General features: G+C 42.8%; 1 protein-coding gene across 1 annotated transcript; it reads right to left on the reverse strand.

The window, feature by feature from the left end:
• Positions 1 to 15,703: 15,703 nt before the first annotated feature.
• On the reverse strand, positions 15,704 to 64,937 carry LOC309561725 (calcium-activated chloride channel regulator 1-like). Its single transcript, XM_082265718.1, has 15 exons — positions 64,866 to 64,937; positions 55,699 to 55,957; positions 53,658 to 53,798; positions 51,188 to 51,335; positions 49,226 to 49,334; positions 44,680 to 44,857; positions 41,304 to 41,525; positions 40,880 to 41,104; positions 31,638 to 31,815; positions 28,836 to 28,942; positions 26,969 to 27,190; positions 23,835 to 24,105; positions 19,642 to 19,806; positions 19,205 to 19,435; positions 15,704 to 16,521 (listed from the first exon to the last, which is right to left on the reverse strand). The coding sequence occupies exons 2-15, from the start codon at positions 55,855 to 55,857 to the stop codon at positions 16,130 to 16,132; spliced, it is 2,748 nt and encodes a 915-aa protein (XP_082121844.1). The 5' UTR covers positions 55,858 to 55,957; positions 64,866 to 64,937; the 3' UTR covers positions 15,704 to 16,129.
• Positions 64,938 to 144,179: the final 79,242 nt, after the last annotated feature.

A 144,179-nucleotide genomic window follows, 5' to 3' on the forward strand; every position in this document is an offset into this window, starting at 1 on the left:
TAACAGTGCATATTTTTAGCACTGATTACTGTAGTAATGTCACTGGTCCACATAAAAGTGTCAAAAATGTAAGTCAGGGGTCCGATCTGTCCGCCGCAATGTCGCAGTCCCGGAAAAAATCACAGATTGCCGCCATTACTAGTAAAAAAAAAAAAAAAACAATAAAAATGACATAAATCTTTCCCGTAATTAGTAGGCAAGATAACTTTTGCGCAAACCAATCAAAATACGCTTATTGCGATTTTGTTTTACCAAAAATATGTAGCAGAAAACAAATTGGCCTAGAATGTTAAAAAAATTTAGATTTTTAAATTTTTTTTTTTTTTTGAGAATGTCATATAGCAGAATGTGAAAAATATTGTTTTTTTTCCAAAATTATCACTTTTTTTGTTTATAGCTCAAAAAATAAAAATAGCACAGGTGATCAAATACCACCAAAAGAAAGCTCTATTTGTGGGAAACAAAAAAAGACATCAATTTTATTTGGGTACAGCATCGCATGATGCGCAATTGTCCGTTAAAGTAACACAGTGCTGAATAGCAAAATAGGGCCTGGTCAGGAAGAGGGCAAATCCTTCCGGGGTAAAGAGGTTAATGACCAGGCCGTTTTTTTCGATTCAGCACTGCGTTATTTTTAACCAACAATTGCATGGTCGTGCAGCGCTGTACCCAAATGCAATTGATGTCCTTTTTTTCCCCACACATAGAGCTTTCTTTTGGTGGTATTTGATCACCTCTGCGGTTTTTATATTTTGCGCTATAAATTTTTTTTTTTTAAAAATCTTCTTTTTTTTTTATCAGTTTAGGCCAATTTGTATTCTGCTACATATTTTTGGTAAAAAAAAATCCCAAAAAGCGTATTTTAATTAGTTTTTGCAAAAGCTATAGCATTTACAAACTATGGGATAGATTTTTGGACTTTTTTTTTTGTTTGTTTTTATTAGAAATGGTGGCGATCAGCAATTTTTAAAGGGACTGCGACATTGCGGCGGACAAATCTGACACTTAGTGACACTTTTTGGGGACCAGTGACATTAATACAGTAATCAGTGCTCAATAATATGCACTGTTACTGTATAAATGACACTGGCAGGGAAGGGGTTAACACTGGGGGTGATCAAGGGATTAAAAGTAAGCCTGAATGTGCTTTCTAACTGTGTGTGTGTGGGGGGGCTCTGTGACAGGCTCACAGAGATCATGTGTTTCAGCTTAGCTGAAACACACCATCTCACTGTGCCTGTCTGACAGGAATGCCGCCTGCTTTGTTTACATAGGCAGGCCGCTCTCCTGTCAATTTCCCCAAAGATCGCGGGAGGCCATTGGCAATCGAGCTCGCTCCTCCAGCGGTCTGGTCTAATCAGAGCGTGAGCGCAGCACCAGCCGCGAGCTCACACAGCCGAGACCGCTTGCATATAATCATGTAGATCTATGTTATTATGCTCAGCCGAGCCGCCCTGCCGCAGTAAATCTGCGTGGGGCGGTCAGCAAGTGGTTAAGGGCTCATTTACACCATACGTGCATGAAAACTGGGAACTGATGGAAAAACTGTGCAGACTTCACTTGCAGAGACATCAGTTTCACATCAGTTTTTATGGGCGTCAGTTATGTGCCCTGTTCATACCAATGTTGATGTCATGTCAGCTTTTTCCTATGCAGAAGATTGCATACATTTTTCAGATTCCTGCGAAAAAATCTGCACGTTGATACCAGTGTTCTGGTGTGAACAAGGCACATAGAGAACAATTTTTTATGCCCTTGCATAATGCATGCAGAAAAACTGACAGCTCTGCGCCATGGTGTGATCGAGGCCTAACAGTTTCAAAAAACAGTTAAATTCCTGGCACATTCAGGGAATGTAACTGTCACACTGGTTGTGCTCTCAACCAAGCTGTCAAACCATCCAATGGTTGATCACATGTGCAGCATCATTGCAGTTGAAGATTTGCCGCTTGCCAACTTTACATTGTACATATACGGTGGTAAGGTGACTCTCCTGTGCAGGATCACGTTCCTGTATGTGATCCAGTACTTCCCGGTCTGGGGCGCGCACAGCGGGAGCCAGTCAGCAGGACCCGTTGATCGTTCGGGACAGAGGCAGAACGGCAGTCTGCCCATGTAAACAAGGCTGACTGCTGTTCTGTCAGTAGGGAAGGTAGTGATCCTGTGTTTCTGCGAAGCAGGAACACGGATTTCTGCCTTCCCATAGTACAAGCCTTTCCCCCCACGGTAACCAAGCACATTTAAGGCCACACATTTAACCCTTTGATCGCCCCGATCTTAACCCCCCCCCCCAGCCAGTGTCATTAGTACAGTGACAGTGCATATTTTTAGCACTGATCACTGTAATAATGTCACTGGTCCCCAAAAAAGATTCAAAAGTGTCAGTTAGTGTCAGATTTGTCAGCCGCAATATCGCAGTCCCGCTATAAATTGCCATTACTATTAAAAAAAAATAAATAACTAAAAACCCCATAAAAATATCCCATAGTTTGTAGACGCTTTAACTTTTGCGCAAACCAATGAATATACACTTTTTTTTTTTTACCAAAAATATGTAGCAGAATACAAATTGGGCTAAATTTATGAAGAAATTAGATTTTTTACATTTTTTTTTTATTGGATATGTTTTATAGCAGAAAGGTAAAAATATTGTTTTTTTTTTTTTTCAAAATTGTCGATCTGTTTTTGGTTTTAGTGCAAAAAAAAGAAAAAAACACAGAGTTGATCATATACCGCCATAAGAAAGCTCTATTTGTGGGGAAAAAAGGCTGTGCAATTGTTAATTACAGTAAAGCAGTGCCCTATCATGACCTGTTTTCTCTATGGAGACATCAGGGGTGTATTAGACCTCCTGCCCTCCACTGCAGCTAATCAAGCATAGATGATTAGATGCTTCCTTAGCTACAGTAGTCAATAAAAGACACTTTGCCAATTTACTGCAGCAAGATCAGGGAATGGAACAACAGTACAGCCATTTACAGCACTTTTCCAGCTCTAAAAACCAATAGCAGCAGCTGTGAGCTTGCGTTAAAGTGGGATTAAACCCAACATTTATTTTGTTTCGTAAACCCAAAACATTTGTTTTATTGCAAATTTCTAATTCTTAGATTAGGTGGATGTGGTAGATTTCTTGTTTAGGCGTTCTTTGCTTTATTTTCACCTGGTGATCTAGCCAGTAAGTCTGTTATTTTTCAGTAGACCAAGCTGTCCTGCAGATATCGTTGAAGGGTTGTGAAAAAAAAACATTTACCATTGAAAGGGGTGCTTTCAATGATCAGCTTTTATTTATTTATTTATTTATTTATTTATGCAAAACCTTTATCCCAAAAGGAACAAAACTTGTGCTGTGACTGCTTATAAAGTGTTTGTTTATAAGTGTTTTTGACACAATAATATGTGAGTGATTCCTTAGTGAAAAAAAATGTTTTCTTCAAATATAAATAAAATTAATCCAAGTCCTCAAAAGAGGATATGGGACAAAAAAGTTAATTAAATATATTATTCAGTGGATATAATACATAGAAGGTGCATATACCTTACTTCCACAATTTCAGTGCCCCAATGTTTGTGCAAATCATATATAAATAATAATAGAAATTTGAAGATACGGTATATACAATAATTATATAAAATTGTAAAAAGTGATTAAAGTTCGTGCAGTGATATGACAAAACAATATTCTCCGTTCGGGTGCTCCACCTTGTGGCTAATGCCTAATGGTAATCAATGCTGCTTACCAGATTCAACCAGGTCACACAGACCTCAAATTCCTTTGATCCTATTCAAATAGGGTGGATCAATCCTCCATCAAACTCCTCCACATCTCATCTCTTTAGTATTTACAATGGAAATGGGAAATAATACAGGAAAAACTCCTCCTTCTCCTCACTCCTCCTTATATTCAAACACTTGCGGGTCTCAAGCCGATAATTATACAAAATTGTTAAAAGTGATTAAAGTTTGTGCAGTGATATGACAAAACTATATTCCTCATTCGGGTGCTCCACCTTGTGGCTAATGGTAATCAGTGCTGCTTTCTATTATTATTTATATATGTTTTGCGCAAAAATTGGGGCACTGAAATTGTGGAAGTAAGGTTGATGCACCTTCTATGTATTATATCCACTGAATAATATATTTAATTAACTTTTTTGTCCCATATCCTCTTTTGAGGGCTTGGATTAATTTTATTTATATTTGAAGAAAAAAAATGTTTTCACTAAGGAATCACTCACATATTATTGTGTCAAAAACACACACTGACCCCATAGCACCATTCCTTTAAGGAACATTTTACACCCAATATCCACTTATACCAGCGCCTACTTCACTTTCCCTACCTAAGTTGCTTATAAAGTATTGGCTGGAGTTTGGCTTCAATTTGTACATCTAAATCTGCTAGTGCATTTAACACTCTTCTCCCACCAGACTGACATTGTTGCTGTCCAAAGATGCCCCCTTGTTCTCTTTCATTCAGAGCAGGGGGCACTCTAAAAGAGGAGGGGTGATACTGGCCAGATCACCAGATGAAAAGAAAGAGAAAAAAAATCTTAAAGTGGTTGTAAAGTCAGAAGGTTTTTTTTTATCTTAATGCATTCTACGCAAATTTTTGGGGTGGTGCAAACAGGATAATGTAATAGGCATTGCTTTGTGGCAAAAAACGCTGTAAAAAATTGTGTGACTTTGAGCTCACAAAAGTGTGAAAGGGGCCTTCAGTGCCCCCTTTCAATTCAGAGAGACCAGCGTGCCCCCTTTCAATGCAGAGAGACCAGCGTGCCCCCTTTCAATGCAGACCAGACCCTTTCAATGCAGAGTGACCAGCGTGCCCCTTTCAATGCAGAGTGACCAGCGTGCCCCTTTCAATGCAGAGAGACCAGCGTGCCCCCTTTCAATGCAGAGTGACCAGCGTGCCCCCTTTCAATGCAGAGTGACCAGCGTGCCCCCTTTCAATGCAGAGTGACCAGCGTGCCCCCTTTCAATGCAGAGTGACCAGCGTGCCCCCTTTCAATGCAGAGAGATCAGCGTGCCCCCATTCAATGCAGAATGACCAGCGTGCCCCCATTCAATGCAGAATGACCAGCGTGCCCCCTTTCAATGCAGAATGACCAGCGTGCCCCCTTTCAATGCAGAGAGATCAGTGTGCCCCCATTCAATGCAGAGAGATCAGTGTGCCCCCATTCAATGCAGAGAGATCAGTGTGCCCCCATTCAATGCAGAATGACCAGCGTGCCCCCTTTCAATGCAGAGAGATCAGTGTGCCCCCATTCAATGCAGAATGACCAGCGTGCCCCCTTTCAATGCAGAATGACCAGCGTGCCCCCTTTCAATGCAGAGAGATCAGCGTGCCCCTTTCAATGCAGAGAGATCAGTGTGCCCGCATCAATGCAGAGATATCAGTGTGCCCCCATTCAATGCAGAGATATCAGTGTGCCCCCATTCAATGCAGAGTGACCAGCGTGCCCCCTTTCAATGCAGAGTGACCAGCGTGCCCCCTTTCAATGCAGAGTGACCAGCGTGCCCCCTTTCAATGCAGAGTGACCAGCGTGCCCCCTTTCAATGCAGAGAGATCAGCGTGCCCCCATTCAATGCAGAATGACCAGCGTGCCCCCATTCAATGCAGAATGACCAGCGTGCCCCCTTTCAATGCAGAATGACCAGCGTGCCCCCTTTCAATGCAGAGAGATCAGTGTGCCCCCATTCAATGCAGAGAGATCAGTGTGCCCCCATTCAATGCAGAATGACCAGCGTGCCCCCTTTCAATGCAGAGAGATCAGTGTGCCCCCATTCAATGCAGAATGACCAGCGTGCCCCCTTTCAATGCAGAGAGATCAGCGTGCCCCTTTCAATGCAGAGAGATCAGTGTGCCCGCATCAATGCAGAGATATCAGTGTGCCCCCATTCAATGCAGAGATATCAGTGTGCCCCCATTCAATGCAGAGATATCAGTGTGCCCCCATTTAATGTAGAGAGCCCAGCGTGCCCCCATTCAATGCAGAGAGATCAGTGTGCCCCCCTTCAATGTAGAGAGACCAGCATGCCCCTTTTCAATGCAGAGTGACCAGCGTAGCGTAGCGTGCCCCCCCAGACCAGAACTTACCTGATGTAGCGGCGGCTTCTCCTCAGTCCCCCAGCGTCTCCTCGAGTCCTCCCATCAACTCCTCGGCCAATGGCATGGTTTTTGCCTTTTGGCCAATCAGGAAGCGGGTGTCGGACCCGCTACCTGATTGGCCTGGAGGAGGATCCGAGTGACAATAGTGAATTTTCATTCGCTATTGTCACACAATGGGTGGGCTCTGGACGCACTGCTCTGCACCCCGGGTCCTCCCTTTTCGGAAGCCTATTAGAGCCTCTGGCTCTAATCAGGTGACTCAGAAAAAAAAATCCCCATTGAACTCCATGAGTCCGGTGCCCCGCATGCAGATTAGGGGGCCGGATGCATGGATAGGGGGGGCAGCGCCCCTGCACCCCCAACACACCAGCCGCCACTGATTCTACGCATTAGGATAAAAAGCCTTCTGTGTGCAGCAGCCCCCCCTAATACTTACCTGAGGTCCCTCTCAGTCCAGCGATGTCTACGAGTGTCTCAGCTGTCCGAGATTCTCCCTCCTGAAGGGCTGAGACACAGCAGAGGTGCTATTGGCTCCCACTGCTGTCAATCAATGTCAGCTAGCCAATCAGGGGAGAGGGGGCGGGGCTCCATGTCAAAATGGACACAGGGAGCTGTGACTCGGCTCGGATGCCTCCATACCAAGCTGCTTGCTGTGGGGGAACTCAACAGGAGGGAGGAACCAGGATCACAGAAGAGGGACCCGAGAAGAGGAGGATCAGGGCTGCTCTCTGCAACAGAGCAAGTAAGGTCCCTTTCAGACCGGTCCGTCCTGCCGACGGACTCCGTTTTTCTCAGCGGGGATTGATCAGCGCACATTTGTACTCCTCCGAAATTGGCTGAATATATAAAAGTGCTAATGTGCAAAATAAGTATGCGAAAAATAGTGTATGAGAGTGTAAATCAAAAGGTGAAACCTATATCCCTCATGAATCTCATACTATAAAAATAATCTTAAAAGGATAAATGCTGTGTGCCGTATGTATTGTGCAAAAATGCCAACACTACAGTGCTATAAAGTGTCTAAGTGCCTATATGTTATAAACCACCCAAAAATATCTATACAAATATGAAGACTCCTATCTGAAAAAATGCAAGTGCAAAATATACAAACAAAAAAATATCTTATAAAATTAAAAATATTGCAATCAATTCATAAAAAACTCATAAACAGTTCATGAAGCTAGTGATAAGAGACGAAGTGAATAAATCTGATGATAAATCAATAAGTCCATCCAAAAAGTCCCAAGTTGAAAGGGTGCCAAATATGATCTTATTAATTCAATCGATATAATGTCTTCAATGATAACTCGTGAAAATAACGCTCAATGTGCTCCACCGTCTCCCCCAAAACTGACTCACCAGATGAGAAGCTGGTCAAATTATAAATCAGCAATTGTGCTTGATAAACATTTTCCAACAGAGCGATCTAATTTCAGAACTTGGATTTTCCCCCACTCTCCATGGATGGGTTATTGCCAGGACATTGCAAGATAAGGGTAATAAATAAGAGAAGGAAGGATACCAAATAGTGTGATTTTGTTTAAAATCCAAATTGTTTATTAAAAAATAAATATATTGCACTCACATTCTGATGTGTCTACCTAACACTGGGATCGATCACATATATATCCTGTACTCCGGCTGTAGCTCGGAGCCGCGAGTGTGGAGTGTGACTTAAACGGTGTTTGCCGGTGTCCTATCCCCACCCTACTAGTTTCGTCACCTGACGTCCTCACGGATAAAAGTGTATCAGACTACAAATAATAGGAACATTTTGTGCAAGTGCAGAAAATACCTGTTAATCCTGTCATATACAACGTATCCAGTGTTCTTACAACTTCTTGAGCACGGAAATTGAAGACAATGTTTTTAGATTTTACCAGTTCTCTTCTTTGGATTTTAGAACACATTCCACATATGTTATAGAGACAAGGAGAGAGGGACATGTTCTATAGTCCTGATGTACTTCCTGTCCTAGGATGACAATGCTGCTCCTCTTTAGACAGAGTACAGTGAATGTTGTTACCCAAGGACAGAAAGTGTGTTACTGGCAAGATCCCCAGCAGAAAATAAAAAAAGCCTGAAAAAAAAAAACTGATGTAGTCATCACTTCTATGGACTGGTAGGCTAAAATTCGGGTGACTGTATTATTGTTCTTTTATTTTTACCTGGTCATCTAACCAGTAATGCACTTCCTGTCTTTCGGGTGTCACAATTCTGGATGGAGGAGTAGTGCTAGTGGAGACACCTTTGGATGGCAGTATTGTCAACCTGGTCAAAGGGTAGTATTAGATGTACTAGCAAATTTAGATGGACTTACATTGTATATAAAATAAAAAAAAGAACCAAATGAAAGTGACAGGGCCTCCTTCGCTCAGACAAATATCTCTAAGTGTGTGTCTATCTAGCCACTTCTTATTTGCATCCATTTACATCTGTAGCAACCTCCTAGGTAGGTGCCAGAAGAAAGATTATAATTTTTGGATCTTTTATGCTTACCAGATTGCCAGGTAAATTTACATTACTCTATGCCTACCAGAGAGCAGGATCTGCTAGTGAGGTCTGCTCATGGTGTTCAGGTGCAGCTCAGTTTGTCTGAAGTGTTTCACACTGGTCCTATAGGGAGGCCTATTGGGCAGTGGGAGGAAAAGTGACAAATGAGTGCACAGGCATTTAGTACAGCCCTGGTGATTGGCAGAGGAAAGTGCCTCGTTGCATGCTGGGATACTGAATAAATACTAAGGGCAGATGTGCTCAGGGTCTTTCAGCTAGAGAGTTGGGTCTCGGAGAAAGGGGGCGGCTGCCCCTCCTCTGTAGAAGCTGTCATGCAGCCTCAGGTGGTGGATCTGAGGGCTGGAGAGCAGCGAGTAGCTGAACCCAGATGTCCTGCAGAGCTGATTGGAAGGGAGACACTGCAGGATCTGATTCTGCCTACATTGAGTACAGATCTGTGTAATGGGGCCTGTTCTGAGAGGGCCACCCCTTCTGCTGGAAGAGTCCGTGGTCGGGTGTCAGCCAAGGGGATGCTAGAGAGTGTCCTGAAGATAATGTAGTTGCATCAAGTCTGCTGCTAGAGAGAGCAAGAAGACCTAATTCTTCCATACAAGTGACAGTATGGTTAATGCAGTGTGTCTGCTTCCATAAATAGCCTGGTGAGGCCAAAAGAAAGCTTTCCTTATGAACTGTGAATAGTTCACGTTGGAGTATCCCACTATTCCCTTCTCCCATCCAAATTCCACAGTAAATATAAAACCAAATCCCCTGGACTGTTTGAGTAACGAGCAACTGGGAGTAAGGATGGATGAGTGAATTGTCCCTAAGTGACTGTCTGCAGGAAATCAGAGTAGGCCCAAGAAGTCATTGCACAGCAAGCCCTAAGGGAACAGTGCTACATATCCTTTTACCTCAATCACATTTAGGTTAGAAAAACTGGAAATGGACACAAACCTCTTCCATTTCTTTTCTTTTTCTTTTTACCTAGACTTACTTGGAGGTAATCCAGTTTAAATTGATGCATATCTGTTTACATCCCCCTGCCCATAGACTAAGCTTACATTCAAATGCTCCTAAAAAACTGACAGGTGCATCTGATCACAACATCCATGTGAAAAATCCCTGCAGGCTCATTCACAGTGGAACATGGTGCAGGAAACCCATGTTCTGTGAGCATTGCCCAAACCACGTTCCAAACACACTGTGGGTGCGATCTGCTGCGGGTGTCAGATTCCTAATGACACCCCAGTTGCAGATTGCAAACACAGTTGTTGGGATTTACTAAAACTGGAAAGTGCAAAATCTGGTGTGGCTCTGCATGGTAACCAATCAGCTTTCAGGTTTTATTGTCAAAGCTGAAGTTAGAAGCTTATTGGCTACCATGTTCAGCTGCACCAAATTCTGAGTGTTCAAGTTTTAGTGAATCTCCCGTGTCTTTGCCTGCACTGGAGCACATGGTACCACAATAACATGCAATCTGGTTGCAGTGCATTTTTTAAATTAGTAAATGCACTACTTTTGGTGCAATTCAAATATAAGGGGGTTCTTTCTCTTTGTTTTTATTAGGAGAATGATAAGTCGAAGTGTATACACAGTACAAATTAACCACTTGCCGACCGCCGCACGACTATCTACGTCGGCGGTCAACCCCTCACAGGCAAACTAACGTAGGGCTACGTTGCTTGCTTGTGAGGGTCTAGGGAGCGAGCGCGCGCCGCCGGAGGCGCGCTCCCGCGTGGTCACGGACCCCCCCGCGCGTGTGACCAGCGGACCCGATGTCCGCCGGCCACTCGTCGATCGGCGGGGGAGAGGGAGAATGTCAGGCAGCTTGTGTAAACAAGCCACCTGTCATTCTCCTCGCTGTAAAGACACTGATCACATGCATCTACTATGTAGATCCGTTGATCAGTGTCCTTACAGCTCAAGCCACAGCCAATCACAGTAGAAAGCATGCCCCTAGGGACACACACAGCCCCTCCCTCCCAAATAAAGTTAACCCCTTCACTACCAGTGTATTTTTACAGTAACAGTGCATATATATAGCACTGATTACTGTAGAAATGTCACTGGTAACCCCAAAAGTGTCAAAAATGTCAGTCAAGGGTCCGATCTGTCCGCCGCAATGTCGCAGTACCGGAAAAAAATCGCAGATCGCCGCCATTACGCGTTAAAAAAAAAACAACAAAAATGACAAAAATCTTTCCCTTTGTTAGTAAACGCGATAACTTTTGCGCAAACCAATCAAAATACGCTTTTTGCAATTTTTTTTTTACCAAACATAGGTAGCATAAAACAAATTGGCCGAAAATGTTAAAAAATTCAGATTTTTACATTTTTTTGGGGGGGAATTTCATATAAAAAATGTGAAAAATATTGCTATTTTTGCAAAATTGACGCTCTTTTTTTGTTTATAGCGCGTGATCAAAAAATCGCACAGGTGATCAAATACCACCAAAAGAAAGCTCTGTTTGTGGGAAAAAAAGCACACCAAATTCGTTTAGGTACAGCGTCGCACGACCACGCAATTGTCCGTTAAAGTCACGCAGTGCCGAATCGCAAAATACCCCCTGGTCGGAATGGGGGTAAAATCTTCCGGGGCTTAAGTGGTTAAGACACAAAAGTTAAGATGCTAATTGTGCATCCAGTTTTCAGTTACAATGCTTATGAAGTATCACCCACTTCAGGGCTCTCTCACAAAGCCGCCAGGGCTAAAGTTGCATAGATCAAAAACTCCAGAAGGAATAGGTTGTAAAAAAAGTAAGCCAAATGGAACAGAATGTTTACATCCACTGTCGGGACAGTCTAAATGTACGATATGGAAATGTTACCAGGAGAAGGCCTAAAAAGGACAATACCACTCCAAGACCTCTTCTGGTCTAAACCAAAAGAAAACCCATCTGATTCAGAGTATGCACCAACTGTCCCACTATTACCCAATTGGGGATTATAGTGGTACAATGCTTCTTCTATGAGAGAGAGTGAAAAACAAAAGATAAAGGTGGAAAAGGAGGAGAAGTGGAGAAGGAAAGGAGGAAAAGGGAAAAGATGAGGGAGGGGAGGGAGAGAAGAGGAAGCTGCATGCTATTGGACTCCTGCCAATTAGACTAAAGCTGGCCAGACATGGATCAAAATTCGGCTGGTTCAGCAAGGACTGATTGACTTCTGTACAACAAACCTGTTGGAAAATTTACGCACAATCATCGCAGCTGGCTATAGTCAGTGTGGTCTGACGGAGGGGGAAGTCTCTCCGCTGTCAGATCATAATAGCTCAGCGGAAGTGATTCTCCCATTCACCTTGAATGTGTGGATGGGGGAATCAGGTCATTTTTTTATTCATTCAACCCAATGGCTGAATGAAAAAAATGACGAATGGGCTGCCTAACATTGGAAATCTGTACAACTGGCTGAATATTACATGCCCTGCCACCTCTGTCTTATTATGTGGGGTCTTTATGAGCTGCTGAGTGCGTGTATTCTCTGTGTGCTCGGCAGCCCATAAGGTTGTGGGAAACCAAGAAATTCTGGAAAAATTAGTTAATTAGTTATACCTGCATTTGAGCTTAATGAGAAAAGGAGCAATCTGCTGAAGAAGCATGCATGTCTTGCCCTAATATAGGACAAACCAGAACTGCAGTTGAATTCTCAAATTGTTCTTATTTTTATCAGAAAGCAGAACAGCTACTGATGTTGACTGGTATCACAATTAACTCTTCCAAATATATTATATGCACTAAGGAAATTAAACAAGCATACACATTTTTATTAAAAGTTTCAGTTTTTTATTTTAAACATTTGGATCAAAGATTTTTCAAAAAACAAAAAAAAAATTGATAAAAACTATGCAAACATCTTATATAAAAATATACATTTTTTTAACCTTTCATATCACTTTTTCTACTAAGTCTCATTCACACCTGTACATTGTAGGTGCAGTGCAATGAAAAAAGCCCTGCTTGCTGCATCTTTTTGAGCTTTCAACAAAACTATACATAGAGTTCAATGGCAACGCACCTAATAGGCATGAAGCAGATGTGAATTGAGTCTTAGGCTAGGTTCACACTTCTGCAGGTGCAGGACTGCAAAATCATTATCGTATATAAATCATACGCTTTCTCACACTTGCAGCAAAAACACTCTGCTCTTATTAATTCCTAATGGAATCCCCATGCACTTGAAACTGCGGAGTTACCCATGCTGGGGACTGCATAGCACTGCAGCTGCAATTTTGGAAAATGTTGTGCCCATGCAAATGTGGCTGCTGGGAAACCGGCATAGTGTGAACCTTGGCTTATAACCTGTCTGTTTACTGTTGTCTGTATTACACCTTAGGTAGCAGTACCTATACAGCTTTTTGGGGCAGTAGCAATTACACTGAGGATTTGTGGTAGCCAACACTACTATACATTTGTATCACAGTTTAAAATGTTAAATTAGAAGATATGCAACCAACATTGATTATGCAACATAAGCAACCAAAATGAAAAGAGAAGAGAAAAGTATAGGTTCTTTAAAAAAATTATACATGCCAAGATGGATGCAGGATCGATCTGATGCTGCGTCTTTCCCCCGCGGCTTATAAGAGTAAGAACTGAGCAATCAAAGGCCGCTGATTGCTCGGCTCTCAGTCTTTAGTTAGCTCTGCTCCTCCCGTGTGCACTGGAGCGCTGGGCTGCGAAGGGGGCAGGTGCAGAGGGGTTAGGCTCTCAGCAGCTCACTGAAATCCTGAGCCAGCTGTTAGTCCATGTAGCTGGGCATGTAGCTGGATCCTGACTGAAAATCTGGGATCGAGCCAGAGCCTAGACCAGCTGAGTGATGTCAGCTAACAGCGAGCTTTAGCCCACTGTTGGTTGCAAATGGGTCACAGGAGTGCAGAATGATCCTCACTCCCTTGATCCATAGAAGTAGGGCCAAAAAAGCTTACTTCTCCTTAAGCCACATCAGGATCTGTACCTTCAGGTGCAGATCTTTCAAAGTTGCCTATATCTGGAAAAAAAGCCACTTTTAAAAAGGTTTGAAAATCATTTAAGCTCCAGTTAAACAATGACATTTGGCAGGTATGCTTGTAGTAGACTGGTGTATGACAGTTATTGAATCATTAGTGGTAAAAAGCTAAAGCTCAACTGAACCTTTATTTTAAAACAGGTGAAATACACTTGTTACAACAGCCACAGCCAGAGTGTAAAAAGCCTGTCCTCTGCCAGCATGGTACAAAGAACACATTCCCTGCTGAAGTGGGGAATGAGCTTTGCTGATTGCAAAGCTATAGGTTTGACTCAGCAGGGGACATGTTGAACCTCTGCAGAGAGACCACTCCTTCTACGCAAAAATCAAAGACCACATTCTACAGTATGGTGGCAGGGGATAGACTTTCAACTCTGGCTGTGACTGCTTTCTATAGAAAAATATCTGAAAGGTATTGAACACCTTTTATTATTGTGATGCACCTGGAATTTGTTTAGATGAATATAAACGGAAGGTTTAGTTGAGCTTTAATCAGTCAATGTTCTCATCCTTATTCTTCAAATACTATTACCAACCAATAGAATAAATTTGTGTCATTTGTATATTTTCTGCGCATGGCACTAACACTGTTCCCCACCATAATCAGAATGACATGTAGTAACAATAACTGTTGGCAGATAGTCCACTAGCCAAAAAAGCTAATTTCCTCTGAGCATAAGAAGCTTTTGCTAAGCTTACATTCAAACACAAATTTAGGGTAAAACTGTAGACATCAGTTAATATTTTTTTGAGCATACTATACATGAGGCAGATAAAAGGTAATGTTCACATTTAAAGCAATAGTAAAGATACCCATAGACATGAGATCACCACTGGCTGGTCCAGGCCAGATTCTGATGGATTGGGCAGTGACCATAAAGCTACTGTTTCCTATGATAAAAAGCTAAATGTGTCTTTATGCACCTTTATTGCCCCTCCCTATCGACACAAAAATAAATGCTTGACTTGCCCAGTTGCTTGTGTTTCTACAGGAAATTGGTCTGCCATCCATATTCTAATGTCTATGGCCAGCTTTACAATGACTATATCCATTTTAAGCAGAGTAAGTCAATACGTAGTAGTCATTACTAAAACAGTCTAGCCAAATATCTTTTTTTAATCCAGATTCAACAGTAATTTCCAGTGTTTAGTGTGCAGTGCAAGATAATATTCTAAACAACATTTTAGGAAAGCTTCAACAGGTAATTCAGGTGATCGTGGCTTTATAATGGAAAAATTTCTAAAAGAGAAGTACCGTATTTTCCGGCGTATAAGACGACTGGGCGTATAAGACGACCCCCCTAATTTTCATCTACCGGTAATACTTATACTTGGGTTACCTTGGAGATATTATACTTGGCGTATAAGACGACCCCCCCATTTTTGGGGGATTTTTTTGAGGTTCAAAAGTAGTCTCATACGCCAGAAAATACAGTATTAAAAACTTTCCTAATTTGTACATCCACACCTCTCAAAAGACTCTCCTAACCAGCTGTAAAAACTGCAAACAGATGTGTCCATAAAATTAGATATCAGAGGAGATGTGCTATTTACTTTCATAGGTCAGAAAGCAATAAAAATGACATTATAGATGAAAGACTTGAAAAGTGTCCAGGAATGTGGTCATAAAAGATCTTAGATAGTACATGATACTATTTTAGATCACTTATTCATGGAGATATATAGCAATGTTGAGTATAAATGGGTGGCTTGCACGTTTTTAGGCTTTTTATTCGGCTGCCATAATAAGTAAACTTCATAGTATATATATATACATGAGATTAAACTGATAGCAATGGAAGCTTCAAAATGCAGGGGGATGATTAACTTTGTACACTATTTAAAATTTCTTGAACCATTGTTTCTCCATATTTGTTTAAGTGGTGATCCATCACCAATGTTTTACCTTTCTTTTGAAACACATACTGTCCTATATATACACCTGAGATGAATTGCCACCAGTTGCATGGCCTTGATTTGTTTCACCTTGTGCTTTTCTTTTCTCTTGTTAGCTTGTCTCCCTGTGTAGCATGTCTAGGTCTCCCCACTTCAATCACAATTGGGGCTGACTGACACTTAGGAAACATTCCTGTGCACTGAAGTGCAAAAATGCCATTTATCTTAAGAACCGCAATTTTCAGAAGAAATCACTATATTGATTTAAAACTTTTTGGAATAAAAAGTATTTTGCCCTATAGACCCACATTTTTTTATTTAGGTCAGTTGAATTAGACCTCCAAATCCCATCCAAAGCTTGTCATTTATGCACAAGCTACAACATGTTAATGCTTGAGTTTCTCACTGCTCACAGCGCAAGCGTTTATTGCACAGTAATACATTTGTGGGGATTTTAAGCCTAATGTTTCAGCAATTCTCAAGCAGTTATTGTCTCACGTGTCCTTTGTAAATTTACTAACACAGCTTCTTTCATTTCCTCTGCGGGTTAACATCAGCAGAATGCAATACTTGTTCATCAGTTTTCCAGACAACATAACATAAAGTCTTCTTTTCTTGGACGACTGTGTCTCAGATATGAAAGCCAGTGATTGCTATCACAAGAGTGAGGATGACAATGAATAATGTTCCAGTTACTGCCATGGCTGAACCTCCTGGACCTTTTATTGTTGGTCTAGGCGTTGTCTGTGGTGGAGGTGGTGGAGGTGGTGGAGGGGGTATGAACATGATTGCCCTTGCCAAGTTAGATGGCTCTGACTTTTGATTTACCTTGTCTATGGCAATCAAGCTAAAATAAAGTACAGTTCCATTTTTTATAGTGATATTTTTCGGGGTAAAATTGAAATTTTCTATAGATCCAGCTGGCTGTGGTGTTAAGCTGGTGATGTTTATAACTGTGCCATTTTGAAAGTTAACAATCAGTTCCTCGCTGTCAAGACTCATCCGTAAATCATACATGGAAGCTGAAATGGAAATGATGCAGAAAATTAACACTCATAAAAGTTATTCATTAACTTTTTATATGATTTGAAGTCTATTGCCTTTCCAGCACCATTTTACTTTTATATCCTTAATAATATAACTGATAAGTTACAGTACAGTTTCACTTTCTCATTTTGCATCATGCCTTAGTCAGAGTTTTGCTTTGCCTCTGGAGAGTTCTGCCTCCAGTAAAAATGTTCCTTTCTCCTTCCAACTCCACAGTTTTATTGACTAATTAGACTGTAAAAAATGATTGTGCAACTCAGTGCTGGGACAAGGTAATCCAGCGCCCAGGACAAACATGCCAAAATGTGTGTAACCACACCTGATCATTACACCTATGTATAGAGTGCACAGGTTAGGACTGATTAATTTGCCCCCTATCAGGCAGTTCACATTTAAGGCCCGTACACACGATAAGAAAATCTGAAGGGGAAATTTCGTCCGACGACCGATTTTTGGATTGTTAGTATGGTGCTTTCGACAGCTAACTCAGACTTTTCGGCCGAAAAAATCCTGATGTGCAGGCTATAAAATTTTTATTGTCCGTCAACACAACGTCCGATTTTCGTTTCATTAGTACAGTTTGACGGAAAAAAATCTTGAGAGCAAGACTAGGCATGCTCCGAGATGAAAGAACACATACAAAGCAATCCAACACATGACATCACTTCTGAAGTAGAATTCTGTCGTACGGGGAAAATTCGTATGAAAATAACCTCTTCACTTTCCACATCAGATTAGCATGCCACAAAAAACGGATGACAGATCGTTCGATAATATGATCGTGTGTATGGGGCTTTAGGGTCCTTTCACACGAACGATCCGATCAGATCCGCCTGTCAGTTTTTTTAGGCAGATCTGATCGGATCCTCCATGCATCCCTATGGGGCAGCGGATGTCAGTGGTGACATGTCCGCTGACACCCGCTGCCATCCACATCCGATCCTGTCCGTGAAATCCGGACGGATGGAAACCCTATTTTCCATCCATCCAGGGGATGGGATCGGATGAGAGCTGACAGGCGGTCCGCTCTCATCCGATCTCACCATAGAGAGCAGCGGGGCACTGACACCTCCCTCTCTGCACACAGAGCAGAGAGGGAGCTGTCACCTGCCTGCTCAGCGGGGATCAGTGTATCGATCCCCCGCTGAGCAGCACGGATCCGCCTACAGAGGTGGACCCTGTGAAAGGAGCCTAACACATACATTATTTTTATATATATATATATATATATATATATATATATATATACAAACACTCATATATACAGTATACATAAAACCACCAATGTATGTACCTGGCTGACCCAAATGTCTTCCCTGACATTTTTTTCATAATAAAGGTTTAAATCTCAACTCCAGGGAAAAAAAAAATCAACCTTTGCAATGGGGCCTCCCGTAGTGCATGGGTTAAATGCTCATTATTGCCCAGTACACATGATGAGCAAATCGAACACATTTGGAGCAATCGTCTGATGATCTGATGATCTGATGATCTGATGATCTGATTATTAATACACAGCTTTCAAGAGCTGATTACAACAGTTCATGTAAAAATATCACAAAATAGGCACTAAAAAAATTATTGTAAGATAACAAAACAAATGTTTTTTTATGTAAATAGTATGGTATTTGCACAAAAAAAAAAAATCTAATAATCCTAACTGTGCATGCTCGGAAATGAAAGGATACATTACAATACATCATTTCTGAATCTGTATTCTGTCTAACAATAATTTTTGTAACTTGTTTTCCATATGAGACTAACATGTAAAAAAAAATTGCCAGATTATTCTTATCGTGTGTATGGGCCTTTTATTCTATGAGCAGAGGATTAAAAGCGGAGTTCCAGTCATTTTTAAGTTTATCAAAAGTCAGCAGCTACAAAAAAGTGTAGCTGCTGACTTTTAATAAACACACACTCACCTGTCCCATGGTCCAGTGATGCGGCCACCCGAAGCCTCGCTTCTCTCCCTCTCCTCCCTGGCACCGGCATTCACAACCGGGTGCACACTGCCCATTTGCAAATCGCAATGCGCTTCCTCAGTGGACTTGCAATCTTCTGGGACCTGTGATGTGTCCTAGAAGATTGCAGGGGGAAATGCTTCTGTCCTTTCCGGCAAGGGGCGGGGAAGCCTGCAGAAGGTATGGTTATGCTCAAGTGTTTTGGCGCCCCCTCCCACACGCTGCCCAGGGCAGCTGTCCCTTCCACCCTCCCCTTGTACCGGCCATGGTGCAACTCCTTGCTCAGTCACCCCCTCTGAAATCTCAATGGTCCTTAATGCTTGATATTCTTCCCTTGTCCCCAGACACGGCTGGGCCACCCCCTTTACCACCTTGTCTGTATCTTCTCTCTCACCAAACCTGTGCATACTCCCCCCCTCACTCTCAATCTTTACCTTTATGCCTCCTCTGCTGTCACCCACTCTTGCCCCCCACCTTTTTGAGACACACTGCCACTTAAGCTCATCCTCCTCTGACCCCCTCCCCCCACCTATGTTATTTTACCCTAACCTTGCCCATTCTGGAATAGATGTACTTGAATTTGAAAGTTCATACTATAAAGAAAAACATCATGGGTACTACTGAGAATTTTAGGGTAAAACAGCAAGAAAGCCAATATTAACTGTATGTCGTATGGTTCATTTAAAAAAAATCATACCATTTCCTTTATCCAGGTCATCACCAGTTGCTGTCCATGACAATTTGACTATCTGACCTTCAATTATTGCTTTCAAGTCAGTGATTTTACTTGGGCTATATGTATCAGGAATAGGACCTGATGGCACATTTGTGATCACAAATGCACCTCCTGAAGAGGTTCGAGAGAAATTTCCCACATTCGGATTCTCAAAGGTATTTTTTGGTTTTGGAGGGTTCGAAATGAGGGTACCTGGAACAAGAGGGAAAACCAATAGCTTTATGAGATTTTGTAAAATACAATAAATTACTAATAGACCAGAGTGTTATTTGACTCGTATCGGTTATGATAATTACAAATCTACATTATCTAATGATAAAGTACGAATATACATAGGCTCACATGTAAAGTTATTGCCAGTGCAATTGATATCTGCTTATTTTTTTAAATTGTCTTACCATTTTCAACATAACCAGGTAGGTATAAAGCCCGACTTTTTGCTATGCTTGCTTTTGAATCTGGTCCAAAATTGTCAACCCGCACTTTCAAACTGTATCTTCCATTTTGTTTGTAGCTTGTGAAGTATTTGGAATATATTCCATCATTCTTGATAATATCAGCACCTTAAAGAAAATAAATTAACAAATTAAAATTTCTTTCTTTTTTTTTTTTACTGTATGCTCATTCACTTTATGTTATTGTACTATGTAAAGTGTGTGTAAAGCCAAAACTTTGGTTTTGTATTTGTATTTCCTTTGTGGAGATTCACCGGTGTCCTTGTGACTATTGTCATTGGGACACAAACTGATAAGTAATTAAAATTTTAAAGTTGTCACCAGAACAGGAAGCAAGGAGAAATATCCTAATGGTGACACCTGTTACAGGATTAACTGTCTAAGGGGGAGTATTTCTTCACTTTAAAGAGATGTATTCTTAATGTTGTGGCTCCAGGACAGGAAGTGAAATCTTTCTGATAGGAAACAGTCAGCATAATAAGTCTTTATTGGGTCTTAACCCCCTCCGGACTTTCCACCAAAGATTGCCATCCTCATGGGAATCCTCATCACATGAGGATTGCTATCCTCATGGCAACATCCTAGTGCTGTGAGGGCATCAATTAAAGCCCTGTGTTTGCAGCAGCACCCCCTGGAGGTCACTCTAATCTTCAGAAGGGAGATGTAGATTGCTCTGCAATAGCAGCAGCAGGTTTGCCTCCGGGTAATCAGCAGGCTTGTTGGTTTAAGCAATCAGTTCTATATACATGTGGTTCAGTGATGGTAAAGTGTCAACCCTCCCTTCTGGTCCACAGGCTCACCTGGCTCCTCTGTGAGCCCAGGACAGTCGTAGGATACAGGGCTTTAGGATAGTGCAGCAGGTGGAGGAGCTATCAGAACCCTACATGTAAAAACAAGTCAGAGGCTTTGTCCTGATCTTCTTAGACTAGTGACACAGAAGACATTAGGATTCTAACAGACTACTCATGTCTCTATAAAGAAAACATGTAATTACTAATGTAAAGGAAGAATAACAGACCCCTTATAATAGTAGTATATATAGAAAAAGAGAAGTTAAAAAGTTAAGAAAAGTTTAAAAATATTAAAATAAATTATTAAGTGATTGTAAAATCTCGTTTTTTTTTTTTTTCAAACAAGCATGTTATACTTGCCTTCTCTGGTTTTGCTCAGGGCAGCCCGCATCCTCCTCTTCTCGGGTCCCTCTTTGTTGCTCCTAGCCCCTCCCTCCTATCGAGTGCCCCCACAGCAAGCAGCTTGCCATGGGGGCACCCTAGCCAAGCTGCAGCTCTGTGTGTCCATTCAGACACGGAGCTGCCATTCTGCCCCGTCCCCTCTCTCTCCTGAATGGCTAACCGACTATGATTGACAGCCACGGGAGCCAATGGTGCTGCGGCTGTGTCTCAGCCAATCAGGAGAGAGTCCAGGATGGCTGGGGGACTAGTGGACATCGCTGGATAGAGATGGGGCTCAAGTATTAGACGGTGCTGGGGAGGCTGCAACACAAGGCTTTTTCTCTTAATGCATAGAATGCTTTAAGATAAAAAAACCTGAATTTACAACCCCTTTAAAACAATTAATACTTTAGCTGTTTGCAAGAGCAAACAAATGTTTGTCTTTCCGACAGTGTAATTTTTTTATTTACCCATTCACTGTACATTAACGTAATCCCTAGGCTGGTCAGTGAATTACAGACATTGTACTGGAAATTTTTTAATATCAAAATATCTAAAAATATAAGCACTTGCTTAGCAACCATATCAAAACCGTTACATATTTGGAGCTCCTGTTTATGGATAGAATGGAGAAAATGACGTAGTGAAAATATTAAAAATAGTATAAATTATATAAAATATGTTACATGTAATGGTTGTAGCCTCAAACATAATCCTGGTATATCCACCTCAATACTAGGACGTATATGTACGCACAGTGGTATTGAGTTGGGTAAAAAACTGTTTTGCCAGTTTTTGAAAATTTTAATTGCTTGCAGATTTAACTAGAAATGTAAGTTTAGTTAACACTAAATTACAAAAAGGCTTTTGTAACAAATAGAGACTTTACCAAATGTGGATACACCCTTTAAAAGCAGACCTATACACGCTGCCTACATTTGGTCAATGACCTGCACAGGGAGGTGTTATTAAAGGATAGCTGTACTTTCGTACAGTTATCCTTTTTCCTAATCCCCCCAGCACCCCCAAATCTTATAATTACCTGTCCACATGACCACCAAACCAAACTCTACTGGCTGTTTCTCTATGTCTTTAGTGCATGTGTGGAAAATTCTCAGTCTTGTGGAGAGGCCACATAGATATCCTTTCCATGGGAATGGACCAGTGGAGTTTTTAGTGGTGGAGGTACGTCTACCCTTGGATCAACAGTAACAAAAACTAAACAGAATTTAAATTAATTTAGATCTTGCCAATGACATGCAACTTTTTGGCTCCATTCACACCTGGGCGTTTTTGTTTCAGGCGTTTTTCCAGGCGTTTTTATGGGCGTTTTTGCAGGCGTTTTACAGGCGTTTTTTGTGCAGGCGTTTTTAGATTGAATAGAAACCAATGGAAAACGCCTGTAATCTGCCCAAAAAGAAGCTCATGTACTTTTTTGAGCGTTGGGCGTTTTGCTTCAGGCGTTAAAAAGCTCAGATGTGAACAGGGGCCATTAAAATGAATGGGGTTTTACTTGTTGGGCGTTTTGGAACGTTTTTTTTTAGCGTTTTTGGAGCTGAAAACGCCCAGGTGTGAATAGAGCCTTTGGGTTTTACAGATGATTTGATTCAGGCCAGTATACATTACAGAATATATTCAGGTAATCGATTACCGTTTGCTAGGAATGAATAGGAAAATTCAAGCCCTTGGCTAATCTCTTCGGCTCCGTTCACATGTAGGCGTTTTTGGGCGTTTTTGGGGAGTTTTTGGGGAGTTTTTCTGCTCTAGGATCAGCTCTCAAAACGCCCAACAAGACAAATCCTATTCATTTTAATGGCCCCTGTTCACATCTGAGCGTTTTGACGCTGTAAGCAAAACGCCCAACGCTCAAAAAAGTACATGAGCTTCTTTTTGGGCAGATTACAGGCGTTTTCCATTGGTTTCTATTCAATCTAAAAACGCCTGCACAAAAAAACGCCTGTAAAAACGCCTGTAAATCGCGGTAAAATCGCTGTAAAAAACGCGCAAAAACGCTATGCTCAGGTGTGAATGTAGCCTTCAGGCTGTTCTGTCACCGCAAAGCTTGAAAGTAATTAGATTAAATGTAACACCTTAAAGCGATATTAAACCCAAAATCAAACATTTATTATATTGCAGCTTACAAATTGTTAGATGTGATGGCTGCATTAGTTTCATTTTTATTTTTGGCTTTCTTTTCTCTAATTTTAACTGGTAATCTGGCCAAAGTCTGTTGTTTTCCAAAAGGACAACCTCTTCAGCAGAATGTATAAGTTACAGAGATGACACCATTTAACACTGATGGGGGTGCTTACAATGATCAGTTTCCTTTCCTTCCCATAAGGAAAATGTTTTTTTTTTTTGTTGCTTTAACTGCTTATAAAGTGCTAGCGGGAGTTTGGTGTCACATTGTAGTGCAATTAAATCTGCTAGTACATCTAACACTCCCCTCACACCAGACTGACAATGCTGTTGTCCACAGGTGCCTCCTGTGCTCTTTCATTCAGACCGGGGGCACTTTTATACAGGAGTTGTGTTACTGGCCAGATCACCAGGTGAAAATTGAGGGAATAAAGACTTAAAAATAAAGGTAAAGCAGCTACCATGTCTAATGATTGGTTTTGGATTTAATAGTGCTTTAATGTACTTGTCCGCATTTAAATTAAAATTCCCCTAGCCCCCTAATACATATAACTGGGTCCCCTCTTCGGCATGCCTGTACGTATCTCTTCTGATGACTGCTGCCTCCCATAGAGAATTTTCTATTAAACCTGTATATGTACTTTAATTTTTAACTAGATATAAGCCTCTATTACATAAGTAATATTTCTGTACTTCTGTGTTGTATTATGTCTACACTATTAAGTCTATGGGTAGCCTTAGCAAACGCCTGCCAAAAACAGGGAAAAGTGACAAAAAAGTGAATAAATTCATAAAAGTAAGTAAACATTGCATATAAACCATTACCTGCACCATTGTCCTGGAGAGGTAACGGTGTAACGGTTCCATCTTGTGCTTCAATGTAAGCAGTCACTTTCGCTCCTAGAACTGGAGCAAGGCCTTGTGTTACCGTAGCATACACAATCATTGGAGTGGGGAAGCTGTTAGTGTCTGCATTAAGAAATGGTTCAACAGTAATTGGGGGGACATTTGGATCTGCTGCTCGGGAATTCACCGTAATACCAAGGACCTGAGCTGAAGAATGCGTGTTGCATAATTTGTATGGCCAGTCACCAGGCTAAAAAGAAATAAAATTATTGTTGGAGATTTCACAGTTGCATACAGAGAACTTCTGACGTACAGTACACATTTTATGTTATAGAAAATTCTAGACATTTAGGGAAATCCTGTGTTTGGTTTTATCAAGCTTCCAGCAAGTCTGTAATGACTATATGCTGAAGCCTGTTTAAAGTGGTGGCCAGAGTTTTATAAAGTACTCGAAACCCATACTTGAGTAAAAGTACAAGTGCTCGATCAAAAAGTGACTTGAGTAGAAGTACTAAAGTATTCAACATTTTTTGTACTTAAGTATTGCAAGTAGTTTTTTTAAAAATTTTGCTACTCAAGTACTGAAAGTAAAAGTACCAGTAGTTTTGAAAAAAAAAATGCTACTCAAGTACTGAAAGTAAAAGTACAAGTACTGGGTTATATAGTTATTAAAGAAAGAAGTCAAACGTTTGAACATCATATTGTTTTTTATTATTTCAAATGCAGCTTTTATTTATACATACAGTAGCATTTATTTTCGTATGCGCTGATAATACACATGTTTTGAGCTTCATGAAACCTGCCATCTACTGTTCTGGCATTGGTTATTTTTATAATAGTAACTATGCAGCACAAAAAAAAATATCGGAGTAGAAGTATTGAAATCATTGAAAAAATGTAGTGAAGTAAAAGTGGAAGTAGGAGAAAAAAATTCTACTCTAGGAAAGTACAGATACCGCCTTTCGGCACTTAAGTACAGTAGTGAAGTAGTTCTACTTAGTTATTATACATCTCTGGTGGTGGCCCATGCTAAGATCTGTGTTCAACATCCCAAGACTGGAGCTGAAGAGTACTTTAAAGCTTCTTTTGAAAGCCCCCTTGCCCCAGTATTTTTGGAAAGTGCTGTACTTACCTGACATGCAGCTTCCCAGGTCAATGCTGCACAGCTTTTCTACAGAATTTTCCCAGTCCTATACTGCACATGCCATGCAGGTTAACACCTAACTCCACAGATTTTAGGGGAAAGCCTATCTGCAGATCTTCAATTTGTTGCAGTGTTTTCCATTAAAGTCAAGTTTTTGCCACACATGCATGAAGTGCAAAGTACTGGATCATAAAAAAACTAGAGAGGGTATGAGATGCTGAGCCAAATGAACATTGAAGTGTAAAATATAAAAAGAACATTGAATACAGATCTTAAAGGCAAAGTCTTCGCTGGCCTTTGGGTCCCGGTACTGCAATCTTGGCTGTGGGAAGCCGGCTGTGACTTCCTGTTGTTTCACAGCCGGCTCCCCACTGCACATGCATGACACGCGCTGAGCTTTAACCGGTTGCCGACCGCCGCACGACTATATACTGCGGTGGTCAGCCTCGGCCAGGCAGAGTGACGTATGGGTACGTCACTCGCCTGTCACTAACTTGTGAGCCAATTGCGGGCGGGCGCGCGCCCACCGGGGCGCGCGCCCGCCCCGGCTCGTTCAATGACAAGTCAGTGCGTGTGACCGGCGGACCCGATCGTCCGCCGGTCACTCACGATCGCTCAGGTGAAGGGAGAAAGTCAGTCGGCTTATGTAAACAAGCCGCCTGTCATTCTCCCTGGTGTAAAAATGAAGATCAGACGGTTCTACTATGAAGAACCGTTGATCTCTGTTTTTACACCAATAGCCATGTCCCTTTACAGTTAGAATCACGCCCCTAGGACACACTTAACCCCTCCCTCTCCAATACAGTTAACCCCTTCCCTGCCAGTGTCATTTTGCAGTAACAGTGCATATGTATAGCACTGATTACTGCAGTAATGTCACTGGTAACCCAGTGTCAAAAATGTCAGTCAAAGGTCCAATCTGTCGGCCGCAATGTTGCAGTACCGCAAAAAAAAAAATCGCAGATCGCCGCCATTACGCGTTAAAAAAAAAACACCAAAAATGACAAAAATCTTTCCCTTTGTTAGTAAACGCGATAACTTTTGCGCAAACCAATCAAAATAAGCTTTTTGCGATTTTTTTTTTTTTACCAAACATAAGTAGCATAAAACAAATTGGCCGAAAATGTTAAAAAAAATTTGATTTTTACATTTTTTTTGGGGAATTTCATATAAAAAAAATGTGAAAAATATTGTTATTTTTGCAAAATTGACGCTCTTTTTTTGTTTATAACGCATGATCAAAAAATCACACAGGTGATCAAATACCACCAAAAGAAAGCTCTGTTTGTGGGGAAAAAAGGACGTCAAATTTGTTTAGGTACAGCATCGCACGACCGCGCAATTGTCCGTTAAAGTCACGCAGTGCCGAATCGCAAAATACCTCCTGGTCTTTTAGCAGCCAAATCCTCCGTGGCTTAAGTGGTTAAGAATGGTCCTGCAGTCCCTGGGGATGTGTCTCAGGAGGTTGAAGGAGTGGAGGTGGGGGGTTATACTTCTGCTTTTCTTGTTTAGGCAAGTGGGAACAGGTAACTGCCAGAAATAGGTACCCAGCCCCAGAAAGAAAAAAAAATCCAAAAGTGGTAGAGAAGGGGGGAAGGAGGAGGAAAAGCAGAACTTTCACTTTTAGGTGAAGTTCCATTTTAAGAACATGTAGCTGATTTTTTTTGAGTTTTTTTTTGTCACGTTAATCCACCAATTTAAAGACCTTGTAATTTCTCAATACTTTCTTTTTCCTTGGCTTTCAGCTTCTGTTGAAGGCAAAGGAAAGAACAAGCAAGCATGTTCTAACTGCAATTAGATTGGTCCCAAACCAGCAGTGCCTTACTACTGGAATAGTCCTTTAAAATACTAACAGCATATAGGGTTTTAGTGCACAAAAGCAATACACTGCAAAAAGAAAACTCCCCCACATATAATAATAATAGTAATAAAAAATAATAATAGTAATAAAAAATATTAGTTGCTATACCTGAGCAGTGCCTGGAATTGCGAGACGGGCGGACTTTGAGCTGGCATCAGTTACAAACTGCCCGTTCTCATATATTTTGCTGGATGGATCTTTCAATTGAATGGTTGGGGAAAGAAGGTTCCAAGTCACTAAAAAGAAAGTGTCATTGCCGACACTGTTGTCAATGGTCACTTTGCCTTCCAGACACTGGGTTGGTTCTATTGATGTTGCAGTACTTTCAAGCTGTAATAGCAGAAATGGACAGTAACCATTATTGTACAAACATAGAAGGTGCAGAAATTATTTTCTTATCAGTCCTATAAATTTGTGATTTCTTTAAACATCTGAAGGCATCTCTCCAATAGAGCCTGGCAGAAGCTCTAATCCAGTGGCTCTCAACTCCAGTCCTCAGGGCCCACTAACAGGCCAGATTTTAAGTATTACCTTGGGGAGATGCAGACTAGAGTACTGCAATCACTGAGCAGCAAATGATATCACCTGGGATGTATTTCAGTTATCTTGCAAACCTGGCCTGTTAGAGGGCCCTGAGGGCCAGGGTTGAGGACCACTGCTCTACACAGTAGGGCTCTTGGTCTGTGAGGGAAAACAGTGGTCTAATGGCAGAGGCCCTACAGAGCCAGACCTATAGCTGTGCAATCAGCAATTGGAGATCTGATTGGAGATCTTTATCTCTTACTCAGCGGGGGGGTGGGGGGGGGGGGGTTAGAACCTCTGCAGAGAGGCCACTGCATTCACACAGAGACCAATGGTCCCACTCTGCAGGACACAGGCTTTTCTAATCAGGCTGTGGTTTATTTGTAAAGAAAAAAATAAACTGCAAGACTTGTGATACCTTTTGTTTAGATTCACCTGGAAATACCTTAAATTGGAACTTCACTTTTTTCAATTAACATTGGCAATTTTGAATTTGTATGCAGTTAGCATTAGTAAATAGATAGGAAAGTTTGTTATATTTACTTGTTTTGAACAGTTTTTTTTTACATTTCTTTATTCACTTCCTGGTTTCCATGCCTAGGCAAATGATGTCAAACACCCTAGGAGTCTTCAGGAGAGGAAGAGGGGTTTTCTCAGCTAAGCACCCCCTCCTGTCTGTATGCCTGAGCTAAGGGCTGATGGATTCAGGGAAGCAATTGCTACATGAATAATCAGTCCTTACTTAAGATGGCCATAGCCAGAAATGCTAGGGCGTGTTTTTCTAAGTGATATCTCAGTAAAATAAAGCATGGAGACATGGATGGATGGTGGAATTTGCTTTGAATATTAAAATTGATTTGAATAGTGCTTTTGGCTTGTGGTGCTCAGACAAGCTAACTTAAACTAAAAGTTCAATTGGGCCTTATTTAAAAACAATTTCACCTTATCATTTTAATTACATACATTTTCAACATATGATATCATTACATAGACAAGGCATACTTCTTGTTTTAATACAAGGCTCCATTCACACCTAAGCGTATCATTTTCAGGCTTTGTTTGGGCGTTTTTCAGATTTTTTTTGCAGGTGTTTGAAAGCAGGCATTGACATCTAACAAAAACGCGTAAAAAAAGAAGCGCATGTACTTTTTAGAGCTTCAGGGGTTTTGCTTCAGGCGACAAAACGCTCATATGTGAACAGGGGCCATTGAAATGAATGGAATTTTGCTTGTTGGGCGTTTTGAGACTTCAGAGATAAGCGTTTTACGAGCTGAAAACTGCTCAGGTGTGAACAAGGGTGCAGTTTGCAGTGCAGTGATCATGCTTTATTCAGTACAATTCTATAGATGGGGCTTTGTTCATGTGAAATTACAGTCACGTACACTACAATAATATCTCAGTATGCCTATTATCTGACATCTTATGATAGCTTTGCTACAAAGAATATACATACCTGTATAGACTGGGCCTGGACATCCCCACTGCTGGATTTGATGCCACTGAAGGAATCAATCAAACCATTGGCATCAACTTTATCTGATGCATATAGTTGTAAACCACCTGCAGAGAATGAACAAACATTTATTATACATGCTATGTCTATTTAAAGCCATGCATTCTGCAAGTCCACTTGCTGGGTTTTTGGCTTGGTAACCCATTCCAGCTTTGAGATTATTTACTAGGGATGAGCTGGACTGCAAAGGAGTTTGGATGCCAAGCCCAATTGAAATCAATGGGAGCTGAATCTGTTTAAAAAAAAAAAATGCCCATTTTGCCAGGAGCAGTGACTTTTTTTTTTTTTTTTTTAAAGCACTGACATTCACAAAGGGAAAATAGTTTGATAATTCCGGCAAATAACATGAAGCCATGAAATGTCATTTGCCGGAAATTTAAACAACATCATTTTTTTTTCCTCTGTAACTGTTACTTTTTGCTGTAGCAAATCTTATAGCAAAAAGAAATAACGCATAGATTCTCCCTTTTGAATTCATACCAGCCCCCCTGGCAAAGCACCTTGCATCTGAATGCCTGAACAGCCAAAACTGTGTCCTAACCTAGGTCTGCTCATCCCTATTAATAACCATAACCTAACTATTTTGAAAACAGTATGTTATGAACTTTATTTTGTAACTGAGCCAAAAGGCCATTTTTTTTAATTTTTTTTTTGGCTAAGTTTTTTATTTTTAAAATATGCTATGCTTCAAATGGATTGCTCAACTGCAAGCACTATAGGGGAAGTTATATACTGAACATCCTCCAAATATACCCCAATCCAAGTTCCTATCCCAAAATGCCAAGTCCCTGTTTAGGCCAAATAAAATAAAATGCATCCTAAACCACTGAACTGCCTCTTAACTGTGTGTGTGTGTGTGTGTGTGTGTGTACATATACACAGCATGGGGTGTATTCAAAAAAGTTGCAGTCTCTGTAGATCAAGAAAATGTGTAAATGGGTAAAACCGCATTATGGCTACTTGATGGCATTGACTATCAAAGGAGATAAGTATGCTCCTTAGCTCCAACTAGTGGCCATATTGTTGTATTGTCAGCATTCAAACATTTAAACTACAGAGGATGTAGCCAGATAACATTCAATTTTGCCACATTCTCACAGAACACATTTTCAAGCCGAAGGAAGAACAGCTATATCGTTTTTTTATAAACACACCCTATATGTTCAATTGTGTGTTTTTCAGAATACAAATGTAGCGCTACTCCCATGGGAGCTGCTGGTTACGGGTTCCCCTGGGTTACCATTAGCAAAAGCATGACAATTAGGCATTTTCCAAATGATTATGGCTCAGTCAGGAAACAGTCGGGTAGCTTTGGTTTTTATGTTTTATTTGGAACTTGGATAGGAAAAGGGAATGAGTGGGATACTCCAACATTATATACTATGCACAATAGGCTGGGACAACTTGAAAATGCTGAGTAATGCTAGTCACAGCTAGGCCGGTGCTTCAGTCTGTCATAAACTGTGATGCAGGACTGAATTAACTTTTTGATTTAAACTGTATCCTGAGGTAAACTGGACTGTACTGCAGAACAACTTCAGGGCCCTTCCTGGCATCGCCTTTGTTCCTAATCTTCAGGGTCAACTACACTGCACCCCCTTACTGATACACTCCCTATGTGAGCTAGCTCCTTGATCCCCTGAGTGGTCCCCTCTCCTTGGCAGACCCTTAGGCAGATCTCCTTGTACTCACGATACTGTTTGTCAGCACTCTGGATCCTCTGCAGCTCAGCTCCACACCCGGTTCACTAGGGCGACTGCCTGAACCACCTTTCTCACACCTGAAGGAGGAGAGACCAGCCGCCTGCCTCCTCCTGGGACTCTGCTTCCTGCCAAAGATGCCCTGTCACATGCTCCCTCCAGGTTTATAGTAAATCCTAGGATGCATTGCAGCAATGCCCACTCACCGAGACAGCCATAAACCCTGGTGTGCTACTGGTTAGGTTTTCTCCACTGTCCAACAAGCTCCCTTATTGGATACAGTGGGTAGACTCCCTTAAGAAGCTTTTCGGCCGACGATCGGTACGTGTGTACGGGCCTTTAGACCCAATAAATCTCACCTGGAAACATGTGACAGGCTAAACTAAAAGATCAGGCTCTCCTGATAAGCAGAAAAGAGCCACCAAATGCATTTTCCTAGCACCTACCTAGGAGGGTGCTACATAAAGACAAAAAATGATTATGGCGTTGCCTTACCCTATGTCAATAGTATTAGGCTACTTGCTTTGTTATTTTTTTTTTTTTTTAGGCCACATGTTTTGGAGGTCTTATTACTTTTTTTGTTTTTTTTCTTATTTACTTTTTTGAGCACCAGTAGATTTGCAGTACCCTGCAGTTTCAAAAGTGAAGAAAAACACATAGTATATATAAAAATATACTCAAGCACATTACACAAAAAGACAATGGGGTTTTTTCTGAGTTTTGGGGCAACAGGATTTACTTCTTATTAGAAGGGCTCTTGCTTGTGCTTTCCAATATCATGTTTTCTCTTAGGACCAGAGATTCCCAATTGGGGCTCCATATAACCCAAGAGGACACTTGGGTTTCTGCCAGATTGTGTTTAAAAAAGAAATTGTAATTTTATTCTGAACCAGTGTTCAATCTATTGTCAGTCTTTCAGGCTTTTATGGGTCATCTTCATTCAGTTGTGGTAACTCTTCGTATTGAAGTGTTATCCTGATCAATTGGCTGCTTTTAAAGCCACAACCCATATCTGTAATTCCCAGAAAAGAACATAACTTACCTGTCAAGGTGGATAATTGTTCTAGGCCTTTATCTGCTTGGTTTCCTAAAGCAAGAGTGTGAATGACTGCTCCACTGTTTTGTACTTCACTAAAACAATTGCTAATACCCGAATCCTCTCCATCTGTTAACAACACAATCTCTGTGCCATAGGTACTTCCATCGAACCCTTTATTTACCTGTATATGTAACAAAAGCATACTCTCAGTGGCTGATGTTTAAAGCATATACTGTATATTTATTAACAAATAGCCAAAGTGAAAATCATGTGACGTAAAATCAGAACATAGGGCACAATGACATTACCAAGAGGTCCACTTGTTGAACCAAACATTAGAGAGAAGAGTGGTCTACGTTACTTTGACAGCAACATGCAGCTTCCCAAAAACTGTTGACCTTTAATTCACAAACTATAACAGGGGTCCCCACACTACAACCTGTGAGCCACACATGGCCAACTACAAGATTTTACCTGCTCCCAACAGCATAGGGACACTGATGTAAGGGGCGACTCTGATGTAAGGCTGTACTCTCATGGGGACACTGATGTAGGGGGGACTCTGATAGGGAATCCTGATGTAAGACTGGATTCTGAAGGGGAAATTATTGTAGGGGGGACTCTGATAGGGAACCTGATGTAAGGGGAGACTCCGATGGGGAACTGATGCAACTGGGGCACTGATGTATGGATGGCCTCCGATAGGGACTTGTAAGGGGGGGGGGGCATTGCTTTGTTTTACTAAAGTGCCTTCTCTTTTGTTCTGAATAATATCATGTTGATTAATAATAAAAAAAAAAAGATCCTAGTAAAACCTGATCATTTATTTCAATTTTTTTTAAATCATTTATTTGGATCATCATTATATTTGGAGATCCCTGAGGTATAGTAACAGGCCAGCATAACCACTACTTTGTTGTGTACACCCAGCTTATTTGCAGTTACATTGCAGACATGTTTGCAGAGCAGGATTGAGAAAAACATGAAACAGGAGTAGTCATTTGTTTGATTCCTAGAAGAAGACAGTGTTTTCATTAGATTAGCTAACCCTCTATACCACATGTTTCAAACCCAAGGCCTGAATTCGGCCCTCTAGGCCATTTCTTTTTGGCTCTCGCACCTATCCTGCAGCTGCTGCACCTCCCTCATCTTCGCCCCCACCTTGTCTCAGCAGATGGCAGCCTGCTGAGAGGAGGAGGACAGAACTTCTCCACCAGTGCTTCTCCATGCAGGCACAGAGAGACTCATCTTTGCCAACCAACCCGGCCCAGCAGTTGGCAGCAGAGAGGAGGACAGAACTTCTCCACCAGTGCTTCTCCGTGCAGGCACAGAGAGACTCATCTTTGCCAACCAACCCGGCTCAGCAGTTGGCAGCAGAGAGGAGGACTAGACTCCTCCTACAGATCCTGCACTTTTCTGTGCAGCCGCAACTGTGGAAAGCAAAATATACATTTAGAGAAATCCCATAAGAGCATTTTTGGGAGTCTGAATTTTTCTTAAAGTTCCTAACCTCTCTGTAGCCCTTTTTAAATTTTTTCCTTGCTACATTCCAGATGACATCTACTGGCGCAACAATCTTCGTCTTCCAGTGGTGCAGGAAGAAGGAGTCTGTGGGGCACCCTCCATGAGGCAGGCTCCCCCTGCACAGATAATCAGCTGGGGTGACAGCTGTAAATGCTGCTGGTATAGCAGTTAGAAGGCAGAATTTCCAGATGAACAACACCTGAGGCTACATTAAGAAAGTGCTGCAAGAATTTTTTTTTTTTTTTTTTAGTGCCTGGGCAATGGATTTAATGCCTTCCTTGTTCTCTATCCTTGTCTGCAAGCATGTTACTGGTGATATTGTAGATAGGCTAAATGTAGACAAACCAAAGAAAGATTAAAGAAATATTTGCAAAGATGCTTGTTGTCTCTGGTTAAAAACCAGTAATGTGTAAGACATCAGTCTTCCTTCATAATGCACATATACATTACAATATAACCCCAAATATGTTATTTCTAAAATGTTCCCTTATCCCTTGTACACACACATTTTAAGGTTGCATTTAAAGTGATCCTGACCATTCCTAAATGTTTTTAGGGTGCTAACACGCTGAAGTGAAGCACCTTTTGCAGCTTGCAAGTACCTGTGTTTAAAATAGTGTTTAAATTGTTTCCTTTTTCCCTGGGAAGTCCTTTGGATCCCAGGTCCAGGATGCACAAAAGGCATAGACATCTGCCTGAATTTAAAAAAAACTTCACCCCTTCAAAAACTAAGCTACAGCTGTGCCATCTAACTGTCATATGCCACTGATGTTCTGGGTTCACATATTGAAGATGATAATTTTACTACATAGTTAGTAAGGTTGAATAAAGACCATAGTCCATCCAGTTCAACCCGTGTAGGTGTGCTTGTGTCAGTGTCGAGAATTATTTCCCATATCCCTGTATGTTGTGTTCTCTAACCTCTTTACAACCGCCCACCGCAGATGTACTGTGGCAGGCAGCGGCTCCTGTGCGAATCGCCGTAACTGTACGGAGGTCGCGAGCAGGAGGCTAGGAGGCGAGCTCATCAGGGTGGAAGCCAATGCAGCAGGCTCCGATTGCCGCCTGACACCCGCGGTCGTTCCCCGCTGAGAGAGAAAAACGGTCAGCTGTTGTAAACACAGCTGACCGTTCTTCTCCTGGAATGATCATAGAGCCCCTGTGACCCTTCTATGTAGGATTACAGGTCTCTATGGTCATTTCACAAGCCACGCCCCCCCACAGTTAAAATTACTCCCCTAGCCTCACATTTAATGCCTTGATCACCCACAATGTTAACCCCTTCCCTGCCAGTGTCATTATTACAGTAACAGTGCAAATTTTTAGCACTGATTATTGTAGTAATGTCAACTGGTTCCCCCCAAAAGTGTCAAAAATGTCAGTCAGGGGTCCGATCTGTCCGCCGCAATGTTGCAGTCGCCACCATTACTAGTAAAAAAAAAAACAATAAAATGACATAAATCTTTCCCGTAGTTAGTAGACTCAATAACTTTTGCGCAAACCAATCAAAATCTGCTTGTTGCGATTTTTTTTTTTACCAAAAATATGTAGCAGAAAACAAATTGGCCTAAAATGAAAAAATTTAGATTTTTAATTTTTTTTGTTTTTTTAGAGAATGTTATATAGCAGAAAGTGAAAAATATTGATTTTTTTTTCTGAATTATCACTCTTTTTTTTGTGTATAGAGCAAAAAATAAAAATCGCAAAGGTTATCAAATATCACCAAAAGAAAGCTCCATTTGTGGGAAAAAAGGACATAAATTTTGTTTGGGTACAGCGTCGCACAACCGCACAATTGTCAGTTTTAGTCACACAGTGCCAAGTTAAAAAAAAGTGGCCTGGTCATTAAGGGGGCAAATCCTTCCGGTCTTAAAGTGGTTAAGATGCACATCCAAGAGTGTTTTAAATATCAATACCCCACACTGACACCACCAATTGCGGAAGAGAGTTCCACATCCTTATCGCCCTGACAGTGAAAAACTGCCTGCACAGCTTAAGGTTAAACCATTTCCCCCTCCAATCTCATTGTGTGGCCCCTGTGTCCTCTTCCATTCCCTGAGACTGAATATTTTTTTTTCTTATGCTGGGATCACCATTGAGGTATTTGTAAATCACTATCATGTCCCCTCTCAAGCGTCTCTTCTCCAGCGAGAGTAAATTTAGTGCTCGTAGTCGTTCCTCGTATTTGAGGTCCTCCAATCCCCTATTGTTTCTGTTCATGAGGTTTTCTTGGCAAGGTTACTGGAGTGGGTTGCCATTTCCTTTTCCAGTGAATCACGTTTTGTCAGAATTCTCCGCTATGACCTGTGCGTCTTGGCTGAGCCTACAAAGCATAGCTCATAGCTTCACTGAATTATGCATGCTCCTTTGCCATGGCAAAGGCATTGATCAATAAAGGGATCCAAGAATTATTGAAGGGCCTGGCACGCTATGGTTGATGAGGTCTCAAAGCATTGGACACGAATAAACAACAACAATCCTCTTATTAATTTTGTTGTCCTTCTTTGTACTCTCTCCAGCTCCAGCACATCCTTTCGGAGGACTGGTGACTAGAACTGGACAACTACTCCAGAAGTGGCCTAACCAGAGTTGTATTAAGTGGCATCACTGGAGTATATCCTCTTTTTTATGCATGCTGATATTTTGCCAGCTTTGGAAGCTGCAGCTTGTTTATTTACCATCTAGTTCTTCTATGTCTTCTCAGACATCAGATTCACAAGTCACATTTAAACTAAGCAAATTTCACAGAAAAATGTTGCTATCGTGGTGATAAGACTTACTTTTAACCAGGATCACAGGAAATGTGCCACTGATCAATCTTTGAAATTTAATCACGTGATGACAGGTAATGGCGATGGTAGTGGGAAATCTCAGTCTATGACTAATCACACTGTTGTTTCATCTACAGTTTGCATCTACTTCTTTGGGGGCTACCCCTAATCACTTTTCCTGGCACACATTCATCAACTTTTTTTTTAGAGAAGACACATCTGGATCTCTCACAGACCCACAGGGTAGGGAAGGGAATAGATTCCTACATAAAAAGTTCACACCTGACCAAGGTGGACTGAAAGTAGTTAATTTTTTTTATGGTAGTGGGCATTTAACAGTTGAATGACAGGTGGCCTAAGTACTAGAAGGATAGGGGCTTGATCTCAACTTGGGTAGATGTTGTGGCCCAATGAACAGCCTGGGCCAATTATTCAAAAAGCTTACAGAGATACATTTGAAGACTTAAGGCCCGTACACACGTAGCGATTGTCGGCCGTAAATATTCGGCCGCCAAACGATCGGCCGATTGTCGGCTTGTTAGTATGATGCTTCCGACAACCGACTGCGACTTTTCGGCCGAACAGAATCAGGTGTGCAGGCTATAAAATTTTTGTTGGCCGTCACCAGAACGGCCGATTGTTCGCCAGTCAGTACAGAATTCAACAAGACTGGGCATGCTCAGAGAAGAAAAAACACACGGAAAGTTAACCATCACATGGCATCACTTCTGCAGTCGGCTGTTGTTGGCCGACAAAATTCATGTGCAGTCTTTAGCACTTTTCAACCGACAGGACAGCACCGGACAAAAAACCGCCGATCGTTCGGCCGACATTCGGCACGTGTGTACGGGGCTTTACACAAGTACTTGCAGGCAACACAAGGATACTTTAACACTGTTCATTAATTTGAAATGTGTTAGGCCAAGTTAGGTTTAAATTTAAGTTTGACTAACCAATTTTTTTTTCACATAGCACTCCATTAGCATCCAACTGCAATTTTTACTGTAAATTTTTTTTAAATGGATCCTGACTTTTTTTTGGGTTGTTCCTTTTTAGCACACTTTTCATGCATCAGCCCCGTACTGTTTTTGTGGTGACTCTACATCCAGTTCTGTTACAGTGGGATTGGGCAGTAATCATATGTCTGTTAACAGGGTAAAAAAAGGGTAAGAATTAATTGGCCAGACTGGATTTTTCATGACTGATCACTATTGTTTTCTCATGAGATCATTTCAATTGCACCTCTCACCACCATCTGATATCTGCAGGCAGTTAAAATGACATTGAACTCACATAAAAAAAAAAAAAAAACAATTCAGTATGTTTAAATATAAATAGAATGTACCTTTTATCCCCTTCCTTCTTTTTATCTGTCAAATGCAAGCTATTATCGTACTTCCTATTCTAGGGTGGCTATGTTTATTCTGCATGCCCTCTTGTGTATGTGAACATAGCCCCCCCTTTCCTGTTTTCCATCGTGATGGATTATACATCTACTTGCGGGCCCATTCAGTGCTAACTTAACTGTAATACGCATACATTTAACCTCCTTAGCGGTATTCCCAAGTGTGGCTCGGGGTGGAATTTCAGTACCATTAGCGGTAATCCCGAGCCACACTCGGGGTACCGCCAGGGATCATCGCTGGATCCTGGTAGAGGTTACTTACCTTGTCCCCGGGATCCCGCAATGTGTTCCTGCAGCATACGGCGGCCGGATCTTCTGCCTGATGCTCTGTGCCCCGGCTTCCGTTCCCTGCGAGCGCCACGTCGCAGGGGGGTGGAACCGGCGGCAAATTTGAAAAGTAAAAAACACAAACACACTGATATATTGTAATCCTATTGGATTACATTACTAAATAAAATAAATTGACATTAGTTTGTCCCCCAGTGCCCTTGCCTGCAGTTTTACTGTACTATATATGTGTGTGTGTGTGTGTATATATATATATATATATATATATACAGTCAGGTCCATAAATATTGGGACATGGACACAATTCTAATCTTTTTGGCTCTATACACCACCACAATGGATTTGAAATTAAACAAACAAGATGTGCTTTAACTGCAGACTTTCAGCTTTAATTTGAGGGTATTTACATCCAAATCAGGGGAACGGTGTAGGAATTACAACAGTTTGCATATGTGCCTCCCACTTATTAAGGGACCAAAAATAATGGGACAATTGGCTGCTCAGCTGTTCCATGGCCAGGCGTGTGTTATTCCCTCATTATCCCATTTACAAGGAGCAGATAAAAGGTCCAGAGTTCATTTCAAGTGTGCTATTTGCATTTGGAATATGTTGCTGTCAACTCTCAATATGAGATCCAAAGAGCTGTCACTAGCAGTGAAGCAAGCCATCATTAGGCTGAAAAAACAAAACAAACCCATCAGAGAGATAGCAAAAACATTAGGTGTGGCCAAATCGACTGTTTGGAACATCCTTAAAAAGAAAGAACGCACCAGTGAGCTCAGCAAAACCAAAATACCCGGAAGACCACGGAAAACAACTGTGGTAGATGACCGAAGAATTCTTTCCCTGATGAAGAAAACACCCTTCACAACAGTTGGATAGATCAAGAAAACTCTCCAGGAGGTAGGTGTATGTGTGTCAAAGTCAACAATCAAGAGACTTCACCAGAGTGAATACAGAGGGTTCACCACAAGATGTAAACCATTGGTGAGCCTCAAAAATAGGAAGGCCAGATTAGAGTTTGCCAAACAACATCTAAAAAAGTCTTCACAGTTCTGGAACAACATCCTATGGACAGATGAGACCAAGATCAACTTGTACCAGAGTGATGGGAAGAGAAAAGTATGGAGAAGGAAAGGAACTGCTCACAATCCAAAGCATACCACCTCATCAGTGAAGCATGGTGGTGGTAGTGTCATGGCATGGGCATGCATGGCTGCCAATGGAACTTGTTCTCTTGTATTTATTGATGATGTGACTGCTGACAAAAGCAGCAGGATGAATTCTGAAGTGTTTTGGGCAATATTATCTGCTCATATTCAGCCAAATGCTTCAGAACTCATTGGACGGCGCTTCACAGTGCAGATGGACAATGACCCGAAGCAACCGAAGAGTTTTTTAAGGGAAAGAAGTGGAATGTTATGCAATGACCAAGTCAATCACCTGATCTGAATCCGATTGAGCATGCATTTCACTTGTTAAAGACAAAACTGAAGGGCAAATGCCCTAAGAACAAGCAGGAACTGAAGACAGTTGCAGTAGAGGCCTGGCAGAGCATCACCAGGGATGAAACCCAGCGTCTGGTGATGTCTATGCGTTCCAGACTTCAGGCTGTAATTGACTACAAAGGATTTGCAACCAAGTATTAAAAAGTGAAAGTTTGATTTATGATTGTTAATCTGTCCCATTACTTTTGGTCCCTTAAAAAGTGGGAGGCACATATACAAACTGTTGTAAATCCTACACCGTTCACCTGATTTGGATGTAAATACCCTCAAATTAAAGCTGAAAGTCTGCAGTTAAAGCACATTTGTTTGTTTCATTACAAATCTATTATGGTGGTGTATAGAGCCAAAAAGATTAGAATTGATTGTGTCAATGTCCCAATATTTATGGACCTGACTGTATATATATATATATATATATATATATATATATATATATATATATATGTGTATAATATATGTACACGTATATAATTATATGTATACGTGTGTGTATATATATATATATATATATATATAATTTGTATGTATATATATATATATATATATATATATATATATATATATATATATATATACACACACACACACTTTTACTTTTTTATAGTTATTTATTATATTATAATTTATGATTTTGTGTTTTTCAAACTTTATCATACCCGAGATGTTATAAAGAAGAACGCACAGTAAAAACAAATCATATGTAAATAGTTGGTTTGGGCTGCTCGTCCTTAAGAATTACATGCAAAATAATTGTACCGCTTTCAGCACCTAAATTCGGAGACATTCATACCACCAGGGAGGTTAAGCATGTGACCAGAAAATACAGAACTTCTCTCTCTCTATACTAATAGCAGTGAGGTGCATCAGCGAAGAATAAGGAGAGCACACAGAAAAATAAAAAAGCCTGAAAATAACAGTTTTTATTATTATTATATTTTTTTTAAACCCAGATTTAAATAGGATTTTTTTTTTTTTATAACAATTGAGTGTCATTTTATTATGGTTAATTAAAGTGGCTGCACAGGAGTACAATTTTTTTTAACCTTTGTATGGAATTTCAGAAAAAAAAAGTCAATCACCAGAGCTCTGATAGTTCCATTATGAGCTTGACCAATTGATTGCCATGCCATGGTTTTGAATTCTGCGTTCAATTTTGGGATGCCCAAAAATATAGGGGAAAAATATAGGTTAATATCTTATATTTGCTTTTGCCAGCAGTGCCTTGGCGAATGGGACATCACCATCTCTAAAGTGAAATCCAAGGGACTGCCAAGTAGCCCAAATTTTGCAAGAATGGTTTGAATGGAAGATTGGTTTGAATCATACAAAACAGGAAACTTAGCTTCCCTTGGATCTAGGCAACACTTTTGAAAATAATCCCTTAGATGGCACTGTGCACATAGTATATGATATGCAGCCTTAGTAGATGAAATCTTGTAACAGTCGTGCAGAAGATGCCAGCTTAGAGAACTCCCTTCATTCCTTTCCCTCAGAAACAAGCCAGGACTCATGCACCTAAAAATAATTTTTGTGGTTCTTGGATTATGCAGAATGTGGACAGATCTTAGCAGGTACAAATATTTTAAGTAAAAAATATTTACACATGTTTTCATCATAGTCACGCAGAGGTTTATAGGCTTTTGACTAAATCTTTAAAAGTATGTCCACAAAAGTGTCTCCATTAAGAATAAACAGAATGTAAACCTATAAAAGAGATCTGACAAGGAAAAGATTTTAAGAAAAATGTACCTCAAATCCTTTACGAACTCCAGAGCATATGTTTGTACCTCCAGTTGCGGTCTTTGGAAGAAGACCCTTGAGTCTGTCACGGTCAATGGTGTTAGTTATTTTCACCAAATTAGACAGAATTGTTGCGTCACTAGAGAAACTGACAATTCCAACACGGGAACCTGTTTCGACAATCTGCATGATGTAAACTTCTGAAGACTGGTACAGGCGGCTTATGCGATCACTCTGCAAGGAACAAAAAGTTTATGGAAAACTTTAAGCTAAATTTAACTTTAAGTTAAAACAAAAAAGTACTATACACGCTGTGTATCAATACAACACACAAAAATGGTAAAATGTCAAAGGACTCTCTAAGAGATTACATATTTGCTGGAAATGGAATTTCAATTTACCATTTACATTTTTTTTTTAAAACTATACTTACTCCACTCATGCTTCCAGAAACATCCAGTACTAAGGTGACCACTCTGTCTTTATATTGCAGCAGGGAAAAAGTAGGGGCAGGGATATTGGTATTTTCCAATGGAGCCGATTTCAGGTCAGGAGATTTCATGATGACTTCCCATGTGCTTTGGTGGTTACATAATCTGTTTTGTTCATTTGGAGCTTCTTTGTTGTGCGTGTTTTCTTTGCAGAATGCGTGCACCTTAAAAAAAAAAAAAAAATGAAAATGATGAGCAGCACTGACTAGTCATCTTCTTTGGCTGAAACTGATTAGAAGATATGGCTGGTACTGCATGAGAAGTTTCTAGATAGTGAAAATAGTGTGGTAAAGGAAAATTCTGCGCTAATATAGATTATTTCAATTGTGTGAGTGAGAAGCAAGCTGCTGCACATAAAGGATCATAGAAAAAAACCCTGAGGCCCCGTTCACACTGGTGCGATCCGACTTCCCGGGGCGACCTCACAGGTCGCGGCGCGCTGCTCGCACCGCGACCTCGGAGCGGCCGGCACGGACTTCATAACATTGAAGTCAATGCAGGTCGCTCCAGGTTGCCCCAAAGAAGCTCCGGACCCTTTTTCTAAGTCGGAGCGACTTGTGTCGCTCCTATTAGAACGGGTCCACAGCTTCTCTATGCCAGGCGACCTACGGCGACCTGACAGGTCGCCCCAGTGTGAACGGGGGCTAAATGGAAAATTAATATAAAAAATGTGCTGCGCTGTAAATGGTGATTAGGATATCACCAATTGTGACATTAGTGCTAAAAATCAAACATCAAAAAAATATACATTAAATCATATAAATGACTCAAAAACATTAGTCAAACAATCCATACAATAAGAAGTGAAGAAAAATTAGGATTTTGAATCCAAAAAAAGTCCACAGTGATATAGTGTATGAATAAAAGATTAAGGAAATCAGCCACAAGTCCCAGTAAAAATTAAATCCACAAGGCACTTTGGAGATGAAAGGAACACCGATGTGCAAGTCACCAGATAATTGAATAGGTTGGCAGTTTAGCAGATTAAGTGGGTCACTCAAATCAATGAGTAAACCTGTATGAGCTTTTTTGATGGTAATACCAGGAGTAACCACAGGGTGTCACCTCACCGACTCAAACCAGATATCCACATAATGAGTCGGTGCCTTTGTCTTTCAGGTTTTTATTTATTTTTTTACATTTTTTTTACAACCTCTTTAATGAACATACAACATTTTTGCACATATGCAACACTGCAGTGTACCACAACATTATGAGTTATTATTATTATTATTGTGATGTGCTGCCATGCATTCTGCATTGGCAGAATGCATGGGAGCACCCAATGCACTGAACTAATGTTCAGTGCATTGGGTGATATTCACAAAAAATTGCATTGTATTGCTCTACACATAGAGCAGTACTTAGGTGCAATTTTCAGTAACAGGCATTACTGCAATGCATAGATGTGAATAGACGCTAAAAGAATTACATAGGCTGTCACTGAGCTCGGCTTGTGTATGTGCAGTAGGAAACCGACTGTGGAGCCACAGGGCTTCACTTTCTGTTTCCCTTACTTGAAATTCCAGCTCCTGCACCCAAAGCCTAGTGAGCAATCATCTTGGGTGACCGTATTGCTGGATACCTGGACAGGTAAGTGTCCATAAATTAAAAGTCAGCAGCTACTGTATTTAAATTTTTTAGGGGAAGCCTAGAGCTCCTTTTTAAGTACTTATATGTATGCAAATCAGGATCTCTGACTTTACTCTGATTTTCCTGATCTGATGTCTGTTCCAAGTCAGAATTTCAAAGTATTGAAGCCACAGATGGCTAATATTCATGAAAAAAAGGAATTTAAAACAGTATTAAACCCAAAAGTTATTTTCACCTGGTGATCTGGCCTGTAAGTCTGCTGTTTTTCAACAGAACAAGCTATCCAGCAGATGTAACAGTTAAGGGTTGAGACAAACCTTTTAGCACTGACAGGGCTACTCACAATAGTCAGATTTACATATATATACACATTATATATATATATATATATATACACAGTAAAACCTTGGTTTGAGAGTAACTTGGTTTAAGAGCGCTTTGCAAGACAAGCAAAATTTTCAAATAAATTTTGACTTGGTTTACAAGCGATGTCTTGATATACAAGTAGCCTCAAGTCACAGCTGAGTAGAAAAGAGAAGAGAGGCGCCTCTAAGTGTAGCAATATGGTTAAATTTAATGAAGGTACAACATTTAGCAACTCACATGGTTGATGATAGAAACAGGCACATCTAAGGATGCAGGCATCCAGGCTAAAGCTGTCCACATGGACCATCCTCCGCATAGCCATCTACGTCATCCCTTCCATGCTGCCCCTCGCTTTCAGATCGCTTTACTGCAGTGTGGTTTTTTTCCGGTCAGGATTACAGACTGGCAGCCGGCGGTGCAGAAGATAGTCTATGTGGATAGCTTTACCCCGGATGCCTGCATACTAAGATATGCCTGTTTTATTCATCAACCATGTGAGTTGCTAAATGTTGTACCTTCATTAAATGGAACCATATTGCTACACTTAGAGGCGCCTCTCTTCTCTTTGATACTCTGTAGCTCCTGCTGGATTTTGCTTCAAATCCCCTTGTGGAAGGGGCTATTAGTGGATGGACATTTTATGGTTATATAACCTATCGCAATGCTATAATCTTTTTATATGGACTATAAATTGAAGGACTTATGAATAAATGGTTGTGGAACAAATCATCTGAGTTTCCATTATTTCTTATGGGGAAATTGGCTTTGATATAAGAGTGCTTTGGATTACAAGCATGCTTCCGGAACGAATTATGCTCGCAATCCAAGGTTTTACTGTATATATATATATATATATATATATATATATATATATATTATTTTATCATTTATACATCTTTAATTAATATAACAAAAGGTTTCTGTAACAGCTTAAAATAATGTGAACTGGAGCTTGGCTTCAGTTTGTTAGTGTATCTAAATCTGCTACTGTGTTTAACACTATCCTACCCTCAGACTGACAATGCTGACATTGAAAGATGCCTCTGTTGCGCCTCCTTCATCCATAGTGTAGGCACCCTAATACAGGAGGTGTGTTACTGGCTGGATCACCAGGTGATAACAGAGGGAAAAAAGCCAAAAAAAAAAAAAAGGAAAATGAATGCAGCCACCATATACTGTATAATGATTGGTGAGCTACAATATATTACATTATTGGCTTTGGGTTTAAGACCGCTTTAAGTAACGGACAGTACCACTTTATATATACATGGCCTAATTGGTAGCAGTCTAAGTAACAAAGAAACAAGAATAATTCAACACAGAAATATTTTCAGAGACAGATCTTGTTCTTAGGCTTACAGGTTCCAGGGCTTGTCCATACATAATAGATTCATGGACATTGCGGTCCACATTTGGGTAGAATTCGCAACCTTCCTCATAGAGCCCAGTCTCTTGGTCAATTACGCAATCTACTTTTATTTGGTGTAATCCATCATCAATATCAATTTTAGCTAAACCACTCAGACTCAAAGGACATCTGAAACAAAACAGAGCAGATATTTTACATATTGCACAGTATATGAAATAATAATATTTTTTAAAGTATTTATATTAATTTACTGTATGCTGTGTGTGGTCTTATGCAAATATTCGTGAGGCTACACCATTTTATCTTATGAAGACTGGATATATAGTATCAATAATATTGTACCAAAAAAAACAAAAAAAAAACAAAAACAACAAAGCAGCAAGCATAGTTAAACCAAAGTAAATGTCATATATTGCAGCTTACCAGTCCTTAGATGTGGTGGCTGCATTAGTTATCTTAAAGGATGAGTTCACTTTTATAGAAAAAATAATAAATACACATATTTTTTCAGAAAACAGTGCATTTATTATTTTTTGCTGCAGGAGCCTGGAAAGCATTGCACCCGCGATCAGTAGATCATGGGTGCAATGTCGGCCTCTGCAAACATGTCCTCCAGCTTTCAGCCCATACCTCTGTATGAATTTTCTGTTTGAAAGTCAGAGAAGGAGCCAGTGGACTATGAGAGTACTCATAAGCACCCCCCCCCCCCCCAGCCTATTGAAACTACACATCTGGCTGCTGATGGAAGGCAGTACTTGTAATTTATTCATTCACAGGAACCCGTGAATGAATGATGCAGCTGGGTGGGTGAGCCCTGCACATCCAGAGGCATAACTAGAACCTTCAGGGCCCCGGTGCAAGTAACCATGAAGGGCCCCCAGGACCCCTGGCCGGGGGCCCTTCCCTTTAAGCCTGGGGCTCTTCCCACTGATCCTGGGGCCCTTTAATCTCATTGTGGGGCCCTTTATTACAGTCCTGCAGCGGGACCCTTTCACAAGTTTTGCAGTGGGCCCCCTTACTGCCATCTTGGGGCCTCCCCACAGGGCCCTGTCGCAAGTGTGACCTTTGTGATCCCGGAAGTTCACCCACTGGTGTCAGTGTTTTTTTTTGGTATTTTAATTGTATAATTTTTTTCATTTTATTTAATTTTTTTACAATGTCACAGACTATGACTCTGTCCATTCAGAAAAGGAAGAAGCTGGCAAATTACATATTTACTGACCCCTTCCTGGTACTCTATTGGGACACATCCCCTGCAGCAGCCGACAGGAGAGGGAAGGGAGCAGCACACTGGGGGGAGCACACAGGGGCCCAGAGACAGCAGAACACAAGTGAACTGGATAGGAAGAATGGCGGGGGCAGCATACAGAGGAAACAATCTCCTCCATTTTCCTCCTGCAGGAGGAAAAAGGAGGAAAGTGATTTCTCTACATGCTGCCCCCACCGCCCCTCCTATCCAGGTGTACAGGGCAGCCGCACGGGCCCCCTGGGGCATGGGGCCTGGTTGCAGTTGCAACCCCTGTAGTTACACCCCTGTGCACATCCCTACTGTTTTTAAAAAGTGACAGAGGGTGTGAGGAGAAAATTCCATGCCTGCTTTAAGAGGGAGTGGGAGATCGGCGGGAGAGGAGGCAGGAGCTGGAAAATGTTATATGTTCCAGTCTAAATATAGGTGTTCTAAATACATGTTCCAAAAGGTGAACTTATTCTTTAAGGCTTTTTGTCCATTCTTTTTGCCTGATGATCTAATCAGGAACACATTTTCTGTCCTAGGGTGACAGTTGTCATTCACTGTATTGTATCTAAGCAGCATTGTCGCCCTTGGCTGCTTGCTTTTTATATGGACTACAGAACACGTTCCCATCTCCCTCCCTCCATAACTAAAACTGATTATACACAGAGTACATTTTGGCTAGTTCCTGATGAAATGGCCTGCATTTTGAGCCATGTGTGGCCCTGTTGGCATCCTAAGTTCACACTGGCATTAAAAGCAGGTGTTTGAGAGGCATTAAAAACATCCCCCCACACAAGCTTATGCAAATGATACAATGGACACATTGTCAAAACATGAAGCATCAAAACTGAAGCCTCATGTCGAGTCAGGAGGTGTTTGAAGCCTTTTAATGCCTCCACTTAAAGTCTAAGTTCGCAAACATCTGGCAGGCAGTTGTGGTGCGGTTCTGGGGCGGTAAGATTAGTTTATTTCCTGTAATGGCATAGGCGTTTGTGGAGCGGTGTAAACGCGTCTTAACACTCAGCAAATGCTTCAAAACTGCCCATAGGGCATTTGGGGAGCATTTTTAACTTGTCATTAACTCTTGTAAAATGCCAGCCTAACGCCCATTCTAAAGTTCATTAACGCGAGTCTAACGCGCTTTGTTAAGGAGCGTTTGTTAAGTGTTAGACATTTAGTCAAGTGTCAACAAGCTCTAATGCCTAACATCCTTCAATCTGAAACTGGAAGGAGCTAGGCGGAAACATGTTCAGGTATTCGGACAGCAGTGGGTGCAGCAACTGCCTGCAGCAAAAATGTGCCCATCCATGATGTTTAAATCTTACAGTGTATGGCCAAATTTTTGGGGAAGAAGCATTCTGTAACCCAGAGGTTAACTGGAGAGGCCTGATAACTTAAAGTGTTTGTTACCCCAACACTTCATATTCCTGATATATGCCTGTTGTACCATGTACTTGTATGAGAAAGTATCCTGTTCTCTTTGTATTACTTCTTTATGTGAAATCCCTGGTGATCCTGTTTCCTATTAAAAACTGACTACATGACTACACTAAGAAGGAGAGCACAATATGGTCAGTTCTATAGCTATGCTGGGAACTCAGTGTCTTCTCCTCCAATTATCAGACTTGTCCTGACACGCCCCATACTGTACAGCCAATCACTGGGAAGCTCAGTGTACTGCTGCTTCTCATCCCCCCAGCTCTTATGCAGCTAAGAACAAAGGGAATGTGATCACTAATAAAAAAGGGAAACATTTTTTTTTTTTTTTTATATCTCCACAAAAACTTTTTGCCTTTCATTTCTATTTTTAACTGAATGGGTTGTCTCAAAAGGTGATAGTTTAAAATCACTTTAACTTGCGATTTCAGTGCAGTACAGGCATAGAAAGGTACAATTCCAATGAGTTTCTGGTAGGATCAACAATTATTTTTCTCTAGTTGTTCTTAATTTTGCCTAGACATGCACTCACTAACTTATTAGAATTGCCTCTGCTAAAGTCAAATCAGTAAATGCTATAGGTTACTGAACCAAAAAATGGGTTTGAGCGTAAGAACTCTTAAATGAATAGGGAAAAATGTAATTGGGACAGATGAGATGTTTTGCAAATTCAGTCTCATGGGTGAGATATTAAAGCTGAAATCCAGGAAAAAACAAAAACATGAATTATTTTTATGCATTCTAGAACTGCTGTATACGCTGAACTTCTGACTCTGAAAATTCCATACCGGCTCCGGTACACTGCATACAGAGCAGGCTGCTTACACTCCACCCCCTCCATTCATAAAACGTCTTGTACAGGGGCGGCCCGTCCATTGGGGGCGTCCAGCCCTCTAATCCATGCGTCCGGTGCAGGGCACCGGACGAATGGATTCCAATAGGGTTTTTTTTTTTTTGAAGCACATGATTAGAGCCAGAGGCTCTAATAGGCTTCAAAAAAGGGTGGGCTCCGTGGCACAGAGCACTGCGCCCTGAGCCCACCCAGTTGTGTGACAATAGTGAATGAATATTTGTCGCCACACTGATTCACCTCCTGGCCAATCATGAAGCGGGTCCTGAGACCCGTTTCCCGATTGGCTGAAAGGAGAAGCCATGCTATTGGCCAAGGAAGAAAAGGAGGGAGGAGATGCAGGGGAAGCCCACAGAGGAGACTGAGGGGGAAGCCGTTGCTGCCGCCGCTGCCTGCCCAGGGTTAGTAAGCTGGCGACTGGGGGGGGTAGGGATGTGGGCTGGAGCTGGTGTGGTCCGGGGGGGGTATGGTGTGGTCCGTCTGCCATCCCCCCGGCCCATGGAGCACCAGCCGCACAGGTCTTGTAATCTTTTCATAGATTAGAAAGGGTTCTGTGACTAGAGGAGGGAGATTGTGACATTCATCCACACCTCCATCCAATCACAGAACAACATGTAGTATGTGAAAAGAATACTTCACAGCCTTCACTGAATAGTGAACTAGAACTAATAGAACTAATAGAACTAGGAGTGTAGTTTCCTGAGCTGGATATTTGGAGTTTCAAGCTGTCCAAGAACTAATTCAAATTTTTACCTACCAGCAGCATCCACCAATGGGACACACATCATTAGGAGTAATTTGTTTTTACACAGAAATATGCAAAAATTGTTCTTTTTCAATTGTTATTTGTAAAGCTTTTTGTTAACATACACAGTAATAAAAAAAAAAAATAAATATATATATATATATATATATATATATATATATATATATATATAACAGTTTTAAAACATATTACCAGAATAAAATAAATTGACACAATTACATTCATTTTCCTTAAGGGTGGGAGATTTACCTGGTTGCCTCGGATTTGCCGTTTTTACTGAGATACCATGGGATATCATTGTTGTATTCATCAAAAACACCCCATCTCAAGTGAGCCCATTCATGGACTAACACCCTCCCTGCAAAAAAATAATACATAATTACAGTGTGCCTGCCTACATTTAAATAAACCAGCATTACGTACAGTTTATTATCAGTTGCTGTGCTGCTCTGTCTATAATGCTGCTGCCTAATTTACTTTCCTAGTCTACAATATAAACCTGTCACCATTGCTGTTACCAATAAACCTTCTCCATTTGAGACTATGAAATAAAAGCTGTGCATGCACCGTCCCATGCTGTCCACAGATTCAGTAGAGGATAGAAACACCGCCAGTTCTGGAATAGACTGTGGCTTCCGGTCAAGGTCATCCGTCCTGAAGTCTGTACTAGGGCAATAAATTGGATGGGGAGAAGAAAGGGTTGAAGTGCGGGTGAATATGTTTTCCATAGATGGATTGAAATTTGGCTGGTTCAGCAGGGCCAAATTTCGATCCATGTGTGCCTTACCCCCATTCTCAGGGCCGGTGCTACCAGTAAGGCGACCTAGGCAGTCGCCTAGGGCGCAACTTAGCAGGGGGCACTGTCGGAGCCTGACCCGAGGTCACCTCGACAGCTCCCTAGAGGGAACATGGAGGAGACTGAGGGGGAAGCCATTGCCGTCCGGAGGAACAAAGTAAGTGATCTGGTGACTGGTGTGGACTGGACTCTGGAGTGACAGGGGGGTCAGTGGCCAGGTCTGTCTGCCATCCCCCCGACCGATGGAGCACCAACCGCCACTGGTTTTAACCCCTTCAGCTTTTTGAGGTGAGGGTGGGAGAGCATATGGGGGGGCGGCAATTTTTATTTTGCCTAGGGTGTCAAAAATCCTTGCACCGGCCCTGCCCATTCTTTTGATTGAGTTCAGTAGAACCAGCATGTTGATAAACTTTTGTCGATGAGCGACTGCAGCCAATCGAAGAGTCCCAATGTCAGAAAACAATATGCCAACTGGGATTTCTCCATCTACCTTGTTTGTGTGGATAGAGGAATCTGTTAGGGCTCTTTCACGCGGCCGCTCCGTGTGAGAGCTCCGCTGCGGTCCTTTTTTTTTTTTTTTTTCACGGAGCGGATGACATTTCTGTCATCCGCTCCGTAGGTCCGCATATCATCCCATCCGTTTGCGGATGATATGTGGACCTAATGTAAGTCTATGGGGATTGCGGATGTCAGCGGATGACACCGCTGACATCCGATTTTCCTTCCTTTCCGTTTTTTGAACGGAAGAAAAATAGGGTTCTGTTCCGTTCGAAAAAACGGAACAGAACTGAAAGGAAGGAAATCGAATGTCAGCGGATGGTATTCCGCTGACATCCGCAATGCCATAGACTTACATTATGTCCGCAAATCATCCGCAAAAAAATAGGATGATTTGCGGACATACGGAACGCCCGCGTGAAAGAGCCCTTACGCTTTTTTTTTTTTCAGCCCTCTAGCTGAATGAAAAAAAAAAACTGATTATCTATGGCTGGCTTAAGACCAGAAGCTGGCCATACACATAAAGATTTTTCTGTGTGCACTACACAGCATGTGTGGACAAATCTCCCACTCCTGCTATAGTATTTCAACAGCTGGTCCACCAGCTGTTACAATACCCCAACAGCGGCTGCATCTGATTGAATGCAGGCATCATTGGGATGACAAGTTTCCACCCAGCTCCTGTGATTTAGGCCAACAGGGCCACTCACTGGATACATTTTATCAGTGCCTGGCTAAAATCCTGACAGTATATGGCTAGCAAAAGTATGTAGTAAGCAAATGTAATCCCCACACACGTATATAATTGCAAATAACATAAAATATATATACCGGTAATTCCAAATGAAATCCAAAAACAAGGCTTTTTAAAATATTCCTACATATCAATACATTTCCATAGAGCTTATTTGCCTTACCTCTGGGACCATATATTCGCAGCACTCTGTCATTTAGAACGAAATTGGGAGTGAGGTGTATATATTTCCCAGGCTGCCCACAACCACCATATTGCAAGGTATATGGAAAATCTCCTTGAGTGAAAGGATCAGCTATGATAATATCAGCCTAAAGAAAAAACTAAAAGAGTTAAATACCAGAATAGCAGAAGCTCCTTGTTAAGTATAAGGGCTCTTTCAGACGGCCGCTCCGCTGTTCTTGTCCGCTGCGGGACTTTTTTTTTTTTCACGGAGCGGATGACATTTGTGTCATCCTCTCCGTATGCCCGCATATCATCCCATCCGTTTGCGGATGATATGCGGACATAATGTAAGTCTATGTGCATTGCGTATGTCTGATTTTCCTTCCTTTCCGTGTTTTGAACGGAACAAAAATAGGGTTCTGTTCCGTTCCAAAAAACGGAACAGAACTAAAAGGAAGAAAATCGGATGTCAGCGGATGGTATTCCGCTGACATCCGCAATGCCATAGACTTACATTATAACCGTAAATCATCCGCAAAAAAATAGGATGATTTGCGGACATACGGAGCGGCCGTGTGAAAGAGCCCTAAAAGTATTTTTCAGTAGAAAATACTTTGTATCTTTGCGTACACGGATCACATAACATTGAACTAATAATTTCTTTAACCTGTCCTTTGTTGGCCTCTAAATTGCCTTTATACCAAGGATGTGACCAAATAAGAATGAGTTGTATGGTAAAACATTGTAGGACCCCTTTCAAACCTCCTCTTCAGCCCAAAACTGTACTTAAAGTGGAACTTTAGTCAGAAAATGAAGTCCTGCTAGACCACTTCATGCTGGCCCTTTTTGCAGGTATAGCTATGTAAAACATTATAAATAATATGTTTAAATACAATAATTCACTGTCTCACCCTGCTCTGCACATGCTCAGTTGCTCTCTATTTTTAGGCACTGTGCCAAATTTGTAGAGGCCAATCTGTTGACTTTCTAAAGATTTACTGCTGTTCGGGAGCTTTGGGCTTCAGCAAAATGTCAGCAAGAAGAAACAAAAACAATGCTGGAGGCAAATTACAGCACACACTTATTTTGGCAGCAAAATTAATAATGTGGAAGATATGTTCCTTTCTAAAGAACATCATTTTTATCAAGCCCTTATAGGTAAAGTTTCACTTTAGCATCTGTACTTAACAACCCTTTCTAACCAGTATACAGCATGCATGCTCTGGTGCCAACGCTGAACACTCTTGTCTGATGTCTGCTACTCCAATTACTTCCTATGCACTGCTGGAAATGCTGCCCTCCTACTTGGTGCTTGGTTAGACCAATTGCCAGATCTAAAGCCTGGTACACACTACTAGGTCTCCCCGCTGAGCTATTGTTTTCTGACAGGGGGACGACTCCTGTGCCAGAACACTCCGATCAGTGCTTTCTGCCTTTCGCTGAGAGCGCTGATTGGGAGTTGGTCAGCTACTGGTTTTCCAGCATGCACGTCTGACAGAAGACTGGCAAATGTCTGCAGACATTGGAGTTGTGTGTACCTGGCTTTACTCCTTCACATGAAGGGGAGGGGGATTCATAGCAGGGTGCAGGAATCAATTTGTATGAAAATGTGATTTTTGCATAAATCTTTGTCAATGATCTGAGCAGGGGATTAAAACAAGGACAGTGAAGTATGGGCACTGGAGAGTGCTTGCTGTACAGTGTGAAGGTAAGTATGGTGGTTTAATAAAGGTCCACTTTAAAGGCAATACTCCTGCTGAGAAATATGTCATTATGGATAAACTTTTAATAATACATATGGGAGCTTAAAAATTGCTTTCATCTTCTGCAATAATGAAGAAGAATCCTGTCAATACATTGAAACGGGTCTAAGGTCTTAGCTGGACCTTGGTCTTTCAGAGCCAGGTTCGGTCTGACTACAAATTCAAGCAGTAGCATGAGTGTCGGATGAGCGAGACTTTAGACCAGCTTAAATGCTTACTAGCCGATCAGTGGATGTTCATTTGCACACTGCCTTGTTGCTGACAACGCTAAACCGAGCCTACAACTAGGATTAAATTTGAATTGCATGTGTGAAAGAATGACTACAGCTGGGAAACACTATTTAAAAGAAAAAAAAAAACTAGGGTGTTAACTGCCAGTTGGCTTGTAAATCCAAACTTGCTAAGATCCATATTAAATCATCAGTGTTGGTGTAGTCACAGTGTTGGGGTAGAGTACCATGATGGTGGTTGGACTTTGCCCCCCCCCCCCCTTTACTGCCCCCCAAATCAAATTCTACATTGGGCCTTTCTATTTCATTTTTAACCATTTGACTGGCTAATTGCACTTAGCTGCTGCTAAATCTAAAGGACCCTGTACAGTCAGATTATAATTTGAGTGACCAACTTTTGGCCAGTAAGGCCAAAGAATTGAAAAAAACTTTCTAAACAATGCCATGCTATATAACATTCTGTTCATACACTTACCTTGTCATATGACTCTGTTTTAGGCCTGCTATAAATGCTGTTGGTTGTCCAAGTATTTGGGATTAAAATCTTAACGCTTTTAAAATACAGCCTATTTTCTGTAGCTTGTAATAGGTATGGAGATGCGTCAGTCACCATTTTCTGTGAACAAACCGAACATAAAGCAATTTCATGATAAGTACAAAGAGCTCAAAAACATACATACATAAAGCATCCTAGGTCATCTTTTCTCAGTCAAATTGTGTTTGTTTATCTTTCCCTATGCTTCCAGCATACCCAGATAGCAGGGTGCAGAGTGCATGGTTGGATTCAGTTATCCAATTAGATTCAGTTATCTATGGGCCATGATGCATAGGGGCAAAGAAATCTCAAAGTATTGTGATTCTGCCTCTAGCATCCAGTCAGACTACTGTTAATTTCCTACAGAGAATAAAAAGGAACCTAACTGATCTCAAAAATAACACTCCATACTTTTGGCCTAGTTTCCCTAAATTACCTCAATTTCCTTCAGGCCTGCCGACAGACAGCAATTTATAATCAATAGCCTCATGCAAACACTCCAGGAGTTTAAGAAAATTGAGTAAAAATAATCACTACCGTCAGTGTTCCCAAAACCCTCCCTAATCTCATTGACCAGTTCCATATTCTAGTTAACCACTTGCCGACCAGTCACGTTGACTGTACTGCGGCAAAGTGGTTCGTTATCGTCCAGCGACGTAGACCTACGTCGCTGGACTCCTCCCACTGTAGGGGGCGCTCCCGCTGTTTTCAGTCACAGCGGGAGTCGGGCAAGGGGAGGAGCGAGTTTGGAGATCCGTCCGCTTGTGTAAACAGAGCGGGCGGATCTCCTAACTGACAAGGAGTGACAGATTGCAGTGTTCAGCATAGCTGAACATGCGATCTGTCCCTGTCTCACTCAGTCACCTCCCCCCACACACGTTAGTAAGCACCAGGCATACATTAACCCCTCCCTCTCTAATAAAATTAACCCCTTCCCTGCCAGTGCCATTTTTACAGTAACAGTGCATATATATAGCACTAATTACTGCAGTAATGTCACTGGTACCCCCAAAAGTGTCAAAAATGTCAGTCAAGGGCCCGATCTGTCCGCCGCAATGTCGCAGTCCCGCAAAAAAAAAAAAATCGCAGATCGCCGCCATTACTCGTTAAAAAAAAAAAAACACCAAAAATGACAGAAATCTTTCCCTTAGTTAGTAGAGGCAATAACTTTTCCGCAAACCAATCAAAAAACGCTTATTGTGATTTTTTTTTACCAAACATAGGTAGCAGAAAACAAATAGGCCAAAAATTTTAAAAAATTTTGATTTTTACATTTTTTTGGGGGTAATTTCATATAAAAAAAATGTTAAAAATATTGTTATTTTTTCTAAATAAACGCTCTTTTTTTGTTTATAGCGCAAAAAGTAAAAATCGCACAGGTGATCAAATACCACCAAAAGAAAGCTATGTTTGTGGGAAAAAAAGGACGTAAATTTCGTTTGGGTACGGCATCGCACGACCGCGCAATTGTCAGTTAAAGTCGCACAGCGCCGAATCGCAAAAAGTGGCCTGGACGTAAGACAGCAAAATCCTTCGGTGGTAAAGTGGTTAACGCATGTTGGTTTACTTGGCTTCATTGGTTTGAGAATCCTTGATTTGCCACTTTCATTTAAAAAAAAAGACAGCCAACAACCAAGACCCACAACAATGCGTTTTTATTTCCTTCTCGTATATATTATTGATTCAATACAAATATTTCTATATTCATGGTTAGGCCTAAACATCTGGCAGTTGTGGCACAGTTTTGTTGGCTGGTAAGTGCTCCTATCAGATTCTAAGCCTTATTTATTACTGGTAAAGTAAGTCAGCATGCAAATCCTGAGCCCTACAATGGAAGTAAAATGGAAAGTGATAATGTTGTATAATCATTGCTACACCCAGAATGGCAAGGGCTATAATGCTACTGCTGCCATTTATTCAATTTCCATCTATATTGATAATTACTGTACGTTGTATACTACAAACAAAGTATAGTACATACCTTTATATTTTCGATAAGTTTTGGATTTTCAGGAATCTTGGGGTTTATTGCAAAAATGACGTCTTCATACCCATTATCAACCAGCTTTACCAGTGAGTCCTTAGCCGGCTGTGACAGCTGAATTATGGAGGCTATAATTAGAATCCCAGCAATCTTCATTATTGCCTGGTCTGTGTTCCAGTGTCTTGTGGCAGTTTTCCTCAGTAGAAGATTCAGTACAGTCTGTTCTAACTGACGTCTGTGTCAAGCTTACTGATTCCTGTTATTGGATAAGAGTTACATTATAATGTAAGGGCTAATTTAATTGTCATAGTGTATTTTTTGCATAACTAAACACATAGAATAAAGTTCTGTGGCACATAGAATAAACGTCTTATCTTCTTGGACATTCAGTGGTAATGCCACCCATAATAATCTTACATTTAAAGTACAATGGATGAATAAGTGTTATCCTTTGGTAAATTTCAAGAACAGATAAGCCTTAATTGTTCTTGAAACAATTGCAGTGTCTGTTCAGCACACAAAGACATCACCTTGGTTAAATAAAATCTGCATATGTCAAGCAATTAAAAAGAAGGTTTAGGGGTAGAGATAAGTGCTGTTGTTTCTTTTAAAAGTGCCACTAGTGTTTTTTTTGTCCAGCTGATCATGAAGGTTAGAACTTTGGATGGTGGACACATGTATGGGCACCATACTTAAAATTAAGAGAACCCATGTTTCATGGGGGCCATACAAGTTTCAATTAATTATCAATTTCTTAAGTGATCAATCTCTTCCGATAGGAATAATCAATCTAAAGTTGACAACCCATTCAATTGATATGCCACACACGAGGACGTGGATTAATAAATTATTGATCGCATCTCTGTTTTCACCATGTAATCTCATAATCTGGTTGGTTGGAATACAATTGCGTTCATAAACAAAGTATCTCAGTGCTTCCAATCAATACAAATGATCAATAATTGTCGGCCGGTTGACCCAGTTTGATTGGTGTCGATCTAATGGTGACCACACATGCATCGATAAATGATCAATTTCTTTTTTGATTGATCTCTTCTTATAAGATTTATCAATTCATGACAGCTCATTTGGTTGATTTGCCACATGGAAAATGAATTTCGACTAATAGCTAAAATATGATTGTAACTTATGCAATCAATTGCATCGCTGTTTTCACTATATAATTTCATAATCTGAATGATCAAAATATCCTTGTATTCATGAACGAAGTATCTCAGTGCTGCTGATTAATGCAAAATGCTCGATAATTTCCAGCCCTGGCTGATCAACACAAAGGAACTGAATCTGATCGAAATCAGGTCTAAACCCTGGTACGCACTAATTTTTTTAGTCCAAAGTTAGTACAGCGATCTCCCCCGCTGAGCTGTTGTGTTCCCCCGCTGGAACACTCCAATTAGCTCTCTCCTCCACTGGCCGAGTGCACTGTTCAAAACCTGGTCGGCTTTTGGTTTTCCAGCTTGCTTGTTCGACAGAAGCCAGCTTCTGTTGAACCGGCTACCAGATACACAGGCCGAATGTGGGCCAGTTTTTATTGAGTCGGCCGATGTCGCCAAACATTCGGCCCCATGTGTATTAGACTTAAGGGGCTGTCATCTGTCCTCATTTTAGAGATACCTTTCCATGCATAGAAGCTGTAGTAGGACAAGCATAGTTGGATTCTCTTCATGAGAGCCTTTGACATCCCCTTAGTTGTATTAACCCTGGCACACCGGAAGACTACGTTGGCAGGGGTAAAAGTGGCAAGGATGGAGGAGGATTTCAGCTGAAAGAAGAGGAATCAGCACAAGAAACTCATCCTTCTGTTTATAAGTTATGTCCCTTGTGCTCTTCTGTTCCCTTGTCCTTTCTCTTCTTGATTTTAATCACTTGCCGACCAGCCGCCGTACTTATACTGCAGCAGGTCGGCTCTTTCCCTCAAAACGACGTACCTGTACATGCTTTCGTGGGACAGCTAGTGGGGGCATGCACACGCCAATTGGCCACAGGGGGAGCCAATAAGCAGGTCCGGCAGCCGCAATGTCCTCTGGGCACCCGCAATCACTCCCCGTGAAGACAGAATGGCGGCCTGCCGATGTAAACACGGCATGCCGCTGTTCTTTCAGTAATGAACACAGGGATCCTGTGTTCATCCCATTTAGAAACACAGGTCTCTGTGTTCATCCAGCAAGTCCATCGCCCACACAGTTAGAAAGCACCCCCTAGGGACATATTTAACCCTTTGATCACCCCTGGTGTTAACCCCTTCCCTGCCAGTGTCATTAATACAGTAACAGTTCATATTTTTAGCACTGATTACTGTAGTAATGTCACTGGTCCCCCCAAAAGTGTCAAAAATGTTAGTTAGGTGTCCAATCTGACCGCAATGTCGCAGTTCCGCTAAAAATTGCTGATCGCCGCCATTACTAGTAAAAAATAAATAAAAATGACATACATCTTTCCCCTAGTTTGTAGACGCGATAACTTTTGCGCAAACCAATCAATATACATTTATTGGGATTTTTTTATCAAAAATATGTAGCAGAATACATATTGGCCCAAAATGATGAAAAAAAAATAGATTTTTAATTTTTTTTTATTGAGAATGTTTGATAGCAGAAAGTAAAAAAGTTTTTTTTTCCCGAACTGTCGCTATTTTTTTCTTTATAGCGCAAAAAATAAAAATAGCAGAGGTGATCAAATACCACCAAAGAAAGCTCTTTTTTGTGGGGAAAAAAAAAGGACTTCAATTTTATTTGGGTACAGTGTCGCACGACTGCAAAATTGTCAGCTAATGTAACGCAGTGCCGTATCGCAAAAAATGGCCTGGTCATTAAGGGGGGTAAAACCTTCCAGTCCAGAAGTACTTAACTACACTTGGGCTTTTAGGGCCAGTTCACACTATAACGAATGCGCCGATCGCATGTAATTCGGAGCGCACCAAACACGCACATGAACCTTTTTTCCAGCCGCATCATGATCGGATCAGGCAGTGGTTCACACTTGTGCGATCCGATCCTGTGCGAACTGTCAGATCGCACTGCGATATGCGATCAAACTGGGGGTGTCATTAACATTTCATTGACACCCCCTGCGTATCGCATATGGCAGTGTGAAAAGCCAGAGGTGCGTTTGCGATGCGGGAACAGGCTGCGAATTCGCAGCCTTCCCGCATCGCACAAGTGTGACCCGGCACTTAAGTGTAATTAACCTTTTTTTTGATAGATTGTAGAGGGATTAGAGACTCTGTCAGTTTTCAGACAGTTTTCTGTCTGGTTTTTTAGCATGCTCGTCCGACAGAACCGGTCGATGTCTCCTGACAATCGGCCAGTGTGTACTAGGCATTAGTCTATTGTAAAGCAAGTTATGGCTTTTCAGTGTTTTGATCATTTAGTCATTTTGATTGCATCGCACAATGATCGGATAAAAAAATTGATGAGTGTGGTGACCATAATTTGAGTCTAAATTGATTGAAAGGGAAATTATGGCTATTTGATTGTTTGTGGATTTGATTATTTTGAGTCACACATTGGATGGCTAAAAAAATTGAAGCATGTATGCCCACCATTGTAGGGATCAAACCCAGGGGGCGGCACTCTACAAGATTCGAGTAATTATGTTCAAGACCTGTGGATTGAAGACCACTTCTTCCTCATTATGTGACCTTGCCTGTAGGACTTTAGCAGACTCAAGCTGAGTACAAAGGCTTTTAGACCAAACGCATGCTGTGCTTCTAAATGTACTATTCTATTACTCATTAGTTAGGCTACTAAGCCAAACACATGCTGTGCTTCTAAATGTACTATTCTATTGCTCATTAGTTAGGCTACTAAGCCAAACGCATGCTGTGCTTCTAAATGTACTATTCTACTACTCATCAGTTTGAAGCTATTGTCAATCTTTTACTGTAAGCAAAAAACATTATTGTGCTTTTTAACAGTTCAGTAGTGCTGGGAAGGCTTCAACCCGATCTAGAGAGCCAAGGGTGTATCCTTGAGACATATGTGCTAAATGAGCAGTGTATGATGATGGATAAATGTACATAGTTCCATATGCTGATTACTGTAAATGTTAATAACCATTTGAAAAAAGCATGTTTACATGCATTTTGTAAGAGCAGATAAGCATCATGTCCTTGCAGGCTATGAGCTGTCTTTATGTCCCAGACATGAATGTATTTCTCCATAGCCCCCAAGCATGTGATTTTACAGATATATTTTACTAGCATTTGTTGTTTAGAACATAAGTGCTGAGGTTATGGTTAGGTAACATGGCCACAGGCATGTATCATGTATATTCATGTTATGCCTCCAAAAACATGCTGGTACATTGACATCTAAGTATATGTTATCTAAGTGTGGGAATGCTGTGGAAAGCTAGGGGCTCATTCATTGCTGGATCCTGCAGTGATACTCTACACATTGACCTGCCTTTAGGTGCCATTTACAATATAAAGGCCACAGTGTGGAACCTGTGGTGCCCCATAAAGCTCTCTTTTCTTAAAGTGATACCAAAGCCTGGCTTTTTTTTAATTTAAGAAATCCAGATTTTAGTTTGCTTCCTTGAATGTTTTCATTGGTCCCACAGCTGCTACCCCCACTCTTGTTTGTATGTGTCTCCTCCTAAAGAACATCCCTATGCGTGCGCCTTCCACTATCTCACACAGCACCCACAAAGCTATGTCCCTGCTTCCTCCTTGCAGCTTCTTGTAGAAGACAATCACTCGCCCACCCTCATCTCTAACCTCTTCAGTCAGTGAGTTCAGGGAGTGGTGTGGCTTATGGAGGACCAGACAGTTTAAGGATGGGGGGGGGGGGCACTAGTACTGGGGCCTTTTTTTATCCTAATGTTGTGAATGCATTCATGTAAAAAATGTTTAGCCTTCAGTACTACTTTAATACAGGCATACCCCATTTTAAGTACACTCACTTTACATACACTCGAGAGTACAGACACAGCCTGGTCAACTTGGCATGGCACTACTCCCAGTTTTTAACATTGGCGTCTATGGGAAATCTTGGTCAGCTTGACAGGGCACTGCTCCCAAACCATAAGTGACAGGGATACCAAACTTAGGGAGCACCGAGGGGGGACCCAGGACTACAACATATCCTATTTGTAATCTACCAGGTCATAGTCCTGGATCCCCTTAACATGCTCCCTAAGCTTGCTGTCCTTGTCACTTATGGTTTGGGAGCAGTGCCATGTCAAGCTGACCAAGATTTCCTATGGAGCTAGTGTATTTACATGCATTGAAGTGAAAAAAGGTATTGCTTCACTTTAAGTACATTTTCATTTTACATACATGCTCTGGTCCCATTGTGTACTTAAAAGTGGGGTATGCCTGTACTGTTTGACAGGTTACATCACCGGGCACTCCTCACAATGTTTTTTTTCCATTAATTTGTCCAGTGGCTCTGCTTTCTGCAGAGTCCCAAAACAAGTGGAGCACCATGCAAAAGAAACAAAAACAGCAACATGTGCTTTTCTAAAGCAGTAAAATGGCAGTGTGGGCACTTATGTTAAGGTCACACCACTGCTTTATAATTGGGGCCATAGGAGTATATGAGTGTCTAGCTATGTTGGCTATCTTTCAGCTTTCTATAGTCCAGGGTAATTATGACTGATGTTGAGCTACCTGGAGACATCAGAAGGTAGTTGACTCAGGATTTGACCACCTCTTTATCTGAAGGATCTATGAATAAACAGGCCTAATGTGTCTTTTATATCTTTTGAAGAAAGAGGAAGAGCACAGCTAGGCACCCCTGGTGAAGTCTTGTTCCAGGAAAACAATAGCAATGGGGGGTTGCTAGACAGGTAATTGTGTATGTATGAAGATATGATCTAAGGCCGGCCATAGATGGAGCCATTCCCCCATCAACACTGTCAATGTTGATGGAGGAACCCCTCTTGTGGAACCATTGTGTTTGACCGCTAGGGGGGAGGGGGATTTGGTGGGCAGGTGAAGGCTTCTCCAACAGGAGAACACAGCTATTATTGCTAGTGGCTATATTAGTCACTAGCAATAATCACATGTAAAAGCAGACAGGCTGGTTGTACCCAAGTGCCGGCATGTAACAGCCAAAATTCGAACCGTCTATGGTCAACTTAACATCATAAATTCCAACCTTCTGGGACAGATAAGAAGGGAAACCTTTTAGCATATAGTATATGGACAAAGGACAGACCTCCATGACCTCGCTAGTTACACAGAGCAGAAAAAATGAATACAGTAAACCCCCCTCCATTGCGGGGGTTACGTTCCGGACCCAGCCGCGAAAAGTGAAAATCCGCAAAATAGAGAAACCCTATTAAAATGCATTGTAGGCATGTTTTTTTTTTTTACTGTCACTGTACGTGTTGAAGCATTTTAAGGTCTTTAAACACACTTTTAAAACAATAGAAACTCATTTAAACACATAAAAGATACTGAGAGACATAGCAAGAGCTATGGAAAACACAAAAATATTTCATTTTTAATGATTTATATAGTAAAATAACATTACAAAAAAAAAAAACGCAATATACCGGGACCGCAAAAACTGAACCGCGATGGAGCGGGGGTTTACTGTATGTAAAAAATAATTGGTTAAGCGCACATATGCTTTTTGCACCACTGCTTTTCCTTCATACTTGCTTTTAAAACTAACAAATGCAACCATTTGAGTTGAATTAAACATTTAGTGTACTGCAAAACTTTTGGTTCTTGAATAATGTAATATAAAGGTCTACACAGAAGTTAAAAACATGGGACAACTGAGGAAGAAAGAGTTGCAGAGGGATTTGGATCCAAAAGATTGGCAGCACTCCAAATTAGGGGCAGCTGGGAGCAATATCTAACTTAAAACTCAGATGTATTTGGTAGTTTACTAGCTAGACACATAATAAATGTCATATCATGTGTGCTAAGGAGGAGAACTCTTTTAGATTAGCACATGATCGCAGTTATGGGGAAAGCACTTTAATATGAAGCTTTACATGTTTTAGTACTTGCTACCTTGTGAAATCACAGGTTTTAAGATTTACATAACACTTTCATAAATTTGGCACGTTAAAGATATAATTGCATGGCAAACATTTACCCTTTAAATTATTTCCTGAGACGGATAGAACGTGTATTTGTTTATTAAAACCAAATTGCAATCACCTTTTTTTTTTTTGGTTTTTTTAGTAGAGTGAGGAAAGCTTAACCTTTTGAACCTCAGTGCTCTCAAAAAAAAAAGTAAGGGGAAATCTTCCCAACTGAGTCACTGACAACAAAAAAATACGAAACATTTTTAGTACTTCCCCACTCTATTCAAAACTAGATTTGGCCATACGTTAGTAGAATTCTGCATTAAAATGTTTGTTTAAACAACATTCGTTTTCTTTTCTAATTGTTAGAGCCCGTTCACACTGGGGCGACCTGTCAGGCGACCTGGTCGCCTGACAGGTCTCCGTAGGTCGCCTTCCACAGAGAAGCTGTGGACCCGTTCTAATAGGAGCGACAAAAGTCGCTCCGACTTAGAAAAAGGGTCTGGAGCTTCTTTGGGGCGACCCGGAGCGACTTGCATAGACTTCAATGATATGAAGTCCGTGCCGGCCGCTCCGAGGTCGCGGTGCGCTGCTCGCACCACGACTTCACAGGTCGCCCGGGGAAGTAGCGTCGCCCCAGTGTGAACGGGGGCTTAGTGGGGTCAAATTGAAGTTTGTTTTCGACTGCAGTGACAGGAAATTTGAAAGAGCAGGATGGAAAATCTTTATTGAATGAACGCATAACTAACATTTCTAACAAAGAATGTGTTTTTCATTCAGTAAAGTTCATTAATTCCAAAGTTGAATTTTAAAAACAAAAACAAAATTTTGAAGTACACTTCTTTCAAACGACATTTGTTAAAGCATTGAATTTTCCTACAACTGTTCTTAACATTTTCGTAAGCATATTTCATTGTTTGAAAGTCTATGTATGGTCAGCTTAAGACAAGTTTTGACTGGAGTTAGGCTTTAAACTTCTATCTTTGAAATGGTTATGTTGAGCAGAAAATGTCACCTATAGAACTAAATATTAAATATAGTTCTACATTTCTTGGTATATTCTCATTCTGAAAATATTATTACGTTTGTGCTCATAAATTATTGAAAAATAAGGGATTTAGTCTCCATTCACACTAGCATGACTTGTCAGGCGACTTGGTCAGCCTGACAAGTCGTGCACTATCGCGGTCCATTGACTGCTACAGGAGCCGTTCTAATAGGAGCGACACAAGTCACTCCGACTTAGAAAAAGGGTCCTGTACTACTTTGGGGCGACCTGGAGCGACTTGCATAGACATTCATTTTATGAAGTCCATGCAAGTCGTGCCGAAGTCGCGCTGCACGCGACTTCACAGGTCGCCCCGAAGTCGGATCCGACATAGTGTGAACGGAGTCCTAAATGAAATGTAACATAACATAAATTTGTGTCTAATGTAGATATGCATTACCACCTATAATAATTTTCAAAGGTCAGATTGGTCAACCATCCTCAAGTGTCTATGGTACTGGACATCCCTGTCTTGAGCAGACCTTACACAAATCAAATTTTGGATTCCTGATAAATCAGCCAAAATGTCTTCTTTGTATGGCTGAACAATGCCTTCATCCAATGGGACACATACATTGTTTCGGTTTTCTGATAGCCAACAAGGCAGATTCCTTCATCTACTCTGATTGGTATTGAATTGTATTGTAACTCTATTGTCTTCCCTCACATTGTAAAGCGCTGCGCAAACTGTTGGCGCTATATAAATCCTGTATAATAAAAATAATAATAGGTTCCTTTTATTTATCCCACAGGGCTGAATAAAAGTAAACTTAACAAGTATGGCCAGCTTTACAAATATTGGAGAAAGTAATAATAGATACATTTGTCACCGCATTCCCGCAAGACAGGCTTGCATTGGAGGTGTTTGGACATGTTCCCTACCTCCCACTTCCTCAAAAATAAACATACCTTCTGAGGCAATAAAATAGGTTAAAGAAATCTATCATCTACAGCCAACTTAATGCCATCACCTATACACAATTCAGACCAAGATTTGGCCTCTATCAAAAAATATTCATAAAATAACATACACATGATGCACACAAGATAAGCAAATAGCTGAACACATCATTTATAAAATCTACGAATCTACAAGAATAAATACCTTTCTGAGCTTTTCTTAAACTCCCGTTAACCTTGAGGCTGCAATGAATTATCTACTATGAAATCTAGAAGGAGAAAGTATCACTCTGGGAAGAGGGATAGCAAAGCTGTTTAAATATAAGCACACAGTCCTAGCTCAGCTGAGAAACCACAGGGAGCCATGTGACCGAATAGTAGGAAATTCCATAGTTAGCCAACACATGAGTATAAAGGAATTTTGTTTTGCTGCCCAGTGGTTTACTGTAATAGAAGATAATCCCAGCTCCTACAAAACTCTGTCATTCATTAGCATTAAGAAGCCTCTATAGTTTATTTCAACATATCCATTAGATGTTATCCTAAGTATTTAAATAACTGCAAAAGTATTCTAAATCAACTATGACAAAGTACGGCAGTCCTTGATTTTTATATGCACAGATATAAATATATGTTTATGGCCAAAGCTTTTTTGGCTATACTTCTCCTATGGATCACAGGAATGCAGTTCATTTGTTCTGTGACCCATTTTCAGTGGACAGCATTCTGGTGGCTCTGAGGAAGAGGCGAAGCCTCGAAAACACGTCAGCCGTCATCCTTTAAGAACAATGGACATTCACATGGACTGCTCCTGTCATTTGGACATTTGGATTTGATATATCTGGTTTACATCATTGTTTGTAAGTAGTCATTTTATGTCTTATTAATAAAGCCTATATTGAGGATAATGCTCTAGGCCGCTGTGCCCCCTTTTTTTTGTTCTTTATTTAAAACCTGCTGCCGTCTGATGTTACTCAGCTTGGCCAGGCTCTGCATAGATCCCGACTTTACAGTCAGGATCCACCCAGTGACAGTCACAGCTCTCTGCTCAGAGTGGAGGGGACAACTGAGCGATCAGCGATGTTTGATTGATCTGTTCTCAGTGCAGAGGTGGCAGGGGACAGATGCAGCATTGGATGGACGCTACATCCACCTAGGTGAGTATAAGGTTTTATTTATTTTTTTTATAAGCCTCATACTTCTCTTTTGAATCAAAAGCAAGAACATTCAGTACAGGTAAAATCTAGAGAGACACTAAAAATACATACATTTGTATCTTATTTATATCCTGTATTAATAGTTCACAAATATGTTATTCATCACTTTTCATGTTACAGACTTATTCAAGTAGTTCCTGACTATAGTAGTAGTAAAACACTAAAGCCGGCCATAGACGAATCAAAATTCAGCCAGTTCAGCAGGGATCTATCGATCTATTGATCAACTTCAGTACAACCAGCCTGTCATTTTTATTTTTTTTTGTTCACTCACTGCCAGCGGCTAGAGCTGTCAGCAGTGATCACTGTATTCTAACAGCTGGGAAAACTCCAGCTGTCAGAATACAGAAGCTTAGCGGGACATATTCCACCATCAACACAGTGTTGATGGGGGAATCAAGCAATTTTCTTACCTTTAACCTGTGGTTGATGGAAAGAGAATTGCATATTGTATGGCCTGCTTAAGGTTTTTTTGATACGAGCAGCCAGGAGCTGCTGCAGGCGAGAACCAGTCGGTTCTTGCCACCAGATCTAAACGTTGCTTGCACACCAGATCTAAACGTTGCTTGCACACCAGATCTAAACGTTGCTCGCACTAGCTCCAATGACAGATTTTTGGTGGTAGTTCCCTTAAGAACTACCTGCGTTTAATTCATACACACATTTGCACTAGTGTCAATAAATCTGGGTACACATGGATCTAAATTCATTCGGTTCAGCAGGGATTGGCCAAATTTTATTCTGTGTGTAGCTCTCCCAATTCAACAGAAGCCAATGAATATATTGATAGCAAAGAACAGTCAACCAGTGAAGATGTAGCGGACAGATTAAAAAGGTGAAATAGTCATGAACTGCCATTAAATATTATAACAAATAGGTAGTATGATTTGAAAAATACATCTTTCTATGAAATTTGCTCATATGTAATGGTGAAACAAAAGCATATATGGGTTTAGTGATTTTTGCATATTTATTCTCTATAGTACATGGGACCAAGGGTGTAGCAAAAAAATGTCCCTACATACTTTGCACTAAAAGATGTCCTGCACTTTCATCCCAGAGAGTTGGGTTGTAAATAATAATGAAGATGCAGTTCGTTATAAGAGCATTCATCAATAAAAGCCCATCTAAACCCAAAAATATTATATACTGTATATATAATGAAAATTACCAGTACTTAGATGTGGTGGCTACATTCATTTTGCATTTTTAGACTTGTTTCCCCTTGATTATCACCTTGTAACCTTGTGAATGAATAACATATTTCCTGTCCTTGAGTGGCTATGATCACTCTTCTACTGTATCTAAAGAGGAAGGCTGCTCTCCTAAAGTGGTCTACAAAAAAGTACTTTTGTATTCATCTCATGCCTCCACAATACACGTGGGAGGTAAATTAGTAGTTTACAGTAAACAGAATGTTAGTGCTTTCAGTTTAGCTCACAGGATTAGAGGAAGAGCTCCAGGGGAGGACTGGGCCAGGGGCCAGGGGGGCAATTGCCCCCCGGGCCACTCTGATGCCCCATGAAAAGGCTGCACCGCTTCTGCCACAGACATGTCTATATAATTCCTGGTGAAGAGAAGTAAAAAGTCCCCACTGCTGACCTACTGAGTGTGGGATGAAGACAAGGACAGGGCACAGCCCTCCCCCCAGCATTAAAAGTGTAAACTGTGTTTGAGCAGAGGCCGGTTCTATGCCCAACTGGAGACTTCCCCCCCAACCGAGCTGTCCCAGCTTCCCCCAACTGCCCACTGCTGGCCAGGTCGGGAACCCAGATTCGGCCGGTGAGTAGAGAGTACCAGGAGCTGAGCTTTAGCATGGAATGGGGGGACAGGAGGAGGCCGGGAAGAGGGAGAGTGGGAGCGGGGCCGAGTCGCTGCACCATGGGCCTCTGGTTTGTACTTGCCCCTTGGGCTGAAAGTTGCCAGTCAGCCCCTGAAGAGCTCTTTGTAGTCCAACTCAGGAATGCATCTATACTGTGGAAGAGTGAAGGTATCCACCCAAGGACAGGGCGTGTATTATTCACTGGATTAGCAGGTAAGAATTAAGTGAAAAGAACCTAAAAAAAAGGAAAATGAATGCAACCACTACAGCTAAGGATTGCAAAGAATAAGTTCACCTTTGGAACATGTTACATATTATACTCGTATTTAGGGTGGAATACGTAACATGTTCCAGCTCCTGCCTTCTCTCCTCCTGATCTCCCCTCCATGTGACAACGGCTGGGGGATCCTCTCCCTACACCCACTCTGACGATTTAAATGCAGCGTGGCCATGCAAGGCTTCGCCCATGCGGCTGGGTCATTCATACACAGAGTTCTGTGTATCAATAAACTATAAGTAATGCTTTATAGGCTCCAGTGCAAAAAAATTAATAAATGCACATTTTTTAACCTGCAAAAAGATGTCCATTTATTTTTTTTATAAAGGTAAACTTATATATATATATATTTTTTTATTGCAATTTAAAGGATATATATATATAGGATTTATATATTTATATATAGGATATATATGGGATATATTAAATGGGGAGGGGAACTAGTAGTTTATAGGGACAGCTTGAAAGGCAGAAAATACAATTTGTGCTCCCCTGTTCCCCCTCCCTACCAGCCCCACCCCGCCCTGCCTCTAACCCCCCCCCCCCCACCAGGAGCAGAGAATTTCTCAGCAGGAGGGATTCCCCTGTACTTACTGTCTGCGTTGATGGAGGAATTGTGCAAATTTCTTTCCTGCAACCCGCGTTTGCAGGAAAGAAATTTGCGCCGTGTATAGCCTGCCCATGTGAAAAGAACATTGCATTTCTAACAAGATCAACAGGAATTTTATATACATGCAAAAATTAAAACAAATGCAATCATCACATCTAAGGCTAGGTTGAGTTTATTGTGAATTGGGAACTCGCTCACAACACTCGACACGAGACAGAAGCATGCTGCTCTAATTCTTAATGGCACCTCCACGCATTGGCAAAACACTGGTGATTTTGTGTGCGTTCCAAGCATTCCTTTTTTTTTTAAAAAGCGGTTAAGGATTTCTTTCCCTGCATTTCTGCAGTTAGGGTAGCTCATTGAAATGAATTGGCTGCCTTACATGCAGAAGATAGCCTGCACAAGTGTGAACCAAGCCAAAGATTATTGAAATCTACAATACAATCTATTTTTTCAAATACATACACATAAATATAACGATATTGCATATCTTTTAATGTTACACAGATGGTTATACGAGTATCTCTGCAAGAGCAATCTTGATTTCAGGTGTTTATATCAATTTGCAGCATATGGGCTCTTTCACACGGGCGGTCCGATCAGATCCGCCTGTCAGTTTTTTAGGCGGATCTGATCGGATCCTCCATGCAGCTCTATGGGGCAGCGGGTGTCAGCGGAGGTCACCTCCGCTGACACCCGCTGCCATCCGCATCCGATCCTGTGCTGAAATCTGGACGGATGGAAACCCTATTTTTCCATCCGTTCAGTAATCGGAGCGGAGCAGATCTGATGAGAGCGGACAAGCGGTCCGCTCTCCTCCGATCCCCCATAGAGGGCAGCGGGTGCTGAGACACCTCCCTCTCCGCTCTGCAAGCGGAGACGGAGCTGTCATCCGCCCGGCTCAGCGGGGATCGCGGATCGATCCCCGCTGAGCAACACGGATCCGCCTGCGGAGGCGGACCGTGTGAAAGAAGCCTATCAGAGGACTGCCAAGTAGATAAAACTCGCAGGACCAAATAATTTTAGCTACTCATGTAGCCCTAGGCGTAGGGTGTCTGCAGACAGGCTACAGAATGTTCCTTCTATCTGATCATTTACATTCTAATGAGAGAATATTACCTTCTAATGAGGTAAGCACTTTGAAAAATTCATTATCCCCTGAGCTGCATGTTTGTAGGATGTTTATATTGGCACCCTAAAGCCTCGTACACACGAGTAGAAATTCGGCCGGGAAATTTCGTCCGACGACCGATCTGCAGATTTTCAGCTTGTTAGTATGGTGCTTCTGACAACCGACTCCGACTTTTCGGCCGAAAAAATCCTGGTGTGCAGGCTATATCATTTTTGTCGACCATCAAAATTTCGTCTCATTAGTACAGATTTAGATGGGGAAAAATCTTATGAGCAAGACTAGGCATGCTCAGAGATGAAAGAACACATAGAAAGCAATCCAACACATGACATCACTTCTGAAGTAGAATTCTGTCGTACGGGAAAATTTGTGTGCAGTCTAGAGCACATTCCAACCAACAGACACCACTCTGGACAAAAGACTGACGACCGGTCGGCAGAAATTCGTTGCGTGTGTACGAGGCTTTAGGCTGTGTTTTTAGCCCAATACATGTAGGCACCTTCAAGCTATGTTTCCTTGACACAAACCTCTACTAGACCATATGGTAACTGTTGATTTAAAATTGCAGCTCTGGTAATAAATAGTGTATGAACATTGTGGGCAAAAACATTTTAATACCTGCTTGATTAAGATAATAAATGTGCCATTTTGATTACACATAATAACATGCAGCAAAACATTTCCCATTTTTGGGATAAAGAAAAATGATATGAATAATATTGTATTCCATTAAGTTTAAAGCCCATCTTTGGGTGGAGCTATGTTGCTTAAAGCTGAAGTTTACTGGTGCTTTTTCTTGCTCAGTTACATGAATCCAGCTTGGACCAATATAACTGCATATTTCCATAGCAGCGACAACTTCTACAGTAATTTGCAACTTCCACAGGGATTGGTCAGTAACAAGATATACATACTTACATTGTCTGTGTTGGACCAACGTAACTATGCAGGAAAAATCATACCTAAACTTCAGCTCTGACATTGGATCAAGGAAATGGTGCAATTTGGTGAAGGAAAGCACCAATTGCCTATGGTTCCTCCTGTGGTGTGCCACACCTATAAGAAGGTATAGGCTGCAAGGCATACTTATTTTAAATATCCCAAGATAGAAGCTCTTGTAGCCTGGAGTTAGGGACCACACAAAGTCTAGAATGATCCACCTTAATTTTAATAGGTATAAACTGACCTAAGTGGTTGCCATTTTTATTTTTCACCTTGTATTCGCCTAGTACAGTTGCAGTTTTATGAAAAGCCAAAACATCTATCATGGGAGGAAACAACATTGCAATAACAAAAACATATATAAATGCAGGAAATGCAGGAAAAACCTAACAACCTAAAAACTCCATCCAGTTAGTGTCACAAACATCCTCGGTTAAAATACTTCAAAGAGCCGTTTTCAAAATGTTCCATTAGTGGTTATGGTTTTGCTTTTAACCTTTTAACCGGATTCATAGTTTTCCAATTGTATAGCAAAGTTACAGAAAATTTCCAACCCACTGGCAGATTTAATTTATTGGTATATCATTTTCTATAACTCAGTCACAGCTTAAATTACACACAAATTGATTTTCTTGAGCAATATAGCTTTTTATGTCAAAAATCCACATAATTAAAAACCCCTAAATCCTTGGTTGATCACAAAAAAGAGAAAACCCCTTATAAAAAGAGCTCTAATTTGTTGTTATTTGAGTATTACAACTACATTGTATTAATGTTAAACCTAGTTTAATATAAGCAGCCACATAGAAGGATTTAAACATGTGAGAAGCTTACCTAGTGACGTTTCCTGGAGCCTCAGAGTTGTCCGGTTTCCAGACCTCAACTATCAGAGCAATGTGTGAAGCATGATATATAGCCCTAGCAGGCACAACGCATTCCTAACGTACACTCCCCTTTCTGTATCTCCATCCTATCTGTGGGGTGAAGGAAACTCCCTCTGGATATGCCTGAACAACATCATGGTAAAAGTTTCGCAAGTCAAAAGAAGTTTCTATTACAGTCTCTTATCACAGGAAGCAAAGCAAGAATGAAAAGAACTAGTCACTTGCTTTAATATTAATAATATTATGATTATTATGATTACTATTATTATTATTATTATTATTAGTAGTAGTAGTAGTAGTAGTCCTTATACAAACAAAAATAATGTGTGAAAACATCTAGGTATAAAAAAAATGATTTTCTATTTCAATAAACTTTTTTTTTTTTTTTTCATGCCATTGATATTTTAGATTTGTGGGCGGCACAGTGGTGTAGTGGTTAGCACTTTCACCTAGCAGCAAGAGGGTCGCTGGTTCGAATCCCAACCATGACACTACCTGCCTAGAGTTTGCATGTTCTCCCTGTGCCTGCGTGGGTTTCCTCCGGGTACTCCGGTTTCCCCCCACACTCCAAAGACATGCTGGTAGGTTAATTGGATCCTGTATAAAATTGGCCCTACTATGTATGTATGAATGTGAGTTAGGGACCTTAGATTGTAAGTTCCTTGAGGGCAGGGACTGATGTGAATGTGCAATGTATATGTAAAGCGCTGCGTAAATTGACAGCGCTATATAAGAACCTGAAATGATAAAATAATACACAAGAAAGGTATTTCATGATCGTAGATTTCCATGTTTTAAAATGGATGTCCAACTAAAAAACGTTTTTTCTTTGTTTTCAAAAGAATTGGAAAGGATTAGAACCCCTGATGGGGGAATGCCTCCTGCCGAGTCATTGTCTTATCCCGGCAGGGGGGCGGGGGAAGCTGTCCTCGCCCCGGAGAAGACAGAGATTATTGCTCTTTGCTATAGCAGTCGCTAGTGATAATCATAAGAGAATGCCATAGGCTGGTTGTACTCAAGTGTTGATTAATTAAAGCAGAGTTCCGGCCTCGGGGGTGAATTTTAGATAAAAATACCCCGGGACAGTCAGGGCTAGTGCATTCCATAATGCATAGCCTCTGTACTGTCCCGGGTCGCACTTACCTTTTAGAAAAAATACTTACCTTTAAAATCTCTTCTCCAGCGCTGCCATCTCAGGTGTGGGCAGCTGAAGCCAGCGCGTCCTCTTCTGCCTCCTCTTCCGTGACGTTGGAGTCCCAGAATGCCCTGCACTAGTTCCGCTCGTCACTTCCGGTGCAGACGCGGCATCCCTGCACAGCTTCTGGGCATGCCCAGAAGCTGTTTAGCAGGAAATGCCACGCCTGCACCGGAAGTGACGAGCGGGGTCGGTGCAGGCGCATTGACTCCTGGGAGTGATGACGTTCAGCTCCCAGGAGTCATCGCAAGCCGGAAAGTGACGGCGCGGGCCGCGGCCGCAGAGGGAGGAAGTGGAAGGAAGGTGAGTATATTTTCTTCAAAAACAAGGTAAGTGAACAAAAAAAAAAAAAAATTTGGGAGCATCCATTTCTTTTTCAGGTGACCCTCAGCAAGCAGATGGCCCAAAATCGATTTTTTCGATTTTGAGGCCGGAACTCCGCTTTAACTTGGTACATTCAGTCTGCCCAATAACAACTTGGAATCTCAGCCCCTTCCTGGTGAACCGGCTGAGATTTGAAACTTGTATGGCCAGCCTTAGGCAGGTTATACATTATTCAATTTCTTTAATCTAACACATTCAAGGTAGATGAGAGAATTCCTTCTGCAGAGCTATTATATTCCAACAGCTTTGAGGCTTGGCTGCCATCAGAATACACTCAGCACTGATCGCATTCATTATCGTTAAAGGGCGGAAGAACATGCAGACATAATCTGATCACCCCAAGGCAGTAAACCTGCCAAGCACTGCAGAGTACTAAATAAACTTTGGCAATGGGCAGGGTAGAGGAGGGGAAGGGATGGTAGCAGAAATTGCTTCTTTTGGTGTGTGCATATGGATGGTTGACAATTGGGACAGGTTTACTAAGCTGGCCACATGATCACCCCTCTACTGTAAAGGTTGTTAGCCACCGGATGTCTGCCTGCTCCCACAGACATGAGTTTGGTGCCCAATTATCAAAAATAGATGGACTGAGTGACTATTATGTCATTTCAGTGGGTTGCTTAACTATTGGTAATGCTTTATTAAAGTGGATTTCTGTCCGAAAACACTTTTTTAAACTAAAAAAAACCCCTTAATACTAACAAATGGCCAATTACATTAACACTATCCTCACATTACAGTACAGTACAGTTTTTAATGGTTGATAATTTCTTACCTTTAAAATTGATTGCAGAGCCATCTCCGGGGTGTGCGTCTGAAGCCGCTGTGCCCCCCGCTGTGTCCTTCTTCCTGATTTCTGGCTACCCAGAATGCCGATCGTAATCTCGCGCATGCGCTGTAGATTGCGATCGGCAATCAGAGGAGCGGCCAGCCATGCCCATTGCCTCCTGGGATTGATGACACACATCTCCCGGGACGCAATGCGAAACCGGAAGTGACGTCCGGGGCCACGGCCGCAGAAGGAGGAAGTCGGACAAAGATTCCTCTAAAATAAGGTAAGTGACCCCAAAAAAAATATATATATTGCCCAATTCTTTTTTAAAAAGCATATGCCTACTCAAATCCGTTTCGTTGAAAAAGAGTGTGGAACTCTGCTTTAAATTTGCCTGCAAGTACCCCAGCATTTAATGATACAACCAGGTTATGGTCAGGTGTGTGGGGTGGGGCACATGAGGGGTACCTCTTCCTAGACAGGGCTGCTTTTCTGTGAATGCCAACATTAAGGCAGAACCCCAGTTTAACCACTTAAGCCCCGGAAGATTTTACCCCCTTCCTGACCAGGGCCTATTTTGCGTGAATTTAACGGACAATTGCGCGGTTGTGCGACGCTGTACCCAAATGAAATTCACGTCCTTTTTGTCCCACAAACAGAGCTTTTTTTGGTGGTATTTGATCACCTGTGCGATTTTTTGATCATGTGCTATAAACAAAAAAAGAGCGACAATTTTGCAAAAATAACAATATTTTTCACATTTTTTTATATGAAATTCCCCCAAAAAAATCAAAATTTTTTAACATTTTAGGCCAATTTGTTTTCTGCTACATATGTTTGGTAAAAAAATTGCAAAAAGCGTATTTTGATTGGTTTGCGCAAAAGTTATTGCGTTTACTAACTAAGGGAAAGATTTTTGTCATTTTTATTTTTTTAAAGAGTAATGGCGGCGAACTGCGATTTTTTTTTTTGCGGGACTGCGACATTGCGGCCGACAGATCGGACCCTTGACTGACATTTTTGACACTTTTGGGGTTACCAGTGACATTACTACAGTAATCAGTGCTATACATATGCACTGTTACTGTAAAAATGACACTGGCAGGGAAGGGATTAACTTTATTTGAGAGGGAGGGTTAAGTGTGTCCCTAGGGGCGTAATTCTTACTGTGATTGGATGTGGCTTGTGATGTAACAGCACAGATCTATGGTCCTACATAGCAGGACCGTATGATCTGTGCTGTTACACAGGGGAGAATGACAGGTGGCTTTGTTTACATTAGCCGCCTGCCTTTCTCCCGCTGTAACTGACTATCGCGAGTGACCGGTGGACATCGAGTCCGCCGGTCACTCACGCGGGGGGGGGGGGTCTGTTAGCGAGCGGGAGCGCCTCCAGCGGCGCGCGCTTGCTCCCTAGACCCTCACAGGCTAGGGACGTAGACCTATGTCGCTATGCCTGTGAGGGGCTGACTGCCGACGTAAATCGTCGTTAGGCAGTCCGCAAGTGGTTAACCACTTTAAGACCGGAAGCATTTGCCCCTCTAATGACCAGGCAACTTTTTTCAACTAGGCACTACGTTATTTTAAATGACAATTGCGCAATCGTGCGACGTTGTACCCAAACTAAATTCACGTCCTTTTTTCCCCAGAAATAGAGGTTTCTTTTGGTGGTATTTGATCACCTGTGTGATTTTTATTTTTTGCGCTATACACAAAAAAATAGCGACAATTCTGAAAAAAAAAGCGACATTTTTCACATTCTGCTATATAACATTCCCAAAAAAAAATTTAAAAAATGTTAGGCTAATTTGTTTTCTGCTACATATTTTTGGTAAAATTGCAATAAGCGTATTTTGATTGGCTTGCGCAAAAGTTATTGCAATCGGGGCCGCCTGACCCGTGCATCGGCTTCCCCTCTGCCGACTGGGGGCGGGAGTGCGCTCGCCCCCTAGCTCCCTGCTCGTGACCGCCGTACAGTTACGGCGATTCGTGCAGGAGCGGCTGGCTGTCGCAGTACATCTGGGGCGGGCGGTCGTAAAGAGGTTAAAGATGAGCTGTACACTGTGTGCAGAAATGCAATGTACAGTGTTCCTCTGTATAAAAAACAAGTTACTGTACACCTTTGTCCGATGAATGTTTCATATAGAAGGGACACCGCTGAGCCTATCCCCTCTTCACCAGTCCAGCAGATCCCTGCTACCTCCCTCCCAGTGACAGAAATGGGTCCCACCGTGCACAAACCACAGATCTCATGTCTGCACTTAACCACTTTAAGACCGGAATAATTTGCTCCCTTCCTGACCAGGCCCTATTTTGTGATTCAGCACTGCGTCACTTTAACGGACAATTGCACGGTCGTGCGATGCTGTACCCAAATAAAATGTCCTTTTTTTCCCACAAACAGAGATTTCTTTTGGCGTTATTTGATCACCTGTGCGATTTTTATTTTTTGTGCTATAAACAAAAAAAAGCGACAATTCTGAAAAAAAAAAAACTTTATTTTTCACATTCTGCTATATGACATTCTCGAAAAAAAAAAAAATGTAAATATCACATTTTTTTAATATTTTAGGCCAATTTGTTTTCTGCTACATATTTTTGGTAAAAAAAAAATTGCATTAAGCGTAATCTTGATTGGTTTGCGCAAAAGTTATCGCGTCTACTAAATACGGGAAAGATTCATGTCATTTAGAGAGAAGTTTTGATCTCTAGCAACCTATTTAGAAATCAGGTTTTGCCGTCGTCCCAATTGCAATAATATTGTTGGTTGGTACCTCAAGCCAAGTTATGGGTGGACTTTTAAGGCAAGTAGTAATAATAGTGAAGATACATAGTAGTAAAAGTAAAACAAGTATTTAATATCTTGTACTCAGTAGTATATATACAAAGTACAACGATCAATTGTGAAGGGTTATAGACCCCAGTGAGAGAAGTGCAAAGTACTAAAGAGTTTTGTGACAGGTGTTTATTTCTGTGACTGTATTAGGATAAATCTCTGTCTTGTCAGAGACTTTCTACTGCGTTTATTTCCCAACGCGTTTCGGCCCTCAATTAAACCTTTTTCAAGGGTGGTTTGTAGTCACTCATTCTGTAACGATTATACAGATACAGTTATTAGTCATCTTATAGTAAATACCACTGATTTTATTCAATGTGGTATTGAAGAAAAATGTATACATACATCAATTTTTTCCTTCCATGTGTGATTGTGTTTTAAAACAAAAAGCTTTTTTAGGCCAACAAGGAAAACAGAGGAGAGGAAATCACTAGATACAACAGGAACACAAGAGACAGAAATGGAGAAAGGCGCATTAACCATTATCAACTTATCAACACACCAACTTACCTAAGAACAAACAGAAATACTCACGTTGGGACTTTCCTTTTGCCCTAACAGATCAACAGATAAGTTTGAAGCAATAAAGGATATTCACCTTTTTGCAAGAAATCTATTGCAGAAGGTGATGTACAGTAAACAACCTGAAACAAGCGAACCACAACCTCCACTGTCTGCAGCTGAGTTCCGAGCATTAAGAGACTTAAACCTCCTACTGCAGGAAGGTGGCCTAGAGGACTGGACAGACACACCAAACCAATCAGATAATGAGGAAGATGATGACTGTGAAACACACATACATGATAAAGAAAAATATAACAACAAAATTTAAGAAAAAATCTCAGAAATTACCGCCTCTAAACCTGAACCCAGCGATTGCCCTCTTTGTAAGGGAGACTACTAAGGACATTGAAAAATTATCAAGCACCAGGAATCAGCAGAACCTTACGAAAACTCAAAAAGAAGCTCTGAAGCAACTATGTGAAAAGGAAGAGATCACAATCAAACCATCAGATAAGGGAGGAAATGTTGTCCTGATGAACAACACCCAGTACAAGGCAATGTGCCTGAAGATATTGAAAAATTAAAAATGCTACAAAAAAATATCGCCTGTTATGACTGAAAGGTACAAGGAAGAGTTCTACTCTAAAGTAGATAAGGCAGGAAACGATGGAATAATTTCACCTACATTGTGGAATTTTATAAGAACGAAACACCCTAGAACTCCAACCTTCTATTCATTGCGCAAAGTACATAAGGACGCCGAAAATCCCCCTGGAAGACTGATAGTCTCTGGGAATGGGAACATATCTGAAGGAATAAGTCAGGTAATAGACGCCTACTTACGACCTCACGTGACCAGCCTAGCCTCATACACCAGGGACACCATGCACCTACTACAAATACTCGAGGATATGGGGATCCCAGAACATTCCATCGTCATCACAGTGGACGTGGAAGCGTTATACAATAATATTCCACATGGCAAAGGCCTAGCGACAATCAGGAATATACTGAGTGAACAGAGTCTACATGACGAGAATTTCAATACCTTTATTCTCACAATGCTGGAGTTTATTCTGAATAGGAACTACTTCACATTCGATGGGTCCTATTACTTGCAAGTATGCGGTGTAGCCATGGGCACGAGCTGTGCACCAACCTACGCAAACCTTTACCTGGGTGCCTGGGAACAGGAGTTCCTAAGAAACGAGGAAAATACAAAGTACACGGATAAGATTTTGATCTGGCAGCGTTTCATAGACGATATCCTGATTGTATGGACAGGATCTGAAGAATTGATAGAGGACTTCCAAAAAACACTAAATAACAATGACTATAACATAAAATATAGAACACATAGTGTTCAAAAAAAGTTTGGGACTTTGTATGAGATGTGGCCAGTTTGACAAATGATGATGTGAATAGTGATTCATATACATATGCTGGTAAGCACAAAACAAGTATAGAACCAATTAACATCACGTGTTTATTAATATGTAAAAATGGCAGTTGACCTCATTGTACAGATGCAATACAATAGCAGTAAAATAGGAATATAAGGTATGTATATGTAAACTCTAATAAAACCATATAAATTGTTTACAGACAATAAAATAAATGTTCCAAATAATAATAATTAAGATGAATGAAAGAGAAGTATATGCATGATGGAACTTGTAGGTGGATTGTTTGCCTCATATGCTCGATGCGTTTCGTGAAATACATTTTCACTTCCTCAGGAGCAGGCATGATCATAGTATCTAAAAAATACATATACATAAATGATATTGCATCCAATGAGAGGATATTTTGTGATTATTGCGCAAGAAATATAACTTACACCTGAATATTGAATGTCACTGAGGTTGTAAAATCGCCCGGAAACAAGTCCAAGGTGGGAACTGAGAGAGCGGTGTCCCCGCACATGGTCAAAGCGCAGGGTCCATGGTGTAATAGAGATATCAATAGGAGGTCTTGAAGGGCTCGGCTTGGTAGTAGCTTACAGCTGTACAGAAAAGTATATATATATATCAAGCCAGTAGTATATATGCGGAGATAATAGACTTATATTGGTAAAGAACACGAGCCCCGACCAGGTAAAGAAAGTGAGACCAGACCAAGATACCAGAAAAGCAAACAAAATGTGTATGGCTGTACACCAGCCAATCCGGATAGAAGAATAAGTGTGCTTGAAGAGTGTGAAACTGAACAGGCAAGTGACTCCCCTAAACCACCAAAAGAGGGTGCTGAAAAAATGACAGAAGTAAAGTGACTATTACCTAATATTGTGAAGGAGGTATCCCATAGTCAAAAGTGCCATAAAGTGTGACTGGAAATATGCTCGAATAGTGAATCTAAACAAGTGAGTGGATAAGAAACAAACAGAAGGACCTACGCTATGCCCGGGTAGGGACGACTCTCAGCGTCACAGTGCTGTTCAGTATGATGGGAGTCCATCGGGCAAACTTATGTTGCCCAAGGCGGTCTCCCCTAAATGAACGCTGATGGAAACACGTGTGAGGACGCTGACGCCATGTGTGACGTCGTGCCCCGCACGGAAGGATGTGACGCCGATGCGTCGCGGCCTCGACCGAAGTCCCCGCCCCCACCCCGACCAATAGGTTGGAGTGGGGGAGGAGAACGGAGGCGGGCGGGGCGCATCACAGTTCCCAGAAGAGGACCATCCAGGAGATACAAGGGACCCAGTGACAATGAGCTAAGAAAATAAGAGGGTGGGACCTGTATCTGAAATTAATATACAATAACAATTGCATGTACTAATTGCATATAATGAGCATAATGCCAAATAAACCTGGATAAACATAATTGGGATACAAAAATTGAACCGCTGGTTGCACATCTCCATCCCTAGAGTGTTCTATATTTTATGTAAACATAGGGATGGAGACTCAATGGCAAGAGTCTCATTTAAAGTCCCATTTATTCCCCATTTTTCCCCATTGTCCCCCTCCCCCCTCTTTTCCTCCCCCTCCCCTTTATATATTAACGACTATAACATGTTTTTTACTTTAAATCATAGTAAAAACAGGATACCATTCTTGGATACATGGATATGTAAAGAACAAGATGGCACGGTGAAAACGACACTTTATAGGAAAGAGACAGCCGGCAATTCAATCCTACATGCCAAGAGCTTCCATCCCACACAATTGAAAAAGGCAATCCCGTTTAGTCAATACAAAAGCTTTACAATAAAGTCCAAGAGCATTCAAGTCCCTAACTAGCTATTTCTCACCTGGCCAGGCAAACATTTGCAGGTAAATGTCCATTAGTGCCAAAGTCCTAAAAGCGGTGTTCTGGTGTAATGTCGAAAAATGAATCCGATGAACTGCGCATGTGCAGTACGTGATGTCACTCCAGCTGATACCTCGCCATGCACAGCTTGTCAGATGCATTATCCGACGAGAGACAGAGTGCTGAGGGACTAGAATCTAAATGTCAGATTCTGCCCCGCTCTCTGTGCTATCTGCGCATGCACGCAACGGAAAACGATTCTCATTGGGCAGATTATTCCTGAGATTCTTATTGGGAAATTGCGGGAATATTGTCGTGAGTACAGAACACACAGCTCTGACCAGGACACATAAAGGGGCACTCTGACCGGGACACAAAGGGGCACTCTGACGGGGACAATGATGTAAAGGAGGACTCTGATCGGGACACTGATGTAAAGGGGCACACTGATGGGGACACTGATGTAAAGGGGCACACTGATGGGGACACTGATGTAAAGGAATACTCTGATGGGGACACTGATGTAAAGGAGGACTCTGATGGGGACACTGATGTAAAGGAGGACTCTGATGGGGACACTGATGTAAAGGGGCACACTGATGTGGACACTGATGTAAAGGAATACTCTGATGGGGACACTGATGTAAAGGAGGACTCTGATGGGGACACTAATGTAAAGGAGGACTCTGATGAGGACACTGATGTAAAGGGGGACTCTGATGGGGACACTGATGTAAAGGAGGACTCTGATGGGGACACTGATGTAAAGGAGGACTCTGATGGGGACACTGATGTAAAGGGGGACTCTGATGGGGAATACTGATGCAAAGGAGGACTCTGATGAGGACACTGATGTAAAGGGGAACTCTGATGGGGACACTGATATAAAGGAGGACTCTGATGGGGACACTAATGTAAAGGAGGACTCTGATGGGGACACTGATGTAAAGGAGGACTCTGATGGGGACACTGATGTAAAGGGGAACTCTGATGGGGACACTGATGTAAAGGGGCAATCTGATGAAGAAACCTGATGTAAAGGGGTACTCTGATGGGGACACTTATGTAAAGGAGGATTCTGAGGGGGACAATGATGTAAAGGACTCTGATGGGGACACCTGATTTAAACACCATGTGTGATATTTAACACACTGTGCATTATACAATGTGCTGTGTGTCTTCTTTTAAAGCTTAGTGTGTTATATTCAGCACATTGTTATATATAGCACAATGGGTTCTACATTGTACCATATATATCACAGTACACATTGAGGTCTGTATAACACACTGTGCATTAGCAGTCACCACAACTGGACATAGCAGGGGGGGTTGGTGGAATATCCAACCGATGTCACTGCAGCAGCGTGCCGGCTCGCTCCAATTATTTATATAATTATAGAAGTAAAAAGGTGACAGTCATAAATATACGTTCTGCTACCTGTTTAATAACCAATCTTACTTTTGCAGTCTAGACCATGAATCTGCACCAGCAGACTAATGACATTTAGTTTGAATGAAATGTAATTATTTTTCTTTTATGTCTACAAGGAATGATGGGGATTGGAGCTGGGGGCTCAGGCAGGTGTACATCCTGTCAGAAACCCGCTGAGAGTTGTAGTCCAGGTAAATATGGAGAGTCTTCTCGATTTAAATAAATTGCAATTTTGATTGTTTAATTTTGTTTTCATGCATTGATTAGCAGTCTTACACATGAATTTCTTTGGCAGGATCCACTGTGGGGATTATCAAGAATCTTGGTGATCATCTCAGGCCTAAGAAGGAATCTGCATTAGCCCCTGGAACCTGGCTACAATGTTGTAAAGATAAGGATCCATCTCCCTATCACTGTCCCTCTATCACACTCTCTCTCACGCTGTCACTTATTCTCCCACTCTGTGTGTCCCTCTCTCTCAATCTCTGGGTGACAGAGGGGTAGAGAGAGTGGCAGAGATAGAGTGTGGAGAAGTGTTGCCAACCTACTAGACTGAAGTTCACTCATAATTAATTGGCATAGCCAAGTTTTAAGTGGCATTTTCAAAAAGTTAAAAAATTACAGTTTTAAGTGCAAATTTCAGTGCTTAAGCTACAAACAAGTACAATATTCAATTAGCAATGTGGTTTAAGATAGACGTTAAGGTCAAAAAACATATTTCTTATGTTATTTCTGATATAGTAAGGGCGGGCTATTATAACCCATCAGATTTTGTCACATATGTCCAACTGGAGAGTTTTTTTAATTTCTGTTCCATAGCCATCACAGAAAGTGAGGGGAAATCCCCGGAAGCCACCAGGATCACCCAAATTTATGTCCCAAATTCTAAGTACTTCCCGTCTCTATCATTCCATCCCTCCATTGCCTCCTGTCTCCATCACACCATCCCTCCATCATCTGCTGACTCCATCACCTCCCGTCTCCATCATTCCATCCCTTCATCATCTTCTGACTCCATCACCTCCTGTCTCCATCACTCCATCATCTTCTGACTCCATCACCTCCTGTCTCCATCACTCCATCACCTCCTGTCTCCATCCCTCCTTCATCCCTCCTTCACCCCCTGTCTCAATCTCTCCTTCACACCGTCTCAATCCCTCCTTCACCCCCTGTCTTCATCCCTCCTTCACCCCCTGTCTCTATCCCTCCATCGCCCCCTCTCTCCATCCCTCCATTACCCCCTGTCTCCATCCCTCCATCAACCCCTGTCTCCGACCCTTCATCCCTCCATTAAACTGTCCATCCAACCATCACTCTGTGGTAGATCCCTCCAACTATTTCACCCTCCATCATTTTCATCTTTCCATAACTCCATACTTTTACTGTATCTCTTGCTCCATCTGTCCTTTGCTTCATTTCTCTGCCCCTTGCTCCATCTCTCCATCATACATCAAATCATAATTGCCACACCCTACCTTCATGTCTGTCCTCCTCACTCTGTTGAGTGAGTCCTTCTCTGCTGTGGCGGCGAGGCGCCACCGAGAACAAGTGCCTTTGATTTAAAAATGGCGCCAGGTGGCACCATTATGTAACTGCGCATGAGCTTGTACGAGCTTTTCTGAGCTCGGCAGGCATCTGAACGGCGCATGGGCCATTGCGATGTGGGCCCCGCAACCAACTGTTTTACGAGCACCGCTGCCCATAACGGGCATTTACGGGCAGCCTGAAAATGGGCTGAAATTTATGGGCTGCCTGTAAATTAACGGGCGGTTGGCAACACTGCAGTGGAGTCACACTCTGTCACTCTCTGTGGCAGTAAGTGCATAACACCTTGCCAGGCTCGAGTCCTGCAGGAACGCCTGGGAACGACGCTCCTGTACTATTCCCACAGCAGGAACACCGTTCCCATTAGCTGCCGAATACTGCAGGACTGTCCTTTGTCCTTCCCCTCCCTCGGTTCTTCTCCTCCTCCTCTAGTGGCCGCTCTAACAAAGTCCAGCCTCCTAGACCGGCTCCAGTGATAGGCAGAACACTGATCCAATGCCGGCAAATTGAATCAGAGGAGGCAGGACTTTGTTATAGCGGCTGGAGGACCGAGGACGAGCGTGCGGGACATTCAAATCCAATATCGGCAAAACTCTGGGTGATCAGGAGGAAAGAACGCAGCAGGAAGTGTCAGAGCCCCAATTTCTACAGACCCCTCAACTGGGGGAAGGTAGGTACAGTGGCATACCAACGGGGGGTGCGGGGGGGGGGGGGCGCTCATCTCCTCGTGTGAGGGCAGCTTGCTCCCTCGGTCTGTGCTGTGCTGCGCTGCTGGGGGGGGGGGAGGTGAGTGCTCCAGATTTGAGCAGCCTCCCTGTGTGCTAGATAGCGGTGGGACGGGACAGCTGACGAATGCCTGATTCTCCTATATGGGAAGATCAATTCCTCTATATGCAGCTGCCTCTCCTATCCAACTTCTTTTTTCTTTTGCTAGCCCCCCAGTGCTCTCCAGCCCCCTCCCCCCCCCCCCCAGCGCTCTTCAGCCCTTAATCTTGGGTGAGTTCCCACACTTTTTTTCCCAGGACTTGACCCCTGACACCGTGCCTCCATTTCACTCACTCTATGTCACAGACAGTGTGTCAGTGAAGTTGTGAAATTACACTGTGTGTGACGCAGAGTGCTTTTATTTCCCTTCCTTTAAAATCTCTGTGTAACGTACACTCCATCATAATGTCTAAGCCACTCATTCCCACAATCTGTGACACTGTGAAAAAATAGAGACACCCCCGCTTTGTAATACTCACCCTTTCACATTTTCTGTGTCACTCCCTCATACACTCCCAGTAACACACAGACACTGTGACACTCCACTCTGTCACCCATTCTCATACCCTTTGTGTCACTTGACCTGTCTCACTTTGTGAGAGAGAGAGACGCACACTGACTGTCTTTCACAGAGACTGTGAGACGGAGTGTCACTCTGTCTGTGTCACAGACAGTGTAAATCCTCTCCATTGCAGACATCTCAAGTCTCCCGCAAGTTCCCGGAGTCTCCCGTATTTTCGCCCTGCACTCACGGACACCCGCGAGCGCAGGGTGATATCCCGGCAGGGCTGAGGACGGCAGTGTAAGAGGTGAGCAGAACGGAGCCGCTATTTCCCACGTAGTAACGGTTCACAGGCAGAGTGATATCAAGTGCACTCTGCCTGTGGGAGGAGGAGCCATACAGAGGAAGCAAACGGCTCTGCTCTCTACTGCTGCCGTGTGCTTCCTCTGTATGGCTCCTCCTCTCACAGGCAATGTGCACTTGATATCGATCCACCTGTGAGCCGGTACTACGGAGGAAATAGCGGCTCCATTCTCACAGTCTTGACAGCTTGAGTTTTGACACAGCTGCCCTCAGCCCTGACAGGTTATCCACAGAGACCAGCAGCACAGAGACCAGCACCACAGAGCCCAGCATACTACAGAGACCAGCATACCACAGAGCCCAGCACCAAAGAAACCAGCATACCACAGAGCCCAGCATACCACAGAGACCAGCATACCACAGAGCCCAGCATACCACAGAGACCAGCATACCACAGAGCCCAGCACCAAAGAAACCAGCATATCACAGAGACCGGCACCACAGAGCCCAGCATACCACAGAGCCCGGCATACCACTGAGCCCGGCATACCACTGAGCCCGGCATACCACTGAGCCCGGCATACCACAGAGCCCAGCATACCACAGAGCCCAGCATACCACAGAGACTCGCACCACAGATATCAGCATACCACAGAGACCGATACCCCAGATATCACAGAGACCAGTATAGCACAGACACCAGCACCACAGAGACCAGGATAGTCTGCAAAATAAGTAGAAAAAGTATGTGCATTATTGTGTGTAAATTGTTGCAATGTGTTTTTTAATACCTAGCTGTGTTCTGTCATAATTTTATGTCATGTCCTTGTACATACATTTATGAAGGAGGACATGACAATTTCTGGCTGCCTAAGTCATATGTGCTAGGAACGCAACTATCCCCCAGCACATAACTGTAAATATCCCAGCATGTGCAGTGTTTCTGACTCCTCCCACCATCACCCCTTCAAATCATTGAAGTGGTCAGGGTGGTTAGAGTGTTCCTTTAATATCTCCCAAAAGAAGTAAACCTCCATATACTGATTACATTTAATTTCATTATCCTCCAGTTGTGTTAAATTGGGAAGGGGCGGCATGCGTGGGGGGGATGGGTTGCGCGGAGTGCCACCTCCCTGAAATGACTTGGCCACCTCCCTGAAATTAGTTTTTTGCAGGTTGGGATGTTGTATGAGAGGTACTATAGGTAAGAATGGAGAGGGGGATCCTTTTGTGTGGGAAATATGTATAGGTTTGCCAGCGGCATTTCAGTTGTAACGGCCAGTTGCCCCAATTCCTGATTTGAACCCCACAACCACTGCTGCGTACATGGCTCCGACCCAAATGGTGCATTTAGAATCATGTAAATTAGGTTATTGTTCATATAGTGTTATGCAAATATCTATTTTTATCAGGCAATCTGTGTGTTTTTGAACACAGTGCATCTATTGTCCTCCATGTTTGTGTCACGCACAGTGTCATTTCACAACTTCACTGACATACTTTCTGTGATATAGAGTGAGAGAAATGGAGACACAGTGTTATGCACTTACTGCCACAGAGAGTGACAGAGTGTGACTCCGCTGTCTCTATCTCTGTCATTCTCACTCACCAAGAGATTGAGAGAGAGGGACACACAGAGTGAGAGAATACGTGTCAGCGTGAGAGAGAGTGTGATAGAGGGACAGTGATAGGGAGATGGATCCTTATCTTTACAACATTGTAGCCAGGTTCCATGGGCTAATGCAGATTCCTTCTTAGGCCTGAGATGATCTCCAAGATTCTTGATAATCCCCACAGTGGATCCTGCCAAAGAAATTCATGTGTAAAGGCCCGAGTCGAAATTCAGCAGGGGAATTTTCATCAGACGACCGATCTGCCGATTTTCGGCTTGTTAGTATGATGCTTCCGACAACTGACTCTGACTTTTCGGCCGAAAAAAATCTGGTGTGCAGGCTATAAAATTTTTGTCCTCCGTCAAAACACGTCCGATTTTCGTGCAGTCAGTACAGATTTCGACAGGGAAAAATCTTATGAGCAAGACTGGGCATGCTCAGAGAAGAAAGAACACAAAGAAAGCAATCCAACACATGACATCACTTCAGAAGTAGAATTCTGTCATGCGGGAAAATTCGTGTGCAGTCTAGGCACATTCCAACCAACAAAACACCACTCTGGACAAAAGATGGACGACCGGTCGGCGGAAATTCGCTGCATGTGTACGAGGCTTTAGACTGCTAATCAATGCATGGAAACAAAATAAAAACATTAAAATTGCAAGTTTATTTAAATCGAGAAGACTCTCCATATTTACCAGGACTACAACTCTCAGCGGGTTCCTGACAGAATGTACAGCTGCCTGAGCCACCAGCTCCAATCCCCACCATACTTATAGACATAAAAGAGAAAGAATTACATTCAAATTAAATATCATTAGTCTGCTGATGCAGATTCATGGTCTAGACGGCAAAAATACGATTTTTTATTAACCTCTTGCCGACCGCCCACCGTAGTATTACTGCGGCAGAGCGGCTCGGCTGCGCACAATCACGTTGACCTATGTGATTTTGTGCATGAGGTCTTGGTGGTGCGAGTCTTCTGTCAGACAGGCAGAGAGAGATCAGGAGTTAAAGCGGAGTTCCGGGCACAAAAACAATATTTTTTTTTTTGTGCCCCTCCGCTCGACATTACCTGAAAAGGAATTGGATAGTTATTTTTTTTTTTTGTTTACTCACCTTTTAATTGAAGATCGTAAATACTCACCTCAGAGTACTTCCTCCCTCGGCGCCGCGGCTCACCCCGTCACTTCCTGTCTCGCTATGATTCCTGGGAGCTGAACGTCATCGCTCCCAGGAATCAATGCGACGGCACCGGTCCCGCTCGTCACTTCCGGGCGACGCCGCATTCCCCTGCTAAACAGCTAAGGAGCTAAGCTGAAACCCTGATCTCCCTGTGCCTATCGCAGAACCCTTCCCCCACACAGTCAGTAATCACATTTAAGTATACATTAACCCCTTTGATCACCCCCAGTGTTAACCTCTTCCCTTCCAGTGTCATTATTACAGTAACAGTGCATATTATTTATCATTGATTACTGTATTAATGTCACTGGTCCCCAAAAAGTGTCAAAAATGTCAGTTAGGGGTCCGATCTGTCCGCCGCAATGTCGCAGTCCCTCTAAAAAACGCCGATCACTGCCATTGCTAATAAAAACAAAAAAATAAATAAAAATTCCAAAAATCTATCCCATAGTTTGTAAACACTATAACCTTTGCGCAAACCAATTAAAATACACTTTTTGGGATTTTTTTTTTACCAAAAATATGTAGCAGAATACAAATTGGCCTAAACTGATAAAAAAAATTAGAGTTTTACATATTTTTTATTGGGAATGTTTTATAGCAGAAAGTAAAAAATATAAAGTTTTTTTTTTCAAAATTGTCGCTATTTTTTTGTTTATAACGCAAAATCTAAAAACTGCAGAGGTGATCAAATACCACCAAATGAAAGCTCTATATGTGGGAAAAAGAGGACATCAATTGTATCTAAGTACAGCATCGATCAACCGCGCAATTTTTCCCCAAAACAATGCAGTGCCGAATCACAAAAAATGGCCTGGTCATTAAGGGGGTAAAACCTTCCGGCGCTGAAGTAATTAAACAAGTACTAGAACGTAAATTTCTGACTGTCACCATTTTACATCTTCTAATTATATAAATAATTGGAGCCAGCCGGCACGCTGCTGCAGTGACATCGGTTGGACATTCCACCAACCCCCCTGCTATGTCCAGTTGTGGTCACTGTTAATGCACAGTGTGTTATACAGACCTCAATGTGTACTGTGTTATGTATGGTACAATGTAGAACCCACTGTGCTATATATAACATTGTACTGAATATAACACACTAAGCTTTAAAAGAACACATACAGCACATTGTATTAAATATCACAGAGGGTGTTTACATCAGGTGTCCCCATCAGAGTTCTCGTTTACATCAGTGTCCCTGTCAGAGTGCCCCTTTACATCAGTGTCCCCCTCAGAGTCCTCCTTTACATCAGTGTCCCCATAAGAGTGCCCCTTCACATCAGGTGTCCCCATCAGAGTCCTCCTTTACATCAGTTTCCCCATCAGGGTCCTCATTTACATCCATGTCTCCCTCAGAGTCCTCCTTTACATCATATTTCTTCACCGGAGTGCCCCTTTACATCAGTGTCACCATCAGAGTGCTCCTTTACATCAGTGTCCCCATCAGAGTGCTCCTTTACATCAGTGTCCCCATAAAAGTGCCCTTTTACATCAGGTTTCTTCATTAGATTGCCCCTATACATTAGAGTTCTCCTTTACATCAGTGCCCCCATCAGAGTGCTCCTTTACATCAGGTGTCCCCATCACAGTTCTCCTTTACATCAGTGTCCCCATCAGAGTCCTCCCTTACATCAGTGCCCCCATCAGAGTGCCCCTTTGCATCAGGTTTCTTTATTAGATTGACCCTTTACATTAGAGTTCTCCTTTACATCAGTGTCCCCATCAGAGTCCTCCTTTACATCAGTGTCCCCGTCAGAGTGCCCCTTTACATCAGTGTCCCCATCAGAGTGCCCCTTTACATCAGTGTCCCCGTCAGAGTCCTCCTTTACATCAGTGTCCCCATCAGAGTGCTCCTTTACATCAGGTGTCCCCATCACAGTTCTCCTTTACATCAGTGTCCCCATCAGAGTCCTCCCTTACATCAGTGTCCCCATCAGAGTTCCTCTTTACATCAGTGTCCCCATCAGAGTTCCTCTTTACATCAGTGTCCCCGTCAGAGTGCCCCTTTACATCAGTGTCCCCATCAGAGTCCTCCTTTACATCAGTGTCCCCATCAGAGTTCCCCTTTACATCAGTGTCTCCCTCTGAGTCCTCCTTTACATCATGTTTATTCACCGGAGTGCCCCTTTACATTAGTATCCCCATCAGAGTTCTCCTTTACATCAGTGTCCCCATCAGAGTTCTTTACTTTCCATCAGTGTCCCCATCAGAGTGCTCCTTTACATCAGTGTCACCATCAGAGTGCTCCTTTACATCAGTGTCCCCATCAGAGTGCTCCTTTACATCAGTGTCCCCATAAAGTGCCCTTTTACATCAGGTTTCTTCATTAGATTGTCCCTATATATTAGAGTTGACCTTTACATCAGTGTCCCCATCAGAGTCCTCCTTTACATCAGTGTCCCCATCAGAGTGCTCCTTTACATCAGGGGTCCCCATCAGAGTCCTCCCTTACATCAGTGTCCCCATCAGAGTCCTCCCTTACATCAGTGTCCCCATCAGAGTTCCTCTTTACATCAGTGTCCCCGTCAGAGTGCCCCTTTAAATCAGTGTCCCCATCAGAGTGCCCCTTTACATCAGTGTCCCCATCAGAGTTCCCCTTTACATCAGTGTCCCCATCAGAGCCCTCCTTTACATCAGTGTCCCCATCAGAGTTCCCCTTTACATCAGTGTCTCCCTCAGAGTCCTCCTTTACATCATGTTTATTCACCGAGTGCCCCTTTACATTAGTATCCCCATCAGAGTTCTCCTTTACATCAGTGTCCCCATCAGAGTTCTTTACTTTCCATCAGTGTCCCCATCAGAGTCCTCCTTTACATTAGTGTCCCCATCAGAGTCCTCCTTTACATCAGTGTCCCCATAAGAGTCCGCCTTTACATCAGTGTCCCCATCAGAGTCCTCCTTTACATCAGTGTCCCCATCAGAGTCCTCCTTTACATCAGGTGCCCCCATCACAGTTCTCCTTTACATCAGTGTCCCCATCAGAGTCCTCCCTTACATCAATGTCCCCATCAGAGTGCCCCTTTGCATCAGGTTTCTTCATTAGATTGCCCCTTTACATTAGAGTTCTCCTTTACATCAGGTGTCCCCATCACAGTTCTCCTTTACATCAGTGTCCCCATCAGAGTCCTCCCTAACATCAGTGTCCCCATCAGAGTTCCTCTTTACATCAGTGTCCCCGTCAGAGTGCCCCTTTACATCAGTGTCCCCGTCAGAGTTCCCCTTTACATCAGTGTCCCCATCAGAGTTCCCCTTTACATCAGTGTCCCCATCAGAGTCCTCCTTTACATCAGTGTCCCCATCAGAGTTCCCCTTTACATCAGTGTCTCCCTCAGAGTCCTCCTTTACATCATGTTTCTTCACCGGAGTGCCCCTTTACATTAGTATCCCCATCAGAGTTCTCCTTTACATCAGTGTCCCCATCAGAGTCCTCCTTTACATCAGTGTCCCCATAAGAGTCCGCCTTTACATCAGTGACCCCATAAGAGTCCTCCTTTACATCAGTGTCCCCATCTGAGTCCTTCTTTACATCAATGTCCCCATCTGAGTCCTTCTTTACATCAGTGTCCCCGTCAGAGTCCTCCTTTACATCAGGTGTCCCCATCAGAGTCCTCCTTTACATCAGTGTTCCCTTTAGAGTGCCCCTTTTTGTGTCCCGGTCAGAGCTGTGTGTTCTGTACTCACGACAATATTCCCGCAATTTCCAAATAAGAATCTCAAATAAGAATAATCTGCCCATTAAGAATCGTTTCCCCTCGCACGCATGCGCAGATAGCACAGAGAGCGGGGCAGAATCTGACATTTACATTCTAGTCCCTCCGCGCTCTGTCTCTCGTCGGATAATGCATCTGACAAACTGCGCATGGCAGTGTAATCGTCACGCCAGCTGATCAAGGTATAAGCTGGAGTGACATCACGTACTGCGCATGTACAGTTCGTCAGATGCATTTTTCGACAGGAGGCATTATTCGACATGACACCGGCCTCCCCCCTCCAAAAATTAAATGTCAGCAGCTACACATACTGTAGCTTTCCTTTTCTGGAATGCAGCGATGTAGGCACCACAGCCAATGTTTCCATCCGCTGACGGATGCTGCTGCCGCCATTCCCGGTAAGGGAACACGGCAATGAAGCCTCCTTGCGGCTTCACGGCAGGGTCCCTACTGCGCATGCGTGAATTGCGCTGTGCTTGGTTATTGGCTTGGAAGCAGAGGAAGGAGGTAGAGGGGGCCGAACTTCTAACGTACCTCGCTGAAAGTGGGGACAGGGTATCTGTCAAAAACAGGTGCCAAATGTGGCATTGAGGGGGGAGGAGACAGATAAGCGGAAGTTCCACTTTTGAGTGGAACGCCACTTTAAGCACGTAGATTCCCTTTAGAGTGGTGGTGATCGAGGGCTCCTCTGGGTTACATCTTCTGTTTGGACACTCTGCTCCTTTCCCAAGTGGTCCTGTTTCCCTGAGTCCAGCCTTCCCATTAATTTTATGCTAAACAGGGTGGAGGGCAGAACCAAAAAAGCCTGGGAAACCAGCAGACCCCGTGTTAACCTTTCCCCACCTGGGCAGCCAATACAGTACTTCTTCACTAACAATGAACCACCATGTAGGCACCTGCCTACAAGTGGGCTTAAAGGAACCAGAAAGCACCTAGGTAATTAGTACAAAACAGATCAGAGCCTTCTTCACACAGAAAGAAATTTCATATTTCATGTTTTTTTTGGTATTTTAGAATAGTAGGCAGAGCAATGAAAATCTTTCCTTTATGCCTATATGGCCAGGTTGACTTGTTTGATGTATGACTAATTTAACCTTTATGTATAGAAAATGTTTTACAGAACTTTTATATTCATAAACATTTACATTATGAGTAATTCTTTCTTCACTAATAACAAGGAAAGATGTTTTGGCACTGAGATTAATCAATTTTTTGTCTTTGTTTCCTTGTTATCAGCATTTTCTTGTAGCCCTAAAAAGCCTGTTTGTACAAAAGCCAAAGAATTAGGTTTCTTGAGAAGTATTTTGATTATGAGCTCAGGAGAAATGCTGGGCAGCAATGTATGAAGAGGCTATTGTGCAAGTTGTACTGACATCACGTACTGGACAAACAAAAAGCTGCAGCAAGCGGCCTTCAAATAAAAAGAGGACCAATGCGCTACCTGAGGGGTCTGACTCTAGGTGTGGTGTAGCAAACTGTAGAAAATATGTGCAAAAAAATATTTAACAAATGAATCAAATACAACAGAAAAAGCAGCCAATCCTATTCGGTGTCCCCACCGTGAGTGACAATATGCAAACAATCAAATAATCTGCACTAATTCACCAATAATAAAGAGTGAAGATGTGGTATTCAAAAAATCAAAAAAAAAATATAAATAAAATCTCATGCAACATAAATGCTCAATGATGTGCAACAAAAATTATAATAAAGTCCAAATAATTCAAAGTGGTATATGAAGAAATCATAAGTGTACAAGGTGATGATTCTTCAAATAAACTGTGAATCTTGATGTTTGAGTTATTATATTCAAACAAAGTGTCCTTCTTTATCACCAAATAAATAGTGTGTAGTGGCCACTTACCTCAATACACACTAAACACGCATGTATAGTAGTAGAACTCCTTGCGATGTTCCTCAGATTCCTCAAATTCCTTCTATTATGGATGGATGGTGGGATTCTCCTCCTTCTGGACCGGATCTGTAATAGAAGGATAGGCAGCAGCGCCGCTCTCCCCGTTCATAGCTCAGACATCTTGGCACTGTGAAGGATTCGTCTAGAGATTAGAGGTCATTAGTGAAGAATAAGGTGCTGCTTTGTTTGGGATCCGACATCCATCCATAATAGAAGGAATCTGAGGAACATCACAAGGAGCTCTACTACTATACACGCGTGTTTGGTGTGTATTGAGGTAAGCGGCCACCACACACTATTTATTTGGTGATAAAGAAGGACACTTTGTTTGAATATAACTCAAGCATCAAGATTTACAGTTTATTTGAAGAATGATCACCTTGTACACTTATGATTTCTTCATATACCACTTTGAATTATTTGGACTTTATTATAATTTTTGTTGCATGTCATTGAGCATTTATGTTGCATGAGCTTTTATTTATAATTTTTTTTTGATTTTTTGAATACCACATCTTCACTCCTTATTATTGATGAATTAGCGCCGATTTTTTGATTGTTTGCACATTGAGCAAGCGGCCATGTTGTTCAGTTATCATTGGTAAGCCATGACAGTCTTGCAGAACAGTTACACATTGCCGCAGTGATATTACCCCCTCCCTCCTCCTTTAATTCATGGAATGCATAGGTTTTACACTTCAAAAGAGCCGTTATCTCAACTCAGAGACATCAGAAACCAGCGCTTAGGCCTGTGCAGAACTGTAAACAGCTAATTGAGTCCTGGCAAGATGTCTGTTTCTGCTGTCCAGGCCTATCGTAAAACTATGACCAAATCCATTGAGAATACCCAGAACTAATGGGGATCACAAAAGGCAATCAGAGAGCTCTGCCCAATTCTAAACTTAACAAATCCATGCACGATTCATAAACTCAGACAGGAACATGGCACATTAATAATTAGTATATACTGTATTTAAATGAGAAATGTCGTACTGAACGAAATAAGGCCATACATGACCACACTAGCACATATAGAATGGAAGATAGCTGTCAGATATTCGCTGGGTGACAAGTTTATCTGAGCCACCCTGTGTTTAGTATCCCTGGGTGCGCAATTCAATGCTGAACAATAATCTATCAGTTTCAAAAATGCAGCCAGTACATATTGGAAGGGAGTATATATATGTGTACAAGAGGGACCTAATGCTGTAATAAACCGCAGGACAGCCCTTGGACCCTCTGTTTTATTGGTCAGGGGCTTCTGTCAACTCCCCTTTGATTCCAGAGAAAAGGGAGATGCCTAACCAGTGGGGAGTACTCACTGAAACTGTCAAGTTTGAGAACCGATAACACCTGGCTCATTGACTGAACTCTGATAACACCCAGGACATTGACTGCAAGTATTCTTCCTCCTCAATTCTACCTTAATTTTATATTGCTGAATTATGCCTCTATTTCTTTGAAACACCTTTTTTTCTGTACATATTTTATTTGCACCAACTTTGACCTTTTTTCATTATTAAAACCTTATCTTGAAAAGTGTTCAACTTTTCCCTAAGCTCTTAATAAAAAACTAAAAAAGAATTTGTCTCTTGAAGAGTGCTACAGTATAGAATAAATCCTATGAACATACCTGTCTGTGGTGACAGTGTGTGTTACAGAGGATTATTCTAAAATCATAATTGGTATTGGTAGAATTATGAGCTTCCTCCTTCTCTGACCAAATGGGGATGGTGGCATTTAAAGGGTTAATTGCTTAATTAGCCCAGTGACAGTTGCTCTCTGGTAGGGATGAGCTTTGAGTTTGAATCGAATGTAAGATTCAAACATTGGTTGTTCCCTCGTTCATCGCATAAATGGGCTTCTTTGTGGGAACTTCAAGTTCCTGCATTTTCATCATGGACTCTGACCTCAATAGATCACCTGCTGGCCAAGGGATTTTAACCCCACAGTCATGTCATTGCAAGCCTGGTATTCTACCATCTACGCCACCATTAAGCCTGCTTAAGCTAGTGTGAGATAGGAGTTAGTTAGTTAGGCAGGGAAAGTGTGTTCAACCTAAATGTGCTTGATGGTGGTGTAGCTGGTAGAACACCAGCCTTACTAATTGCAGGGTTGTGGGTTTGAATCCCTTGGTCAGTGAGTGATTTTTTAGGTGGAATTCTATAGTTAATAAATACATTCCTGGCAGGGAGAGAGATTTTTGCTTTTTACAGCTTGATCAGATAGTGCAGTGTATACCACACAGTTTTATATATATATATATATATATATATATATGGCACTTCAGTTTATATCAGTTTATGTCAGTATTGCTGAAAAGAACAGCGTAGTGTCCCCCTTCCAGTCCATACCAGGCCCCTCGGGTCTGGTATGGATTTTAAGGGGAACCACTCACCAAATTCTTTTTTAAAAAAAGGCGTGGGGATCCCCCTAAAATCCATACCAGACCCTTATCCGAGCACACAGCTCGGCTGGCCAGGATGGGGGTGCGGGCGAGTGAGCGCCCCCCCCCCCCCTGAACCATACCAGGCCACTTGCCCTCAACATGAGGGGTTGGTGCTTTGGGGCATGGCGGCAGGGGTCTCTTTCCTACAAACGTGGGCCATGGTTGTGGGGGTCTGCGGGGGGAGGCTTATCAGTATCTGAAAGCCCCTTTTAACAAAAGGACCCCCAGATTATGCCCCCCATGTGATTGGATATCGGGTACATCGTACCCTACCCATTCCCCAAAAAAGTGTTAAAAAAAATTAAGACAAAAGACAGTTTTGGAAAAGTCCTTTATTAAAAAATAAAAAAATAGTGTCCCCCAATGATCTGTCACCCGTCCGCCTGAAAAATAGAAAAAAAAAAGCTCTTGCTTCTCCGGACACCTCCCATGTTCTGAGCTGCTTTGATTGTGACAGCTCTTTTATAGTGACCTTACGTCACAAGCTGTCCCACAATGCACTGCTTAGGTGCAATGAATAAATTACTAATGTCAGTTAATTTATTTTAATTTTGACCCCACACTGTTTTTTTAATTTTTTTACCTGTATTGCCGTGAGCGGACAATACATTACAGCCGGGAGCAAGTTTAAATTACATTTTTTCCTTTAGAAATGTCAGTATTGCTGCAGCAGGCTACAAACATCGCACAAATGCGCTACTTTACAGGAATGTTTTTGCACTGATTTATGTCCCCCAGGGCAGTACCCAGGTCCCCATACTTTTTTGGGCCAATAACTTGCATTTAAGCCTTTAAAATTAGGACTTTTGATTTTTCAAGTTCGTGTCCCCTAGACTTTAATTGAGTTTGCATGTTTGCTAGAACATTTCCCCCGTTCAAGATGTTCTGTACGAACCGAACATAGGAGTGTTTGGCTCATCACTACTCTTAGGCGAATGGCACCTAGATTGTGGTCCCGCGAGCTGGAAAATCTTTGTGCAGGGTGCAGCTGAGATTGGCATTGTTACGTAAGTGACAGCGTGGTGTGAGGTTTGCTGGTCCTTTGCCATGAGTTAGTGAGAAGGACAGGGATCTGATACCCGCGTTCGTCACACAAGTTGGCCTTTTTAATTTATGCAAGATAAGTTTTAGTGTCAGGGTATCCTCTGCGTATATGTATATTGTTGTATGTCTGTGTAACGACTAAAATAAGCATCTTTTGAAACTGGACCTTGTGTAGACTTCTGAACATGTCTATTAGTCAATTCTATACAGCGCGACTGGTCTGTGTATAGAAATCTATGTGCATACAACTAAAGAAATAAATATATATTACTTGCATCAGGATGGGTGAGAGAGCACCTGCTCAGAGACAGCTCCGTGGACAAATACTTGAATGATTCTGCTGTGACTCTTAATTACCTTGAACCTTGAACCCTTTGCTCCTCTCATGAACTTCCTGATTTAAGCCATGTCTCTGCACTTCCTGTTTTCCAGAATACCTTCACCATCCAATATCTTGCTTGTCTCTCCTGCTGCCGTCCGTATCTTTGCTATTATCCGTTTTTGACATTTGGCTTGTTCCTCGACTACGCTTCTTCTTAATCCCAACCTGCAACTACTCGTTACCAACCTTTGGCTACTCCTTGACTATGCTTCTGCTTGATTCCTACCTGCTATATCTGCTACCGGACCCTGGCTTGCTCACCTCCTGGTGGGGCGATCCTGAGGACCGCGACCTGGTACTAACACGCAGCAAAATCCATTTCCACCATCAGGAGCGCTGGTGAAGACCGGTTAGTACTTAGATTCTACCTCAGGTGAGCCTGCATCATCTGCCTGGGTGACCTGCCTGTGTTCCTACCCTGCTGGTTCCTGTGTGAGCTGCCACTGCCATAGCTACTGGGCTTCGAGCCTGACCCCTGATCGTGACATACCAGTTGTTACAATTTCTCTTAGACACTGAACACAGACACTCTAAACCTGGATCAGTTAGTTGATCATTGATAATCAGAACCATCTATTCTGCATTGCCTATTTCACACTGTGCTATGCTGAGGAATCATTTGTTATTTAAACTCCAACTGCCGGTGAAGATCTTAGCAAGGCCTTGCAAATTGAACATTGCTATATCGTTGCTCCTAAAGGGGACACGTTACTGGTATCTAGATTACCTCATCTCTCATTAGGATACAGGTAATATAGGCCGGCCTGGGGTTCCCCTTTAGTAAAAGTGTTTCTTATAGCAATTTATAGCTTTCTGAGAGATTTGTTCACTTACTGCAAGATACTGTGTATATTTGATGTATTTACCTAATTGGTTATTCACTGTTCTTTAGTGTTATTTCAACTGAGCCCTGGCTGTTTATCCAGGGCCTAGTTCATTAATACTCTTTTCTTGTTCAAACATTTTATTAAGGTATACAAAGGAGAAAAACATCCAAAGAATAATGAACAGTAAAATACAACTTGTAGTAAGTACAATAACATGGGAAGAGTGTGAAGTTACAGGAAAAATAAGCGGTGCATGAGAACGGAAACAAGGAACATCAACAGTGTTCAATGAGCGAGGAGGACAGAAGTGCTGCTATACCCTGCCGGGCACCCCGTAAAGGGAGCATGCTGTGCCAGGATGGGGTAGAGAAACCGCACTCCTGCTATCACGTACCTGATCATAGGCCGAGGTGCTGAGAGGGCTTCCCTTGTGGCTAAGTGCAAGGCACCCCTGGAGGTGGAGACAGGGAATGCTGTGCCCAAAGGAACAGGGGTCGCCAGCTGCGGCAAGCTCCGGTGAAGAGGTGACTGCTGTTGTTGTAGACATGTAGTGCGTGCTGAGATGCAGGATGCCTTGAAGGTGACTGGAGGCGGTAGCCAGGCGTGCGACAAGAGCGAGGTCAAGATCAAGCCAAGGGGTCAAACACAGTTCATCAAGCAGTAGAGGAGTCCGTAAGAGCAAGCCGGGGGTCATACACGGGAACAGCAGACTGTAGCAGAGTAGGTAAACAAGCCGATGGTCGGAGCCAGGAGGAGAGACAAGACAGGTGAGACAAGCCGGGTCGGTAACAGCTACTCCTTGAGCTCAGTTTGGGTATACCCCTTTACCACTTAATTTAGCCCATCACGAGCAGTATCCCGCAAACCATTCTCTCCACCATATTCACAATTTATTTTCCCTTTTCTCTGTTGTGTGAATATTGGACGTGTTTGACACTCATCCAGATCATCAGTATCATCAGAAAAGCACACATACTCATCATCTGAACACAGGATTCCATGTGGGATCTGCAATCATCTTTTCACACTTTACACTTCTTCTCTAGGGCAGCTACTCAACATGCATTACTTCACATACGTTCTTTTGTCATAACCAACATATCTTTCACTTCCTGCAACTTCTTCTCAAGCTCTTCATTCTTCTGCACCTCGCGGCAAAGGGCCTGCACGACTAACCACCCAGTAGTGGCAGAAGCTTTCCACTCCTTCTTAGAATATACACTCAAATCTAAATGCAAAACCTGCGTACCAAGTATAGTACCAAGGTCTGGATAGATTGGAGCAGCATATTTAATCAATTCCTCTGCACTGGGTTTCCAGTACCCAGAACAGACCCATGTTGGAATCGCCCCATACTTAGAAGCTGATTCCTTCCCTCCCGCTCTTTTGCTTTTTTTTAACAGAGTATGCATCCCTACTCTCAGGGGGAACACAAATCCAAAAACAACAATCGCAATCTTTATGTATTGTCCTGGCTCAAAGTGGCTGTGCCAAGGGGTTATTTCCTAAACTGCTGACTCTAGCAGCAATTTAATGAATAATACTCATACACCCTCTATAACACAATATTTCATCCAAATATTCTATATTTAGTGACAATGCAGTATCCTGCCAAACTACACCAGTTGTATCAAATGTGGGAACAAAACGATTTATAATAAGGGTATACTGGACAGCCACTGAAATATCTAGTGAATATTTAAAATGAACAGACACACCAAGAGCAGTTTTGATAAAAAGCATATAACACAACTTTACTGGACATCAAAATACATAAAGCTTCTTACACCTAAAATTTTCCATAAACATTACACAAAATTCCACAACTTAAACATACACTCCTATTCCTAATATTCCAAAATATCAAATAATACTTAGCTCTGGTAGTTGAATGTCAACAGCTTACACTGAATAGCTAGAGGAACAGGACAATAAGAAATCCTGGCTGCATGCTTGGTCTTTCCACAGCTCCAAAAAACAGACTACTCCTCATGCTATGGACTCTTTTTATAATCCTGTATACCAGAGACCACCCACAGGATGTAATCATTCCTCTTGACCACTCGCCGGTCATTTTGTGAGTGAGGTCAGCAACATATGCACTTCCCACCACTACCACATGGTCAATTGAATATATGGCAGCCATCTTTAAATAAATGACGTCAAAGCTCACTAAACCACCTGTGGGTGAGAGATATTATTACACGTATGGGAACATTTGTCATGGATCAGTTAAAAAATATCCACAACTGATACAGATGGGTATTCCAGCATGACAATGACCCAAAACACACGGCCAAGGCAACAAAGGTGTGGCTCAAGAAGAAGCACATTAAGGTCCTGGAGTGGCCTAGTCAGTCTCCAGACCTTAATCCCATAGAGAATATGTGGAGAGAGCTGAATGTTCAAGTTACCAAACGTCAGGCTCGAAACCAACAATTTGGAGAGGATCTTCAAAGAGCAGTGGGAAAAAATCCCTCCTGGGATGTGTGCAAACCTGGTGGCCAACTACAAGAAATGTCTGACCTCTGTGATTTCCAACAAGGGTTTTGCCACCAAGTACTACTGTAAGTCATGTTTTGCGAAGGGGGTCAAGTACTTATTTCACTCATTAAAATGTAACTTTTTTGAAATGCATTTTTCTGAATTTTTTGTTGATATTCTGTCTCTTACTGTAAAAATAGACCTACCATTACAATTATAGACTGATTATTTCTTTGTCAGTGGGCAAACGTACTAAATCAGCAGGGGAACAAATACTTTTTTTCTCTCACTGTATATGAATATAATTAAAGTAATGTATTTATTATGAATATAACTATTTTATGTGTCATCGTTTTCAGGCATATCTTGTCAGATGAGAAGCAGAATATTACAGCGCAATACTCACTATTTACAACATGGTAATTTTCCTCTCACTTTTCACTTGCCAATTTAATTCAAGCTGTAGAGGAAGCTCATGGTCTTTTGTTATTCAAAGGGTGTCAGTGATCAGGAATGTTCCAGTCCTCTTGAATACTTCCACCTTGGAAGGATTTAGGAGAATCATGCATGCAGATGTCATTGACTGCTGTAAAAATGCCCCACTTCAGAGGACAATTGTCCTTTGAAGGATCCAATGTTTACAGAAATGTGATCTGTGCCTGATCCAGGCGGTTTTGGTCACATTCCAAAAGATTACATTTCAGTTGGCACGGTCTGGTCTTTCCAAACCCCTTCTTGAGATTGTTGATTAACCATTGTGGGAGATTAGCTCACAGGGAACACCTTTTCCAGGAAAATAAGACCAACATGCAGGTCATTTCTTAAAGGTCTGGTGGTTGCCAGCTTTAGTCAGCAGAGGTTTGCAAATATGAAAAAACAAAACAATAAAATAAGTCCTTGCTGTCCGGTGCTAAACTATACAGCAATTACCCTCACTATACGGTGTGGGACTGGTCCCCATCACCCAAAAAACATATGGCAAAGCAAACCCAAAAAAGCTCCTCTCTCAGATTCCCTTCTGAGTCTCAGGCCAGAGCATTCCTGTGCTCTCTTCCTGTTCATTTAAAGTCCAGCTGAGCATGGACTCAGGTGACCCACAATCTCCGGACCAGAACCCAGCCTGTCACAGAGGCTGGAAAAACCCGGGCCGGATTCCGGTTCAGTCTCTTACTACCGAAAGTATGGGAGGTGAAATATACTGATTATCGACTACCTCCCAATTTTTTGAGATGGGAATAAGGGACACCTATTAGCAAAAGTATGTATTCATTAGACACAACCCCTGCCACACCCCCTTAAAGGAGAATTATGCAAATAAAATTATTAGTAAAAGCCACAGGTGCTTTTTTTTTTTCTAAACTACTATTCCTTTATATTTGCTGTTGAAATTTACAAAGGTGTCAGTTTAGAAACTGGATGAAGGGTTTAGCACTGGGAAATATGTTTTGAAAGATAAAAAGTGCATTTTATATACAACTCTATAGATCAGACTAAAATGAGAAAAGAGGGACAGAGGGACTTTGTTCCAAATCCAAATATGACTCACCCCTTCCTGTAAAGGCCAGACCCCTTCCTGTTTATGACCCGCCCTGTCATCCGTAAACCACAGACCACAACCACAGCGTATCAGTGCCCATCCGCGACGCCTCATTAGTTCCCATAACTTCAGCCTCATCAGTGCCCATCAGTGCAGCCTTATCAGTGCGCATCAGTGCAGCATTATCAGTGCCGCCTCACTACTGCCCATCAGTGCAGCCTCATCAGTGCAGCATATCAGTGTAGCCTCATCAGTGGCCATCAGTACAGCCCCATTAGTGGCCACCAGTACCGCCTATCAGTGCTCATTAGTGCAACCTAAGATATTTGGACTTGTGTTCACTGCCACTGATTGTAATTATAGGAATATTTCACTTATTTTTATAATGACTAGGATGTCCATAGTCATTATACAAATAAGTGAAATAATCAGTGGCAGCAAACACAAGTCCAAATATCTTATAAGATAGGAGTAATCTTACTAACCCAGTGACATAATGCGATAGCACATATGAGGTGAGCAGGTCCAAAATATTATTGCCATCATATACAATTAAAAGTCTTAATTGTATATGATGCGATTCGATATGCTCGCTCAAGGACAAGAATGTTTAAAGAAATGAAATTATATTATTGACATGATGCCTGCCATACCTAGGGGTGGAGGAGGGTAGGTGGAGCATTAGACTGCAGTGCCACCCTTACTAGCATTGGGGGCTGTCGAGCCAGTTGTATTAAGTGTGGTCGGCGGCGTGCGGTCTGTCCGAATGTCCTCACCTGCTGGTATTATAATACTGGCCGGTAGCAGTGTGACCACTTTATGGGGGTGCCAGACTGATTTGCCTCCTGGACCCTGCCCTCTGGCCTAATTACCCTCATAAGGCTGGCACTATACTAAAAGTGTAGCGCAAGCTGGCGGGGACAATTTTAATGCAGGAGCCAGGAGCTTTTTTGCTGCCCCCCCCTGCAAAGTGCCGCCCTAGGCCTGGGCCTTGTCGGTCTAGGCCAAGATACAGCACTGGTGAGTATAAATCATATCATATCAATGAACCCACTCGCTTCATTTTGGTAGTTAAATATACTATTGAAAGAGCATTGTTATATCTGTTTAGTAGGTAAAAAAACAAAAAAAACAATTGATCCTTTTTACAAATCTATTGCTCTCTCATGTAATATGCAGTCTTATATCAAACAATATTGGTAAGAAGTATATGAGGGCTCCACAACACCTACCCTCTATGCTATGGCGATAATGAGGTGTTCTGTAATCCTCAAATGCTTTCTATCCAAGTGCGACAACACTGCTCTTTCATGGACACAGTACAGTGATTAAACATAGATACAATACAGTAAGTGAGTGTTGTCACCCTAGGACACAAAATGTGTTACTCACTGGATCATTGGGCAAAAATAAAGGAAAAAAAAGTGACGAGAAAGTGAACTAATGCAGCCACAACACTTAAATCGGTAGTATACCGCTTTTTGTGATTTCTAACTACAGGTAAGCCTATAATAAGGCTAACCTGTAGGTACAATTAATATCTCCTAAACCTGCACGGTTTAGGAGATATTTGCACTGCATGCAGCCACTGCGCGAGCGGCGCATGCGCTCTGAAGGTTCGGCGGACCTTCAGAGTTCCTTGCTGGGAAGTTGCTGGAAAATCCCTCCCGCACGCATGTGCGGGAGTGACGTCATCGCGGCTCCGGCCAATCACAGCGCCGGAGCCGCCGAACCCGGAAGAGAGGCCGAGGGATCATGTCCGCACCCACAGTGGTGTCCGGGGGTCCGTGTCGGGGCTTCGTTCTAAGGTAAGTGTTTCATAATGAGCTAGTATGTGCTGAATACTAGCTCATTATGCCTTTGTCCTGCAGGGTTTTTTTTTTTTCCTTTTTGAGTATACTACCGCTTTAAGAACCAGCAAGTTGCAAAACATTACATTTATATTGGGTTTAAATCATTTTTAAAGCAATCTAGTGAGCTGGCCAGAACCACCTCTGGAGGGAGTCTATTCTACATTTTCACAGCTATTACGGTGAAGAAACCTTTCCGTATTTGGAGACAAAATCTGATTTCTGATAGATGTAAAGAGTGCCCCCTTGTCCTCTGTGTTGACCTTGTGAATAACTCAACACCAAGTTCACTATATGGACCCCTTATGTATTTATACATGTTGATCATACCCCCCTCTAATCTCCTCTTCTCAAGAGAGAATAAATTCAGTTCCTCTAATCTTTTCTCATAGCTGAGCTCCTCCAGTGTCTAAGTGCATTCAAAATAAAACAAGTGCAAAATCAGCACAAGGGACATGACTTACTATTAATGTGTTGTGTCCCTTATGCTGCTAGCTCTTGGTTTCCATTTTCAACCTGTTCTCACCCCTGCAGTTGTGATCTGTGGTATCTGTAATTTGTCCTCATCAAGAATGCCCAACTAAGCTTCACCTTTCTGACCAACCCCTCCATTCGAAGAAGCTGGTACTACAGCTTCCATGTGTAAAAATAAACACAATAAATCTAAATAGGTGATAAAAACCAAAAGAAAAAACCTAAATAAAAACAAAAACCTTACAATTTGTACAGAATTGTACATACCAATTCTACCGAACCAACCGTTTTTGGCAAATTTTCAGCCCATGTGTACCCAGCATTAGGCTTTACAACAATATTAAATAAACCGGGATAGTTGGTTCTATGACCCCTGCCACGGTGGCTTTCCTCTCCCACCCCCCCCCCCCATCCCTTCCCACTCATTTCCTTATCTCACCAACTATCTCAGTTTAAGCACTTGCCAACCACCTACCGCACTGTGGCAGGTTGGCTCTATTGCGCGAAACAATGTACCTGTACGTCATTTCGTGCATTAGACACTGGGGATGCCAATATGGGGATGCCAATAAGCAGGTCCAGCGATGTCTGACGGCCACCTGTGATTGTTCCCCAGGGAGGCAGAACAGAGATCTGCCTATACAAACAAGGCTGCCGTTTTGACAGGGGAGAAGATAGAGATATTGTGTTCCTGCTAGCCAGGAACACGGATCTCTGTCTTCACCCAGTGAGAGCAACCCTCCCACACAGTTATCAATCACCAGCTAGGCACACAGTTAAAACCTTTCATCGCCCCTGATATTAACTCCTTCCCTGCTAGTGTCATTAGTACAGTAAAATTGCATATTTTTAGCACTGATCACTGAAATAATGTCACTGGTTCCCAAAAAAGTGTTAAAAGTGTTGGTTACTGGTAAAAAATAAATAAATAAAAATGCCATAAAAATACCCCATAGTATGTAGAAACGATAACTATTGCGCAAACCAATCATTATACATTTATTGGGATTTTTTACCAAAACTATGTAGCAAAATACATTTTTTGCCTAAATTAATGAAGAAATTAGATTTTTTACATTTGTTTTTTGTTGTGTTTTATAGCAGAAAGTAAAACATATTGTTTTTCAAAATTGCCGCTCTTTTTTTGTTTATAGCACAAAAAATAAAACCCGAAGAGGTGATCAAATACCACCAAAAGAAAGCTCTATTTGAGGGGAAAAAAAGAACATACATTTTTTTTGGAGTACACCGTCGCACGACTGCACAATTGTCAGTTAAAGTGCCGTATCGCAAAAAATGGCCTGGTTATTAAGGGGGTAAAACCTTCCGGGGCAGAAGTGGCTAAATACCATTGCTGTGTATTTTTGTGTGTGTGTGTGTTTTCTTTCTCGGAGATAGACTTACTTAAAATTCTGCTAAAACTTATATGTGTATTAGTACTACTTGGACGTTAGATGAAGGCGGTGCACCCTGAAAGCTTGTCCTGGTGATTGGATTTAGTGCAAATAAAAAAAAATATATCATTGAGGGCCAGTATACACTAGTTCAATGCCAAAAATCACATGTGATTCGAATCACATTGTAGTGCAGATCACACGGGATGTCTGTGCGATGCGAATTCAGCCATGCAAACTGTATGGCTGAATTTGCATCGCATTCCGACCAAACTTGTACAGGACCCTTTTTTTTATTTTCGCACCGGAATCCAACCTGTGTGATCCGATTCTGCAAATCGTGCTGTGTTTTGCAAACTGATTTCGGGGTGTCATTAATTTAACATACACTTTGCAATCAGTTCGCATGAGCAGGTTGCGATTTTGATGCAGTGCGGAATTGCAGCAAATTTGCACTGCATCTAGTGTGAACCGGCCCTGACAGTACTCAATTGCTTTTTGCTAGGGCATCTCTTCTCTGATCTCTAACAATTTAGGACCCTTGTCCATTGTTGATACATTTACGTAGAAACACTTTTCAACCTTTGCATCTAGAAAGAGGCATCGTCATAGGGCATGCATTACAGAATAGATAGTATACTTCTCATCCTGTGTATTCCTGGTGCCCAGGTACTCAGAGGCAGCCCATCCATTAGGGGCGCATGGGCGCCACCCCCCATCCATGCGTCCGGTCCCCTAATCCACATGCAGGGCGCCGGACACATGGATTCCAATAAGGGATTTTTTTTTTTTTTTTTAAAGCGGAGTTCCGGGCACAGAAGTCATTTTTTAATAAACATACCCCCGGGACAGTCAGGGCTAGCACATTCCACAATGGCTAGCCTCTGATCTGTCCCGGTTCGCACTTACCTTTCAGAAGAAATACTTATAAAATTTCTTCCACAGCGTTTCCATCTCTCTTGTGGGCAGCTGAAGCCGGCGCGGTCCTCTTCTGTGTCTTCTTCCACGTCTTCTTGTCCCAGAATGCGCCTGCGCCGGCCCCTTTCATCACTTCCGGTGCGGCGTTGGCCGGAAGTGACGAGCGGGGCTGGTGCCGACGCATTGATTCCTGGGAGCGATGACGTTCAGCTCCCAGGAATCATAGCGAGACAGGAAGTGACGGGGTGAGCCGCGGCGCCGAGGAAGGAAGTACACAGAGGTGAGTATTTACGATCTTCAATTAAAAGGTGAGTAAACGAAAAAAAAATAACTATCCAATTCCTTTTCAGGTAATGTCGAACTAGCGGAGGGACACAAAAAAAAATATAGTTTTTGTGCCCGGAACTCCGCTTTAAGCACCTGATTAGAGCCAGAGGCTCTAATAGGCTTCAAAAAAGGGTGGGCTCGGGGAGCAGAGCAATGACAATAGCGAATAAATATTCGCTATTGTCACACTGATTCTCCTCCCAGCCAATCAGGAAGAGGGTTGTGAGACCCCTTTCCTGATTGGTGAAAAGGAAAAGCGATCTTACTGGCCACTAGGAGGAGACACACGGCAGGCGGCTCAGCCATCCAGCACTCCCCAGCTCGGATAGGAGGAGGTAAGGAGGCAGGCCGGCCATACAGGGAGGACCCCCCCGAATTACCCCAAATTGGTTTGCTGCCCCACCCCCCGAATTACCGAGCACCAGTCACCACTGCAGTTACTGCTCTCTGACTTCTGTAAAGGGTTATGCCTTCTTTGATGCTTTATAGCTGTGTAGGTGCAATCAGACGAAGATTATACTGTCTGACCTGTGCATCTGCCTTATCTAGAAACATAGAAGAGTAATGGCGGAAAAAAGGCCAAGTTGTCCATCAAGTCCTCCCCAGTTTGTTTTATTTTTTAGTTTCTTTTTTTTCTTTTGTCACGTTTTGTTCATATACAACATAAATACATTTATATAGGCTAGGTCTTTATACCCATACCTCCTCTTTTGAGATGGGAATGAGGGACACCTATTAGCAAACATATGTAGGCATAGGACACACCCACTGCCGCGCCCCCTTAAAGGAGAATTTCCCACACACAAAAAATGTATTAAACCCACAAGTGCTTTTTTTTTCCATATTTTTTTTAACCATTATTATTCCTAAATAGTTAGTTTTGATATTTACAAATTCAGCGATTTAGAAACTGAATGAAAGGTTTAGCACTGAGAAACACTTTTTGAAAGATAAATAGTGCATTTTATATACAACTATATAGATCAGACCAAAATGAGGGACAATTGAGGAGGGAAGAGGGAGAGAGGGACTTTGTTCCAAATCAGGGACGGTCCCTCGAAATTAGGGACAGCTTGGGAGCTATGTATACCCAGTATACCCAAAGATTGGGAGGAATAACCATATGAAGTTTTATGAATGTTGCTTATATTGTAGAAATTGAATGTCACAAACATGGCAGTTAAAACAAGGATACTACATATGTTGCAGGCCATAGGAAGTAATGTTATCAGTAAGGCAGGTTTCCAGCACTGTTATGAAATACATTTACAGATCACATAATGCCAAAGGAACACTTTACTTGCAGGGGTTATGGTATTACAAAGTCACACTGCAATCCCCTGCAGATATCCAGCTGTCAGTGGAAAACCTATTCTTTCCTTCCTCGACAGGGAGTTTACCACAATGCTGCTCATACTTTCTCTCTAAGTAGTGGTGGTTCTGTCCTTATCACACCAAATGACATTGGATGTACTATAAAGAGTAATTCCATTTTTGTGGGAGAAAAAAAAAATAGCAAATAAAAAAATAATGTAGCATATACAATTGCTACACAAGCAATATTGAACTTGAATGGTATTCAAAATCACATTTCCTATTCAATCTGCAGTACTGTCATTTTCTGTAAAATTCAGTGGCAACCTGGAGGCCTGCTGTACACAGTCGATGTACGGAAACCCCCCCTGAAATGTAATTTCCTGCTTGTGTGATTGGCTCACTGATTTTCCCAGAATTCTGCACACAGACTCAGGAAACATGGGGTTACTCTTTAAGGACTTCTATATCAATATGGCTGCCTCACAGGATCCAATAAGAGATGTCATTGTTCCCAAGATGGCTGCCTGGAGCCCATAGATGGCTGCCTGAAGCCCATAGATCGTCAGGATGGTTGCCTGGGGCTTATAGCAGGGGACAAACTAGCTCTCAATGGTCTCCTGTCTGCTTGAAGAATCGTCACAGTGCCACCTTAAGGTTTACAGACATATTGCAGCCCAACACCAGCATAATATATTGTACCAAGACGCTTCAGTTTATCTGCAGACTAGAATCCGGGACACCCAGTGGTAGCAGATTGTGACTTTCTAAAATTTTGGGAACTTTGGGAAACTTTGGGGAAGAAGGGATCTAACCAAATGAATAAAACTGACCGCTGGTTCTCAGAGAATATTGTTATAGATATGCCAAATGATGATGATCTGTGTAATGTTGATTATGATGATGGGTTTGCTTACCTGGCCCAAAATGATTCTGAGCTGCCCTATTGAGTGGGGAGGGGTTTCTCTGTTACAGGTCATGCAAGAGAGAACACTAGGAGACGACCTGTACTCCTGACCCCCCACCAAACTGTATGTGCCCCCGGGGGGTGGGGGGTGGGGGGGGTTGGCACAGCTCAGATGACAGACCATTCTTTGGCTTGATCGAGAGAACAGATACTGATTGTTAATGAGGTTCCCCAAGAGCTAGGGGCAAATGGGGGATGAGCTAATTTTGTTATCAACGCTGACCTTCTCTTTAGGGCTACAAAGGTTTAGGAAGACATTGTTGAGAAGCTGTTAATACCCCAGCAAGATCCTTGATCTAGCCCATAATGATGTTTTGGGGGGACAATTGAGAACTGAAGAAAACAATAAGCGATTTGCTGACTGGCTAAACTAAGGTATTTCCAGGTGGGAGATAAAGTGGCAGTAATGATCCATACATGGAAAACACGTTTCTGGACAGATGGTAATACCCATTTGAGATTGTGGCAAAAGTGGGGAAATAGAATTACAGGGTTCACCATCCAGGCAAGAGGAAGCCTTATCAAGTCTACCACATACATTTTTTGAAGCCCTTAAGAAACAGGGAACCAGTAACCACCCTAGTGAGTGCAAGACTTGAGCCTCAGGTTGGTGTGGATTATGTTCAGATAGCCAGTACTCTGAAAAGCCCAACCCAGAAAGCATATATAGTTTTTTTCATAGGAACAAAGAGAGTTTCTCCAATTAACAATGACTCACTGTTGTATTGAGACATTATTACTGAACTTGATATCAAGGTTCATGTTAGGCCTCACCGCATCCCAGAGGCTCTGAGAAAGGCTGTCTTAGATAAGGTGAAAAGGAGTTTGGTGCAAGAAATAATAAGAAATCACAGAGTGAATGGTTGAGCTAAATTGTGTTTGTCCCCAAGCTGATCGGTACACTGGGGTCCTACAGTGATTTCCGGAAACCCAATGAGGTGTCAAAATGTGATGCCTATCCCATTCCCCAGGTGAATGAGCTCATTGGAAGACTAAGCCAGGTCTGAAACATCACCATTGTGGACCTTACAAAGGAATATTGGCTGCCCAGGAGAAAACAGCTTTCTTCGCCCTAAAGAGAAAAAGAAAACCTTTTCACCTTCAGGCTGCTTCAGAAAAGTGTACTTGGAGGAAGTATGGAGGAAGCAAAGTGTACTGAGTACATAGTGGGAAGAGGGATAGCGAACCCCAGGTCAACAAGATTGAGGCTATCCAGTCCTGACCTCCTCATCAAAAAGATGTTTTTATTCCTGGGAATAATGACATATTATAGATGGGTTGTGCCCAACTTTGCCACTCTGGCGGTGCCATTGACCGACATGACCAAGAGTCAGAAGTCAGTCATGGTTGAGTGGAATGCAGATGCCAAAAGGTACACGGAGAGGAGCACCTGGTCATTCTCAGTTGAAACTTAACTGTGGCTGTGGTAAAATCTACACTACAGTAGAATGGAAATGTCTGGCCATCAAATGGGCCTCAAAATTGCACTGGTATCACCTCTTAGGAGGGAAATCCATGCTTATCTCTAATGTGGCTGTGACAGAACAAGGGGTCAAATGCCAGGATAACCTGATAGTTCCTTGCACTCCAGAAAGGAGTGGTAGAGCATAGACTCAACAAACTTCATCAGAATGCTGACACTCTTTCCTGGGTCCGTTGTTTGTGATTTCACTGGTGCTTCTACTTCCTCCTAGCTGAGGCTAAGAGGGAGATGTGTCTGGATGGCAGGATGGTATATCCCTTCTCTTTTTGTGCGACTTACATTTCCTAAACTGCTGAGTTAGCAAGCATGTACAGTATATTTGTTTGCAGATTAGCAGTGGGCGTTATCAGTCATTGACAGACACCACTTCCTAGAAATGAGGATGTATAGCTGAACTTTAAATGGCAAGTGTTGACATGAAAAGTAAAACATATTCTCCCCCTTTTTTTTTTTTTTTTTTGTTGTGCTGCTATAGAATGGATTATTTTAAGCGATGATGATCATCATCACAAGATAACAGAAGGGCCCCAGCAGTGCCAAGATGATAAGGTTACAACGCGAATAGTGATAAGGTTACAATGTAAATAGTCTCAGATTCTCACAAGCCTAAATAGGGGAACCTCAGATATAGACTATTTATGGGCAAAACTCTGTCATTTGATTGATTGTAAGAAACATAAAAAGTACCAACTGTCTTGCCTCAGTGTCAGTCAACCGAGGAACACCTGGAGAGGGCCACTTCATATGTATGTATAGCATCTAGACAGCTCTAGATGATGTGTAAAGAGGTACCTAGATAAGGTAGCTAGTTAAAGACTATAGTCTATCTGAAGCCTTGTCTGCTTATTCTCTTACTGAGTTGTTGTCTGTGCCTAACAAATTGGTGTATGGATAGTTAAATTGCAGCTCAATAGGCGTGCACAGGGGGGTGCCAGGTATGCCTGGGCACACCCTAATCACCGTGTCCGGAGCTGTGCCTGCTGCGCCCCGGCTTTCCCTCTCCTTTGCCCCCCCCAGTGCTTCTGGCATTCCTCCTCTCCTCTCCCCCTGGCTGCTGCGAAGGATGTTTCATGATGGATAGTGGTGGAAGGGGCTAGTAAATATGACATTTACTGCCACCTTCCTTTTCTAAATAAACACAGTGAACACACTCACACACTGTGTTCATTCATACCTGAAGCATAGTAAACCATATTTACTGTGCTTTAGTTTGTGAATGAACAGGAAGCCACTCAGCACAGAGCACTTCCCATTAATTCATTGTCCAGTGCAGCTGAGGCTGCAGAGAAAGGCATGTGTGTTTGAATTTTGGGGTGCACACCCTAATGAAATTGGCTGCGCACACCTATGTGACGCTCCCTGTCTATAGACACGAAGCAGCAACAGATTTAAACATGAGGTTCCTTCAGTCAAGATTCCTTGATTTAAGGATTACTTAATCCACACAGTGCTCAACTGGGAGAAAGCAGTTAGCGTTATGTGCCCAGTCAGGGGGTACCACACATGTGGTCTATTCAGTACATGCATATGTATCTAAATATTCCCTTTCCTGTTCTGAAGGATCCTAGCAGCCTGCAATGCCTCTTTAATGCCAGGCCATTTTTCAGTTTTCAGTGTTGTGATAGTTTGACTGACAATTACTCCTTCATACAACACTCAAATTAATTTTGTATAAGTTCTTTGAGACAAACAGTGCTTTCTTTTAATGGTATTTATTAACTATTGGGTACAAAAAATATCCTGTAGGATGAAACCCAGAAAAGGGCCTCCTACACGGAAGGAGCGGGGGAATGGGATGTTTCTGATGCTCTTATATAGACAATACAGACATGTAGTCAATTGTTAAAGTAAAGCAGAAGATGTAGATGGATTAAAAAGATATATCCTTTATTAACACATATAAATCAAATATAAAATTTACAAAATTGTATATGACATATATACATTTCTCCAAATGCCTGATAAAGACAAAAGAGCAGATCAAACTTCAATTTGTGCCATGCACATGTGCTGGGGAACTGAAACTTAGACCCAAAGACCCCTACGAGTTTCGACTAAGTCGTCTTCCTCAGGGGGAAAGGTGGTCCAAAGTTCCTCAGAACATATATATTTAGTATTGGTAATTGCACTTAGAAGGTCTGCACATGTGGCATATTCTGCAGATCTCCCCTCAAGGACCCCCAAGAAGGGAAAGAGCCAGATCCAAATCAGGAGCCCACAAGGGGCAGGAGCAATGAAGGGCCGAAGCCGAGCCTGCTTCAGTTATCAGTCAATAGTCCCCCGAGCACAGAGAAGGACAAGGGGATGACTATATATATATATATATATATATATATATATATATAAAAGAGAAAAAAAACAAACAATAAAGTGCTAAGAGCAAGAGGAGGAAAAGTCACTCCTCAAAAAAGAGTAGCATCGATCTCCAAACTGCTTTTGAAGCTCGACAAACGTACCTCCCCACAGAAAGTAGGGAATGAGAATTTTTCCTTATTAACTATTGGGTTTTTTACTATAAAAAGGAAAAAAAGAGCAAAGACTTTGAAAAAAACTGTTTCATTTTCAGTGCTTTCTATTAAGAAAAAAAATGCCAGGACAGCAAAAGGGCCCTTTTTGTAAAGCAGACACCCTGAAGTGATCTAATTTTTTCCATAATATTTTGCAAATTAGGAAATGTACTAGTATTGAGGGGATAAAACATGGCGCTTGGGAATGGTGCACTAGGTACATTTAGGCCCCTTTCACACAGGCTGTCCAATCAGGTCCACCTGTCAGTTTTTCAGGCAGTCTTGATCGGACCTTCCATGCACCCCTATGGAGTGGCGGATGTCAGCGGTGAAATGCTTTGCTTCACAGCTGTGGCATGGGCACACCCCCAGCTGCTGAGCAGAGCAGAGTGGGCAGATGACAGGTCCATGTCCACTTCTCTTATGCTAAGTGGACGCAGACACAGCCTGCTCTGCTCTGTGGGCACGGGCAGTTGGACCGCCCTGTCCATTTTCACCCAACTGCTCTCTGATCTGATCTGCCTAGATGGAGGGGAATGGATTCCCTTCCATATGTCTTTATGGGATTTATATCCACCACTCCATAGAGGAGAATGGAGGGTCTGAAAAACTGATGGACCAGATCACATAATAGTGGTCTAAGGGGGAGCAGTAAAAGTTACCATCCCCCCCAATTGCAAGGGTAAATTAGCCCTAAGAGCTATAAGTAAAATGCATAAAGCACAGTGCCTCAAATATAATATTGCATATAGCACCCTACCAGGTAGGTGCTAGGTTAAAGTATAGTGGGCCGTGGCTGCCTAACAGCAGGGCCATGATTTCAGCTGGGCTGTCATGTCTCCCAGGTGTGTCTGCTGAGAGGGGAGTCTCCCCACTGGCTCCATGAGAGGATTCTCATTGGGCAGTGAAGGAAACCCAATCAGAAACACATCCAGGCCTGTATCTACCCCAGAAGGCAGATTCTGCCGCAGAGGATTCTGGGAGTGGGTATAAGTTTGGAGGGAACGCATCACGCAGCGTCTTTGGTGGGAAGCAGAGTCCCGGAAGGGAGAGTACGGCTGTCTCTCCTCCTGTCAGAAGGATCGGGAGTCTCGGGTGGCTGCCTGAGAGTTGCAGAGTGAACTCTGCAGAGGGGATCCGGTGTGCCGAGAACCAGCAGAGAGAGAGGGGTCCAGTTCCAGGAAAGCCTTCCAAGGTCGTGAGTACTGTGAACTGCCCCTGGGGGTCTGCCTAGTGTAGAGGGGACCACTCCAGAGACGGTTCCAGGGATCCAGGAGTCAGCTAGCAGTAGAGGGGGTGCCTAGTCAGAGGATCCTGAAGTATAAAGGGGGCGCCAGCAGTTGGGCCCTGAAGAGTTAAATTGTACAATGTAAAGTGTACAGTGTTAAGAGTTACAGCAGCACAAGCAGTTACAAGGAGCTACCTCAGTCAGTGAAGGGCTGGAAGGGGGGCTGTTCACAGGACTTTTGAGCTAAACAAAGTGTCAGGAGTCAAATGTACTACCGTCCTGGATTTTCTGAGTTAACAAGTCTGTTAAAGTCGAAGTTCTAGCACAAGTTCAGCATAACAGTATCTTCAAGCGCCATAAGCGTTGGCCTGCATTCAGCTCGCCTCAGGACAGCGCCAACGGGCATTTTTCTGTACAGTGTCCCAAATAAACCTAGTTGAGCCAAAGGAGTATCCCACTCATTCCCTTCTCCCATCCCCATTATACAATAAACAAAACAAAACAAAGATGCCAGAATGGTCATTGTCTCAGTTCTCATACCTGGGTTCACAACTTAAATGTGTTGGGAGTGTCACCGGTAACAATGGCAGACCCACCTCAGGCCCGATGCCTGGAAACATTGCTACATATAATTATAATAAATCTGATAATGCTAAAGTCACTTTAAGAATTAAGTCTACTGAGTACAGGAGAGCAATTAAACCCACAGTGATCATCTTCTATGAGTTGTCTGCCCCCGTCCGCCAGTAGTGCTTCAGTGTGCTTTTCTTTGATAGCCCTGGATCTAGTAGTCCCGCATCTTCTGATGGCTTCTGTCCCCGCCCACCACCTCTTAGACCTGTAGGACAAAGTCTTGGGAAGTGCTAGAGGTGGTGGGCGGGGACAGAAGCAGTTGGCAGATGAGGGACTAGTAGATCCAGGGTGACCAATGAAAACTGGGGTGGGGACAGAAGCCTTCAGAAGATGCAGGGCTAGACCGAGGAGATCAATGAAAAGCACACTGAAGCGTTACAAGTGGTGAGCAAGCTGACAGGTGGGGACAGAAGCCGACCGCTTTGGTTGGTGCTTGAGGCTGTGCCCAGGGCACGTGTCCTCACTGCCCCCCTGCCCTTGTCCCGGCCCTGCATCGAAATGCAATAATTTTAGTAGATTTAAACTGTTAAATAGCTTTTCTCATTAGCAGGATAAAGCAGTCCTGTGACTTCTATCAGTGTCCAGCCAAGCACTGGTTAAAGCTTGTAGGAGGAGTTTTAATTCTCCCCTGATTGTCCTATGAGGCTGCAGAACCCCTGACCCTCTGTCTGGACAGTACTGATTGACCCTGTGCTAATCACATGCACCCTCCCAAAAAAAAAACTCTCCAGCAATACACACCAAACTGAGCATATGCAGAGTGTCCCCAAAGGCTCTGTACTAGCAGGAGATGGATTGGGGACAGTGGAAAAAGGGGAGGATCAGAGAAGGCAGGATCAAACAGCCTTTAGGTTCCACAGTGAGCATGACAAGGATGCTTTACTGCATATAAAGACTGATTGTACTGTTGTGAATTTAGTAACACTTTAGGGTGCAAAATCTTAAGGCTTTAGGTCCACTTTAAAGCTGAAGTTTAGGTATGATTTTTTATTGTACAGTTACATTGATCCAGCCTCAACCAATCACAGTAGGCATATCTTATACCTGACTGATCCCAATGTAAGCTGCAAATCACTGTAGTAGCTGCCTCTACTACACCCATACCAGCAGTTTTCTGGGTTCTGCGCCAAGAGGCTGGCCTTCTGCATAGTAAAAACCTCAGGGCTGAACTGCGACCACAAGCAATGCAATTCATCATGTAGGTTTTTAGTGGTTAAAATAGTCAGCCAGGAGGCAACATAATGTCTTCTCTACGCCAGTCAAACACCTCCTGAAGAGTGATCCTCTTCAGAGGACACCACGTGTGTAAACAAGCCTCAAAAGTTTTGGTGGACCCAGAAGCCAAAAATATATTTCTCTTTATTACTATTTATTCTGCTTCATTTATTTAATAAAACTGATTATACTTATTTGCATATTTTGCCTGACACATATCTTGAACCCTCACACCAGCTTAATTGCAGGTAATAGCCAGAACATGTCAAATATTTTTAATGCTTACTTCCAGAGTTTTTCTTTTCTATAAATGTATATTTTTTTTTTTTTCCACTTGCAATGTGCCTTTACATTTGCTAGAAAATGTGACTACTCCATGAAAGTTGGTCCCCTAGCACAGCCCCCTCCCTCCTTCCATTGCCCTCTCCTCTTCTCGGAGTGTCTAATTACTTTCCTTGCTGGGCCAGCTACTCCATGCCTCCCTTCACCTTCCTACATTATCTTTGATGTAGATACTGGAAGGGAAGTGAAGGAAAATACTATAGAATTCTATAGAATATGTAAGTTAAAACTAAACTACTGGCTGAAAAATGTCTACTTAACCGTTTGCCGACCGTCTACTGTACATTTACAGCGGCAAAGCAGCTGCCCTGTGTAGAATCAAGTATCAGTATGTGATGCTGCACTTGCAGGTCTGGGGTGCGTACACGCGCTGCCGGCGACCTGCTCCCGCTGTGGTTGGACACAGCATGAGCCAATCAGCGGGTCCAGCAGAATCGATGTCCGCCGGGACCCAACGATCATTTGGGAGACAGGCAGAATGAAAAAAAGGCAGATCGCCATTCTGTGACAAGGGAAGGCTGTGATCCTGTGTTTCTGCAAAGCAAGAACACAGATCTCTGCCTTCCCACAATACAAGCAACCCCCACACATTTAACACTTTAATCGTGCCTGATAATAATTCTTCCCTGCTAGTGTCTTTAGTACAGAAACAGTGCATATTTTCAGCACTGATCACTGTAATAATGTCACTGGTCCTCATACATGGTCACTTAGTGTCCGATTTGTCCGCCGCAATGTCGCAGTCCGGCTATAAGTCGCTGATCACTGCCATTACTAGTATAAAAAAAAAATAAAAATTCCACAAATCTATCCCACAGTTTGTAGATGCGATAACGTTTGTGCAAACCAATGAATATAGGCTTATTGGGATTTTGCCAAAAACATGTAGCAGAATACATATTGTAAAGTAAGAAATATTGTTTTTTTCTTTTTTTAGAAATTGTCTGTCTTTCTTTGTTTATAGCGCAAAAAATAAAAACTGCACAGGTGATCAAATACCACCAAAAGAAAGCTCTATTTGTGGGAAAAAAAGGACATCAATTTGGGTACAGCGTTGCACGACCGCGCAATTGTCAGTTAAAGTAACCCAGGGCTGTATCGAAAAAAATGGCCTGGTCATGAAGGGGGGTAAACCTTCCGGAGGGCAAGTGGTTAAATATATAACTCAATAGACACAAATGATATAAAGTGGAAAAGGGAGGGAAGGTACTGGGCGCTGCCAAATTGATAGGGCGTAAATAAATATAGGGAATTAGTAAAAGGTGTAGATGTCTCTCAAAAGAGTAGTGTAAGTGATAAAGTGCTGATTGCAATATGATACAATAAACGGAAAAATTGGTAAAATATCCTAAAAATCAATGCACAATAAACAAATAAATAATTAGTAATAAACAATGTCCCCAAATTGATCGATAAAGTGCATTTTTGCATCTGCTATAAATATATTTTTTTTAGCACTAGTCAATTTACCCCACCTGTTATATTTTTTAGCACTTAGTCACTTTATACTATTGCACCCATCACTATTGCACTTTATCGATCAATTTGGGGACATTGTTTATTACTAATTATTTATTTGTTTATTGTGCATTGATTTTTAGGATATTTTACCAATTTTTCAGTTTATTGTATCATATTGCAATCAGCACTTTATCACTTACACTACTCTTTTGAGAGACATCTACACCTTTTACTAATATCTATATTTATTTACACCCTATCAATTTGGCAGCGCCCAGTACCTTCCCTCCCTTTCCCACTTTACAATTGGTATACCGCCCCTTTCAGGGGCGAAAATTACAATAATTTTCTCCATTAGCGCGGATTCTTCGCATTTTTTAACCACAAATGATATAAAACCACGTTGTGTGCACTAAATATCCTAGCAAACCTAGATATTGCCTTGTAGCAGTGACATCATCACTGTATTACAAATAGTAGGTGCAGAGAGCGAAATCCTTGGACAGACCCAGACCTGCACAAAACTACAGGAGGGAGTCGATACAAGACCAGCCAACCAGCATAAGAGAGGGGACAGCAGTGACTGGGCTTTATTATAGGCAACTCCTGCACAGAGCTTAAGTTTAAATGTTTCATGCCTGTTTACTACGCAGATCTAGAAGAAAAACACAAAGATTACTAATATTTAATTAAGAACAAATATGTCTCTTGTATTTAGACAATATTTGTTTAGCCCCATTGGTGTGTGCAGCCTATTGCATTAGGGTGTACACCCCAAAGCTCAAACACACATGCCTTTCTCTGCAGCCTCAGCTGCACAGGGCAGTGAATGAGTAGGAAGTGCTCTGTACTGAGTGGCTTCCTATTCATTCATAAACTGAAGCATAAACACAGTTTACTATGCTTCCGTTATGAATGAATACAGTGAGTAACTGTGTTCACTGTGTTCATTTAGAAAAGTAAGGGGTTGGTAAATGACATATTTACTAGCCCCTTCCTCTGCTCTCCATTCTGAAATATCCCCTGCAGCACCCAGGGGGAGAGGAGGGAAGCCAGCAGCACTGCGGGGCGGGGGCAACACGGGGGAAGCCCGGGCAGTAGGGGAATCAGCACCGCACGTAGTGATTAGGGTGTGCCCAGGCACAGCTGGCACACCTCCTGCGCACGCCTTTGCTTAGCCCAGAGTTATGACCTAGAGCTGACCGAATGTCAGCTGATTTCTGTTGAACCAACCAATACAGGACGATATTCGACCGGTTTGTACCCTGCCTTAAACCTTAAATTTCCATTAAAAGTGCTGGAAGTGATCATTATGCTATGCAGAGATTGTCAAGCACATGAAGGTTCAGTGATGATTTTCTTTGCAGCAAAAGAGATAGCCTTTCAGGTGTATGCATTGCAACTAAAGCGCTGGAGAGATGGTGACAACATTTACATCTAGTGATCCAAATGCCTACAAGGCAAGGGTTCTTGGGAAAAGACCTGCCCTGATGTGTGTTGCAGGTTTTCCATGCATTGGGCCTGATGTGGGTCTGCCATTGTTACCGGTTACCTCTCCAGCCCATGTGAGCTGCGACCCTGGGTGTGAGAACTGAGACATTGACAACTCCGGCATCTTGGTTTTGTGGTTTTATTGTAGATAAAGGGAATGGGAGAAGGGAATACTCCTTTAGGCTTAACTAGATACAATTTGGGACTTTATCTAGAAAATGTCTGTTAACGCTGCCTTGACGCCAGCCAATGCTAGCCAATGCTCACTGACGCTTAGAACACACTGACATAAGTGCTGAATCCTCAACTCTAGGTCCAGAAGACTCAGGACTGTGGAGCATAGAACTACTGACACTGCTGCACTGCAAAGTCAATGACCACTCTCTCCAGCCTGGCACTGGCTTGAGGTAGCTTACTGTGAATTACTGTATAGCTGCAACTCTCAACTGGTACTCTGTACAATTCAGGGCCCAAACCGCAGGTGCCCCCTTTACACTTTTAGCTCTTCAGGTTCCACTGACTATGTACCCCCTCTGTTACTTCAGGGTTCTCAACCTAGGTACCCCCTTTACAGCTAGCTGACACTGGATCCCAGAACCTCCTCCGGAGTGGTCTCCTCTAACTCTTCAGGCAGACCCCCAGGGGCAATACTCAGTACTCGCGTCCTGTGTAGGCTTTCCTGAGACTTGACCCCTCTCGCTCTCCCCTGATTCTCGGCACACCGGATCCCCTCAGCTCAACTCAGCACTCTATGGATTCTCGGGCGGCACCCCGAGACATCCGCTTCCTCAGACAGGAGGAGAGACAGCCTTTTCTCTCCCTCCTGGGACTCTGCTCCCCCCAAAGTTGCCGGGTCACGCGCTTCCCCCAAACTTATACCCACTCCCAGAATCCTTTGCAGCATAATCTGCCTTCTGGGGTAATTCCAAGCTTGAATGTGTCCCCTGATTGGGCTTCCTCCACTACCCTATGAGAAGCGTCTCACAGGAGACAGTGGGGAGACTCCCCCTTTCAGCAGGCACATCTGGAAGCACTGACACCCTAACCAAAAGAAATCATGGCCCTGCTGTTAGGCAGACAAGGCCCACTATACATTTACCTAGCACCTACCTGTAGGGTGCTACATGTGGTAGAAAAAAACATACAAATCCCAAAGATTTTAATGCTGCTCTGTGTGTTGAACCTTTTGAACTACTTAACAAGCCCATACATTAGTCCAGACTTAATAGAACCTATTACTTTATCTTGATAGTTGACTTTTGAATGCACAAACTCTCACGAACTCTCATCCTAACAATTTTTTTTTTTTTAACATTGAAATAGTTATTGTTGAACTTCTGACAGAGTTAGTGAACTTCTGACATGTTTATGTAATAGATCGTGTACAAACAGGCATATTAGGTAATATGAACTTCCTGAAATAATGGATGTACATCCTTGGATGTAGGATGTTGAGAAATGTCTTCATAACTGACTTTAACAACTGTGTTGTTGACCTTTGAATTAAAGTGTTACTAAAGCCTCAACAGAAAAATCAGTCTGTATATGCAGTCAAGCATGCTTGTTATACTTACGGTGGAATCTAAGGGGTTAATCCTTTGCATTGTGTATAAAGGCTGTTTGATCCTGTCTTCTATGATCTTCCTCTTCTTTCACTGTCTCCAAAAAGTAAACTGATATTTACAGAGCCAGGGGACGGGCTGCACATGATCATTTTGGTGTGTATTGCTAGGGTTTTTTTTTTTTCTTGGGAGAGTGCATGTGATCAGCACAGGGCCAATCAGCACTGCCCAGACATGTCTATACAGAGGAACAGGGGAGAATGAAAAATCCTCCAGCAAGTTTTACTAGGAACTGATAAAAGTCACAAGGCTGCTATTTACTGCTGATGAGAAAAGGTATTTATCCATTTATATTTACTGAAATAATTGCATTTCCATGTTCTGTATACTGTGGAGACCAGATAGAGTGAATGCAGGGTCCTGGGTTTAGTAACACTTTAAGGGGGCAGCCCTGGGAAATATAAAATATACAAATCAATACAGCTCTCTATTCATGAATACACTGTTAAATGTATCTTTTCTTTTTCATACAATCACAAATTCGTCCTAATATCTGCCTCTTGCAGTTCCTGTACAGCAGAGCTCAAATAGTGCATGTATAGGCCCAAGCTATAGAGGTAAGTGGGCTATGTTTCTATTTTCTCAGGGGGAGCTAATAACCTTTTTTGCATCTCTGTTGCTCTATAGAGATGTCATATAACATCTTCCCAGTCTCACGTGCCGTCTTCCTTGGACATGTCGCAACCACGATCTTGGTAAATGACGCGACTCTTTACGCATGTGATCAGCTGTGTCCAATCACAGCTGATCACATGTAAACACAGAAATACCGTTTATTGGCTCTCCTCACCTCACTCTGACAGTGTGAGGAGGGGAGAGCCGATCAGTGGCATCTCCTTACAGTGCCCTGAATATCAATGCAGCCCCAACAGTGCCCAGAAGTGATGCCAGGCAGTGCCTATCGGGGATGCCAATCGGTGCCCATCAGTGATGTCAATCTGTGTCCATCGGGAACGCCAGTCAGTGCTGCCTTTCAGTGCCAATTAGTGCCTGCTCATCAGTGCTGCCTATCTGTGCCACCTATAATTGCTCATCAGTGCTGCATATTGCTGCCTCTTCATCAGTGCCACCTCGTCAGTGCCCTTCAGTGCTGTCTCATCTGTGCCCATCAGTGCCGCCTCATCAGTGCAGCCTATCAGGGAGTAAAAGTACCCTGTATTGAAGCGGTAACAATCCCATTCACTGGAATCCCCTGAACTCAATAAAATGGAGCAGTGTCTACACACATTTGGCCATAATGTAGGGGCAATGGTCAGATGTCTACAAACTTTTAGTCATACGCAGTATATAAATCAGTTAGAGAAGTGGCTTCATTTTTCAGGAAGTGGTTAGCAATAAAAGCGTATATATATTTCTGGTATTTCCTCCAGAGAACCCTTTTTTTATTTTGCCTTAACATTTTAATGAAAACTGGCTGCTCATGGAAAATACAAACCAAGACAAATGACTTTGTAATCCTTTCTGACTTTGTTTAAAATTATAGGTTTACTGATCGTTGTTCTTTGTTTGCATAAGTCTTTTATATATACTGTATGGATATTAATATGTATGTAAATGTTGGAGACAGGACAATATTTTGGCAATTATTTCATATAATCCAACAGCCCTATTATACAGTATCCATATACAGTATGGATGTCACAGATGGTGAGTACATTGAAAATGACATCCTACCATAAAAGCACATTCACTTTGGGAAACACATAAAACGTCTTTATATGCCTGCACATTTCCAACACTTCCTGTTTTTGGTCGTAGAAAATCTCAAGAGACACAGCAAACAATACACAAAACAAAAAAACCCCTGTAACGTCAGCGTTGCACAATCTTACATAAAATTTGGCATGACAGGAAATATGCCATTATAACTTCCAAGAATTACAACTATTGATAACAGATTTTTTGTATACAGTTTTTTTATTTTTTTTTAAGGGTTTCGTTTTAAAAGAACATGTTTCTTAAGTCTAGTCTAACTCTATATACACTGTATTATTATTATACAGGATTTATATAGTGCCAACAGTTTGCGCATCACTTTACAATATTATGGGATTATTATTACAGTATAGTAACAATATAATTCAATACAAGAGGGTTAGGAGAGTCCTGCTCCTGAGAGCTTACAATCTAATCTATAATCACTCTATAGTTGATCTTTTGCAAGGCTGGCCATAGATGGATCTTTTTTTTGTTAAAGCGGTAGTAAATTGCCGGCGATTTTTATTTTTTTTTTCAAACTGCAAGGCAAAGTTATAATGTGCTAGTATGCATCACATACAAGCACATTATGTGAAACTTACTGTAGAATGAAGCCCTTATAGAGATGAGCTGTCAGGGCTTCCATCTTCACCTGTCTTCCTTCCGGGTTTGTGGACTCAGGCTGTTTGATTGGCCGGAGATATCACTCCCACACATGTGCGCAGGAGCGGCTGTTTACAGCACAGGACTCTGAAGGAACGGCTCGGGTGGTCGTTCCTTCGGAAAGCATGCGCCGGTGATTTTCACCTGCTGCATGTACAGTAAATATCTCCTAAACGGTGCCCATTTAGGAGATATTTACAGTACCTATAGGTAAGCCTTATTAGATACTTACCTATAGGTAAAATTCATGTATGGGAGTTTACTTCTCCTTTAGGCCAGCAAGATTCCTCCAGCAACACAATTAGGGTGAATTGGGGGATCCTCCCCCCCTGAGACATTGTATTCCAAAAGCAAGGACTCTCTGCTGTCAGAATGCACTGATCAGTGGCTGCAGCCCATTGGCTGCTTTCATCTGATTGAGGAAAAATGTCCAACAAGCCTGTTTGACAGAAGTTTATAAACTTCTGTCCAGAGGGGACGGCCACATGTGAATCGAAACTCAGCTGGTCCCTGCTTAGCATTTTATCCTTCTTTTATGATTGCATTTCAATACACTGATTTAGATTTTGGCATGTCTATTCATCATTCTATGTTGACTGTTGGGTATGTCTCTTAGCAATAAGTGTGGTGTGTATGTAACTCTGCTCTCATCACATTACTCCTTACTGTAAAGGCAAACAGCTTCTTCTTTGATGTCCTTTAAAATACCCAAAGCGCTTTGTAAATGTGGTCTCATGGATGAGCCATGTATTAAATGTTTATTTGTAAAATGAAGATTGTAATTAAACAACCAAATCATATATAAAACATTTGTTTTCAAAATGTATAAAATAAAATAAAATTGACTTGTGTGTTTCCCATCAAAACATTTTGCTTTCTTCTGGGACAATGTCCTGCTACCTTTTTTTAATAAATTCATTTTTGGCACTGAAACATCACTATGTGAATGGTATGGTAGCAAACATTCTTAGTGCATAGCAGAGGTAAAAATGTATCAGACCCACATTAATACTGCTGTTTAATGCTGGTGATGTCTATTTAGGGCAGAAACATGGTTAGGTACAATGTGTGTAGGTGATTTAAAATAAACCTTGTTTTATGCTTTTAAGAGCTTAAAAGCAGAATTCCGGGATCAGCAAAAAAAATCCCCCATTAATCTATCGCAGCTTTATGTTTCTACTTTGGCATTAAATACCGGGGTTATGGCAGCTATTCTTACACGGCGGGCGATCCTCTTTCACATAAAAGTGGCTTCAGTGGTGGATTCGCCGTGGGATCACTTTAATGGGTGGCTGGAGAGGTGCCCCCCCCCCCCTCCCACCGCTTCCAGGTTTTTTTGCCCCCTTGCCAGAGCCATCGGAAGCGGGGAAAACGATCCGGTCCTTTCCCCTTCTAGATAGGAAGTGGAGTGAGGGCAAGCTGGCCCCCACTCGACTCTATGGCCTTAGAGGACTGGAGTGACTTCCTCCCAATGGCCTTAAAAGACCCATTTTTTTCATGGTGATAAAAAAGACTTTTTTTTTCTTTTTTTGGGGTTTTTAGTGTAAATTTGAGATCTGAGGTCTTTTTGACCCCAGATCTCACATTAAAGAGGAACTGTCCTGCTTATTTCTATTACAAGGGATGTTTACATTCCTTGTAATAGGAATAAAAGTGATCAAAAATTTTTTTTTTTTTTTTAAAGGGACAGTGTAAAAATAAAAATGAAAAGGTAAAATAAATAAGAAAAAAAAAATTAAAGTCCCCCGTCCCTCCGAGCCCGTGCGCAGAAGCGAACGCATACGCAAGTCGCGCCTACATATGTAAACGGTCTTCAAACCACACATGTGAGGTATCGCCGTGATTGTTAGAGTTAGAGTAATAATTATAGCCCTAGACCTCCTCTGTAACACTAAACTGATAACCTGTACAAAATTTTAAAACGTTGCTTATGGAGATTTTAAGTACCAAAGTTTGTTGCCATTCCACGAGTGTGCCCAATTTTAAAGCATGACATATTGGGTATCTATTTACTCAGGGTAACATTTATCTTTCATACCATGGAAAAAAATTGGGCTAACTTTACGGTTTCCTTTTTTGTAAATTCAAAAGAGTATATTTTTTTCCAAAACAAATGCGCTTGTAAGACCGCTGCGCAAATACGGTGTGACATAAAGTATTGTAATGATCCCCATTTTATTCTCTAGGGTCGCTGATTAAAAAAAATAAATAAATAAATAAATATATATATATATATATGTATATGTATATATATATATATATATATATATATAATGTTTGGGGGTTCTAAGTAATTTTCTAGCAAAAAATACTGATTTTAACTTGTAAACAACAAGTGTCAGAAATAGGCCTGGTCCCTAAGTGGTTAATTAAAAAAAATAACAGCATCTGTTCTGCCACGGAGGAGGTGTTACAGCAGGGATTACATCATATCCTCTCCTCTTTCTCTATAGTCTATACCAGTGATGGTGAACCTTGGCACCCCAGATGTTTTGGAACTACATTTCCCATTGATGCTCAACTACATTGCAGAGTGCATGAGCATCATGGGAAATATAGTTCCAAAACATCTAGGGTGCCAAGGTTTGCTATTGTTCCGTGAAAAAAACCTACCCGTGAGAAATGCATACCCTCGTCACTTCCGGTGCACCTACGTCACTACTACGTCATTGAACAGCTGAGGAGCTGACAAGTGCGGATGCTCGGAGGGTATGGATCTTTCACGGCAGTGTGTGTAACGTTACACCGCCTCAGCTGTTGAGGCGGTTACATTAAAACATCTCCGCTGCAATATGAGTCATCTCCGCTCCTACCCCTGTCACTTCCCTGATGTCGGCTACTAAATGTAAAAGCGGATCACGGAGCCGAGATCGCTGTGATTTACATTACATACACCCGCCGCCGCTTTTACATTTACTAGGCGAGATCAGGGAAGTGACAGTGGTAGGAGCGGAGATGACTCATGTTACGGCCGAGCTGTTTTAATGTAACCGGCGCAACAGCTCATGCCGTCTAACGTTACACACACTACCGTCAAAATGTCATACCCTCAGAGCATGCGCACTTGTCAGCTCCTCAGCTGTTCAATTACGTCACCGGGGCTGTGAGCATGCGCACTGCTACGCTGCTCAGCTGTTCCTGACAGGAAGTGACGAGGGTAGGCAATTCTCACGGGGTAGGTTTTTCTCACGGAACACCATCACTGGACTCTATACTATAATGAAACTATACTTCCCATCATGCTTTGTAAATTGCACTGAATGTGGGAGAGTACACTAGGCCTGTACATGTTAAATGTGAATAAGCCCACTTCAACATAAATCACACAACCTTATTCTGCAGCCACATTTCTCAGCAACACACAGAAGGATAGTTAGGCTACTGCCTTATAAATGCAAAGCATGCATTTTCAAAATGTTTATTTCATTCTATCCTCTAATCTATTCTACCTCTAGGTTTTCTGTTACTGTTTGTGCTGCTATCTTCACATGTGATCTCTCCCCCTCCAGCCACAACAGGAGATAAACCTATTGCCCTTACTTGCTTTATGTAATCCTTACCAAACTTTAGATACATGCCCATAATTATATACTTTACCTGCTTTGAGATCTTTCTAACAGCAATCAGTGCTTGTATGGTGTATATGAGCACATCACTAGTCGCAACATAGAAAGAAAGAGCCAGGATATGCTGTTTTGCATCAGCATGTGGCACAAGAAGGCGACGTGATAAAAAGAAAATAGCGCATTGCTAACTTCATAATCAATAACACAAAAATGATGGAACCCTCTAATGTATGGAAATTTCAATACACTTCAATATTACCACAATATCGGTCTCTGCGATATGTAATGTCACATGTAATACACATCAAACTGTAAATTAGACATAAAAAAATAAAACTTTTCAGGGATGGTGGAAGCCCCTCCTTTAGATTTGTGGCAGTGGACGGTGTCAGTGGGGCAGTGGATGGTGTCCACTGCTCAACAGTGCAGCCTCATCAGTGCCCTACAGTGCAGTCTCATCAGTGCCCATCAGTGCAGCGTATCAGTGCCCATCAGTGTAGGCCCATCAGTGCGACATATCAGTGCCCATTGGTGCAGCCTCATCAGTGTCCCATCAGTACAGCCTCATCAATGCCAATCAGTGCAGCCTCATCAGTGCCCATCAGTGTAGCCTATGAGTGCCCATCAGTGTCAGTGCAGCCCCATTGGGGCAGCATATCAGTGCCCCATCAGTGCTCATTAGTGCAGCATATCAGTGCCCATCAATGCAGCTTCATCAGTACCCATCAGTGCAGCATATCAGTGCACATCAATGCAGCATATCAGTGCTGCCTTATCAGTGCCCATCAGTGCAGCTTATCAGTGCCCATCAGTGCAACCTCATTAGTGCCTATCAGTGCCCAATGGAGCAGTTTATCAGTGCCCATAAATGCAGCCTAATCAGTGCCCATCAGTACAGCTACATCAGTGCCTATCAGTTCCACCTCATCAGTGCCAAACAGTGTAGTTAATCAGTGCCCATAAATGCAGCTTAATCAGTACCCTTCATTGCAGCTTCATCCGTACCCATCAGTGCAGCATATCAGTGCCCATCAGTGAAGCATATAAGCGCAGCCTAATCAGTGCCCATTAGTGCAGCCTATCAGTGTCGATCAGTGTAACCACATCAGTGCCCATCAGTGAAGCATATCAATGCCCATCAGTGCTGCCTCATCAGTGCCCCTCAGTGCAGGATATCAGTGCTGCTTCATCAGTGCAGCTTATCAGTGCCCCATCAGTGCAGCTTATTGGTGCCCATCAGTGCAGCCTCAACATGGTCCATAAGTGTAGCCTTATCGGTGCATCATATCAGTGCCCATCAGTGCAACTTTATCAGTGCCAATCAGTGCAGCATATCAGTGCTGCCTTATTAGTGCAGCCTCATCAGTGCAGCTTATCTGTGCCCATCAGTACAGCCTCATCAGTGCCATCCTATCAGTGCAGCCTATCAGTTCCCATCAGTGCAGCTTTATCAGTGCCTATCAGAGCATCTTATCAGTGCCCGTTAATGCAGCCTCATCAGTGTTCATCAGTGCAGCCTCTTTAGTGCACATCAGTGCAGCTACATCATTGCAGTCTCATCAGTGCCTATCAGTACCCATCAGTGCAGCCTTATCAATGCAGCTTCATCAGTGCCTATCAGTACAGCCTCATCAGTGCCCTTCAGTGCAGCCTTATCAGTGCCCATCAGTGCAGCCTTATTAGTGCCCATCACTGCAGCTCATCAGTGCCCATAAGTGCAGCCTCATCAGTGCTCATAAGTGCAGCCTCATCAGTGCCCTTAAATGCAGGAGGGATCACAGGGAGGAATCGTGAAGAATGCCAGTGAGAGGGGATCGCCCGCTGTAACACATCTTAGAGGTGAAACGCCGGCCTCTGTCAAACAAAGTCCCGACAGCCATCTGTCACTGCTGCTAGTCACTCCTCCTGGACCTGCACCTATAATAGACAGCACATTGATCCAATGGCGGTCCAGGGGGTGTGATTTGTTTGACAGCGACTGCCATTTCACCTCCAAAATGTGTTACAGCAGGAGACCCTTGCTCTGTGTAATCCGGCTGGCTCTCCTCTGTGTTCCTCATGCAGTTTTTTTTTTCGCATCAGTGACAGATGGCTGTCGGGTGGCCCAGAGGGCGGCAGGGGGGAGGGGGGGGGCTGTTGGGGGCAGTGATCAGTGATATGGCTTCGGGAGGGGAAGTGCTGGCAGGGAACAACGAAGAAGGGAGGAGGAGGGGGACATCACCTCCAATGGGCGGTACAGACCGGGGTTTAGAAGTTAATTTACTGTATCTTTAAAGTATTACTAAACCCACAACAGTAAAGTCAGTCTGTACAATATATGCAGTAAAGCATGTTTGTTATGCTCACTGTGTATCCTAAGGGTTTAATCCTCCACATTGTGTATAAAGGATGTTTGATCCTGTCTTCTCTGATGCTCCCCTTCTTTTACTGTCCCCAATTCATCTTCTGATAGAACAGAGCCTTTGGGGACACTCGGGACATGCTCAGTTTGGTAAGTATTGCTAGAGTTTTTTTTTTTTTTTTCTTGGCAGGGTGCATGTGATCATCACAGGGCCAATCAGCACTGTCCAGACAGGGGGTCAGGGGTCCTGCAGCCTCATAGAACAGCCAGAGTAGAATGAAAACTCCTCCTACAAGCTTTAACCAATCACTCATAGAAGTCAACAAGACTGATATATACTGCTGATGAGAAAAGGTATTTATTTAGAAGTTCATATTTACTAAAATATTTACACATGTTCTGTGTGCTGTGGGAGACCAGATAGAGTGAATGCAGGGTCCTGGGTTTAGTAACATTTTAAGCATGTCCTTTTTTTTTGTTTTTGTTTTTTAAAACTGAACCAAATCTTTATAAAGCTGAATTCCAGGTATAGATATTTTCGCATAGTTACATAGGTTCAGCATGGACCAATCTAAGTATGCATATTCTCTACCTGGCCGATCCCTGTGGAAGCAGAGAATCACTGCAGTAGCCACTGCTACTATCATTGTCCTCACTATTTTCTGGGTCCTGTGCTGGTCGACTGCTCTGCTACATAGTACCCATATGCGTGGGTGCCGTTCAGAAAATGCCCTGCATTCTTCTCACTTAATCAAAGTCAGTCTCTAATTGGACAAGCCGGAGAGGTGGGGTAGTGATGTCACAATCTCCACCTCATCAGTGAATGCTTGCATTTATTGAAAAAAAAAAAATACAAGGCATCCTCTAAATGGCATCTGCACCCTGTAGTTATAATGAAGACAGACAGCCCATTGGCACCAGATCCAGAAAACAGCGAAGGACCAATGTAGTCATTGTGGGGTGGCCACTACAGTGATTCTCTACTTCTACAGGGGCTGGCCACATATGTAATATGCATATTTACATTTTTCTAAGCTTTACCAATATACTGTGTCTATCAGAGCAGCCATCAGAAATTTTGGGGCCCCTTACACAGCTTTAAACCTGCCCCCCCCCCAAGACCTGACAATCACTGTCCACCCACCAAGTCCCATCGTCTTTCTATTCCAGTCCCATCTCCCCCATCCCATGTCCTCCTTCTCCATCCCATGTCCTCCCCCTCCTTCTCATCCTCCATCCTATTCCTCCTCCTGCAGTCCCATCTCCTCCATCCCATGTCCTCTCCTCCTCCATACCATCTCCTCCTCCTACAGTCTCATCTCCTCCATTCCATGTCCTCTTCCTCCTCCATCCCATGTCCTCTTCCTCCTCCATCCCATGTCCTCTTCCTCCTCCATTCCATCTCCTCTTCCTCCTTCATCCCATCTCCTCTTCCTCCTTCATCCCATCTCCTCTTCCTCCTCCATCCCATCTCCTCTTCCTCCTCCATCCCATCTCCTCTTCCTCCTTCATCCCATCTCCTCTTCCTCCTCCATTCCATCTCCTCTTCCTCCTTCATCCCATCTCCTCTTCCTCCTTCATCCCATCTCCTCTTCCTCCTCCATTCCATCTCCTCTTCCTCCTTCATCCCATCTCCTCTTCCTCCTTCATCCCATCTCCTCTTCCTCCTCCATCCCATCTCCTCTTCCTCCTTCATCCCATCTCCTCTTCCTCCTCCATTCCATCTCCTCTTCCTCCTTCATCCCATCTCCTCTTCCTCCTTCATCCCATCTCCTCTTCCTCCTCCATTCCATCTCCTCTTCCTCCTTCATCCCATCTCCTCTTCCTCCTTCATCCCATCTCCTCTTCCTCCTTCATCCCATCTCCACTTCCTCCAGTCCCAACTCCTCCATCCTGTGTCCTCTTCCTCCCTCATAGTTACATAGTTAGTCAGGTTGAAAAAAGACACATCTGGCTCAACCAATAAAATACAAAAAAAAAAAACTCCTCCTGCAGTTTCTTTTTCTCCATCCCATGTCCTCTTTCTCCATCCCATGTCCTCTACTTTCTTCATCCCATGTTCTCTTTCTCCTTCATCCCATGTCCTCTTCCTCATTCATCCCCTGTTCTCTTCCTCCTTAATCCCAAGTCCTCCTCCTCCAGTCACATCTGCTCCATCCCATGTTCTCTTCCTCAAGTCCCATTTCTTCCATCCCATGTCCTCCTCCTCTAATCCATTTCCTCCATCCTATGTTCTCCTACTCCAGGAGGATAATTCAGCACAGACACAATAAACAGACACAATCAGCAGTGTATGAACACAGTGTTATATCCCAGGATCACACTATAGATGTTCAGAAACATAATTTTAAAGTGAAACTAAATCCACATTTTATCTTAGTTTTGGATGGAGTAGTAAAGGGTTAGAAACATCTCCCCCTTCTGGTGACAACCCCATTTCTTTTTTCCTTTTGGTAAATCCCATTCATTTTTTCCCCACATCTGTGTCCCATGGACTGCAGGAAAAAAATGTGCTTAATTCATTGAGCAGAGTCATTGTGTTCTCCCGATTTAGGGGAGGGGGAAGCCACCCCCTCCAGGAGAACACAGCGATTATTGCTAGCGGCTATATTAATCCTATGTAAAATCTGAGAGGATGGTTGTACCAAAGTTACATAAAGCCAAGACTAAAGATTCAAACTGTCTATGGCTGGCCTTATCTGGGCACTCTAGTTTCAGTCTTCACACATGAGCCCAATCCAGTTTTTCTCAGCAAGAGATATGTCCGAGGATCCTGTGCTGAGCTGAGCGGAGCGGGCGGCTGACAGGTCCGTGTCCACTCATGCTGTCTGTTTACCCCCGACTTATCTCTTCTCTGGCCAGATGAGGGGGAATGGATGCCCATTTTATTTATTTATTCCCATATAGGATCAGATTGGAAGTAGGCGGGTGTAAACGGACACAATTCTATTTACATCTGCCACTCCATAGAGGACAATGGAGGGTCCAATCAGGTCTGCCTGAAAAACAGGCAGGTGGACCCGATCGGATTGCTCATGTGAAAGAGACCTGAAAAGCAATCCGCATGGATTGCTTTTCAGAGCATTGACTAATTTAGTGAACCTGGGCTAATAATAATATTGATTAAATTAGTTATTATTAAATAATTAATAACAGTCACTGTAATACTACCCATATTACTGCAGTATTAACATGGTAACATACTGTAAGCTGACACCTATGCTGCACATGCATAAAGTTACTTTCACCCCACTAAAAGGACAGCAATAAGGTTGGCAATACAGTGACTGGTATTACCAGGGGGCAGAAGGCACACGCTATGCACTGTACAATCTAGCAGCTTCAGGGAAACACACTTTTTTTTCCCCTCTCTTACCTCGATCTCTGCAGCAGCTTGTTTGCAGAGGAATTCCATCCCATCAACACAGGAAGTGGCTGTGTTGTGATAGACAGTGCACCTTGTGTACCCATTGGCTAAGGAGGCAGCAGGAGGAGGAGCAGCATGCCTCCTGCTGCCTCCTCAGCCAATAGGTAGCTTAAATTGTGCAAAGTCCCTCCCCCATAACATCTCCAGAGTCTCAGCCCTGCCAGCTAGTTTACTATGCTATGTATCCTATGCGGTCAGGAGGGCTGGATTAACAGACAGGACCAGAAGCCTCTGGCTCCTCTCTCTTGCACACTTCCTGGTTGCCGGGGTCCGGGCCCTTTGGGATGCTCGGGGCTCTGTACATGTGTATCACCTGTACCCCTCTCATGGCGGCCCTGGTGTCTAAGCAAAAATATCCACACCTGGAATTCAGCTATACAATCTCCGTTAGATTTAGGCACACCTATCTATCTAATCACTTTGTATCCAATCAAGCAGGTCAATGCTCTACATAGTTTCTGTTTTCAATACTACTGCCTGCATGTCAGAACAGAGATGGGTGAGAGCAATCTCCTGGAGGGGGGGAGCAGGTGGAGGTAGTGTGCTAATGAGGTCAGCTGGCGAATTACTTCCTGTATGTTAACAGTTTTCTTGCCCTAAATCTACATATCAGGAAGTCATGAATGTTTATATGGAACAAGCTGGAGGCTGAGGTAAAGCTTTGTCCTAAAAGACAAAGAAAGAGATCTGCTGGCTCCCGCCGACTGACAGCTTTGCTTCGTAGCTGCCACTTAAAAAACTAAGCAGAGTTAGAGTATTTTTACAGCTGAAAATTCCTCTTCAAACCCACTAGTTCTGGGGCTCTTTTCCAGCCAGAAAACACCCCTGCCAAAAAACTCTGATAAAAGCCTATGTCTGCATCTGCACATAAGATAACATGCTGTGGAGTTCACTGGCTGCAGAAAAAAAAAAAAAACCTGAAGCCAAAAGCAGTGGTTGAAAAAATGTTCAGTGTGCATGAGGCCTTAGGCTCATTCTAAAATCTAGATTGTGAAAGTATTACTCAGAAAAGCTGACTCAATGAGAGCTGTTATGTGACTCTGTGGGAGGAAATTTAATAGTTAGGCAAAACAAGAGTACAACTTTTGTTTGGCTGCTACAAGTACATCTCTGTATCTGTGCATCTGTACTAATAATGGAAAGTCCAAAAACATGAAAAAAAAAAACAGCAATGTAATTTGGTGGCATTATAAAGCCTATATAATAATCCATTTTTGTACTGGATAAGGTACATTACTTTAATAAAACAGAGTTAGAGAAGAGTCAAACTGAGGTTATTTTTAAATAGAAACTATAGTCTTTTTAACGTTTTTTAAGATAAATTAAAAGTGCAAGTGATCCACTTAATCCTATCACTGGGATCAATTTACTGAAACTTTGCCGCATGTGTTCTGTGCTTTCTTGTGTGTTATTTTATATTAATTGGCTGATTCACAAAAGTGATTACTTCACAGGCTGTAACAATTATAGTATTTTATTCAATTCTGAAGAATTTCACATTCAATTTCATTAACATGAAGTTGGAGTCAATAAAAACAATCAAGACACAGGATAATTGTAACCAGTTAACTGTTTACTGATTAAGGGTATCCCTAACTAGTTAACTGATTAAGGTTATGCTGACATGTTGACTGTTAACAGGTTAAAATGATTCTTATGCCTGGTACACACAGGCAGTTTTTTTAGGCAGTTTTTTTTTTTTCGTTCAACCCTTCGGGCTGAACAAATAAAAAAAAGCTGGGGAGCTCACAGTACTAACTATGTGATGTTAGTACAGCTATCTCCCCGCTGAGCTATTGTGTACTGACAGGGGGATTGCCCCCACCCCCCATAAGAACACACCAGTCAGCGCTCATAGCCATTTCCTGCCAGTGCTGATCAGTTGCCAATCAGCTGCTGGTTTTCCAACATGCCTCGATAAAAGCCAGATGTTGGACTGGCTTCTGTTGGACAGGCTGCTGTACACACTGTCCAAATGTCTTAGTTGCATATATTGTAAGATTGAATAAAGACACTAGTCCCTCCAGGTCAACCTGTGTGGGTATTTGTGTTCATAATCTACGCCCCATCTCCATCCACCCCTTCTCCTCCAAACTCCTTGAACGATTAATCATACTATCAACTGAGTGACCATCTGACTAAGAATAAATTTCTTGATCCCCTTCATTCCAGATTTTGCCCTCAACATTCCACTGAAACTGCTCTCCTTAAACACAAACGACCTACTAACAGCAAACACCAATGGACACGTACTACTCCTCCTGGACCTCTCTGCTGCCTTTGACACAGTGAACCACCCCCTAGTCCTAAAAAACCTCCACTCCCTTGGTCTCTGTAACTGTACTCTTCACTGGTTCTCATCCTACCTATCCCAACACACCTTCAATGTTACTTACAACTCTACTACTGCCTCTCCTCTTCCTTTCTCTGCTGGGGTCCCCCAAGGTTCTGTTCTTGGACCGCTCCTTTCCTCAATCTGCACCTCCTCCTACCTGGTCAGCTGATTGCCTCCCATGGCTTTCAATATCATCTCTATGCTGATGACACTCAAATCTATCTCTCCACCCCTCAGCTCACTCTATCAGTCTCCTCACGCATCACCAACTTACTAACAGACATATCAGCCTGGATGTCACATCACTTCCTCAAACTCAACCTATCCAAAATCGAGCTCATAATATTTCCTCCATGTTCCTCTTCCCCTGATTTCTCTGTCAAAATCAGCGGCTCAATTATCAACCCATCCCCCATGCCAAGGTTCTAGTTGTAATCCTGGACTCTCCTTGAACTATCCTTTCAGCAACACATCCAGTCACTGTTCTAAGCTTGCCGCCTCAACCTCCGCAACATCTCCAAGATACGCCCCTTCTTAACCAACGACACCATAAAGCTTCTAATCCACTCCCTGGTCATCTCTCATCTTGTTTACTGCAACTCCCTTCTCATTGGCTTACCTTTAAAAAGGCTATCCCCCCCCCCCTTCAGTCCATCATGAACACTGCTGCCAAGCCCATCCACCCTGCAAACCGCTCTGTGTCTGCTACCCCTCTTTGCCAATCCCTCCATTGGCTGCCACTCAACCTACAAATAAAATTCAAGTTACTAAGCATAACTTATAAAGCTATCCATAACTTGGCACCCAGCCAAATCACTAACCTGGTCTCAAAATACCAACCAACTCTTTCTCTTCGTTCCTCCTAGGACTTCCTACTCTCTAGCTCCCTTGTAACCTCTTCCTATGCTCACCTCCAGGACTTCTCCGGTGCCTCTCCCATCCCCTGGAATCTTCTACCCCAATCTGTCCGACTATCTCCTACTTTGTCCACTTTCAGACGATCCCTGAAAACACATCTCTTCAGAGAAACCTATCTGGTAACCACCTAACAACTGTACTTTTATTTTCTCCATCAGCCAATCCCCCACAGTTATTACCTCTTGGATCTCTTGACCCTCCCTCCTAGATTGTAAGCCCTAGCAAGCAGGGCCCTCTAATTGACTATTGTATTAAAGTGTATTGTTTTTGTACTGTCTACCCCCAAGTTGTAAAGGGCTGCATAAACTGTATAAATCTATATAATAATAATAAATAATAATTATTTCTCCTCTCACCTTCCAGGATGGCAACACATGAGAGATTAGAGGCTCCACCCTACAGGAAACACAATCAGTTCACATCTGTTGGCCCCACCCTTCCCCTTGTCCCTCAGTATTTTTCCTTCAGCGAAACATTTGTTTTTTTTTCTCTGACCAGAAAGTCGGATGGTACTCCTGTGAGGCAGGTTCAGGAACACCGGTGGGGGCCAAATTCTACCTGCACGCCTTTTGGGCTTCTCACAGGTCGCCTCTTGTACAACAGGCAAGTCGGACACAGCGTGGTGGTCCCTCCGCTTTTTGCCCCACTCAGCAGCTCGGGTCTCCTCCTGTCCTCCCCTGCAAACAGTGGGCGCCATGCTGTGAAGGGCCGGCTGCATAACTTTAGCAGCGATAAGGGGAGGACTCAGTGTGCTCCAAACCGCGTTCTGAAACTGTAACATCCTGTCTGAACAGGGAAGAGGCCGAGCACTCCATCTGGACCCACCTCATGGGGGGGGGGGGGGCACGGTTCCGGGGGGACGTCCATGGATGCTCTCCTGAAACAACAGAGCTTCGCTGTAGCCATATTTTGGCTATAGCATGGTTATAAAGTGGTTAAAGGAGCACGTAATCCTGTCATGTCATAATCACGTGTGTGTGTTTGAGCTTTGCCCGCATGCGGCCCGCAAAATCATTGCATTGCTGAGCCGTATGCCAGCAGAGCTGTCAGAATGGAGCCGATGTTTTATTTATAGTTCCGGCTCCATCCTGACAGTGTGAGTCATAGGCGGAGTGATATCGAATGCACTCTGTGAAGAGACAGACAGACAGGAAGACAGGAAGCATCGGCTTCATCCAGCGCGGCGCCGCTCTTCTCTGGTAAGCATTTCCCACCAGAAGCACACACAACAGTACCCAGAGCATTACCACCGAGAAGTACCAGCCTGAGCCAGCAGTAGCCAGAGCATTACCACATTACCACCCAGCAATACCAGCCTTAGCCAGCAGTACCCAGAGCATTACCACCCAGCAGTACCAGCCTGAGCCAGCAGTACCCAGAGCATTACCACCCAGCAGTACCCAGAGCATTACCAGCCAGCAGTACCATCCTGAGCCAGCAGTACCCAGAGCATTACCACCCAGCAGTAACAGCCTGAGCAAGCAGTACCCAGAGCATTACCACCCAGCAGTACCCAGAGCATTACCACCCAGCAGTACCATTCTGAGCCAGAAGTACCCAGAGCATTACCACCCAGCTGTTCCAGTCTGAGCCAGCAGTACCCAGAGCATTACCACCCAGTAGTACCAAGAGCATTACCACCCAGCAGTACCATCCTGAGCCAGCAGTATCCAGAGCATTACCACCCAGCAGTACCATCCTCAGCCAGCAGTACCCAGAGCATTACCACCCAGCAGTACCAGCCTTAGCCAGCAGTACCCGGAGCATTACCACCCAGCAGTACCCAGAGCATTACCACCCAGCAGTACCATCCTGAGCCAGCAGTACCCAGAGCATTACCACCCAGCAGTAACAGCCTGAGCCAGCAGTACCCAGAGCATTACCACCCAGCAATACCATCCTGAGCCAGCAGTACCCACAGCATTACCACCTAGCAGTACCAGCCTGAGCCAGCAGTTTCCATAGCAGTACCCACAGCAGCGCCATCCAGCAGTACCAGCCTGAGCCAGCAGTACCCAGAGCATTACCCCCCAGCAGTACCAGCCTGAGCCAGCAGTACCCAGAGCAAGAGCATTACCACCCAGCAGTACCATCCTGAGCCAGCAGTACCCAGAGCATTACCACCCAGCAGTAAAAGCCTGAGCCAGCAGTACCCAGAGCATTACCACCCAGCCGTACCAGTCTGAGCCAGCAGTACCCAGAGCATTACCACCCAGCAGTACCATCCTGAGCCAGCAGTATCCAGAGCATTACCTCCCAGCAGTACCAGCCTTAGCCAGCAGTACCTAGAGCATTACCACCCAGCAGTACGATCCTGAGCCAGCAGTACCCTGAGCATTACCACCCAGCACTACCAGCCTTAGCCAGCAGTACCCCGAGCATTACCACCCAGCAGTACCCAAAGCATTACCATCCAGCAGTACCATCCTGAGTCAGCAGTACCCAGAGCATTACCACCCAGCAGTACCAGCCTGAGCCAGCAGTACCCAGAGCATTACCACCCAGCAGTACCCAGAGCATTACCACCCAGCAATACCATCCTGAGCCAGCAGTATCCAGAGCATTACCACCCAGCAGTACCCAGAGCATTACCATCCAGCAGTACCATCCTGAGTCAGCAGTACCCAGAGCATTACCACCCAGCAGTACCAGCCTGAGCCAGCAGTACCCAGAGCATTACCACCCAGCAGTACCCACAGCATTACCACCTAGCAGTACCAGCCTGAGCCAGCAGTTCCTATAGCATTACCACCTAGCAGTACCAGCCTGAGCCAGCAGTACCTACAGCAGTGCCATCCAGCAGTACCAGCCTGAGCCAGCAGTACCCACAGAGGTACCCACAGCAGTACCAGCCTGAGCCAGCAGTACCCACAGAGGTACCCACAGCAGTACCAGCCTGAGCCAGCAGTACCCATAGCAGTACCACCTAGCAGTACCAGCCTAAGCCAGCAGTACCCACAGCAGTACCACCCAGCAGTACCAGCCTGAGCCAACAGTACCCACAGCAGTACCAGCCTGAGCCAGCAGTACCCACAGCAGTACCATCCAGCAGTACCAGCCTAAGCCAGCAGTACCCACAACAGTACCACCCAGCAGTACCAGCCTGCAGTACCCACAGCACAGTACCAGCCTGGTCCACCAGTATCCACAGCAGTACCAGCCAGCAGTACCAGCCTTAGCCAGCAGTACCCACAACAGAACCAGTCAGCAGTACCCACAGCATAGTACCAGCCAGCAGTACCAGTCTTAGCAAGAAGTACCAGCCTGAGCAAGCGATACCAGCCAGCAGTACCCACAGCAGTACCAGCCAGCAGTACCCACAGTACAGCACAGTACCAGCCTTAGCCAGCAGAACCCACAGCAGTACCAGCCAGCAGTACCCACAGCAGTGCCAGCCAACATTTCCCACCAGCAGTACCAGCCAGCAGTACCCACCAGCAGTACCCACCAGCTGTACCCACCAGCAGTACCAGCCAGCTGTACCCACCAGCAGTACCCACCAGCAGTACCCACCAGCTGTACCCACCAGCAGTACCACCCAGCTGTACCCACCAGCAGTACCCACCAGCAGTTCTTATCAAAACTTACCACTGCAAAGAGTCGACTGTGCTCCAGACTGACCGACGCAAACCTGGAAAACCAGTTGCAACATCGCAACATCATCAATACCAGCTAACATCACACACCTCACCAAAGAGATGCAGTTCCAGCCATCACATTAGGGGCGAGTTAATTAAATGTTTGACCAAATATAACAGGCTAATCTTAGGTTGATAATTTTGTACGGCCCCCAGATGATGTTATAAATGTCCAAATGTCCCTTGGCAGAAAAAAAGGTTCCCCACCCCTGGTTTAAAGTGAGAAACTGGCAACTTAATGTTGCAATAACCACAGCATCTCCTGAGTTAAAAGGAAGCTATGGTCATTGGTCTAGCTGAAACTTCTGGGTTATTTGTTCCCAGGCCTAAGGGAAAGGATCCAGAGACCTCCAGGACAAGGATGCTTTTTGGTAAAGCAGGAAGACTGGAAGGCATCTGTGGTGATGGGGCTGACACGTTTCAAGGGAGAACCCTCTTCCCCACAGCCATGATCACGAATGACTTGTTAGGCATATATATAGCCCAGCAGAGTAGACAGAACCTCCCACATAGGTCGGCCCTGCCCCTCCAACATCATTAACATACAAATGGTAGCTTATGGTACATTATAATTGCATAAAATGCATTATAAATTAAAATTAAGATTAAAATCTTATCAGTGACCCATAACAACAAAGAATCACAACTGAGGCTACATACATATACTGATTAGTAATACCACACATATAAAATGTATAAAAATATTGGTTAATTATAATAACAGATGTAAAAGTATATATATGTATATATGTTCACTAACTAGGTCCCTGACCAGCAGGGATCACCAGGAGGATTCCTCAGTGGACTCTATGGTAAATTGCATCTTGCATCCAAGTTGGGTATACACCTACCCGTTGCATTATAGAACAGGGATCACCAGGGGGACTTCTCTGTGGGCCTACAGTAGGATCCCATATTAGACTTGGGGACCTTGGCAGACAACCCCATCTTTGGGGGGCGGCAGAGACTCAAGCAGCTCCCCCAGGCTGCGCCAAGGCCTCCTTGGAATAAATGCTCACATCGAAAACCAGGAAGTCCAGATGCGCATGCATTCCACCAATAGCCGCGTCATTTCTGGTCTCGACTGATGTCACACCTGACTCGGTCGGTACACCGGAAACTACAGACCCAAGCGGCCGAAAGAGGAGCCGAACTACATTATTTGTCTTTAAAGCCTAAGAAACCACCTGACTGCTATAAAGGATACTGCTGCTAAGCTCCCAAGGCAAAGGGAAGTACTCACCACTGTTGTTTTCCCCTTTACCACAGCCACAGGGCTTGCTTTTCTATCCTCAAGGACACAGACATGAGGAGGATAGTGACCAAACTCACCCCCTCCCGAGTTGCTGTCCCAACTGGGGTGCTGCAAAGTTAGGCTGTGTGCTTCACACTGCAGCAGCATACACACACGCCTTCTGGTATCCCACCGTTTTTGAAAGGGGATTGGGAGAGGGGGAGCTAGCAGACAGACTTTCTCTACTTCTGCTGTCCCTCTAAGCCAGGCATTCTGCCATTTTTTTAACTCACCTCAGAAAAGGCTCTTATTTTCCCCTGATTTGCTGTTGCCTGCAGCCAACTGCGTTCTGAAACTGTAACATCCTGTCTGAACAGGGAAGAGGCCGAGCACTCCATCTGGACCCACCTCATGGAGAAGGAGTATGAAAAGATGGTGCAGTTGGCTGCAGGCAACAGCAAATCAGGGGAAAATAAGAGCCTTTTCTGAGGTGAGTTAAAAAAATGGCAGAATGCCTGGCTTAGAGGGACAGCAGAAGTAGAGAAAGTCTGTCTGCTAGCTCCCCCTCTCCCAATCCCCTTTCAAAAACGGTGGGATACCAGAAGGCGTGTGTGTATGCTGCTGCAGTGTGAAGCACACAGCCTAACTTTGCAGCACCCCAGTTGGGACAGCAACTCGGGAGGGGGTGAGTTTGGTCACTATCCTCCTCATGTCTGTGTCCTTGAGGATAGAAAAGCAAGCCCTGTGGCTGTGGTAAAGGGGAAAACAACAGTGGTGAGTACTTCCCTTTGCCTTGGGAGCTTAGCAGCAGTATCCTTTATAGCAGTCAGGTGGTTTCTTAGGCTTTAAAGACAAATAATGTAGTTCGGCTCCTCTTTCGGCCGCTTGGGTCTGTAGTTTCCGGGTTACCGACCGAGTCAGGTGTGACATCAGTCGAGACCAGAAATGACACGGCTATTGGTGGAATGCATGCGCATCTGGACTTCCTGGTTTTCGATGTGAGCATTTATTCCAAGGAGGCCTTGGCGCAGCCTGGGGGAGCTGCTTGAGTCTCTGCCGCCCCCCAAAGATGGGGTTGTCTGCCAAGGTCCCCAAGTCTAATATGGGATCCTACTGTAGGCCCACAGAGAAGTCCCCCTGGTGATCCCTGTTCTATAATGCAACGGGTAGGTGTATACCCAACTTGGATGCAAGATGCAATTTACCATAGAGTCCACTGAGGAATCCTCCTGGTGATCCCTGCTGGTCAGGGACCTAGTTAGTGAACATATATACATATATATACTTTTACATCTGTTATTATAATTAACCAATATTTTTATACATTTTATATGTGTGGTATTACTAATCAGTATATGTATGTAGCCTCAGTTGTGATTCTTTGTTGTTATGGGTCACTGATAAGATTTTAATCTTAATTTTAATTTATAATGCATTTTATGCAATTATAATGTACCATAAGCTACCATTTGTATGTTAATGATGTTGGAGGGGCAGGGCCGACCTATGTGGGAGGTTCTGTCTACTCTGCTGGGCTATATATATGCCTAACAAGTCATTCGTGATCATGGCTGTGGGGAAGAGGGTTCTCCCTTGAAACGTGTCAGCCCCATCACCACAGATGCCTTCCAGTCTTCCTGCTTTACCAAAAAGCATCCTTGTCCTGGAGGTCTCTGGATCCTTTCCCTTAGGCCTGGGAACAAATAACCCAGAAGTTTCAGCTAGACCAATGACCATAGCTTCCTTTTAACTCAGGAGATGCTGTGGTTATTGCAACATTAAGTTGCCAGTTTCTCACTTTAAACCAGGGGTGGGGAACCTTTTTTTCTGCCAAGGGACATTTGGACATTTATAACATCATCTGGGGGCCGTACAAAATTATCAACCTAAGATTAGCCTGTTATATTTGGTCAAACATTTAATTAACTCGCCCCTAATGTGATGGCTGGAACTGCATCTCTTTGGTGAGGTGTGTGATGTTAGCTGGTATTGATGATGTTGCGATGTTGCAACTGGTTTTCCAGGTTTGCGTCGGTCAGTCTGGAGCACAGTCGACTCTTTGCAGTGGTAAGTTTTGATAAGAACTGCTGGTGGGTACTGCTGGTGGGTACAGCTGGGTGGTACTGCTGGTGGGTACAGCTGGTGGGTACTGCTGGTGGGTACTGCTGGTGGGTACAGCTGGCTGGTACTGCTGGTGGGTACAGCTGGTGGGTACTGCTGGTGGGTACTGCTGGCTGGTACTGCTGGTGGGAAATGTTGGCTGGCACTGCTGTGGGTACTGCTGGCTGGTACTGCTGTGGGTTCTGCTGGCTAAGGCTGGTACTGTGCTGTACTGTGGGTACTGCTGGCTGGTACTGCTGTGGGTACTGCTGGCTGGTATCGCTTGCTCAGGCTGGTACTTCTTGCTAAGACTGGTACTGCTGGCTGGTACTATGCTGTGGGTACTGCTGACTGGTTCTGTTGTGGGTACTGCTGGCTAAGGCTGGTACTGCTGGCTGGTACTGCTGTGGATACTGGTGGACCAGGCTGGTACTGTGCTGTGGGTACTGCAGGCTGGTACTGCTGGGTGGTACTGTTGTGGGTACTGCTGGCTTAGGCTGGTACTGCTGGATGGTACTGCTGTGGGTACTGCTGGCTCAGGCTGGTACTGCTGTGGGTACTGTTGGCTCAGGCTGGTACTGCTGGGTGGTACTGCTGTGGGTACTGCTGGCTTAGGCTGGTACTGCTAGGTGGTACTGCTATGGGTACTGCTGGCTCAGGCTGGTACTGCTGTGGGTACCTCTGTGGGTACTGCTGGCTCAGGCTGGTACTGCTGTGGGTACCTCTGTGGGTACTGCTGGCTCAGGCTGGTACTGCTGGATGGCACTGCTGTAGGTACTGCTGGCTCAGGCTGGTACTGCTAGGTGGTAATGCTATAGGAACTGCTGGCTCAGGCTGGTACTGCT

This window comes from Pelophylax lessonae (assembly GCF_965119305.1).
Source record: "Pelophylax lessonae genome assembly, chromosome: 8".
In the NCBI taxonomy this organism is placed as follows: domain Eukaryota; kingdom Metazoa; phylum Chordata; class Amphibia; order Anura; family Ranidae; genus Pelophylax; species Pelophylax lessonae.

Bases quoted from the DNA above. Each gene is read 5' to 3' on its own strand.
- LOC309561725 (XM_082265718.1), bottom strand. From the start codon at position 55,857: ATGAAGATTGCTGGGATTCTAATTATAGCCTCCATAATTCAGCTGTCA. The intron at 53,799-55,698 runs GTATGTACTATA...GTTTGTTCACAG, and splicing joins AACTTATCGAAAATATAAAG to AAAATGGTGACTGACGCATC. The intron at 24,106-26,968 runs GTATAGCAACTA...ATTTCTTTTTAG, and splicing joins CAATTCCAGGCACTGCTCAG to CCTGGTGACTGGCCATACAA.